Here is a 144,179-nt window from a genome sequence, read left to right on the forward strand (position 1 = left end):
TATTTCTCCTTTCCTGACATGTATCTTAGTCCTAGTTCAGGAAACTCTCAAATGGAGATATCCTGGTTCTTCCTAGTCTTGATTTAGCTCTGGAACGGAGTATGGAAAGTGGTTTTGGTTTGTTTTTTATGAAGTGTTGTTTCTCCTCCCCTTTAGCTTTTTGGTATATACTTCTTTGAAAAGCACATCAGCCAAGGCAAAGCATGAAGTGAGATCTTCACACATACTGGTTATGGTAAGTTATTCTATCAGATATTAAAACCCAACCTCTTTAGTTTGCTAAAACAAAGGTCCTTCCTACTGAGTTGCTGAAAGTCTTAGTTAAACATTCTTGGAGACACTAATGGCTGTGCATTAACTACATAAAATCAAAATCTTTCCAGACCTTTGTGTGCCATCCACAAAAGGGTAGCCTTGTGGACTGTTACAATGAAGGAAAAAAGAAGAGGCCAGGGTAGAACAGAGCAGAGAGGGAGGAGAGAAATTATGTCCCTAGTGTAATGACATTAGCACTAAGACCAGATATTCCCACTACTACCATTAGCTGTAAAGAAGATTTATTTGTTGTCCAGTTTCCTCCTTTCTGAACTGCCACATTGGAGACACTGCAGGAGTATTATAAATGTACAGAAATTTGGAATATACTGGTAATTCAAATTTTGGGACATAATCAAGGTATGGGGAGAGAATCTTCTTAATCATCAGGTATAGAAATTAAACTTCTCTGTAATACTTAAATGACTCACATCCCTATAATGTTTCACAATTTGAAACTTTACTTATGTGCTACACACTCTAAGAACTGGTGCATTTGCTGTTTCTTCTAAGTTTCTAAAATTATACAAGTCAGCACTGTGAATTTCTATGAATGTTGAAATCCTAAGAAAACTTGTTTGTATCTCATATCTTCCTGACTTAGCGTTAGAAGCCAGGGGTTTTCCTGTTTGTACAACCAGGAGAGAACGTCTGGAATATTTTCGTCAATGACAGGGATGCCTTGGTCTAAGAGACAGTGGAATTTCACCAGTGTGAAAACTGAGTGAGCAATTTCACAGTGATAGTGACCTCTTTCATGTGACTGAAATCCATCCATGTAAACATAATGCACTTCAGAGCAGTGTTGCTCACTCTGGAGTATCACAGCACAGTATCAGAAGGTATCTGCCTGGATGCACCCTAATGATCACACAAAATGATACCTGAGGTCTGCCAGCTTGGCTCAGTAGAAAGGGCTCCAGGTTCCAATTGCTGCAAAATATGTGGCAAAGAAGCTGGACGCTGTACAGAAGGTGGAAGAGAGTAGAAAGGAATGGAAGGATTTCAGAAGCACCATAGGAACCATGAGAACATCTTTATCTGATGCTACTACCACTGCAATTTGTCTTATAAGGTGTTTTGTAAGATAGTAAAGGTGTGCTGAAGTGGAGGCTCTTTCTGTAAGGACTAGGAATGTTGAGTGTTATGTATATTGAGTTTCTTTATTCCACACCCATCATGAAATTGAGGTGCTGTCACTTGAATCAGCGCTTGTGCAGTGACAGAGGAATTAGAAGTGTTGTACCACAGCACATCACTTCTCAGTTGGTATGGGGACAGCAAAGAAGCAAACCTCTCTGTTGCCTGGGAAAGAAGAGCCTGGCATGGATGAAGAATAAACTGCTGTCAGTTGTAGCCCATTCCAAACAGTGCACTTAGAAGACATGGAGAGCGCACGGCTGAGCTAACAGACTCTGCTGAGTTTACTCGAGATTCTTTGCAAGCAGTAGTCAGCAAACAATTGCTCCAGTTTTTGTTTTGTGGGTATCTGAGAGCACTGTCCACTTCACTTCAAAGCACTGACGAGAACAGTGTTAAAGGTACCACAGAGACTCGATTATAACCGATTAAGATCTTGTTTCTGAGGAACTAGCAATAAGATAGGTTTATGTTTCAATTCCTGAATCATCACTTTCAGTAGAAATACTACATTTTACATGGTTGGCCCCAATATGCTACTAGTTCTACTGTGAGAGGTTCAAGTGACCAGCCTGGGCACAGCATCTTGCTTTTGGACAGACAGCGCCAGGTGGAATGGGTCTGGGCCGGCATTATGGGGGAAAACCCAGGTGACCAAGGGGCAAACGTGAACCTCTGTGGAGGCAGAAGCATTTTGTGTTCTTAAAAGCTGATCTGTTTCCTCTAGCTGTGTTGATTGGCCTAGCAGATTTCCGTTGCACAAATATTGCCAACACACCCCCCCACTGCATGAGATGAATTAAAACGGTTTCCACAGGCTGAGGATGGCAGACAGGAATGCAGTGATCCCCTTCCACCTGAGTCTTCTCTGAGGAGCCCGCTCAAGCATCCATCATCCTAAGCATGGAGCAAGACTGACTTTTGAGCCATGATGGCTTAACCTTTGGATTGAGGGTTGGGTGGGACCATAGCAGATCCCCGCTCACAGCCCACATGATGCCTTCAGTGTGGGTAGAGAAGAAGGGATCAGAGCCCTGTGTGGCAGAAGGGGTTGGTTGAGCGTCTCACCATTGCAATGGCCACCAGGTTCCAGCTCTCCCTGCAATGCCAGCTGTCCCCAGGCCATGTGTGTTCACGGACAAGCTGGCTGGGAACCAGTCCAAGACCAGAACAGGCGCGTGTGCTGTTCCCTCTGCCCCACCGTAACGCTGGTACACACTCTTTCAACTCCTGGCCCCTGCCGAACTGCTTTTGCTTTACACGATGAGAGAGCTCTGCGGTTTTGACAAGGAAGATTGCTGCCCAGATGCCTGAACACCAGTGATCTGCCTCTTTAGACATTTGTTCAAACCAGCTTGACCTTCCAGTGCATTTTTGTATGAGGGGTTTTGGAGGTGGTGATCTTATAGCAGCCTTCCAGTACCTAAAGGGGGCCTACAGGAAAGCTGGAGAGGGGCTTTTTACAAGGGTATATAGTTATAAGACAAGGGGCAATGGCTTTAAACTGAAAGAGGGCAGATTTAGATTCGATCTAAGGAAGAAATTCTTCCCTCTGAGGGTGGTGAGGCACTGGAACAGGTTGCCCAGAGAAGCTGTGGCTGCCCCATCCCTGGAAGTGTTGAAGGCCAGGTTGGATGAAGCTTTGAGCAACCTGCTATAGTGGAAGGTGTCCCTGCCCATGGCAGGGGGCTTGGAACTAGATGATCTTTGAGGTCTCTTCCAATCCAAACCATTCTGTAATTCTATGATTAGGCAGAGCTCTACTAACTGAAGAGGCAACTGATCCACTTACAGGAACATTTTTTTATGGAAGATTAGCACGACTAACAGTATAAAAATCATTAGAAAAAGTTGGAGTAAAGGATAAAAATGTACAATGTGTCCCCTTACACCTCCATCCCTGGAGGTGTTCAAGGCCAGGTTGGATGAGGCTTTGGGCAACCTGCTGTAGTGGAGGATTTCCCTGCCCATGGCAGGGGGGTTGGAACTAGATGATCTTTGAGGTCCCTTCCAACCCTAACCATTCTATGATTCTATGATTCTATGATTCTACATGCAAGAACTGTCAAACATAACTGTGTTTATTGTAACTCATTTCTGGCTTGTTATAAGTAAGCTAATGGAAGATGATTTCAAATCAAAATGCTTTCGTTGTTTTCTGTTAAGCATTTTTTGTTGAGTAGAAAAAAATCTTTTCTGTTCTTTTAGTAATATTGCCTCCATCCCAGTAGGGGATGGAAGGTTAAGGCGCACTGGAAAACACCTCGGGATTTGTATTTGTATTTATTGGGACAATCTGCTCCCTTGCTGACATAAACTGGGAGTACGAGCACGCATGCATTCCTTCGATTTCAGTGGAAAACCCACGCACCCCCGAGGGCTGAGGCCGCCGGAGGCCGGCCAGAGGCGAGCCCGGACACCCCATGGTGAGGACGGGCAGAGCCAGGCGGGCTGCGGCTGAATGGCCCATGAGTTCGCTGAGGCGGGGAACCCTTCCTGAGAAACGTGTCCCAGCTACCCAAGCCATGGCTTTTCCCTTGCCGTCGCCTGCGCGCAGGCTACTTCATCATTGCGCTGAAGAAGAAGGGAAAGCGCAGATAATTTTTTTTTTTTAGGTCGGTGCCATTCCTCGGCAAACCATAATTTGGCCGACCAAGCAGAGACCGCCAAGACGCGCCGTGAAGAAGGACCGCGGGCGCCGAAGAGCCCCCGTGAAGCACAGGCGGCCGCCTCGCGCTTCAAACCGCTGCCCGAACAGCTCTGGGGCTGCCGCCCTTCCCGCCCCCGTGGCCGGGGAAGCCTGCGGCGACAGAGGGCGCTGGCGAGGGGCCGTGGCCTACGGCCGGCGGGGGCCGATACACCGGGAGAGACTGGGACAGCCTGCGACAACAGCGGCTTCCCGGCCCGGGCAGGGAGGACCGGGCGGCGGCGTGAGGCGGCGCGGCCCCCCTCGCCCCGCCAGGCTCTCGCGATGTTGCTACGGGCGCCGCGAGACTCGGCAGCGGGCGCCGCCGGTTGCTACGGGCCGCCGCCCAGGGACACGCGCGGCCGCCGGGCCGGGGCGGGCAGCCGCCGCCTCGAGGTGATTCCCGCCGGCCCGGGGGGCGTGGGGCGGGGAGCCGGGAGCGAGGGCCGCGCACGGCGACGCCGTTCTCCGCAACCCGCGGGCCCCCGGAGCCGGGGGCTGGGCGGGAGTGCGGGGCCGTGGGGCCGGGCCGGCGGGGGAGGGCGCACGGAGCCCCGCGGGGGGAGCGGCGCGGGTGGCGCGCCCACGGAGCCCCGGCAGAGCCCTCCGTGCTTTCAGCGGCAGCGTGAACGACCCGGTCGGGTTCAGCCTTTTCTCCTGACGCTTTTAAAAAAACAGGCTGCTTTTATACCGGGGTCGTCACTGGAAATGTGGTTACTGCAGAAAACTGGCACGCGGTTGGAATGACCGACGATAAAATCGAGAGGGGGGTGGGAATCCTGGCGCTGCCCGTGTTTCTGTAACTGCTGCCATTGGTTTGTTGCCGAAATTATCACTTTTTTCTGTTGTTCCAAGCCTTGCCCAAGCAGCGGTTTGTGTGAGGATAACTGCTGGCTCCGGCAGGCCGCTGCTGGAGCGTCCCGCGGGATTTGGGGCGGGCTTTGCGGGTCGGACAGCGCCGGGAAAACGGATTTATGAGCTTGACTGCACAAACTGGGTTTGAGGAACGTTTGTTTAGGGAGGAAACGACCGTTTAAATTTTGCCCAGAAACTGAATGGGGAATATACCTGCTGGGGGAAAAAAAAAACCCCACACCAAAACAAAACACAAAAAACCCCAAACACAACAAACCACAAACCTTTACAAATTAATTTTAAGGTAAATATCTCTGTTAGTGATTACATAAGGCAAGTAAGACTTTCTAAAGCAAACTGGAGGTGAAACTTTAATACATAATTAGTCTTTATGAATAGTTTGAGCGGGGCTTTGCGCTGATTGCCAACCAGCATCAGATACTTGCACTTTTAAAAATGCTTACTTATACCGAAATACTGAGTGAAGTATTTTTCAGGGGATTAGGATATTATCCAATGTTAAGGTGAAAATATAAGACTTATGAGAGTGGTTTATATAGACCTAAAAATGCATTGACTTTGATTAAATATCTTGAGACTCGACTCTGTCAGAGATAGCTGCAAATCAGGGAGTTAAGATTATTACAAGGGATCTGTGGGGTTTTGTTTGTGTTTTTTTTTTTTTTTAATTTATTTTAATGCTATTTCTGGTAAGGTGATTCATTTAATGTTGAATTATGTTTGATCAAACTAAAACATTCAGCAACTGTGCTACTTAAAACAGAGAACAGCTAACTCAAGGAACTGTTACCTGTTAGAAAGGGTAACTCCTCCTCCAGCTGGTGCTATGTGGCTTTGATTTTTTTGTTAATTATTAAAGTCTAAAGAAGTGATTTATTATATTGTCTCTTCCAAGTGTGCATATTGTTTATTCACAGGTGCCTAGAAAGTCATTGATTGGCCTTTTTTTTAATAAAAAAAAAAGTCAAAGGTTTCTAAATAATTCTTCTTAAAATAGACTAGAAATATGTAAACTAGAACTGCCACTGGGAGTTGGAAGTATTGCTTGGCATATGAAGAACTTTAAGCCATGAATTTAGGTTAATTAATTAATCAAGATAGAAATGGGTTGGTTGGTTTTGTTTGTTTGTTTTTGTTTTTTTTTTTACAACCCTTGAAAAAGAAACTGATAAGGCACTGTCTTCTGCGTTTGACATATGTTACCAGTTTCTCACTGCTGCTGCTCCCAGTTTTTCCCAGTAGCTGTAGTGTTAAATTGGCAGGACTCTGTCAGGTCATTGCAGTTGATTACCTCAGGGAAATGAAACAATTCTACAATTGCACCTGGCCCCTGTTGCTTGCAAAAACTGCCAGCACCTTCGATCGTGGGCACAGCAGCTGCTCTGAGTAGAGAGATCCAAAAATCAGAACTGGCTAGTAAGAGTGTATGAGAAGAAGCTGAGAGACTGGTAGAGGTTTCTCATCAAGATACAGTCATTGCATCTGTAAAAAACCCCCTTTTTTTAATTATGGTGTAGTGTTGTGCCTTTTTGATGGACAAGTCCTCAAGCAACAACTAACAGGAATATTCAGGATTTTCTTAATGCAATATGTCATTTAAGAATATTGTACTAAGATAACAGGAGGTTTATTAAAGTTGATTTTATTTTTTTTTTCCAGTTTGTCTGAAGATAAGCTCTATCAAATATTTCCTATCTGTGGTCATGTCGTTTGATAGCGTAATCTTGTGTTGTTGATAACAGGAAAAAAAGTGGCAATTTAAGGGGTTTAAAAAAGGAGGAAAAAATCCAAAACTACACAAGCTTGTTATTCTTGTATTTGCTTTATATAGATGTCTCACTTTACAAGTGAAGATGAAGCACTGATACAGTCTATGCTTAGGCAATTGCTGCAGAGTGTGAAGGAAAAAATCACTGGAGCCCCATCAGTCGAATGTGCAGAAGAGATTCTCTTGCATTTGGAAGAAATGGATGAGAATTTTCACAAGTAAAAATATTTTTGCTATTCTTAATATTTTGAAGGAGGTTTAATGTGTTGAACTATATTATTCCCGGGAAGTGTTTGCAATTTATATTGCTGTGTGAATGTGTATGTGTTTATAGATATATCTAGAAATTCCCGTCACTAATTAACTTTCAAAATCTGCTAATTTAGAGAATAAAATTAATTTTCCCATTTTTCTGTCCCCCTCCTCCCCTTGGTAATATATTATTTTTGCTGTAATAGTAATTGATGAGCTCTTTGTGAGAGAAACTTAAAAAACTACTTTACATAGCCAGCTCTGATGGATGTGTACATGTAGCATAATAACTGCACATATGAACAGAAACTAGAAGAAATCCTCATGGAAGGCTGCCAGGCAGTATTTTTAACACCTGCTAGACAACGTAGTTTTGTTTTTCATAATAAGATAAATTTTTAGAAGGCTACTTTGCTTCCATATTTGATTGTTCTGTTTGGCTTATATTACTCAACCCTTGCATGTCTTACCAGGTAGTCATTCTTCTCCTGCTTTATTTGAATCGTAAATTAATATATCCCCATCACACTTTTGTTAAATCAGACTTGGCAGTGTGACCTCACTTACATGTGATCTAGATTTCTGGTGCCCATACTTCTCTTTGCTTTCTATGGTATTCTTATCTTGTTTATTTTTTTACTACATGGGAGGTTTTTAGTATGCATTTCATAGAGCCGTAGAATGGTTAGGGTTGGAAGGGACCTCAAAGATCATCTAGTTCCAACCTCCCTGCCATGGGCAGGGAAACCCTCCACTACAGCAGGTTGCCCAAAGCCTCATCCAACCTGGCCTTGAACACCTCCAGGGATGGGGCATCCACAACTTCTCTGGGCAACCTGTTCCAGTGCCTCACCACCCTCAGTGTGAAGAATGTCTTCCTTGCATCTAATCTAAATCTGCCCTCTTTCAGTTTTAAAGTCATTTCCCCTTGTCCTGTCACTACAGACTTTTGCAGAAAGTCCCTCTGCAGCTTTCCTGTAGGCCCCCTTTAAGTACTGGAAGGCTGCTATAAGATCACCCCGGAGCCTTCTCTTCTCCAGGCTGAACAGCCCCAACTCTCTCAGCCTGTCTTCATAGCAGAAATGCTCCAGCCCTCGGATCATCTTCGTGGCCCTCCTCTGGACCCGCTCCAGCAGCTCCATGTCCTTCTTGTGTTGGGGACTCCAGAGCTGAACGCGGTATTCCAGGTGGGGTTTCACGAGAGCAGAGTAGAGGGGCAGAATCGCCTCCCTTGGCCTGCTGGCCACACATTCGTGACAAGTCAAGGGAATATCAAGCTGAAATGACCTTGAAGACATTTTAATAAGGACCTGTTCTGTGACCTGACTACTTCTGAGAAAGCTGGTTCCCTGCTAGTTTTTTCGGAAGTGGTGCTATCTACATTCTCTTAAATTTGTCTAATTTTCAACTTTGCTTTGTCAAAGTTAAAATAAGTGAAATAGAACTAGACTTTATCTAAAATTTCCCTGTAATTTTAAAACTTTCATGTTGTTATATTTTCTGAAGATGCTAAATGCTTTAAAATGTATTTAGCTCAATTTTAATCGGTATTACTAGTTGTATCAGTTAACACTTTTGTTGGAAGTCTTGCGAATTTTGAGCACCAGGTTACCAGGTGACAAGCACAAAAGTAAAAAATGTTGGTTATAAACATATCAAAGTTGAAAATTACATGTAATTTTGAAAGAAAAGCATTTTTATTTAAAGAAAGATATATACTGTAAAAAAACTCAAACAACAAAAAAAACCAAATGAAATTACTTCTGTCAGTGTTTATTCTGAGGACTTAGTAGGAGAATACCCAGGATGAGGAGGTTAAGTCTACAGCTGATGGAAACAGTCCATACATAGCTTTCCCCTTTAGAACAGTGAAACCAAAGCATCCGTTACTCTTTCTGATATGTTAAAAAACTGAGGATCTTAAAGATGCTTTCTTCTAATGAGGAAAGCTTTAACTTATGTTTAATGGGAAATCAAGCATTCTCTGATGCTGGAATATTTCTGCAGGTATTCTAGTCTTGTTCATGACACATGACAGTAAAGGTTGGTTTTCCTGGAAGGTCAGAGTGGTCATGTGGCGATTTATTAGCAAGACCATTAAGAAACTTTCTCCTTGACCCTTACCCCATCTATCCAGGCTTCAAGCTCCTTTATTAGCACTTTGCATTTTTGTTTTTCCAGATGCTAGTTCAGCTGGGTATTTTGATCAGCACTGTTTCTACCTCATGGTTATTTTGCGTCAGTAATTTTGTCAGATTTTGAGGCCTTACTTTATCCTTTGTTCCCACTTTGATGTAGAAAAGACAGAAGCAGGATCCTCAGAAAGCTAATAAAAAGGAAAATTGAATCAAGTTCAAAATTTATGTGCAGTAGTAGAACTCAAGATTTTTAACGACATAAGCAGCGTGTTTTCTGTTGTATTTTTCCCTTCAATTAAAGCCTTACATTTTTAAAAAAATTTTCTTTTTTTTTCCCCTGGTGCTTGATTCTGCATGTGCAGAAGTGGTTCTATCATTGCTGAAATACTTACTTGTTACAAAATGTTTTTAAGGTGGAAAAATGATGCAGAAGATCAAGGCTAGGACATCAAGCAGACATAAACTTAGTGGCATGAATAATGATGTGATTGCTGTGTATTTCAGAGTAAAGCAGTCACTGCAAAATGTGTATCTTGGAAATGTTACTGTCATAAAAGAAACGGGAGAAAGTTTTATGAAAGCTTTCGTTCAGTGGAGAGTCGTGTGCAATTTCATTATTGCAGAAGTAAAAAGCCAACCTTGAAGACAAATGAAAGTACAAATAAACATGTTTGCATCTTTCTTGAGATGTTGTTTCTGTTACTTTCATTGAGAACAAAAGTGATGTAGGAATGGAAATAAGTGGGAGATAAAAAAAAAAAGACTGTTATACCTGATGAAACTTGAGGTAGGCAATCCAGTGAGGAAGTATGTATCGTGATACAAGACAATTTTCTGTGCTTATTTTTTTTGATATGTCTTGAATGTAGTTTGATATTTTTTTTAATATCCAAGAAAGGCAAAAGCTGCTGCTATTGTTGCTTTTATATGCATTTGCATTTTATAGTTTTAGACTCTGTACCTACATGGTGAACTGATTTCTTTATTTGAATTTTTCTCATTATATATTTATGCAGATTAACACAAAGTAGTAGCACATGTGCATTTGACATAATGAAAGAATAATGATACATAGAATCATAGAATGGTTTGGGTTGGAAGGGACCTTAAAGATCATCTAGTTCCAAGCCCCCTGCCATGGGCAGGGACAGCTTCCACTAGACCAGGTTACTCAGAGCCCCATCCAGCCTGGCCTTGAACAGCTGTTTGTGTGTGATTGCATCTGCTGCAATCACACTGTTTACATGTGATTACTTCTTTGTGTGTTTCTATTTGCCTTGTCCTGGATACAAATTGGAAGACTAACAAACAAAATGTTTATATATTCTGAGCACTACTTTTTAGCAATAGCTAAATACAGAGTCACTCTGTAGCTAATACAGAGTCTGAGGACCCAGCAGGAGTCTTCTGTTTGAAGTCTCCCTCTGGTTATTCTTTTGTCTAGACGAGTTTGTGTATCTGATAATACGAACAAAAAGTGCCAGTTTCTTTACGTTTAACATGTAAATGTTAAACATGTACATTCTGTACGTGTAATCACAGACAGCTACTCTGTCAGTTTGACTGAGATCTTCTGCATACTGTCATGACACAGACTTTCATAAGCCTTAGACATGCGCAGATGCTGGAATTTATAAATTTTCTGTGTTTCCTCTCATTTTGTATTTACACTGTATAAACAATAATATCAGATAGATATACCGTAAGACAGTGCTGTGTTCAGGATGCTTCCAGTGACGTTTCTTTTGGAGTTTTGAATTTGAGATTTCTTGATACTCTATGATTTTTGTCTTCAAAACTTTAACCTTTTGTCTGAGTAGATTTTTACATTTAGAAGAAGCACAAAAGGAAATTAGAAACTCTTTGGTATTATTGTTTCTTCCTGGAATATGCTGATAATAACCATATTGAAGAAAATCAAACTTGATTGTGTTTTTTTACACTGTTGAAATTTGTTTCTCTGCAAGTCATTAACCCATACAGCGTAGCAGGTCTGCTGGGAGAGAAGATGGCGAATGTTAATGTAATGTTGAAAGTGTTTGATGGTGAGCTCAAGGAAATCTGTTATATTTAAATTTTGTATATTTGTTGCAGCTATGAGTTTGTGAAATACCTTAGACGATATATAAATAATAGTGTGGGATCTGTGATTGAAGAAGAAACAGAAAAATGTACTTCTGCTCAAAATCAGGGTGAAGTATCTGGCTATGACACGCTTGTGCAACATGTTACTAAAAAGACCCGTGAATCAAAAGAGTGAGTATATCCATATAATTCACATTTTTGTTTCTTCTTGATATTTGTTTCCATTTCTCCTTTCCAGATCTTGTTTTGAAAAAATATATTCTGAACCAATGGGTAAAAAAATTGATTCTTTGTTTTCAAAAATCAGTGCTAAGACAAACTATTGCCTAAAAAGACCAGTAGCAAGTCTATGAAGTTTTTGAGATATCTAGGACTAGAGTTGGGCAGGGGTAGGATTTGAAAGAAGAATCACTACTTCATACTGTTTCACTAGCTGCAAATTAAATTCGGTTGTGATATTGAAGTTGGCCTAAAGGCAAAAATGCTTTTATCAGGTATTAAAGTTTGATAATTTCCTTAGATATAAATGGAGAGTCTGCATGACAATATTGTTTTCTCAAAAAATTTAAAAAATATGAATTAGAATACATATGTTTTTTTTTTTTAAGATTGCTTCCTTGGGATCTAGCCAAGTGTCCTGTCAAAGTAGTATGTTTAGTCAGAGCTGCTTTCATTGACTAGTTTAAAAATTGAAATTTAAGCTACCTTGCCTTGTATTTTAGTGTGCAAAGATATTTCTGCAGTGCTGTCTGTATAATGTAGAATTGGTACGTGGACCGACTGTGTATAATTATCCAAGATTTTTGGACTCAGACTGTCAGGTGACCAAAAATAAGTACATCTGCAAAACCACATATCAGCATATTACAGGGTCTGTGGTCCAGATTAATTGGCTTTGAACGCCTTATTTAGTAAAGAAGCCTTAAGAGGCTGGTAGCTCTCTTACTGAATTTTCATGCTTTGGAATTTGAATTTGCATAGGCAGATAATTGCTGTGATTCTTTGAAGCAGTGGTCAGTACTACTAATAAAAAGGATTTTTGTATACACAGCTGTTATTTCCAGAAACTATGTAAAACTTCAGAAGTTTAGTCTGTGTGTCACATTGTTTTTGGAATTTCTGTACAAAATCTAACTATATTGCAATGCTTAAAGCAGTTCTAAAAGTATCATTTCTTTAATTAAAACAGACAGTATACTTTTGTCATCAAAGTGAATCAGGTCCTTGCCTCTCTATTTTTAATTGTCATAGAGTGCCACAGTGAGGCCTTTACTGAGGTTAAACTATTGCAATGTGAAAACAACAAATTTAAAGTGTCCACTTGAAATAGTGAATGTTGAAAAATGAAAAACAACCAACCAACCTCCCACTATTTTAGCATCAGTGGTTGTTTTTATGTGTTGCAGAGGAAGAAAAAAAATGACAAATTTGACTCTCATATTTCAGCCACTAAAATGATTTTATACACTGCTACAGCTGAACTTTCACTCTTTTTATTGCACAATCTTAACTTCATCTCTCTTTTTAGTGGAACCAGGATTTTACTGTGATACCTGTTATTTACCATGTGGCCTTAGTAAGAAAAGAATTAAAAAATGGTATATGTTTCTGTTCTAGAAGATTTTATATTCTGTTCGTTTTCAGAAGTTTTCTGATTTAGAAGTACACAAAAATACGTTTTATGAACCATGCTTTTCTAGGGTCCTTTTCTTGTCACTTGTCTGCAAGCATTCTGAACTCTGATCGAACATTATTTGGTCTCACTGTGATGGTCTTGATATCATTTGAAGATCTGTCAAGGTTCCAGTTTTGTTCATTGCAATTACTCGTTTTCTGTTGTAGGTAGTATGCTTAAAGGTGTTTATGGAGAAAAATGTACTAAGGAATTTAACTCCTTAGTGATACATTCTGTATTTTCAGAGTACAGTCATTTATGTTAGAAAGCAGTTCTTAATCAACTACACTTGGCTTTTATTTTCACCTAGAAAATAGATGTTACGATGACTGTTTTTCAGATTATGTTGTTTGTGTCTTTTTGTTTCAAGGATCAGTACCTTAGGGTTGCTGTGCTCGTTAAAACTGGTAGAAGAAGCTTCAGTTAACTAAATATGTCTGTATCTTTTAATTTGACAAGTAGGAGGATATTGAAGGACAATATGGTAATTTATATCTTTGGTGACTGTAAAATAAGTAATAGTAGCCTTAGAGTAAAAAATAAATTGAAATAAAATATAAATATTTTACAATAGGGTGTTTTTCTGAAGCAGCTTTTATTTTGAATTTCTTCCTTGTGAATATTATTATTCAATTTATGTAACTTAGAAAAACCCTGGTTTTGTTGAAAGAAAATTATTTTGTGTGCATGACCTGTATTCAGGATCTTGAATCAGGATGATGTGTTCTCTTCTGTTGGTTCTGCTCAAGGCTTATAGCAGAAGAAAAATTAGATGTTGAACTTGAGCAAACATAAATAGTAACAAGGATGAGAACTGGCCTGTTTTCTCAGGGACAGATTCTCCCGTTTGGTGGATTCACATTGTTCTTTCTTAAGAACCTTCTATAACAGGATTATGTTAGTGGTATTTCACTGACTGATTTTAGAAGGGCAAAAAGGAATTCTATTATGCTTTTAAAATACAGTTATCTGAAACACTTAAGGTACATACATGCTTTGTTGCTCGTTTTGGGTTTGCATTTATTTTTCATTCAGTGAGTCCAGGTCTAAGTAGCATTTTCCCATATTCAGTTATTCACGAGTTAGTGATTTTTTTTTTTTAATTAGTGATTTTTGTGTTTTTTAATATTAAAATCATCTTTACTTTGAAGGTACAGGGAAATGATGCATGCCTTGAAGAACGTCATGATGGTTGTGGTAGAGTCTTTGATTAACAAGTTTGAAGAAGATCGGATACGTAATAAGGAGCTGGATAGTAAAACAAAGAACGAACGTCAGAGTGGCCATTGTACAGACAACTGTTCTGACAGTGACTCCTCGTTCAACCAAGTACAGTGTGTTTTCTCTCTATGTTATGAAATAAGCATGGTGCTGCAAAAATATTGAGTTTCTGTCAGTCGAGATTGAGAAGCAGCCCTAGAAAAAGATTCATCCTTCCTATCTTTGATATATCCTAAAATGAATTAATTGCCTTTCTTTCACTCTGAAGTACTAAGCTTACACTAGCTGTCTAACCTTTAGACAGCATATGCTGGATGAGATGAATATGATTCCCTAAAGTACCTATGCACGTACTGCATAAAAAAAGATAAAATAATGGCAGAAGCACTACGTTATCTGACTTGTTGTGATTTTACTGTAGGAGACAAGTAATGTGCAGTTCATTTCCAGACTACTATGTTACTTGCAGAATGAATTCTTAGAAAGGATTTTATGAAGATACAGAAAACTTTGAAGTAGAGCAAAGCTAAATATGTAGCAAGAATTTTGTTGCTGTAAATTTAACTTTGGGCAAATGGCAGAAAGCATTTAGAATGTTGACTGTAATGTTAAATTGATATAAATGTTGAGTCCTAATTATTAGAAGTAAATTAGGTATCAGAAAGACTGATGATTTTAATCTTCTGCTGTTCAGTTTAATAAAATATTCTAATGATCATTTAATAATGTGTATTACAGAGTTACACGTTCATGAGTCAAGAACAGTTGCAGCTGCTTGTAGAAAAGCTTGACCCTATTCAGCCTAAGGAAGTAAGTTTCCAAGAAGAAATAAAATGTTACTACAACTGAATGCCAACCATATCCTGGGCTTCATCCAAAGAAGTGTGGCCAGCAGATCAAGGGAGGTGATTCTGCCCCTCTACTCTGCTCCCGTGAGACCCTACCTGGAATACAGCGTTCAGCTCTGGGGCTCCCAACATAAGAAGGACATGGAGCTGCTGGAGTTGCAGCAGGTCCAGAGGAGGGCCATGAAGATGATGCGAGGGCTTGAGCACCCCTCCTATGAAGACAGGCTGAAAGAGTTGGGGTTGTTGTTCAGCCTGGAGGAGAGGGAAACTTTCTGACAGCCTTCCAATACCTAAAGGGGGCCTACAAGAAAGCTGGTGAGGGGCTTTTTACAAGGGCATGTAGTGATAGGACAAGAGGTAATGGCTTTAAATTGAAAGAAGGTAGATTTCAATTAGATCTAAGGAAAAAATTATTCACTCTGAGGGTGGTGAGGGATGGGGCACAGGTTGCCCAGAAAAGCTGTAGATGCCCCGTCCCTGGAAGTGTTCAAGGCCAGGTTGGATGAAGCTTTGAGCAATCTGGTCTAGTGGCAGGTGTCCCTGCCCATGATGGGGTTTGGATGATCTTTAAGGTCCCTACTAACTCAAACCGTTCTATGATTTTATGAATATTTATGGCATATTGGAAAACAGACTGTATATACGTAAGAGTTCATATGTTCCTAAGTGGAATCTTGTCTTTGTTCATAGATCTTGGCTTCAGTGCAGCACTGCTCTGCAGTGCAGTATTTCATTGTTCATAACCATTTGGTTCAAAAGCTAATCTTGCAGCAAGTATCTTATTTTTTTCTTTAGGAGTTTATGTGCTAGAGATGAGCATTTTTAGTTTGGAAGAAGTTGTTCTGTGAGAAATAAAGTTATTGAAGCTTATCTTCCTGTATACATGCCCCTTGCCCTTCTTGGTAACTTCTGTGTTGTCCTTTGTATTACTCCTGTCAGGAGAGAGAGGTGCCTGCTGATTTGCCAACAAGCTGCTGCCAGATGGAATATGTAAATTCTAAGGTTTGCCTTCTTGTCACTGGCAGTACTAATTTGAGTTTCTAACCACCAATCAGCACCAGCTACTGATATTTTTGAAGCTTGGAGAAACATCATTTTGAGGGTGCTATCTCAGTAAGATTTGTTTGGGATTGTCTGGGTGTTGAAAAAGGCATGGCAGATTGGAACTGGAATAAAGATTGTGATCACGTTTTCTTAGAAAACCAGGTAAAAAGTCTAATGCTATTAAATATTGTCAACAGGTCCTACAGGTCGTTTCAGTAGTAGGAAATATTTTACTAGAGATTACAGTTGTCTGCAGTTAGAACAACAACAAAAGTTACTTGAAATTATTTAGATTATAATGCTGATGAAAATTCATCAGTAAAGCATAGTGTCTAGGAGCTACGTTTCTGCTTTGCCTTACTAACTTTTTAGAGGGCTGCTAGGCACATTCACAGTATTTCATAGAGTCATAGAATGGCATAGGCTGGAAGGGACCTCAGAGATCATCTAATCCAACCTCCCTGTCATGTCAGGGACGCCTCTCAACTAGATTGGACTACTCAAGGCTCCATCCAACCTGGCCTTGAACACCTCCAGGGAGGGGGCATCCACAACTTCTCTGGGCAATTTATTCCAAAGTCTTACCACCCTCGTACTGAAGAATTTCTTCCTAAGATCTAATCTAAATCTGTTCTTCTTCAACTTAAACTCATTTCCCCTTGTCCTATCAGTGGACACTCTTGTAAAAAGTCCCTCCCCAGCCTTCCTGTAGGTTCCCTTCAGATATTGGAAGGCAGTTATTAGGTCCCCTCCAAGTCTTCACTTTTCAAGGCTGAACAATCCCAGCTCCCGCAACCTGTCCTTGTAGCAGAGGAGCTCCAGCCCCTGGATCATCTTTGTGGCCCTCCTCTGAACACGCTCCAACAGATCTATATTTGGTCATGGTTTTCCTGATAAAAAAATGTTTGACTACAAGGAGAAAGTGGAACATAATCCTTGCATCCGGTATTGAAAACTATATAAAATGTTGCTTCTTCAAATATATATTTGTTTTTTTTTTTTTCTCAGTGGTGTAGAGTTTTTTGTAAATAACTATAAGATAAGTATTCTGTAATTCCTTGTCTGTTCTAGAGCTAGGTCCTGTTCCTTCCTTCCTCCAAATTCTATTGTAAATTGTGTATTTGGAAGGTCGCTGTGAATGAATTTGTGGTATTTACCTTTTTGACCACTTCAGGTTCGCCAAGAAGCATTGCAGACGCTGTGCCTTGCCCCTCCCTCCGACATACTGAACTCTGAGAGCTGGCCAAGCCTGCGTAAGCGCCTGACGATGTCTCTGTCAGATCCTGATGCAGCATTCAGCGTAAGCGGATGTTCTGTGTTTAGTTATGAGATGTGTAGCCATACTAAAGAGTTCTAAACAGGAATGAGGGGTTACGTGGGTATTATGAGTAGTCCAGCAGGGTCCCAAGGTATTTTCTGATTTGTATATGTATCACATAAACGCTTTTTGAGGAGAATTATATGATTCCAATAGGTTTTGATTTAAAGGATTTTTAGAGACTGGAGTGCTCATTTGCATGTATTTTAATGAGAATGAAGAGATTTAAATGTCTTTTAGCAAACATATAAGTAAAAAAAAATTGACAAAACTCTTCTTTAAAACTTGTCATGCTAATATTTCCTATTTAAGTCAAGTATGTGCTCCATGATGGTGAGAAAATGATACACAGCAATATTACATAAGCACTGATGAGGAAAAAATGGCAGTTGCTTAAACTGCTTTTACATTATTTATTATACCAATTAAGACTTTTTTTCTTTTTATTTCAAAGTGATTATCAAATAAATATGAAAGATGCTCCAGCTGCTGTCATATATTTCTCCTTCAGCTTAGAAGGTCTACAATTTCTTTTAAAACAGTGCTAGGTACAAGTCGTTGATGTGTTTAATAACAGAAAAACATTAATGTTAATGAAAAAGTAGAGTAATATTCCCTGATCTGCTTCTTTTTATCTCAGTGAGGCTTTGCATTAGTTCTGTCAGTTAAAGTATTTAAGTAAAATTTCCTTTGGACTGTAGGTTTCTGTGGTCTCAAACTGTGTATTTTTATAAAATATGCTTAACATCTGTGGAGATGGCTGAGCAATATATAATATTAAATATGCCACTACGAATTGATTATTGTGCAATAATAATACACATGACTCTCTAATACATTGCTTGCTTTTTCTCTTTTAGGAGAAAGTTCTTAGGTTCTATGCAAAAACCTTTTCTTCTTCTCCATTTAATATGACAAGAGAAATCTATACAAGTTTAGGTATGTGCACTTAATTGCATTTAATTCATTCATTAGTTATGTTCTTCCTGAAAATCAGTTAACTTTTATAATGAAGCTGTATAATACAGTCTGTTTTGTAACTATTGTCATGGAGGTGAGTTTTTTTTCTTTTTTATCTTCTTCTTTTTTAGCAAGACACTTGGAGTTGTTTTTTCATTCTGGAGAATACTCTCTTCGTATTTCAGCTGGTCTGGATGTAGCTAACGCAGATATAAATCGTTTACTTAAAAAGGTATAAATGAACTTTCCGTACCTTTTTTTGTCATTAGTGAAACATCACGCATTATTATATTTTTTTTAATTTTAATAATTATGTTTTCAGGTCCGCCTTCTAAATGAGTACCAAAAGGATGCTCCATCTTCCTGGATTCGTCATCCAGAAAAGTATGTCACCTTCAAAAACGTGTCACTGTATCTTAATTTAATGATTTTTTACTTATAATTAGATACATATAATTTTAACAAAAGGTTGATTACAGGATGCAAGAATGACTGGTCAGTGATAATGGGGGAAATAAAAATAGAGAGTGGAAAAAATGAAATAGAGAAGTTGCATAGGAGTAGTCATGGGTCATATTAAGCTGCTTATTTAGCTTTTGAAGTGTTCTAAGTCCTTTTTAACAAAAATAATTTGTATGTTTTACAAAGTAACAAGTGTGATATTTAGCACTTACAAAATACGTAATAATTTAGGAGAATACACATGTTATGTTGGTATTAGTTTTGTTCATGGTAATACAAAGAACTAATATCCTGACAAGATCAAGTTAATGTTGATATTTATGATTTATCTGAACAACAAGGTTTTACAAGAATTTTGTTCCTGAATATTACTGGTGGAAAGATTTAATTGACTTTTGTTTTCTGTTCATTTTTTCGTATTTGTGTCATAAGGTACATGGAAGAAGTAATAGAGAGTACCTTCTCACTTTTGTCAGTAAAACACAAGCCTAATCATCCTGCCCCTCCAGATTTTTTGAGTCCGGTCTACTTCTTGGCTCTGCTAGATATCAAAGCAGTATGGTTTAAAAAGTGGACGGTAAGCAAAAAAACCCCAAACAATCCAACAACTTGTAACTTTGAAAAGTGTAATTTATGACTATTATTATCACAGACCTCTTGAGACGTGATAACAATCTATAATAAGCACTGTAATTAAGGAAGTCTGGGGATTTTTTTAGGCATTTATATCCTTTGCCCTTTAACACTATTGTCTCCCTCCATTTCTATTCAGTTACTAGTTTTCATAAGATTTCTGAGAACTTACTGCGCTTTGGGACTTCAGTCCCTGTGTCATAATTGACTGACAGCCGTCAAAAGATGCAAATATTTTTCTGGAAGAAGTGATGAGCACAAAAATACAGTTATATGTGATATGCTGAACACAACTTGCTAAGCTCCAGTGGACATTAGAGCTTTTTGCAGCCTGCCATATATAAATTTATGGTTTAGGATTTACATGGCAATTTCGAAACCAGTAGCATAACATTTCAGTTATGGGTGTTCTGCATGTTTTTCTAATGACGTTATTTTTTTTGTCATATTAAACGTGCTGCAAACAAAAGGCTCAGTTGAGTATAATAATGGTTTACACAAGCTAGAGTTCAATACATTGAATATGTACTGTGCACAGGATCCCTAATAGAGTAGAATTGGAGATGATTTCTACTTCTAATTAAAAAACAAAACTTATATGTTTGAAGTTGACATTAGGTCTTTTTTTGTCATTTTAGCATGCATATTACAGCAGAACAGTGGTACTTAGGCTTTTGGAAAAGAAATATAAATCTTTGGTAAGTATTTCCCAAGGCAAATTTACTTGGAACTTGTTCTTGCATTGCACAGTGTGGTTTGAACATTCTTTTTCCTTTTTTTCCTTTTGTCAGAACTGTTCCATGTTGCTTACCTAGATGAGCCTTTTTGATTTTAATTTTTTAAAAAAATTTCTCTTTGCTTAAATGAGTCATTGTTACATGCAAAATGGGTATGTGACCAGCTCTGAGTAAGGGGAAATCTGGATGTTTTATAGCAAGTGTTTAATTAGGATTATTATTTATTCATTCTCTATGTTGCATTCATATTTAGAATTTTTTCTGACAATATATAAGAATAGCATAAAACCTCTATGCTGAATTTGGGTTTTTTGATGGAAAGAAACTAAAAACCCACGATTGTGTTCTTTGAGTTGTGATATGAAGTATTAAGGATTCAAAGCATCAGCAAAATAAATCAAACTGGGAAAGCATCTTTGGTAATGTAGGTGTTAATCCTATCACGTATTCTGTATGGGCAGATCTCTTCACTGGGATGGAAGTTTCACTGTTTTAAGTACGACCAATATGGATGTGAGATCCATTCATATAGACAGGACTTTGGCTATGTTTCGTGAAATCTTGTAATACAAATGAATTATAATGTAAAATGTATGCGACTGATAAAACATTAAGAGGGGAGACAAGGATACAGAAAACTATAAAAGATGTTTGTCTTGTTTCTGCATAGAAGAGAGCATAGAATAAAGCATGTTCCTTGCAACAAAAAGTTTATCATAGGAAGTCCATGAGCAGGATAGTCTAATCTAATTTACATAAGCATGAAGTAAATATTTGATTAAGTATTTTTTTTGATTATGCATGTCTGTGTATTTTACTTAGAATCATAGAATCATAGAATGGTTTGGGTTGGAAGAGACCTCAAAGATCATCTAGTTCCAACCCCCCTGCCATGGGCAGGAAAACCCTCTACTACACCAGGTTGCCCAAAGCCTCATCCAACCTGGCCTTGAACACCTCCAGGGATGGGGCATCTACAACTTCTCTAGGCAACCTGTTCCAGTGCCTCACCACCCCCTGACTGAAAAATTTCTTCCTTATATCTAATCTAAATCTGCCCTCTTTCAGTTTAAAGCCATTGCCCCTTGTCCTATCACTACTTGTAAAAAGTCCCTCTCCAGCTTTCCTGTAGGCCCCCTTTAAGTATTGGAAGACTGCTATAAGATCACCCTGGAGCCTTCTCTTCTCCAGGCTGAACAGCCCCAACTCTCTCAGCCTGTCTTCATAGCAGAGGTGCTCCAGCCCTCTGATCATCTTCATGGCCTCCTCTGGACCCACTTCAGCAGCTCCATGTCCTTCCTGTGTTGGGGACTCCAGAGCTGAACACAGTATTCCAGGTGGGATCTCACCAGAGCAGAGTAGAGGGGCAGAATCACCTCCCTCGACCTGCTGGCCACGCTCCTTTTGATGCAGCCCAGGATACAGTTGGCTTTCTGGGCTGCCAGCGCACATTGCTGGCTCATGTTGAGCTTCTCATCCACCACCACTCCACTTTGTTCATATGCTATACTTGTGATTCATTTCTAAATCCATGCTGATAATTTTTAAACTTTTATATACAGTCATTATATGATAATTCTATGATAATGATACAAGACTTCTGCAAAGAACAGGAATAGCATTGACAGCACCCAACAGCCAGACTTACGGTTTAGTAAGTGTATTCAAGACAAAGTTTTTCACATGTGGGAAATGAAAATCTTCCATAGTAATGACAATATGGTAATCACAGATTGCCATTAACGTATCAAAATCCTTGCATTTTCTCTGTACTCTTTTTCATGGATTGTCTTAATGCTTATAGAGGTGGTGCTGTAATGTGTAATAATGTAATAATAGTGGTACTGTGTTTTAATAGCTCTGTAAAATTTTGCCTCCTGTTTGTTAACCCATCCAAAGCACTGAAACATGAGGTAATTGCAGTGAAGTAGATATTTAGGTTCTCGTGTTAAAGGAGAGTAACAGAGGAAAGTAAAGGATACAGGAGACAATGACTTCATGGTAAAATACCGGGTATTTTATTATTTTATGCTTGTTTCCACAGATTAATGCAGCTGTCCAGCAATGTCGTGATTATTTTGAATTTTGCAAGGCAGCAGTTAATAAAAATTCCAGAGTCAGTGACTTCTCCCAGCAGCATTGTAGTGAGTATCTTCGCACATCTTGCATTATATGCACATACATCCACATTCTCTAGGTCTTTGAACATGCTACCTCACGAGGAAGACATTCTGTCTGTTCCTTTTCTTTCCAAGATATTGTTTGTCTGTCTTTTGAGAGAATACTGATAGCAGAGGTTAGTTACTTAAGCTGTCTTTCTTTATATACAGAACGATCCATGCGCGTTGCACGTAGTAGCTAAGTACTGCAAGCTGAACTGAAAGAGTCGAGTTCTGATTTTTTGGTTTTATCGTTACAGGAAATAAGCAGATCTTTTCTTACACGGGACCAGAACTGCAGTATGTCTGTTTTGTTCATTCGCTGTGCCTTTTGGGAAGATTGCTGATCTACAAGCAAGGCCGAAATCTCTTTCCAGTACAGCTGAAAAATAAAAAAGGTAAGGGGAGGGCTGAGAAAAGTGAAACCTGTTTAGCAACACTTTATCCATACTTGATACGTATTTCCACTGCAACGTTGTGGACGTTGCAGGACAATACTCTGTACAGCAATCCTGTTCCTGGAAACCTTTCTTAAAAGATTGTATAGGTAATTTTGAGCATCGACACAGTTTTTTAATCTTTGATGGATGTGGTTGAATAGATTTCTTTTGCAGTTATGTTTAATGTATTAATTTCCTGTTGAAGGAGAGTTGGGTCAGTGTGTAAGTAATTCAGTCTTTCTAGGTATGAGTAGTATCTTTTGTCAAATGAATTGGTATAATTAGTTGGAAGAAAGACATGTCCAGGGACCAAAACTGCTTTGCAGGTGTGAAGCAAAATCAGTATTTCAAGCTAATTGCAAATTGAAAACAATTGCTCTGAGCTTGACCTATTAATATAATTAAGGTAAAACGATGGTAGAGGAAGAGGTCGGTAGCTTTGAAACAGAAGTGTTAATAAAGACAGAAGATAAAAGATGGAAAAGCCCTTGGACATCCAGAGAAATCTGCATATGGTGATACATTGTGCAGGGCTGGCAAATGCAAGTGCGTGAGAACAAGTGTCATGTTCCATTACCTTAATATCTCTGTTAATTCAGTGTGGAATTCAAAACATTGCTGGATACTAATTCTGAGACTTGTCTTTTGAAGGTATTTTGTCCCTCTCATTGGATGATGAGGACTTAGTAGATCCAATGTAGGGCAGTTGTGAGGAAGAAACATCTACTAATTGAGTGCTTTTGTCATTTATGGATTATCTGTATAACACCATTCAAGCAGTGATCCATTGGTGATGGTTGCTTTTTTTCTCTCCCCTACAAAAGTGACAATCTCACCATCTATCTTCTTAATAGTGTCCTTCTCAGCTTCACAGATAGCAACCCTTTCCTCGCAAATTGTCTGATTTATTAACATAATTACATTAACCTTGGAGCAATAGTTCCCAACTTGCATTTAGCTACATGTTTGTTGTTTTTGTTTCAGACCTAAGGAAAAGTTCTCTGACAGCTTGTCTCTTTCCCAGTTATTTCTCTTAATCTAGTAGCAAGGTAGTGCTTTTTCCTACAGCTGTGTATATTCAGCACTCTCAAACTTTGGCTGCCATCTGTTTCAGTGGAAGACATGGGAAGATTGCAGTTGACTATCTTGGGAGCAAGATCAAGCCTTACAAGTTGATCATGAAATACCTTGGTAGAGTACCAGGGTCATACATGTCCTTTGCTTTATCAGTTGTACATATATTGATTTCCTCAATAATGCAAAGCATTGTTTACATATATTTACAAAATCCATTTTATTTGTAAAATTAAAGTTGCACTTTAATTTGCAGAATACTTACTCTTTTTTTTTTTTTTTTTTTTAATAGATAGTATATCTATAACCGATCTGTTGGTATTATTTACTCAGCTTATTTATTATTCTCCAAGTTACCCAAAGACAGCTTTGGCAGCACATACAGGTAAATACTTGCTTTTAATATATGCTAATATATATAATTATAATGAGGCATGTGGTAACTTCTGCAATTTTTAATTTGTGTTAAATTGTTACTTGTGCAGATTTTTCTCTTCTGTTCCTCGCTTAACTTTCCTTCTTGCCTCTAACTGTGCTAAATAGGTGCTTGACAAAATTATAATTCAGAAGCATCTATATAAGCCATATAGATATGTCTGTGTAAGTTAAAATATAAATAAATACTTCTTGTGTTCACCAGACAATTATTCGCCTGCAAGTCTTGTTATGGAGATTCTGCAAGTTTTTTGTGATCAAACAGGATGTGCTGCTGAATGCTTATATACGGATGCAGTGATAGGTACTCTACTTCATCCTGTTCAGAGTTTACTGAGTGGAACAGAGGTTTGTAGTAATCTTCCAAATAATTTTAAAATTTATAGAATATTATAATTTTTCTGTATTTTCTATGTAGAAGATTTATTTAGTCACATGGTAACTTCTGTAGTATTTTCTACATTAGCTATTACAGTATGCCTTAAATAGCACAGGCCGTCATTATGATTGATCTGACAAACTTGATTTTTTGAAATCTTGTGAATAGTAGCAAAAACTGTGCTGTAGTAAGACCGTTACCTTGGGAAAATCAGATTGCTTAATTTTTTCTTTTTTTTTTCCCTTCCAATGTTTTTGTGTGTCTTTTGGATATTTCTTGGATGCTTATTTACTTTACCTACTATTTAAAAGAGAATCTACTTTTATTCCTTTTCAAATTCAGCTGGCAACATGAAGTTAAGTGGTTTCAATAATTAATATCGGTAAAATATGTAATTCTTCATGGAAAATTATTTGCTGAATTGGTAAAAGGAAAAGTTTGGGGTTTTGTTTTTTTTTTTTTTAAACATTTCTGTAAGAATTGTACAAATCTTGGGAAACGTGTACCTCTAGATACTCGAAAGTCTAGTTATAGTTTCAGCCTGTCCTATTGTTTTTGTTTTGACTGAGATGATTTAATGGATCTAGGTGACCGTAAGTCTTAAAGACAGAGAGGCTGAGGGACTGAAATGCTCATGGAGGAGCCTGAACTGTCTTACGTGAAGAGACTTGAAAGAAATTAATGATTGAGAAGTTATGAATTTAATTCCTGAGTCTCATGCATGCAAAGGCAGTCTGGGTTCCTAACTCAAAAACCTCATCTAGATTCTTAAAGGTGAATTTTGTCAGTATCCTTTTGATTATTTTTTCAGTGCAGTTTATTTTTTGGAAGACTCTTAATTCCTGAGAATATTTTTACCTATACAAAAATATTCCAATGGATTTCAAAAGTGTAAACAATCAGTTTCCAAGTAAATATTTTAAAGTACATATTTTTCTAAAGCTTAAAACCATAATCCTGCAAAAACTTGATCATGTCAATAATTTATCTCTTCTATGAGTGTCTGTACTAAGTACAGTAGAATTACTTGCACTTTTCATTATAAGGCTATCTACAGATGCTTTTGCAAGGTTAACACTTTAAGTTGTCTTGTTTTTACTGTACATTGCAACAATTTAGTCCAAATTTTTTCAAGTACAAAAAATGACATAGCCTGCATATGCTTTGAACACTAATGGTTAAATTTAGAACCAGTACTAAGGCAATACGTCATTGATTTGCTGTGATGGAGGCCTCTGTCATCCCCCAGGCAATCTCCGTGGTCACATGGTTTTCTAAAGCATATACAACTGTCTCTCTTTTTTATTATACATTAGTAGTTAAAAAATTATCTCAGTGTTTAACAGTTCTTCCATTTCTTTTTTTTTTTTTTTGTTTCTGCCATGCTCAGCTGTCTCTTGTGGGTAGCTGAACTCCTAACAAATTGTAAGCCCTCCTGTGTCTTAGTAACTCATCTGTTTGAAATAACAGGTCATGTTCAGAAATATTTAATGCACAGTAGCTGTAGCAGGTTGTGTGTTGTGAATCTGGAATATGTCATATTTGCTCTAACGGAAGTGCAAATTGTTTTGTATTGCATCTGGCAAAGCAGTAGCTAGAAAAGGTAGACCACAGCAGTGGACCAAGTCAGAGTGACCCTCTTCTTCTTTTGAAAGAATTTGAACTGGTTTTGCTTTCCAACCAAACCATTGGCACTTCTTAGACACTGGGGAATCCCCATGCTGGACTCTAATGCTGGACCTTGCCTGTCTCAAAAGAAAGGCCATGGCCACACATGAATCTTTCTTCAGCTGAGATTGAGGGATGGGTAGCACTGGAGCTGCATATGGGGCTCCTTGGTTGTACAGTGGGCCTAATGAGAAAACACGATGCTGTTATTTAACATTTGAGCTCTGAAGTCACTCAGATAAGTGCAAGCCTTGCCTGCCTTTTAAGCAGAGTAGCATTGTGTATCTGTGATAGATAGGGAAGGAGAAACTCGATGGCTATGAGCAGGAGTTGTCAGAAGGTTCAGTTTGTGGGCAGCAATATTGACCTTTTGGGCTCTGTAGCCTCTGAGTTTCTGCTGAAGCACAGCTGGTGCAGAACATCACATTCATATTTTATATAAACAAAGTACCATGTTTTTGGGATTTTTTTGGTGTTGCAGAGGGAAGGCAAAATAATCATAGAATCATAGAATCGTTAGGGCTGGAAGGGACCTTCAAAGGTCATCTAGTCCAACCCCCCTGCAAGGAACAGGGATATCTCCAACTAGATCAGGTTGCTCAGGGCCTCATCCAACCTGACCTTGAACGTCTCCAGGGATGGAGCATCCACCACCTCTCTGGGCAACCTGTTCCAGTGTTCTACAACTCTCATGGTAAAAAATTTTTTCCTAATATCCAACCTGAATCTACCTCCCTCTATTTTAAAACCATTACCCCTTGTCCTATCACAACTGTCCCTCCTGAACAGCCTCTCCCCATCTTTCTTGTAGGCCCCCTTGAGGTACTGGAAGACCGCTATAAGGTCACCCCGGAGCCTCCTCTTCTCCAGGCTGAACAGCCCCAACTCTTTCAGCCTGTCCTCATAGGAAAGGTGCTCCAGCCCATTCTAATAATGCTCTTGAAGAAACAGTGACAGCACAGTATGTTCCTTTCTTAGAATCCTGAACAATGATACCCAGTAACCTAAAAATAAAAGATCAGGCAGATTTTTAACCCTCCGTGTCACTGAAAATTTTACCTAAAAACATTAAAGTCAAAATGATATTTTTTCTCTTTGGTTACTTTGACCGCTGGCAGTAGTAGTCTTCCTACTTTGAAATTTAAGGAATTTACTATTTATTTTTCCTCTGTGCACTGTATAAAATGTAGAGCTTCCTATAAGAGAAGAAGCAGGAGCTGGGTAGCATAGCATTTTTAAAATAATTTCTCTTGTGAGTTCAGCTGTCCTTGATGAATAACAGAAGAACAGAAGAGATTTAAGCAGTGAATTTCAACTTCAGGAGAGTGGTGCTTTATTTCCCACTCTGACATAGTAGACATTTAACAAGTGTTACTGGGAACAGTAATCCCCCCTGGTTTATTGTTGCCTAAAATTAATCTCACTGTTGACTCGATTCTGTTGTCCCAGGAGTGGATAGGGGGAAGCTACCAAAGAGAACTTCTCACTTTGAAAACTGTCCTTCTGTGTAAGTACATTTGTGTATAAGTCCTAGGAATTTGGAGTATTTCTCAGTCCCTGAGTGGGAATTGATGGGTCTGATTGTCTCATGAAGAAGTTATTGAAACGTGTGGACAGGAACAGAGTTTTGGTGAGCACCTTTAGGACATTGCTGAGTCCTGCAGAATTGCAGCTGGTGTCTACTGCCAGACCTCCGGCACATATACCCATAGTTCCCCTCCCCTGGGCTTCGCAGCCTGGGCTCAGGGTCAGCATAGGCAATAGTGTGAGTGTCCTGCCTTGAAGAGAGCTGTTTGAGAAAGCTCTGCTAGGAAGTCTCAGCAGAGATCCCCTCAGCGATGACTCTGCTAATAAGACTGAGTGTGGACCTGCTCCACCTTCTTCTCAGGAGTACTTTTTAAGCTGAGATTCTTGTCCTCACTCCCTGCCTGTACTATGTTGTCGCAACATGGAAGCCTTGAGTTCCATTGATCTGAACCCTGACCCACAGACATGGCTTCCTTGCTTGCTTCACCTCAGACCTGCTTTCTCACTATGGATCCAGTTGCATGGTGATCACTGGGCTGTGTCTGACCCTGGTTGCTGTGTCTGGAGCTGACTCTGACTTACTGACTTGGCTTCTTGGCTTAACCTTGGACCTCCCTAATCACTGTGGAGGGGATCTGGACTATTGGGTGAACCTAGTTACTGTCACTGGACCTTATCTGCCCACTGCCTGGCCACCTGATGGTGAGCTGCCGCCTCTGCCTACCTCATTATCATGCTCAGTTACTGGCTTCTTGTCCCTTGCAGACCATCCTGCCCTTGCTGCTTCCTGACCAGTTCTTCATGGAACACCCATGTTCTGCTTGTCTACCTCTGGAATATTGACTTAACTTATTAATGAGCAATGGCCAATTTAACATTAATTTGGGTAGTACGTTCATTAGTGATGGTACCAGACCAAACAGTCTGAATCCCAGGGTTAAATGTTCAAGTCTGCTTGATTACAGCCTAATTGTGCCTATACGGTGTTCTGAGATGAATGAGGAATTGGCAGATGACTTTTGTGTTGCTCCAGTGGGGAAAATTTTCCGCATGATTCCAGAGCTCTTTGGGCCTACTGCAGCCTAGAAGTGAGGTGGACACAGATCTTCTTAGGAACTAGAATTCCATTTTTAGTCGAAGAGTTGCCAGTGCATATGCAGCAATGAGGGAGTTAGTGTGATTCTCACCTTGATTCAGGTATTGCTCTTATACTTCTAGATGTCATGTCAAGAGCCTTTCCACATTCATGGTGGGAAAAGAGTAAAAGGAGTTTAGAAATGACTGTACTCTGTATGTGTGCAGTCGTTGAACTTCTGCCATAATCATTGAGTGACAATTGTTGCCATTTGTGATGTAGATTTCTATGTGATGCTGTTTGAACATAGGCTGTTTACTTATTTTTTGTAAGCCATTAAGCAATCATCAGAAAGGTGACCTTCAGGTTCTGCATACATAAACCAGACTTGAATAAACAGCTTTCATGAAAACATTGAATCAAACGCTTTTTTTTCTTTCTTCCAAATAGATGTATGTAAATTGTCTTGAAACCACTTTAATTGATGTAGCTGATATTTTGGCAAGGATTGCTGCTGTAGAAAATGGTCTTTCTCTTCTTCTTTATGGAGAAAATGAAAAAACTGCCAAAGAAGATAGGTAAGAGTGCATTAATGAATAGCATTAGTGAGTACTTTAATGAATTAAATTAGTCTTATGAGACTCACTTTCTCTTTTTTCATTTGTCTATAACATGATATATTTTGTTTATGTTTGAAGTAAAATATCTGATTATCACGTAAAGTAGTAAGTGTTCTAGACAATGTATTAGAGAGACATTTATGTCTACAACCAGGTGAAACGACAATTTAAAGAAATACTTGTATTAAGGGAGATTTCCATGGCTTACTTATTTTTCTTATTCATGTGAGAGCTTTCCTTTCTCTGTAGTTTTATTATATTCATAGTGCTGCCATTTGGGCCAAAGACCTCTCTTACCTGTTTTTTGTTTATTTGTTTTTAAAATAAATATTAAAAATCAACCTAATTTATTGAAAGAATAGATTGAATGTAACATTCACTTTTCAATACATGTAGTAGAGGCAGATCTTGCGTCAGAAGCTGGCATTCGTAACACTGTACCTCACTTAGGATCTGTGTGATCCTGTGGGTAGCATATTGTTAGCTCATGCTAAAACTTGAAACAGGGCAGTAAAAATGAGTCTAGCCTTTGAAAATATCTAAGCTGCAGGTCATGAAAATGTATGGAATGTGTGTCTTCTAAGTGGAGGAATCTCAGAAGTTGCATATGTTTTTAAGGGGTTGGAAGTAAAAGATACTATTTTGAAGAAAGAGTTGTCCTTTGTATTGCAAGCCTAGAAGACTTCAGAAGGAGATCTCAGATGGGAAAAAGGAAGAACAAGGACAAATTTTGCCTAGTAGTGATATCCTTAAAACTGATTAAGCAGAAGCTAAAATGAGTGTCTTGTTACTCTTCCCAACTGGACTCCAATAAAACACGCAGTTTGTGTAGTTCATGGCCAAGTGGGCTGGATGGAAGGCAATAGATGCATTTTTGCTTTATGTAGACCTATAGTGAAAGTAAAATCACTTGCTGTACATTTCTTTTCTTGTGACTGGTGTTACAAGTTATAATGTAGTTGGCCCTTCCATAGTGGGCAATAGTTTCTTTCCATAGTTTCTTTTCCTCTAGAAAAATGTAAATAAGTTTAGTCAGAGAATTTGTTTCAAGGCTTATTGATAATTACAAAATGACATTTTAAAAGTGTTATTTTATTTCTAGTCCTACAGCTGTTCATGTAATTGTTCAGTTTACAAAGAAACTTCTTCATGACGACATTTCTCTTTTATCTGGATCTGAGATTTTGCCGGTTGTTAAAGGAGCTTTCATTTTTGTATGTCGTCAGATATACAAAACTTGTGAAGGCCTGCAGATGCTAATTCCTTATGGCTTGCATGAATCTATTGGAGAGGCCTGGAAAAAGGTAAATGGTGTTTCAGATTGGGAAGATTGGAAAAAATCTTACTGTAAGATGTTCAGCTTATGTAACAGTTGTTCTTTGCTTCAGGTTGCTTATATTTAAAGTAGTGAGATAATGCTTGAAATTGTTCTAAAAATGAAGTTCTACTTTTCAAATTTTCTTTCTGTGTGTGAACATAGCAGAAGCTTAATTTGAGTCTTCTGTGCCTTAAGATTAAACCAGGAACTCTCAAGATGCATCAATAGACTTGTCATTCATAGATCAATTCCTTTCTAAACACTGTCCTTGATGCTGGAGGTCACCTGATGTCATGATAGCCAGTGTCCACCACAGATTGTCTTCAGTCTTGGTTTGGAATATTTTCAAAGGAAAACTCCTCAGATGTGTTCTTAAGGAGGTTAGACTAGTTAGTTTCGGTGGGATATATGAAGAAGAAAAGGAAATTCAAAATATTTGACTCAAATAGTTAGATGCCATTGAAATATTCTCAAGAGACCATAATGAGAAGTGCCAGGCAGTTCTTATCCTTCTTGTGTACTTGCATATCTTATGAAGGGTATAGTCTATACTTCAGCTTCAGTTTTAACGCTAGTCTAATGCTTTTTCTGCATGAAAGAGCTTGGGTCCAACAGTTCTGTGCATTTTGCTTTTCGTTACAAATTTACTGAAGAAGGTATGTGGACCTCTGCTTTATTCGCTAAACTTTTCTATTTTTATTGTTCGGATAGCCATATGCAGTGTGAAAATTCTTATCTATTCCCATAAAAATTTGGTTAAGATTGAAAAATGACAGCAGATGACACAACAACAGTTTTCCAAAAATTCACAGTGAAGTAAAATTCAAAGGCATGCTTGAATCGTTAAAATAACATCGGAAGCATTTAGGTAAGGGTAGCATACAAAGGTTCAACTTTGGCTTCCAGCTAAACTGAAAGCACGTTTAGGTATTAGAACCAATTTATACAGGTGATAATAAAAGGGGAACTTAACAGATCCAGGACAACTGACTCGTTTAATAGAGGAATCTTTTGTGGATTTATTAGATCAAGTTTAAAAGAGAGTAAATTAATGACTGCTGTCTTTCGTTTGAATGGCGCGATATGTTTTCTATCCCTAGAAACATAAAACAGCTTAAATAATTAATCTTAACTCTACAGTGTTTTTCACACCAATTATTTTCAAATACCATTTAAATTAGAAACTCAATCAAATATAAAAATATATATATAGATAAATTTATATAATTTATAAATATATAAAATAAAAATTAGCAGAATTTCTTAATAAATTTGGTATTGAGTTATTGATGTAAAGAAGTAAAGAAAGAAGTAAAAAGAGACTTTTTTATTGTAAGAATTCTAATAAAATTAAAAAAAAAATTAGTAGCTTTAAAATGTTTTATACCCAAGGAAAAAATAAAAAATAATCTTTCTGGAATAAAAAATATAGTGTAATAGTGTATTCTATGCCAAAGGCTAGAGTACAACCTGATTGCTGTTATTTTTTTTAATATTTAACAAGAGAACGAGCAAGAACTGGAGTTTAAAAATGGTGTAAATAAACAATAAGGAGGTGTGTGTTTATTTTTTTATTTCACAGACGAGTTTGCTTTCAGAAAGAGTACTGACTCCGGTAACTGGTGCAGACTCAGCTTCATCAATAAGTCTAGAGTCAAAAAACATGTAAGTTGATGCTTAAATTATGCACATGCACAAGTACGAACACACACTGGTACTTTAGCCAAAATTGAAGCATCTTATAACCCTGTGGGTTTTTGCCAAAATCATAGTGGTAGGTAGAGGGAGTGAAGTCATCCTAGCACAGATCTCAGTAAAATTACAAAATTGTTCTTGACCTTTCAGGACTTTCTTGTCTTACAGAGTTGTGTCTAATCTATGTAAAATTGACTTAAAGTTGATTTTCTCTGATTACGGAAATTGGTTTGAGAAAAACGTGAATTAGAAAGCATAAAACAAAATAGCTGTCAAGAGTTTATCTTGTGACTTTGATGTGGTGTTAATTTAAAATGTTGTTCTTCTGGATGGTATCTACACATTGAAAATATTATGTAGAAAGATTGGCAGCATTCTGGCTGAAAGCCTGGTGCATATTAAGTGAAAGGCATCCTTCCTTTTATACTAAAACTTAATGTCCCTTTATAGATGTTTGTCTGCATTGAGATGAGAAATATACAAATATTTGTGAGCCTGAAAATTCAGGGTGATGTTGGTGCTAGTGCAGAATCTAGTTAATTAAGTGGATTCTTGTTTATACTTTACCATAGATGTCATGTATAATTTGCAAAGATCCCTCAACAGTTATTACTCTAGTCTGTGGTGATGGTATGTAAACTGGTTACAGCAGTTCAAATCTAGTGGTAAAAAGAATCCTAGGGATGAAGAGGTCTGAGGAGGCTGTCACTAGTCACTACTATTGACATGAGCCACGATTTCCTCCTAGCATCTGGATTTTTCATTGAACTATGGAACAAGACATGCTGATTTATTTCTGGGTGATGATGATCCAAGGGCTGGAGCGCCTCTGCTATGAAGAGAGGCTGAGAGAGTTGGGGCTGTTCAGCCTGGAGAAGAAAAGGCTCCGGGGTGATCTTCTAGCAGCCTTCCAGTACTTAAAGGGGGCCTACAGGAAAGCTGGAGAGGGACTTTTTCCAAGGGCATGTAGTGACAGGACAAGGGGCAATGGCTTTAAACTGAAAGAGGGCAGATTTAGATTAGATATAAGGAAGAAATTTTTCACTCTGAGGGTGGTGAGGCACTAGAACAGTTTGCCCAGAGAAGTTGTAGATGCCCCATCCCTGGCAGTGTTCAAGGCCAGGTTGGATGAGGCTTTGGGCAACCTGGTGTAGTGGAGGGTGTCCCTGCCCATGGCAGGGGGGTTGGAACTAGGTGATCTTTGAGGTGCCTTCCAACCCAAACCATTCTATGATTCTATGGGTGAAATTTTTGCTTCTGAACATGCCATGGCAGGGATTCTGCAGGAGATGCGATTAAAGTTTGGGGTAATGGTTGACTGCTATGAGAGAAGCTGCGTGCTGCTTGTTAGTGATAGGAGTCAAAAATGGGAAATGAGAACTAGAGATGAGAATCCAGCAAGTGAATGCTTTTAGAGAAGCGGAATCACAAGAGTCTAGTGATACCTGCAGGGATTGTACCTAGTCAAAGGTGATGTAATTACTTCACTTTTCTTTTTAGGGCATTGAATATTTTGTAGGGCAGAGGGTATCATCATACTTAATTCTTGCAATTGCTGTTCTTCCTGCCATGTCTACAGAAAATATTTTCCATTTATGTGCTGTTAGTACGTGAAGCTGTTGTGTATATATAGCACTTTATTTTCATAATTCTGTACTAATTTTTAGCAGGAGCCTTTATCTCCTCAAACGTGAGTTTTTGTTAGTTCCTCATAGTGTTTTTAAATTGGTGAGAAATTCTGTTCCTGCTTTTCCAATTGGTAACTGCAACATGAATACCTTACTGTCTGACTCTAGACAAGTCTTTAAGTCCTAAGTACATTTAAGGATGGCATGGGTCTTTTGGGTTGCTCCTTTCATCTTTCTGTTCTAACTAACCTTAGTTTTTCCAGGATGAGTTTGAATGTTTGTCTAATACATACTACAACTTTCCCAAATGCTTTTTAAAACTAACTTGTAGTAGACACATAGAGTAAACCTAGAGTCCAGTGAGTGTTGTTTTTCAAAGTTAGAAATTGTAGTTTTTCTTTTTTCCCATGCTTTTTACATATCTTTTTTAATTATTATTTTGCTACTCTTGCAGTTTGTTATGGGAAGAGACTTTGCTAGATGCCTTGCTAAATTTTTCTGCCACACCCAAAGGACTATTTCTGCTTCACAGTACGGGTGTCTTGAATGATTGCGTGAACTTTATGTTCAACAGTTTATCAAAGAAACTCCAGGTAAGTGTTACGGAGTCTGTACAGTTTTTCTTTCCTTTAATGATTATAATGAAATACAGAAGAAAGAAAATAATAAGAAAATAAATCTAGAAACCATTTTGTCACTTAATTTTTGCAAAAATTAATTTAAAATGTAGCTTATCATCTTTGATATTGGTGCCACACTGATTTAAGTTTGTTGAACGTTACTCATCTTAAGAATGTCAGACATATAGTTAGTTTTTCTATGTACTGTAAAGTTTGAAAAGCTAAGCAAAATACTTTTTCTTTTTTTCTTCTAAGTGCAAATTTTTCTAGACCAAGTTGATAGGTGGTGTTGAAATCTAGATATGCTAGACAATACTTGAACTGTAACCAAAAATTGGGTAATATGCGTTTTAGGAGGAAAAAAAATGTTACAGACATCCTACTGAATGTGTGCAAAACCATTATAACGCTAATGTTTTTATTCTTTGCTGATGTTGCATGTCACAACCATAGTATTTTGCATTTAAATTTTGTTAAGATACTGATAAAGATGTTTGGTTTGGAATCTGACCCTGGTAAGTCCGTAGAGGATAATATCTGTGAACTGTTCAAGTGTAACCATACAGTGGATTAAATTCTGTGAACAAGTGTAGGAAAGATCAATGTTTAAGAGATCATGAGAGTTTCTTGCTGTTGTGGTTTAACCCCAGCTGGCAATTAACCACCACCCAGTCGCTTGCTTACTGCCTCCTGGTGGGATGGGGGAGAGAATCGGAATGGTAGAAGTGAGAAAAGTTGTGTGATGAGATAAAGACAGTTTAATAGGTAAAGCAAAAGCCACGCCTGCAAGCAAAGCAAAACAAGGAATTAATTCACTGCTTCCCATGGGCAGGCAGGTTTTCAGCCATCCCCAGGAATGCAGGGCTCTGTTGCACATAACAGTTACTTGGGAAGACAAACTCCATCACTCCGAATGTTCCCTGCTACCTTCTTCTTCCCCTGGCTTTATATGCTGACTGTGATGCCATATGGTGTGGAATATCCCTTTGGTCAATTGGGGCCAGCTGTCCCAGCTGTGCCTCCTCCCAACTCCTTGTGCACCCCGAGCCTACTCACTGGTGGGTTGGGAAGAGAAGCGGAAAAGGCCTTGACTCTGTGTGAGCACTGCTCAGCAATAACTACAATAGCCTTGTATGATCAACACTGTTTTCAACACAAATCAAAAACTTCGCCCCATATTAGCTACTGTGAAGAAAATTTATCTCTGTCGCAACCAAAACCAGCACGCATGCTCTTTAAGTAAATAACATTATGCTTTTATATTTGTTATTCGCAGACAAGTGAATATGAAGAGTTCAGTAACAGAGTGATTGTTACACAAATGGCAACAACACCACCAGGCGCAGTAGCTCTACAGACTTCAGGTAGATTGAAGAACGATGTTGTTATAAATAGTTACATGCTGTAGTCTTGTGTATGAGAAAAAGACGAGAAAGACATTAAAAAAATCACCAACAGTGGAATAATACAGTATTAGCAAAGACTGCTTAAATCTCTGTTGATTTCTTCTTGATGGAAGCTTACTCTTTCCAACTTTTAAGTCATTTACTTATCTTGATGCAGGGTTGTTGTTGGGTTTTTTTGTTTGTTTTTTTCTTACATAATGCAAAATCTTTACTTCATTGGTTTGAGTTTCCAGAAATTTCCTGTATGTGCATGAAGACATTTATATCTGTTAAAAAATAAGTTGCTAACCATTTGCAAGCACTTTTTATTGATCTACAGAGCAGAATTAATAACTGTTGATTTCTGTAATTTGTGTGTAATTTTTCAGATTTGTTCTCAGATAACTCAACTGTTACCTTACCACCCAGCAGTCTAGGTAGTCATTATGTTAAAACTAGAAACTTATCAGTAAAGTAAAGCTACTGACTTAAGTTGCTAAGGAAATCTATGAGGTAGAAAAGTTGTAAATATTCTTTCTAAGAATCTAGAAGTGAGTGGTGTGTAATTAAAATGACTTGACTGAAAGACTGTCAGAAAGGCAGGCAAATTCTGGCAGTCAAGGAAACTGATTGTCAGTTGCTTATTATTTATGCCTCTGGGATCTTTCGGAAAGCAGGGAGCAGATCTACTTTAGGAGTAGCTGATCTGTCCTGTTCAAGGTTCTCAGCCAAGTTGCTTCCTGTGGTCCTTGTTGTCAAAGACAAGTGATAGATGAAAAATAATCAGAAAATTGATTTTCAACCCTGAGAGGAGGTTGTGTAATGTATGTATAGCTTGCATTAAACCTACATCCTGCATTTGGGAATTTCAGAGTTAAATAGCTGTCCTTCCTCTTCTATTTTAATACTTAACATTTTAAATTCAGCTAGTAGTGCTTCTCTTAAAAAGATTTTTTTCAGTCCTTAACATCTTGTTGTGGTATGTTTTCATTTATTAATAAGTTACAGTAAATATGTATTTTTAAAACCACAGAGCAAATACTAGCTAAACCTTGATCTGTAGCACTTAACTTGTTAAAGGTCAGCAGCTCATTTACCTCTCCTGTAAAGACAGGCTGAGACAGTTGAGGTTGTTCAGCCTGGAGAAGGCTCCAGGGAGACCTTCTAGCAGCCTTCCAGTACCTAAAGGAAGCCTACAAGAAAGCTAGAGAGGGACTTTTTGCAAAAGCCTGTAGTGATAGGACAAGGGACAATGGCTTTAAACTGAAAAAAGGATAGATTTCAATTAGATCTAAGGAAGAAATTCTTTATTCTGATGGTGCTGAAGCACTGGAACAGGTTGCCCAGAGAAGCTGTGGATGTCCCATCCCTGGCAGTGTTCAAGGCCAGGTTGAATGAGGCTTTGGGCAACCTGATCTAGTGGAAAGTGTCCCTGCCTGTGGCAGAGGGCTTGAAACTAGATTATATTTAAGGTCCCTTCCAACTCAAACTGTTCAATGATTCTATGCTATGTCATACTACTCTAGTATAATAGTCTTTGCAAATTGTTGCTGTAGATTTTAGGTTAAATATAAACAGACTGTTGTAGAGAGGTAGTTTGACTGAAGGACAGAGAAGAGCAGGGAGGGTAACTCTAAGGCAGTGAAATTTTAGTCCACAATGTAGAGAATTTTGAGGATCTTAGTTAGAATTATGGTGTAAAATGTTTTTAATATGAAAACTGTTTTTCTGGTGTTCTTGCCATTCTCATGATTAGAACAAAATTTGTTTTAGGCTTTATAAAGGCACTCATAACTGAATTATGGGCTCTTTTGGAGTGTGGAAAAGATGATGTGAGGATAACCCAACCCAAATCTACTCCAGTTGACCCTATTGACCGAAGCTGTCAGAAGGTGAGAAATTAATCATCTGTATTGGCATGGAAAAAACAGTGCTGTATTTCAGATAGGATGATACACACCTTTCTGTCACTTTTATTGCGTCTACACATTTCTTGGCACGTGGGGCAAAATTAGTGTAATACACTGGTCAACTGATGGCTGATTGAAAGGATTCTTGTGTTGCGTGGCAGGTCGCAATGCCAAGGATACACTGATGCAACATAAAATAAGAAAGAACAATTGTGACAAAAGTGATAGTCTTAAAATACTGGCCATCAGTTCATGTCCCTGATTACTGGAGTAAGACCAGGGAGAGTCGGATGTTTTAGAATATGCTGTGTCTCTAGATTTTAGAATTATGTGGTGATGTAAATACAATAATTTTCAGACTTGCTTGTACAATTTGATAGATAATACATATTTCACAGACACTACTGCCCTTTTAGATTACATAGACACCTGCCAGGGTTTGCAGTCTTATTTTAGGCAGCTCTATTTATGTCAAGTTCAGCCGACAAAGAAGGATGAGAACAAACTTAAAGTAAATAGGAAATAATTGTTAGCATTTATTTGGTTATGCTTAACTGATTAACGTTCCCTTTTGTCTCCTCTTTTTTTTTCTTTCTCTAGTCTTTTCTGTCTCTGATAAACTTGCTCACTTATCCTGCAGTTTTTGAGCTCCTGAGTAAACAAGATATACCAAATAAACCAGTGTATTCGCTCCGCGAAGTACCTACGGATATTATTGTACGTATAGTTTTTATTTTGGAAGAAAAAGAAATACTTCTGTGAAGATGTTTTTCCTGAGAAAATATTACTGTAATAATAGAATAAGTTTTTTCTTCTTACTGAAATAAAAGATTTTGCATTTTTCTGTATTTTGTAATGTATACAGCATGAGGGCAGTATATGCACATATCACTTCATGTTAACCTAAATTTTCATTTTGAAATCCTAAAGCTAATATAAAACTTGATGCCTGATTTAATGATCATCTTTCCTGGCTTGTGTTAGAATTGTGTTCTTCCATGGAAAAAAAAGTGACATTCATAAACATCCCTGTATGTGCATGCAGTTATATGCTGGAAAATCTCTATACTTATATTTTATATAATATTGCTCTATCACAGTATCTGTGATTTTAAACAAAAATAAATAAAAAAACCACATCAAAACCTCAGGCTTTCTTAGTAGCACAGATGATTCACACACAGAAAAAAATCACTAATTGGAAAGTTACTGATTAAGGCATATTTAAATCCTAAGAAAAATAGTATCTCCTTTTCTGTATTTAGTGTTATTTTGTATTAGTTCATCCAACTACAGTCTTTTAGTTTTTTTTCTCATCTACAAAACACAGGCAAATATAATCTGTGACCTTGAGTAGCAGTTAAAATCAGATTTTTTTTCTAATGAGCTAGCACTTTGTACTGCTGTTGTGTTAAAGTGTTTGTTTAGCACAAGCTCTGGATTGGTGGTAGTTCAAGTTGTTTAGACAGAGTATATCGTAATAATGCATCTCATGTTTGGAAGGGATTTTTGTATTTCTTTTTTGTAACACTCTTTTGATGATTTCAAGAGGAAATGGAATGATAAATTTCATTTTTCCAATCCAGTCAATGCTGGTAATTCTATTTGGTCATCAAGTTTTCTGAGGTGCTGGACGTAGGGGAGATAGATGTATGTTGAAGGTGATACATATTTCCGATTGGGGTAGATCTTAAGTAATGATTTTTGTGACTTTAGAAAGTCTATGTTGTTTTGGCTTTTGAGGCATTTCAGTGTGTTGCTGGAATTCTCTAGGTTTTCAGAAATAGCAGTACTTATACAATTGTTCAAAGTTCTTTGAACGATTACAGACGTTTTGGATGAGGTTTGTCTCACTCATCTACTGTGCAACAGTGAGTTTTGTAAGCCTAAGACAGACATCTGAGACTATGTAGTTAACAGAAGGGAAGTAATTAATTCTAAGTCTAAGTACTCAGAAAACTTCTGGTGTTAAGCAGACATATAGATTTGTTATAACCACTTTTTTGGGCAGTGATTGCAGAAAGCTGAAAATAAAAAATCCTACCAGATATAACTATAGCTAGAAAGCAAAGTAAAGGCAATGTTGGTGCTACTAGAAGGTTTCGTTAGAAGACCCAATTGCTTTGTGTGCTTTTTTTTTTTCTGTATTTCTTAATCATGTCACATTGCTGCAGAATCTGACATGTAATGTTTATGCTGAACTATATTTGATAATGCACAGAACTTAATCGTCTTTATATGCCCTTTATTTCTTAAACACACAGGATTTAAACATTTTTTCCTCCTTTGCATTTTTGGCTAACTAGTTGCATCATTGACAGAACAGATTATCTGTTGGGATTTTACTGCTTCTAACTGTTGACTAACCAGGTTTTTCTTTTGTGCCCTTAGAAGAAAAATGCATAAATCCTGCCAGTTTTTTTTTTACTCTACCATATAAAAATGTTTTAGAAAATGGCATAGATGAATCAGGGTCCTTCTGCCTGCCTCCGCTATTCCTTTGAGAGGTTCTACAGTACACGTGTGCAAGGGAATCTAGCTTGGAAGGTACCCTCCAGATCTGTAGCTTTGAAAGACGTATTTAAGCAGGTGAAATTATTTTTTCTTTTTTTTTCTTTTTTTTTTTCCCAATGATTATGGAGAATCTTATATTTAGGTGGTGTATCTTAGATATTCAAAGTAGATGACATCCTACCTGTAATATTTAAGCTATGCTCTGTAGTTGAGCAGTGCACATTTATCTGCACATTTGTCTGATCGGACCGTGTATTGGACCTTGTTCACTATCTTCCTTCCTGATATCCCATATGAGAGCTTGGTCTGCTTTCTCAATAGTCCTCTCTCCATGCCTGCTCTTTCTGCTCTTTTGAAGCTCCAAGCTTTGACGAACAGATGATAGAAGAAGGTTGTTGCCAGCGAAATATCCCTTGGCATTTAACTCTTTATACATGCAAATATCTAAAAAGCCTTCAGCCCAAACAAGTCAATTGCTTGCATTACCGATTTTATGAACAGCCTTGAGGTCCGAGTTGAATTGTTTTACTGTGAATTTTATCGTGAACATAAAATGTGGAAAAAGTGCATTCTTCACAGCCCTCTCTCCTACCGCCCCGAAAAATCTAATAGGGAAAATATGCTTTCATTGTATTTTAGATACGAGCGCATTTTGTGAAGACAATTTATTTTGACAAGTTCTAGAATTCTACAACTGGGAGTTTTACTTGTGGTGTTTACTTTTCTCTCTATTGAAAAACAGAGCTTTGGTTGATTTCGTGAAAGTGTGGATCTTAACTTTTCTCTCGTATCATATTGAAATGACTTGTTGATCTAACCAGTTGAATAATAACTCCCTCTGCTGTCACTGAGACTATACTTCTTAAACATGGAGAAAATAAAAGTTTGGATTTAATACAGATTAAATAAAGCCTGTAAGGACTTTGTAGTTTGTTTCTTCTGACCATGGCACCACAATCTATCTCTGAGACGATAACATCAGTGAATGTTTTTATGCATTTCTTAGTCTTTTAATGAAATTATTTCTTCAGAAGCAGTTTCGATATGCAGTGAATCAGAAGGGAAGATAATTAAGTTAGATTTGTGGAAGAAGTGGGAAGCAGCCACAGGTTGTTGTCTGTTATATGAGATGCTGTAGGATGGAAGATGTAAGCCTCAACATCCAAGCCTAGCCTTGCTACACTGAGAATAAATGGCCATATTTGGAAGCATGTGCTACTGACTAGTGTTAGAAAGGGTATTATACTAAAGGATTTGCTGTTCTTTTCATTAAGATAGATATATGTGCATTTCAAACATGGAAAAAACAGTTTAACGTTTTCGTTGTGGTTTAATGCTGAATAAGAAGTAGGACTCTTGATATGCTAAAATCTTTTTGTATGTTTAGTGATTTTTTTTTTTTTAACTGAGTTGTTTTTTTTTCCCCTAACCTTCTGTATGGTTTCTTTCTGCCATTGAGTTTTATGGTGGAAAGCACCTCTTCTTACAGAAATAATTTCATTTATAGTAAACATCACTATGAAACTATTATGTGCATAAAATATAAAACCATACATGAGTTTTTTATATTTGTCTTCCTTTGGCAGGATATCATTGACAGGCTTATAATATTGAATTCAGAAGCTAAAATTCATTCCTTATTCAGTTATGAACAATCACATATCTTTGGTCTGAGGTAAGATGCTCATTTATTATTTTCTAGTCACATTAACTAAATAGGATATAACATGCTTGGATGTGTTGCTTCTGATAAGATAACATTGTTTTTTATTATGCATGAAGGTGAAATTCCTCCTTTTTTTTAACATAAGAAGATTAAATGAAAAATGCCCTACAAAATGAGAATAGCAATGAATCTAATCTTATTACCTGTAAATGGATATATTATAATATGATAAGCAGTAATAGAAATTGCATGTTGTTATTTTGCCTACTTGATTGAAAAGAACATGTCGTACATCCATTATAGTGCATAAAACAAAAATCATAGTGAAATACTAAAATAAACAACATATTTTTTTACCACGTTTATATCAGAGTTTGGCTTATCTAGTCTCCTGTACTTAAAATTGTTTTTTTTTTAATATATTGGTTTAATTATCACAAATTTCACCAAAATCTATTTTGAGACAGAGTACCATTTGATCCCAAATATTTCTAGAAACTGAAGAAACACTTTAAAATATACTCACATTGTCTTCCTCGTATTTCATAATATTCAATGCTTTGTAATTTTTTAACATAGAAATTAGTTTCTGCATTTCTTTTCTGTTTTCCAAAGTTTAATATATAAATCCTTAAATTCACATTTTTGTTTTTAACATATTTTGTGCAATTGAAATAAAATATTTGCTGGATTGTACTTCGTAGTATGGAAAACTTTGATAACCTTGCTTGGGCAAGATCTGGCCCAATTGGTTAAGTACCGCAACGTCAGCATTCCAAAGCTGTATTTCTACTTTGTTATCACAGCAAAATTATTTCATACTATGAATGAATAACCATAAGATACAGTATAATTTACTGATAAGGATGAGCATGGAGGAGATGAACAGTGGCAGGTTTTCGAGTTGGCAGATATATGATTTTGTTGTATAAATCGGAAGCTATAAATGCTGCTTTGGAGGGAATCACTAGTTGGATAGGAATGAGAAATCCTAAGATGAAATTTGAAAAATAAGATATTTATCATTTAGGATTATACTGTCTCCATGAAAAGCTTGACAGAACTCCTGTTAATTGAATTAGGCATAAAGGAAAGTGAGATGTTTTACTTTTAAAATAAGAGTTTGCTTTTAGATTGTGTTGTACCTTTATAAGGTGAAAGAACAGATTCCTCCTACAATGATATGAGGAACCCTTGTAAGATACAGGCAGAAGTTAATTATTAGTATTAGTGTGAGCGATTGACTCTCATGCTGTAAGACAGAGACTGGTATACAAGTACCTGGATCATGTGTTGAGGTTGTGTTGAATACTTAAAAATATTTTAAACAAGCCTATTGCCTGTGAGGCAGCAGAACTACCCGTAACTACACGTATGAGCAATGTAACAAGCTCATCTGTAATTGTGTTAAAGAAGCTATATTATTACACAGATAAGATGAGCTTAGAGTTCACTGTGGTAATGACATTTTCTGCTGGACCCTGACAGCTGCTTGATTTCCAGAAAAGATTAATATTTTCAGTGTGGAAACTTGCTCATAAAAATGGTAGATATCGTAATAATTAAGTAGTAATCAGATAAAGGAAAGATTTTAGAAACGTTTAAATATAATTTTCAGTAGAGGCTTTGTGTTCTGCAGGGACTTTTGGAATCTCAGTGGTTTTAGAACCTCATATTTAACTTCATTTTTAACAGATTCATTTTTTTTTTCTCAGTCATTCAAAAGCCCTGTTCCTTTCCCCCCTGCCTTTCATTGCCTTTCCTATAAAACAAAGGAAGATACAATTCTTTGTTTTCTTATTGATTAAATGGCTTTTCATGAGCATGTGAGGGGGCTTACTGTACAAATATTTTTGCAAATAATAGAGAATCGGCACATACAAGCCTTTTATTATGACTAGTTCAACTGTCTGCACAAAGAGAATTTTTATTCTTACATAGTTATTCATAAAATTTCCCTATTAAAATGATACCAGAATTCAGGATGATTCTGGAATTTGTCATGTTTACTGTATCGTTTACAGTGTTAAGACTTGCAGGAAACCTTAGGCTATATTATCTGAATATGAGAGGTATACAGTTCATTTTAAATGCCTTTTGAAACCAAGTTCCATGAGCTTTTCTGTGAGTCCTGCTGACTGCAGACATCTGTGTTCTGTAAAGTGAACCTTGCTTTGTGTAGCTGGTTTATTCCTTGACCAAATTCCATCAAGAACGACAAATTCAGTGGCAGTTAAATCCAATAAGATCTGATGCTTAACAGATCTGAAAATGTAGAAGGTTAATTAGAAAGAGAAAAATATCTACATTTCTCCTTGCTGCTATGTAGAAATAAAATATTTAAATGTTTATGATAACTGCAGCATTGAAAAAATGAAGAGTTTTGTGACTGAATGATTTTGTTGAGAAGCGTTTGTCTAGAAACATTTCTTTCTGCTAGACTTCATACCAATAGTACAGCCAAACCTACTTTCTTTAATCGTTCACAGATCTACGTAGCTGTGTACTTCGTTATTTGGTCAGGTGTCATCGTACGTGTGGCTCACATGTGCAATGGCCTAGGATTCCTCTTCAGTAGTTTCACAGACACATATCTGGTATTCCTTTAATTGCAGCTATTGCCTGCTGCTTCTAGGATGAGATTTATTCACTTGAAGGCTCTTCTATGATGATGATGAAACTTTAGGCAGTAAGTTGGAGATAAGACTGGAAAAGTGAAAGTTCCTAATTTGTGTATACAAAGATTTTCAAACCATCATTTCCACATTCAACTTCAAAGCAGATTTGTACTTATTTAGGTAGCAGGAAGTCTCTCAATCAGCCAGTACTGGTTGAGGAAAGAACACTGGAGGCTGTCTCAGCCGCTCTTTGTACAGCCTGAAAATCTGGGTGCACAGGAACTGATGCAAAAATTCTCGATAGTCTATTTTAGAAGACTCTGAACTTAAATTGCTCTGAGAGTACAAATCCTAGAGAAAGAGAATTCAGAGCAGTAATCAAAGAAATAAATTTTTAACATACTAAACACAGAGAATTTTCTTAATTTAGTGATCAGCTTTATTTCTCTTATATTGATCTTCTGAATTATCGAATGTGAGAGAGAACAATTTTATGGAGGGTTGACCTTGGCTGGACTTCAGATGCCCACCAAAGCTGCTCTATCACTCCCCTCCTCAGCTGAACAGAGGAGAGAAAATAAAATGAAAGGCTGTATATAAAGAAAATGTAATGAAATGGGTCAAGATAAAGACAGGGAGAGATCATTCACCAGTTACTGTCACAGGCAAAACAGACTTGACCTGGGGAAATTGGCTTAATTTACTACCACTCGAATCAGAGTAGGGTAATGAGTAATAAAACCAATTCTTTAAACACCTTCCCCCTAGCTCTCCCTTCTTCCCAGGCTTAACTTTACTCCTGATTTTCTCTACCACCTCCTCCTCACACTCCCCTGAGTGACGCAGGGGAATGGGGAGTGGGAGTTGTGGTCAGTTGATCATACATTGTTTCTGCTGCTCCTTCCTCCTCAGGAGGAAGACTCCTCACATTCTTCCCGTGCTCTATTGGGGGGTCCCACCCACGGGAGACAGCTCTTCACAAACTGCTCCAACGTGAGTTCCTTTCACAAGGTGCAGTCCTTCAGGAACAGACTGCTCCAGCGTGAGTCCACCATGGGGTCAAGAGAACTGCCAGCAAACCTGCTTTAGAGTGGGCTTCTCTCTCCATGGGTCCACAGGTCCTGCCAGGACCCTGCTCCAGTGTGGACTTCCCACGGGGTCACAGCCTCCTTTGAGCGCATCTGCCTGCTCGAATGTGGGGTCCATGGGCTGCAGGTGGATCTCTGCTCCAGCACGCTTCCTCCTCCTTTTTCACTGACCTTGGTGTCTGCAGAGTGGTTTCTCTCACATATTCTCACTCCTCTCTCTGGCTGCAATTGCTGTTGTGCAGTTTTTTACTCCCACTTCTGAAATATGTTATCCCAGAGGTACTACCACCATCGCTGATGAGCTCAGCCTTGGCCAGCGGTGGGTCCATCTTGGAGCCGACTGGCACTGGCTCTATTGGACATAGGGAAGCTTCTAGCAGCTTTTCACAGAAGCCACCCCTATAGCCCCCCCCCACTACCAAAACCTGGCCACACAAACCCAGTATAAATTTTCATAAAGGTGTGGCATTAGAGAGATTAACCACCTCCCTTTCAAGGCCAAGGTCTTTGAGTCTCTGTGACTTATATTAACAAAGGAATTAAGTAAACAGCAGTAACATACTTTTTCTTTCAGACTCATGAATTGTATGGCATCAAGACAGCTTATTTAGTACTTCAGTACAGTGAATACATCCATGAGTTGTAAGTTTTTACAGGCTGCCAAGAAAAGATATGCATATTTTCCAAGTATCTGCCTAAAGCATTATTTAGGCATTTACGTATTGCTGTTTTCTCTATTCAGAAACTGGGTTTTCTTGAATGTTACTGATGCTGTGTTGTTAGCTGGATTAAAGTGTGGCAAAGTACCAAATTTTTACCTTCAATAACTAACCCTCTGTCCTTAAAAAGCGTGAATATTCCAAAATACTCAGTTAGTTTGCATAAAAGCCAGGAGAAACAGTGTTACTGGCAATAGGCATAGACTGTGGGTAGTGGGAGGGGATAAGAGTTGGTCTACAGACAGCTTTGCAAAAAGTCCCCTCATTTAACAAAGTACACTTATAACATACACTGTTCCTGGAAAAATAATGTGTTTTTTTTTTTCTTTTTTAAATGTGATAATAGGGTAGTGACAGGTGACTGAATACTTTAAAGAGGAAAAAAAAAATGTCTTTCTTTAGCTATCTTATATACATATGCTACTATTGATTCCTCCCCTCACCCCCAGTGGCTTGTTTTGACCATAAGTCAATAAAACTACTAAATATTTTGAGGTCAAAAGATCTTTTGTATGTACATTCCGAATCAGAAGAATCTTTGTTAGCCCCTCACTAGTTCACTGACATGCCTTACACTCACGAACATCAGGCAACAAGGACAGCACTCTGTTCATGAGTTTGGCTTTCTTCAGGAAAATAGCTGGAAAACTGAGAGTAAAATCTTTTCCTTCAGATATGCAAATTGGGACTGTTTGATTTTAAGGAACGAATATGCTTGCTTAGCATGGGTACCTGAAATAGCCTATTTTGTAGAATCATAATTTGAACTGCAATGAAAAACAGATTTATTTTAGGCCTGTGTAAGGTAAGCCTGAAAAAAAGAGTATTTATTACAATGCTTTATGTGAATTATCTAAATGCATTTGTGTTTCTGTGGAATTATAGAAAACTGTAAATATTAGTCTAAGTCACATGTTCATCAGTATCAGCCTCTGCATTGTAGAGCTACAGATAGGAAAAGAATATTGACTTGTTGTTTTCAGATTTGTGGAGCAAATATTTTGACATTGTTGAGTCACATTTTTTTGTCGTAAGATATCATGCTGAGTATGTTTTTTCTTATAATACTTATTTCCTTGCTTGCTGAATGGGTGCAGAAGATGATAAAATGCATTGTGTCTATTCCTGTTGGCCTGCAAAGCTAGTAAGGGAAAGATTTAAGAAAGAGGATTTAAATGCCTTATACTGTATTGACATCAAAATCAATCAGCATCTTGAAATTTGCCTCAAAGCGATATGTATTAGTCAAAATGCCATCTAGTACACTCCAGTGAAATCCAGGTGAATGAATTAAATCCTGCAGGAGTTAGGAGATGAAAAAGCACATGATAGGCAAGAGAAAATTTATAGGTTTAGGAAATACAGATAATAAACATCCATGCATTCTTTTCCATTATGTTTTCATCTGCGTTGTAAACACACCCTCTTATATAATTGCATTTTAATAATGAGGTAGCTTCAGCATATGAAATAATTTGTTCCCTTAATTGTACTTATGTTATGTCTCTTGGTAATTAATAGAATGTGTGATTTTAATGGCTGCAACACAATGGAAGGAGCATTAATTAACTTGTTCGCTAAAGGTAGAAGATATGAATCCTGATATTCTTTTTGTTCAGGTCAACATGCAATTTAGATTTATCCCGTCTTTTTCTTTCTCATTATTAAAAAGCATTATGAGGAGCAGAAGCTTTTCAAAAGTGTTCTTATATAATTCTTTAAAATCTCATTCATTATAAATTGTAGCAAGACTTTTAATTTAAAATTTTACTAGTTTCATGTTCGTCTACCTGGACTTATCCAAAGCATTTGATACTGTCCCACATGACATCCTTGTCTCTAAACTGGAAAGACATGGTTTTGATGGATGGACCACTCGGTGGATAAGGAATTGGCTGGATGATCGCTCTCAAAAAGTTGTGGTCAGTGGTTCAATGTAAAAGTGGAGGCCAGTGATGAGTGGTGTTCCTCAGGTGTCAGTACTGGGGCCAGTGCTATTTAGCATCTTTGTTGGTGACATGGAGAGTGGGACTGAGTGCACCCTCAGCAAGTTTGCAGATGACACCAAGTTGTGGGGTGTTGTGGACATACTGGAGGGAAGGGATGCCATCCAGAGGGACCTTGAGAGGCTGGAGAGGTGGGCCTGTGAGAACCTCATGAAGTTCAACAAGGCCAAGTGCAAGGTCCTACACGTGGGTCGGGGCAATCCCAAGCACAAGTACAGGCTGGGCAGAGAATGGATTGAGAGCAGCTGTGAGGAGAAGACTTGGGAGTGCTGGTGGATGAGAAGCTCAACATGAGCCGGCAATGTGCGCTGGCAGCCCAGAAAGCCAGCCGTATCCTGGGCTGCATCAAAAGGAGCATGGCCAGCAGGTCGAGTTAAGTGATTCTGCCCCTCTACTCAGCTCTCGTGAGACCCCACCTGGAATACTGCGTTCAGCTCTGGAGTCCCCAACACAAGAAGGACATGGAGCTGCTGGAGTGGGTCCAGAGGAGAGCCATGAAGATGATCCGAGGGCTGGAACACCTCTGCTATGAAGACAGGCTGAGAGAGTTGTGGCTGTTCAGCCTGGAGAAGAGAAGGCTCCGGGGTGATCTTATAGCAGCCTTCCAGTACTTAAATGGGGCCTACAGGAAAGCTGGAGAGGGACTTTTTCCAAGGGCATGTAGTGACAGGACAAGGGGCAATGGATTTAAACTGAAAGAGGGCAGATTTAGATTAGATATAAAGAAGAAATTTTTCACTCAGAGGGTGGTGAGGCACTGGAACAGGTTGCCCAGAGAGGTGGTGGATGCCCCATCCCTGGAAGTGTTCAAAGCCAGGTTGGATGAGGCTTTGGGCAACCTGGTGTAGTGGATGGTTTCCCTCGCCCATGGCAGAGGGTTTGGAACTCGATGATCTTTGAGGTGCCTTCCAACCCTAACCATTCTATGATTCTATGATTTTCTTTTCCATCTTTTTTGCAGAGCCAGCAACAAGGCTCTACCTCTTGCTTTCCACATATCTTTGTTTTAATTATACTGTCATAACCCTTGAACACTGTTGTCTTATGTCACTGGTGAATCTTTTTGATCACTAACATTTGAGTGAGTGGCTGGTACATCTAGTCTTGCAACAAGATTTATGGTGCTATTGGCTGATTGTACTGAAGAAAACTTTCTCATGCCACATCCCATGGCATTGAACTTGCTTACGTCTTTGTGAATGGAAGAAAGCCATATTCATGGAGTTCCTCCTCTCGAGAGGAGGGAGGAGTATGGTGCAAGCAGGGAGGAACTGAGCCTGATGGTATTTATTTCTTCCTCTGGATCTACCAGATTTGAATTCTTATGATGGAGGCAGGAAAGACTATGTAGTCCTCCAGTTATTTTCTACCAAACATTTTTCCATTAAATAAGGAGAATTGATTGAGTTTATAATTAATTAATGACCCATTTTCTAGTATTTTAAGTGTATTTTCTTTTTAGTAAGTGACGTACAGTTCTTTGGAAATAAACCTCTTCAAGTGTGCATGCTGGATGTGTGTGAGGGAAAAGACTTCTGCAGTAGTGATGACTGGAGAGTGCACGTGTTTTGTAAATCTTTGACCTCTGTTTAATAACACAAAGGTAAAAGAGGACAACGTCTACATTAATAATGACGGGATTTGCAGTAGGATTATGTTGGCATGCTTCCATATCGTGTAGTTACATAGTTAATTCATTTTTTTTCTAGTTTATGTGTTAGTAGAAGTTTGTTAGGTTTATTAATTTAAAACAATTTATGATTTATAAAATAAGATCAGCAGATTCTGTGATAGGATTATGTCACTTATTTGTTGATTTATTTTTTTTTCCTTACTTCTCTAAGGGAAATTAAAATGCTTCACGTCTTGCAATTTAAAATCTGCTTCACTTCTCAATCCTCTGGGCTGGCAAGTGATGCTCATGAATAGCATTTTTGTTTAGCTGTGGAAACTCTTTACTATTAGCAATCACATTACATGTGATTCATAAGTAAGTTGGGTAGCTAAAGGGCTGTAGGTGATCTTTTGAAAATCTTTTCATGTGGAAAACTTCGTAAGGAATACATCAGTCGCTGAGTTTTCTTACTGGGAGAAACATGACCGCCCTGAGGTAGTAGTAGCTTCCAGTGCCCTGGGCATTGAAGGTGTAACTCAGGTTACTGATAAATACTCTATATCCAGAAGATCTCATATTTTTCAAAACCACTATGAGCATTGCCTTCAATGGGCCAAGGAAAACCCTTGATTCTTCAGCAAGACAGCAAGACCACATTCAAAGGCATGTTCTGTCTGCTCATTACTAATGCCCTTTGTTCAGTTTGCACAGGCAGCATGCAAAGCTTTGCATGGCTGAAGCTTCCAAGTGCCCTCTGTGTTCTAACGCTGACTAGATAGCTTTTGGGTTTGTTTTTGCTAGCCATTTGCCTTTGTCTACTGGTCTGGCACACTTGATAGTAATTGCCACTCACTGTTTGGATCAGTCTTCTGACTGATTCTCTTTACAGCTCAGGCCATTACTCAAAGCATAAATGTTTTGAGGCTGTCCTCCATGATGATGACACTGGAATTATTTAATTTCTCTGTTGATATACGTATTCATTTAGCAAAAAGGAGGTCCTACTACTGCAGAGTTTCTAGTCCTCATTTTTTTCCATTTCTGTTTTTAATATTGATTCCTGGGTGAGAAAGAAAGACCTTGTCCCATAGCTGAGCTCTCTACAAATGTCATGCTATATATTCTGCACTGGCTTGAATCAACAAAATGTTTTACTAAAGACCAGTTTAGACCTCCATTTCGAGGTCACATCACTGGAACACCTTCCAGACAGCATAGATGCAAGCATTTCAGGTTTGGTAAGCCATTGCACACTGCCTGAACACATATATTATTGAGATTGCCGTACAGTTTACTTTGGATGTACCAGTTTCTTTTTTCCCTATGGTGGATGGACTTCTGCTAATAGCATGAAACTTTATCTTCTTTTACTGGGACTATGTGCTGGCTGGGACAGAGATAATTATCTTAGTAATAGCCCACATGGTGCTGATTTTTGAATTTGTGATTGAAACAGTATTGATAGCACACCTGTGTTTTGGCTGACAATGTGCAAACACTGCTCAGCAGTAGGGCTTTCTTTTTTTCTCCGCTCCCCAGCCAGTAAGCTAGGGGTGTGCAAGAGGTTGGGAATCAGCGCACATGGGACAGCTGACCTGAGTTGACCAGAGGAATGTTTCATACCATATAACATCCCACTCAGCAATAAAAACTGTGGGGACGGAGGTTGGTCTTACACATAGCCATTGCTCGGAGGCTGGCTAGGCATTGGTCTGCTTATGGGAAGTGGGAATGAGTGAACAGCTGGATGGGTGCTTAGTTGTTGACTGGTGTCAACCCACCACAGACTATTAAAACTACTACTAAAAGAACAGTATCTTGCATCTTTCATTGCCAGCTGAGCATTTGCTCCTGAAGTGAGGACAGAGCATCAGACTGGCTTTGGAAAGAACATAAGTTTTGAAAGTAAGGAAGAATAATATATGGGAGTGTAGTCGAAACTGCAGAAAACTAGAATTGGTTTTACTGTAATAAAGGTGGTGTTTGAGAGAGGTGTGATTTGAATTTTTGGGAAAAAAAACAAACAACTGAGAAAATGGGAATACAGGGAACATCATATTATTTTGCATTCTTAGAAGGAACTCATAGAATCGTAGAATGGTTAGGGTTGGAAGGGACCTCAAAGATCATCTAGTTCCAACCCCCCTGCCATGGGCAGGGAAACCTCCACTACACCAGGTTGCCCAAAGCCTCATCCAACCTGGCCTTGAATACTTCCAGGTATGGGGCATCTACAACTTCTCTGGGCAACCTGTTCCACTGCCTCACCACCCTCAGAGTGAAAAATTTATTCCTTATATCTAATCTAAATCTGCCCTCTTTCAGTTTAAATCCATTGCCCCTTGTCCTATCACTACATGCCCTTGTAAAAAGTCCCTCTCCAGCTTTCCTGTAGAAAAAAACATTTGAGAAATATGATAATAAGCTATCCTCATAATGGTTGTTTTTAGCAACTCAAATAAGTTCATAGGTAATTCAATTATATTATTTCAGGTAAAAAAAAATTAGGCAACATAAAAATGAACAAGTGTTTTTTTTTTTGGCAGCTAGAATTATTTATTAGCTGGTTTATTTCCCATGAAGGACCTTCTGTTCTGTATAATTAAAGAAGTCATTATGATTCCAACTACCAGAACCAAGGAGATAGTCAGTTTACATAGGTACACAAGTACTAGATAGCATGCCTTCTTTCAGACTGGAGATTTCTACAGTGAAATATTAGTTGTGAAATTATAGTTGAAGGGGACAATCCAGGGAGCACTGTCCAAGGAAGACAGGGATGACATAGGATAGGAAATGCAGAATTCGGAAACGAAGTTACTAATTACTACCATATTTTCACGACTATGAGATGTATTTTGATTTTTCTGAATTTCTTTAAAATTACTGTTCTATAACAGACTGCTTTAGATAACCTTTTATTTTATCTATATTGCAGTTTGTTCCTGGGTACATGGTATACCTTAGTAGTACTTTTCACAGAATTATGGAATTGAGATTGAAAGGGAGTTTGAAGATTGTGTAGTCCAACTGCTCTGATGAAAGTGGGTTTGACTAGAGAACATTACTCAGAGCTGTGTCCAGTCTGCTTTAGAATATCTTCAAGGCTGGTGATCTTGTAGCATCTCTGGGCAACTTGTTCCACTGTTTCACCACCGTTACAGTATGTTAAAATGGAATTTTCTGTGTTTCAATTCATTCCCACTGCCTCTTGTCCTTTCACTGAGTACCACTGAGAAGAGTCTGGCTTCCTCTTCTTCAAACCCTCCTGTCAGATATTTATAGGCACTGGAACAGGTTGCCCAGAGAAATTGTGGATGCCTCATCCCTGGAAGTGTTCAAGGCCAGGTTAGATGAGGCTTTGGGCAACCTGATGTAGTGGAGGATTTCTCTGCCCATGGCAGGGGGCTTGGAACTAGATGATCTTTGAGGTCCCTTCCAACCCTAACCATTCTATGATTCTATGATTCTATGACAAGATCTCCTCTGAGCCTTCTCTTCTCTCAGCCTCTTTCCCTACATCAGATGTCTGTGGATGATGCCTGCTTTGAATTTAGTAAGGCCTTTGACGTTATTTCACACAGCATTCTCTTGGAGGAACTGGCTACTTATGGCTTGGACTGGTGTACTCTTCACTGGATAAAAAAACCTGACTGGATGGCTGAACCCAAAGAGTGGTGATGAATGGAGTTAAATCTCCAGGCTGGTCACAAGTGTTGTTCCCCAGGGCTCAGTATTGGGGCCTGTTCTGTTTAATATCTTCATCAATGATCTAGATGAAGGCATCGAGTGCACCCTCAGTAAGTTTGCAGACAACAGCAAGTTGGTCAGGAGCATTGATCTGCTTGAGGGCAGGAAGGTTCTACAGAGGGATTTGGATGGGCTGGATCAATGGGCTAAAGCCAATTGTATGAAGTTCAACAAGTCTCAGTGCTGGGTCCTGCACTTGGGTCACAACAACTCCATGCAACGCTGCAGGCTTGGGGAAGAGTGGCTGGAAAGCTGTCCAGTGGAAAGGGACCTGGGAGTGTTTTTCGACAGCTGGCTGAATATGAGCCAGCAGTGTGCCCAGGTGGCCAAGGCCAATGGCATTCTGGCTTGTATCAAAAATAGCATGGCCAGCAGCACTAGGGAAGTGATTGTCTCCCTGCACTCAGCACTGGAGAGGCCGCACCACAAATACTGTGTTCAGTTTTGGGCCCCTCGCTACAAGAAAGACATTGAGGTGCTGGAGCATGTCCAAAGAAGGACAGCAAAGCTGGTGAAGGGAACTGGGGTTGTTTAGCCTGGAGGAAAGGAGACTCAGGGGAGACCCTATCGCTCACTACAACTACCTGGAAGGAGGTTGTAGTGAGGTGGGTGTCGGTCTCCTCCCAAGTAACAAGTGATAGGACAGGGGGAAATGCCCTCGAATTGCACCAGGGGAAGTTTCAATTGGATGTTAGGAAAAATTTCTTCCCCGAAAGGATTCTCAGGCATTGGAACAGGCTGCCCAGGGAAGTGGTTGAGTCACCATCCCTGGAGGTATTTAAAAGATGTGTAGATGTGGTGCTTAGGGACATGGTTTAGTGGTGGACTTGACAGTGCTATGTTAATTGTTGAACATGATGTCCTTTAAGGTCCTGTACAATCTAAATGATTCTATGATTCTACCTAATTTTATTTGCTTATAGTTTGTTCTATTTCTTGCTCTGCCTTGTGTACCAGAGGAGATGATATAAACATTCTCAGCCATCAGTCTTCTCAAGTGGTTTTTAACTGCTGGTAGCAGTTTCTTTCCATTTAAAGTCATCATACTAACTGGAGAAATGATCCATCTTCATAATGGTTTCAGTGTTTTTTTTGTGTGGATTTGTCTCTATATGGTAATAAAAAAATATATAGTTGAACTGTCATTTCTTCTTCTGTGATTTAGAAAAGTACTGAGAACAAATCAATGTCAGGAAGTAGTTAATGTAAAATAAATAAAACTTGACTAAAACTTAACATATCAAGTTATATTAAAAATGCAACATAAAAAAATAAGAAAAAGACATGTTATCATCTTGACTATTTAATTCTTGGCCACAATTGTGTGAATTTGCAGGTGTTAAATATCTAGAGAATGGCTTGTAAACTTTTGCTATTGTCAGTGGAAATATATTGGGAATTACATGGAAGAAAGTAAGCATTGACTAACAAACTGCCAATTTCAAACTATTTGTATTGTCTAGTTCATATCAAGTCTTATGTGAATGTAAAATATAATGCTGATCAGGCTTGATTTATGTTGTGCTTTATGACACTGATAAAACAGAAAATAAAAATAGCAGCAAGAATATTTAGTCATACTATTTTCCATGAATGGGGAGCCGTCAATGTAATTATTCTATTGCTGTGTTAAAGTGAATAGATTAGTTTAAAAAAGACAAAAAGTACTATGATTTGGATTGCCCAAATGTTAGATTTACATGAAATGTATTGGAGTACTTTCCCTGTTAATTTGCCCTGAGGTTATAAAAGAAAATTGTATGTAATGTGCTGTTATGTGCTCTTGTGATTTTTAACTTCATTTACCATTGTTTTGTGTCTTGTGAAATTAAAAAACCACAGCAGATTTGTTGATTTTGTTACATATTAAATCTTTTATTGCTTTTGAACTGTGTTAAATTTGATTATACAGAAGTGCTTAAAAGCCTGTTTCCTAAAGGAAAGATATATTTTTATCTCCCTCCCTCCTCCCACTTCAGACAACCTGTTTCTGAGTTTGCCCTACCAGCCTGTTATAATTTCTTCACATTTCACGTGGAATGTCTTATTAAGTCTGTGTCACTTTTGTTGCTCTCTAATAGAAACTCAAAAGCAGCCTGAGCTGACCAGTGTTTCCTCTGGTTCTTCAGTGCAATGAAAAATCTGCTGGGAACCATTCCCTGTTTGCTCCAGGCTGTGCCACCTGAGTGGGTAAAAAGGATATAAAAAAGTGTTCCTGACCCAGTTCTGTCTGGATATTTTTCAGATACTTCAAGGGTTTTTTTTTCTTTTTTTTTCTTTCCATTTTGAGATCTCATAAACATGTTCGCCTTTGTCTTACTCTGCGCTGTTGGGTTCCTGACTGATGTGCTATCATTTCAATGTGTCCTTCTGCAGGTTGTTAAACGTGCTGTGCTGTGAGCTCAATACCCTTTTACTCTTGGAGACTCAGTATAAAGTGTCACAAGTTTTACTAACTGCTCAGGAGGAAAATGTCACAGAAACTTCAGAAGGACCAGGGTAAGAAGTGGCTGATGTAAATGTTATTTTAACTATCAAACTTTTGTCCTGAGAATAAATGCATGAATACTTTAGTGGCTTTAAACGTGGAAATGCTCTCACTCAAGTTGGCTTGTAATGTGCATAAATTTACTTTCATGCAGGTTTCTCATCAATCTTAAGTTATGAAAAGATACAACGTCTTTTTCTTTCTCCCATGTCCACCTCAAACATGTAAAAAATAAAAAAGCAAATATCTTTCTCACTTTCATTTGTATTAATCTTAAATTGTTTCTTAAAAAAAAGTGTAGAATTTGTGGGTGTAAGTATGCCTTTTATTTGTTTTTTATATTATAATTCTATATTATGTGTGTAATATAAAATCAGGGTATTGTTTTCATGTTTATGAATTAGAGGTATCATCAGTACTTTTTTATTGGATTTTTTTTTTTTTATTATAACTTAGTCGACTCTCCAACTTCTGTGATTTTGCATTCCTGACTTTTAAATAAAATTGCACAATGCACCCTTTCAAAAGGAAAAAGTGTATTTTTGGACAGAATTGGACAGTCATTTAGTCCTAGATGTTTTGCCCTTTCTCTCAGCATGCTGAATTTTAAGAACTTTTCTCTAACTGTTTGCTTTTTGGGACCAGTACACAGTATGGATAAAATCTCAGCAAATATAGATAATTGTTATATACCATTTGAGGATGAAACCTAATATTTCCTTACCAAGGAAAAAGTTGTAAGAAACTTGGTGTATAAAAGCCGATTTTTATTCCTTTTTAAAAAAAAATTGTACCTTGGACTACATAGTGACTTCAGATAGCAAGTTAGCTGTGTGTTAAGTTAGGAATAACTCTGCTTATTTGTGACAGCAGAAATTTGCTGGTAGACCAAATAAGGAGCAAAATTTGATGGTCCATGAACTGTCTCTGCCCTAGTTACTGAGCATGTGGGTATAACAAAGCTTGCAAAGTTTCTGCACTTTCCAGTCCCCTAATTATTCAGATGTTTCCAGTCAACAGTAGGTAGGAAAGTAGGATGTTAGGATAATGCTTGCAGACATCTCAAAATACTTCATGTTTCTGTTGATATGTTTATACTGTTGTGTTTTCCAGGTTGTATTTTAACTCTGATATGTCTCTAAAGTTATTCTTGCTCATTAAGTTTTCTGAAATAAACAGACAGTAAATCGAAGTGATTCTGGTTCTTGGAATTTTTTGTTTTGTGTTTGATTTTTTTTTCCCAGGGATTTTATAATTGATGGTCTATCAGTGGAGAGAAACCATGTTCTTGTTAGGATAAATCTTATTGGAGGACCACAAGAAAGGATTTTGCCTTCGAGAGTACTGGATAAGGTTAGAAGCTAAAGTTTAACAGTTTCTCTTTCCAAAACTCCTGCCTTCATTAACTGAACATTTTTGCTCATAATTCAGCATGGGGAAAATTATTTAACATTAAGAAATACTAGTCCACCTTTAGCTTTATACAGGACTAACATTTTTAAGAAGTGATACACTGAAAAATCACATTGTTCCCACTATCTGGGGTTGACATGTGCCTAGGACATAATGCGTTCAGATGAAATGTTTATATTGCTCCATTTTAATGTTACTTTTCCTACTATAAAAGTGAATATAATTTGTCTATTTTTTACTTTTATGTTTCTGTGTTTTCTTTATTTGCCTTCCATTTGTTATATCTTCCTTTCATTTGATTTTTTTTTTCTGTGCTTGGATTTTCATCTGCAGTATCTAATACCCGGAGCTTTCATCAATATTCTAACAATACAGTGTTTGTTAAGCAGCTCCTTTAAATGTTCTGCCTCTCACTGGCTGTCAGATGAAATGCAAATTACTGTTAGTACAGCAAAGACAGCTAGATCACTGTATAAAATTGGAAATACAGTTTTGGTTTTTTTTTATTTTTATAAAATTTGCAATTTCTCTTTTGGTTGAAAAAAAGAACTGTAAAATCAAGAATGACAGTTGTATATAGCGGAAAAAATTCTAGCTCAAATGCTTTTTGGATTTTGTATGCTTCAGTTCCCCGCCCCCCCCCCACCCCCCCCAGTTATGGAATATCTCACTGTGGATTGTAGTATCAAGCATAATTTTGGTCCAAAGTCAACAATTCCGGGAACTTTACCTGTGTGTTAATTGACCAAATGCTATTAATTCTTCTCCTCAATTAATTTCTTTCTGGTCCTGTTTCTAGGGCAATGATCCGTATCCTTGGCCAATGTTTTCATCGTTCCCTTTGCCAAAGTGCTATCTTACAGAAATTCCTAGGAAAGCTGAATTCAGACAAGGTACATACAAAGCATGCAAGCAGCATAGATGTCAAACAAGCACCTCTCTCAATTTCATTTTTTTTTTCTCTTTCCTCCTCACACCCCATCCCCTAGATTATAATCTCATAAGTATTTAAGGATTTTTTTATTGTCAGCTACATTTGTAGCTAAATAAGTCAGTTTGGTTTTGCTTGTCTGGTTTTGTGCAACTGTCAATCCACAAAGCTCTGTTTAGTAATCTAATTCTTATGCAAACTTCAGGATTAACCTTTTGGCTCGGCTCAGGTGAGTGGCTCATGACACATATTTATATCATTTCTCTAGTAACTGAAGCAAGACCGTATGGTTAAGCTACAAATTTTTTGTACACTGTTTTTGTGATTCATATCCCTGTGTTTACAAAGCTTGGTGGAGTGTGAAATAGACAGTATTTAGGATAGTTCGTTTCCGCACTGAACATCAATTTGGAATGTGGGCAGACTGAAGAATCCTTTGAAGAACTATCTAGGCAGAGCAGTTTAATTCGTACAGAGAAACAGTTTTAAAGTTTTTAATTTGCATGGACAATGCAAAAGAATCTGATGAATGGTTTATGGTAAATAAATAATTCTTTGTATTTGCTCATGTTTGCTGTATCCTTGAGATGTACTTATTAGAAATCATTTGTGAATTTCCTTAGCAGATACAGATTTTTTAAAGTGACAGAAATTCTACATTAAGTGTAGAATACAAAATAGACTGTTTATAAATATCTAGAAGAAATTTTAAAAAAGGTGATTCCCTTCTTTGACAAGAGGAAAGGGCATGTAGCCTAAAAGCAGGCAGTTTTCTGTATCTTGACTTTAGTAATACTGTTCCAGGCTTCCCAAGGCAATTTACATGAGACAACAATCAAATCACCATAAAGTGGGTGCCCAGTTGTTTTAAATATGTCTGCAAGGAGGCAGGTGGTATTGCTCTTGGATTGGAAAAGCATATTTTGTTGTATCCCACAGAACCTCTCTGTTGTCTTGTTCAGAGCAATTCTGTTGCTTATCATTAACAACTGAGATAATGGAATGGAAATTGTAGTTGTCACTTTTGTGGATGAGAACCACCCAGGAAAGATAGGGTAAAATTTTTTTTTGAATAACAGTAAATTTGCTGAAATGAGATTTCAAAGATTTCCAAATGTGTTTGATGAAGTATTGAAATATTTTTATTTGAAATGGCATTTTTGATACTAGAGGTATCTTCTTTACTAGAAGTAAAAGACTATATAGCTGAAAAATGAACAGATCATTTAGTTTCATAGTAAAACAAAATATTTTGTGTTTGCTGTTTGAAAAAAAAAAAAGGAAAACAAAACATTGATAGTGTTCTATTTTTGTTCTCATTTAAAAAAAAAAAAAAATTGATTCTTCCACCAAGCTGAATATCTAATTTGCCAGACTGAAGCTTTTAGGATATGTAAGTTATTTTGAAATAAAGTATCAGAATAAATAGATCAAAAAATGAAAGGAATGAAATTCATAAATTGCTATTTCAAGTGCTTGGAAAAAAAGGAATCGAGCATGAGTAGAAGATGGAGGATATCTGAACTGTATTCTTCAGCACTACAGTATGGCAATAAGTGCTCTGTAACTAGAGAGGTTAAAAACGTGATTATGAGAAAGGTCCGTGAATTACATTTTTACAAGACAGAAGATGACCTTTGTCAGCTGAAGGTGGTGAGTCCTTGGGTGGAGTACCTCTAACACAGGCACTGAATTCTAAGGAAAATAGGTATGTTTGAGGGATTCTAGAGCACAGCTACAGATCGTGAGTTTGAAATGTGATGCACAAGTATGGTTGAAATAATTGGAACGGGCTGATGCTGAAAAAACAGAGGTCATGCAAGTCTCTTAGTACATTAAAAGCAGTTATAAGGAGGGCAGATTGATTGTTTTCTATGTCCCTGTGCAGAAAATGGAATGCTTGACTGACTTGGCAATAAAGATTTGTTACAAATTAGTAAAAAAAATCTAGCAGGATACATCTGGAAGTCGTGAAATCGTCACTGGAAGTTTTAAGAGCAACTTCTTTGTTGTTGTGAGTATTCAGAAATCATACTGTGTGTTACACAACTTGCTCAGAGGTTTTAAAAACAGTTTAGACAAACACTTGCTGAATTTCAATTCTGCTTCAGTGCAAGGAGATGGACAGGGTTCACACAGACGACTTCTGAATGGCAAGCGTTCTGCAGCTGTGCAAATGCTTGTGCATCATATGAGTGGGAATGCATGACTTCTTGCTTCGTTGTATTATGTCACCAAGGATCGAAGGCCAGCACAATGTTTCTGTGGTTACCTGCAGCTGTCTGCATTCAGATTTCATGCTGTGGTGTTTCATTATGCAACCTGTGTGGTTTCATTCCTGTCCTCTTTTGGGGTGTTTCTCTTATGTGAATAATTAGGACTACTAGATTCCTAGCACTGTTGAAGAATGTGCAGTTTATTTGGCTGAAAAGGCTGTAACTGTAGGTTTCATTCTGTCTGTCCTGACTTCTTATTTACCTCATCTCTTATTACCCAGATGACTTGGACACCTGAAGAGAAGCTTACCTTTTCTTTCTCCTTTGAAATTGGTCCTGTGTCCATCACATAATTGTGATGTCAGCTGTAAAAACATCACCTGAGTTGATTTTTTTTTTTAAAATATATCTATACAACAAATATTGGAGATAACTGAGGGGAGAAGGTAAAAAAAAGAAAGGAAAAAAATGTGCATGCAGATGTGATATTGCTGTCTCTGAACATGTTTCTCTTCTGACCCTCCCTTCAGATGGAGTTGAAGGACAGATGCAGTAATAGAACCTTTGTTTCCCAGGGGTGTCTCCCAACTAATGGAAGTTGCCTTTGTGAGTGAAAGCTGAAATTAATCACTGAATATTTTGGAACTAGTGTGGCTGTTGCTCACTGAAAAGATTATGTACTACTGAGGTCAGGGAACAGGAGCCTTCATTTCCACAGCCCTAGACCTCGTGGCCTGTGACTGTATCTAGTATAAAGGAAAACCATAGATAAAGTAGCATATGAGGGGTGGTCACTGAAAAGGAATCATTCACACTGAGTTTTCTATGAAGAAAACACAAGAAACAGTTTTTTTTTTTCTTCCCTCTCTAAATTATTTTGAAGGACAGTGATAAACATACACCACTGGCACCATTCTGGTTGTTCACTTTGGAGGGAAAAGTGGGGAGGACTAACTAGCTGTAAGAAAAAGCAGAGCAGTGCTAACTCTGCAGTGTCTGGAACAGTGTTTCCCAGCAGCAAGGCCTGAAGGCTGCACCTTAGAGGACTGGTTTTTAACACTCTTGTATTATCCTGTGCTGATGTAGTGCTCACAAACACTGTCAACTGGATGTTTTACTTCACTGGATCAAAGGCATCCGCGGGTCCTGAGGGAACTGGCAGATGAAGTTGCTAAGCCACTATCCATCATATTTCAGAAGTCGCGACAGTCTGGTGAAGTTCCCAATGACTGGAAAAGGGGAAACATAGCCCCCATCGTTAAAAAGGGAAAAAAAGAAGACCCAGGGAACTACAGGCCAGTCAGTCTCACCTCTGTTCATGGCAAGATCATGGAGCAGATCCTCCTGGCGACTATGCTAAGGCACATAGAAAATAAGGAGGTGATTGGTGACAGCCAGCATGGCTTCACTAAGGGCAAATCCTGCCTGGCTAATTTGGTGGCCTTCTATGATGAGGTTACAGCATTGATGGGTAGGGGAAGAGCAACTGACATCATCTACCTGGACTTATCCAAAGCATTTGATACTGTCCCACACAACATCCTTGTCTCTAAACTGGAAAGCCATGCTTTTGATGGATGGACCACTCAGTGGATAAGGAATTGGCTGGATGGTCGCACTCAAAGAGTTATGGTCAACGGTTCAATGTCCAAATGGATGCCAGTGACAAGTGGTGTTCGTCAGGGTTCAGTACTGGGGCCAGTGCTATTTAACATCTTTGTTGGTGACATGGAGAGTGGGATTGAGTGCACCCTCAGCAAGTTTGCAGATGACACCAAGTTGTGTGGTGTTGTGGACACGCTGGAGGGAAGGGATGCCATCCAGAGGGACCTTGAGAGGCTGGAGAGGTGGGCCTGTGAGAACCTCATGAAGTTCAACAAGGCCAAGTGCAAGGTCCTGCACATAGGTCGGGGCAATCCCAAGCACAAGTACAGGCTGGGCGGAGAATGGATTGAGAGCAGCCCTGAGGAAAAGGACTTGGGAGTGCTGGTGGATGAGAAGCTCAACATGAGCCAACAATGTGCGCTGGCAGCCCAGAAAGCCAACCTTATCCGGGTCTACATCCAAAGGAGCATGGCCAGCAGGTTGAGGGAGGTGATTCTGCTCCTCTACTCGGCTCTCGTGAAACTCTACCTGGAATACTGCTTTCATCTCTGGAGTCCCCAGCACAAGAAGGACATGGAGCTGCTGGAGCGGGTCCAGAGGAGGGCCACGAAGATGATCCGAGGGCTGAAGCACCTCTGCTATGAAGACAGGCTGAGAGAGTTGTGGCTGTTCAGCCTGGAGAAGAGAAGGCTCCGGGGTGATCTTATAGCAGCCTTCCAATACTTAAATGGGGCCTACAGGAAAGCTGGAGAGGGACTTTTTACAAGGGCGTGTAGTGATAGGACAAGGGGCAATGGATTTAAACTGAAAGAGGGGAGATTTAGATTAGATATAAGGAAGAAGTTTTTCACTCTGAGGGTGATGAGGCACTGGAAGAGGTTTCCCAGAGAAGTTGTAGATGCCCCATCCCTGGAGGTGTTCAAGGCCAGGTTGGATGAGGCTTTGGGCAACCTGGTGTAGTGGAGGGTTTCCCTGCCCATGGCAGGGAGGTTGGAACTAGATGATCTTTGAGGTCCTTTCCAACCCAAACCATTCTATGATTCTAAAAATGAAGGTATCGTAATTTACACTGATATAATTAGTAACTACGTTGGAGTAGTGAAGTAGTTCCTCTGTGTCATGATGACATATTGAATGGGTAGACTGACCCAAGAAGTGTATTTGTGTTTGAGGAAAATCTCTAGTGCATCAGTCTTTAGAAATATCTGCCCTGATGGAGATGTTAAGCATTTGCCTATATGGTATATGTGTCTGTAGGAAAGAATATATGGAAAAATAAACTTAAAAGATAAACTGGTTTTTAGTATACGTTAATTATTTCAGCCAGTATTTAGAGTTAGAAAACTATTGGATAGCAGTATATTAATGGTTTACTTCTGTCAAAGATAATTTATAGTGAAACTCCAAATGATGTATGTGGATCATTACTTCCATGTGTAAATTAATTATGCCATTTCCAGTTGTTTACACTGCAGCAAGATACCCTGTTGCTTTTCTTTTATCTTAATTGTTCAGTTTTTATTTCAGTAAGATAATTTGAGGAAGAGCTATTAAGTGGTTTTCAGAGAGTGATATAGTCCTTTGTTATTGAGGATATAACTATTAACAATACTGGTTTTTTACATGTAATATTAACTACACTGTAGGTTATTAAAAGTTAAACTTTTTAGAACTGTATTAAACTGTAATATTTGCTCTCCTGTTTGCACATAAGATCTATTTTCCTTTTCTTCTCCTAGCTCTGCAGTTGTGACAGTTGGTGATGAGTGTTACTGAGGAATAGTGTCCGTAATTGCCCTACAATGATGCATTCACTGCTTAGCATTTCCATATACATGGGCACCCCATCATTCATTAATCTTACTCTTCCTGACTTGTACAGTCCAGAATTACTACCAAAAATCTTTTGTGATAATGTTCTTAAAGTCTTTTAATGTTTTATCTCAGCCACTGTTCTGAGTTCTGCCTTTACTTTATCCTCTAACTTGAATGGGAACACGCTGCCATGTTTCTGTTTTGTTTTGTTTTCTTTTGTTTTTCTTTTTTAATTTAGATTTCTTTTCAGCCATGGTTTTTTTGGTATCTACCTGAAACTAGCAGTCTCTCTGTTCTAATTTTTTTTTTTTTAAACTTTCTCTGTTAAAGAACTAGCTATGTCAGCTTTCCTGTTATCCCTTATAATTTCATATAAATGTCTTCATCACCTGCACTTCTTTGACTTATCTTCCTTTATATTTTTGGCTTGATATTTTATATGAGCCTATTGTCTTCCACTCTAAGAAATCCACTCAATTAATGAAAGATGAAAGAGAAATAAGTGGACAAGTCTATCAGAAATGTACATGGGCTTTCCTAAAATACATATACGTATATGGATTTTTTTTGATGTGGTAGTCAAATAAAATATAATCAGATTATTCATTATCTCTAAATACAGATTTTGAGTAAGATATTGTCACAGATGGAGTGATGGACTTCATTCTTAAGAGAGAAGCAGCAACATATTTTATTGATATAAGATAGTGAGTTAAAGTTCAAAGGTAAATATGACAGTGGTTTAACAAGATTGGGTGTCAAGGTGCACTGGATTATTTACTGCACAGAGGACAGGGTCAGAAAAAACTGTCAGGGAGACCCTCCTTGGTTCCAAAAGGACCCCCTTGCTTTCTAAACTCCTTCTCAGACAGGAGTCTAGGTACACTTGGATCCAATCCTAGTCCCAGACTTGGTCAGTGGTTTATATCTAAACGATTATATGTGCATAATCAGTCTAAGGTATAAAGCAAATCTTAAAAGACCTTAATCAGGTCCTAAAGCAAATCAGTCAGCGTCTTTTAGGGAATAAGATCAATTTAAACTTGCAGAAAGTTCTAGTGTGGTGGTTCAGATTTCATACATGCAGGTAACTGTAGGTTATTTATAGGTTATTTATATGCAGGTTCCATAGCTTTATAAACTAGTAAATGTGTTGATTTTTTTTTTTCGCAAGGCTATACAAAGCAACCAGTACTAACATAAAGGAAGGACTGGGATGGCAAAATACAACCACATGTGAAGAAGAAGGCAGGACTGCAGCAGATTAATTAAATTGACATGAACTCCTCTTCAATCACATAGTTAGGATATGATTTCTTGTTATGGTTGAGCATATTTAAAAGCTCACTATAATCAGAAGAGGAAAGTCTTATTTTTTTCCTTCCTCACTTTTCTTTCTATTGCTGTTTGGTTTGGTTTTTTTTTCTCCTTCTGTTCCCTCACCTTCTGTCCTTCACCTCCTTCAGCAGTTCTAGCATCTTCCAGGAAAAAAATGATTCAAGTCATTAATCTAGGATAACTAGTGAACCCATTTAGTGATGTACCAGAAAAGAGAAGAAAGAAGCGTGGGACTTTCCTCTTTTGACATTGGCACGTGTTTAGAACGCCTCTAGCAAATAGCCCACCCTCTAGCAAAGCCCACCCTAAGTAACAAGCAATATGCATAGCCCAGGACTGTGTGGTAGTTGGAGCCCCAGTTAGGGGGGTAGTACTGTTGGGCAAGTTATAGTTGCCTACCAACTTGTGAAAGTGAGCTGATATTTATTTGGTATCATGATTTTTTTGGAAGCAATTTTCATTCAAAAATCCCCCAAGGTTCTCTTTTTTTGTGCTGTGATGACATACTGGAGGAAGTGATAGTCCACATTTAATGACAAGCTGTTAAGAGAAGCAAGTGGTTTAGCTGGAAGAAGATAAGATGCTGTGAGTTGTCAAAATATAATACTGGTTACAGTATGTAATGGGTGTATTAAATACATAGTTATGCTATTATATCTTGGTTGCATGGATCTTATGCTTGTTTCCCTGTCATTTGAGTTTGAACATTCCTGTGTTCTCTCTGAGGATCGGAAGTCTTGTATCCTCCTTGACTCGAGGGGGAAAATATCCACTAGTTATATAAAAATTAGTTCTTGTTTTCAGTAGGTTGCTTGCCTGTCACTATTCTGATAACAGAACACATATCTGCATTAGTTGTATTTGGTAAATATTTGAAGTTGCTTAAGTTCCTTTTTTATTAAGAACTACCTTCCTACAGGAAATTTAAGGCAAATACAGTGGTCCATGATCTTTAGCAAAATTTCAGAAAAGACTGTAATACTGTAACCTTTACTTACTTATCGCAGTGTTGGAGCATAAATTAACATTGTAGAAGGTTACATGTTTAAACAGCACAATTTTGGATGCATTGACTCTGCCAGATACTAGCATGTGTGCGTTTCAGCAATCACAAAATAATCTAATTTTGTAAAACCTGCAGGAGAGGAAGAATATTAGAGAGAAAAACTGCAAAGACAAATAGGGGTCAAATCAAGAATCCAGAAGGAGGCAGCAGAGATGGAAGGGCCATGGTCTTGAAGTCCTGTTTTATTGAAATTATTGGGGGATTTATTTTTTAGTAGTTGTATTTCCTTCAGAGGAATCAAAGTTTCACCCTGGTCTCTGTTTGGTAAGCTGACTGATTAAATCTCAGCTTGTAGTCTCTGATCTTTCTCTGCCAAACTGAATTATTACAATCCTTTAGGAAGTTAGATAACTATTTAACTTGTAGAGGAGTGTTGCTTTGCAGTTGTAAGATCTTCTTCAACCTTCACTGGTTATCGAAATAGCAGAAAAGGGCAGAGAAAGAACTGGAAATCCTGCTGATAATACTGTAAAAGTAAATCCTTCTTCACATTAAATTTTCATACTCACGTAAGCTGTTCTAAGGATCAGTGCATGTTGTTTGGAAAGATACTAACTGAGGATTTAGTTATTTGAGGATAACAAAGGAATTTCAGATTAATTAATTTGGAATAATTATTAATTATAATAATTAATTATAATAAGTTACTGTAATCAGCTTATTTTGAAATACTATGTATTGTATAATAAATTCCAATGACAGGGAAACAATTTACTGATTACAAATCAGTAAGTTCTTTAGATCAGCTTAAAATAAATTATAGGCAATATCATAATTCTGTTGAAAATATTCTAATAATCTTAAAAGAATAAGATAATTTGAAAATAGTATTTTGTTTGTGGAAACAATTAAGTTTTATTGGAAAACTGAAATCCTATAAAGAAGTAAAAGTAACAGCAAGTATTCTGAATAGTCATCAACTGGCTCAAACAATTGTTGAATCTTTAATCAGAAGTCACACTTCATGACAGAATTAGTTTCTATAGTGTCCAAAATATAGAAACAGAACAAAGGAGAGCTTGCAAGGTATGAAGAACTTTCATTACCTGAGTGAATAGTTAGTAGAAGTACAGGCTACAATCCTTCTGTAATGATGGCAACTGCATGATCCCATGGCAAAGGGGTTGTGCACAGCCGGAGTGAGTGCATGTGCATTTACCTTATTACAGATACCACCTTTATTTTCCCCTCATGTTGACCAGAAGATATTTCATAGCAGCATCAAGTACTCTGGGAACCAAGTTGCCTGAGGAAAGGCAGTGTAATTGATTGTTTCCATTTTGCAGGGGTCAGTATTTTCTGTTAGAAAACTGAGTTTGATCGGTTTTATTTTACATAAAATTACTTTATAAATTAACTTGGCATTTGAACTTGAAATTTGTTCTACCTTCAAAAAGTAGAATTTGAATAGTTAGCCCTTCCCAATACGTTAACATTTTTAAACAAATGTTGCATATGGGAGGAAATTATTTCCACTTTGTTTGGCCAGAGCATATGTATGCATTATTTTACTTGCTACCTTGCATATATTTTCCAGTGTGCCTTGTCATCATAGAATCATAGAATCATAGAATGGTTAGGGCTGGAAGGGACCTTCAAAGGTCATCTAGTCCAACCCCCCTGCAAGGAACAGGGATATCTCCAACTAGATCAGGTTGCTCAGGGCCTCGTCCAACCTGGCCTTGAACATCTCCAGGGATGGAGCATCCACCACCTCTCTGGGCAACCTGTTCCAGTGTTCCACAACTCTCATGGTAAAAAATTTTTTCCTAATATCCAATCTGAATCTACCTCCCTCTATTTTAAAACCATTACCCCTTGTCCTATCACAACTGTCCCTCCTGAATAGCCTCTCCCCATCTTTCCTGTAGGCCCCCTTGAGGTACTGGAAGACCGCTATAAGGTCACCCCGGAGCCTCCTCTTCTCCAGGCTGAACAGCCCCAACTCTTTCAGCCTGTCCTCATAGGAAAGGTGCTCCAGCCCTCTTAGCATCTTCGTGGCCCTCCTCTGGACCCTCTCCAACTGGTCCATGTCCTTCTTATGTTGGGGGCTCCAGAACTGGACGCAGTACTCCAGGTGAGGTCTCACGAGGGCAGAGTAGAGGGGGAGAATCACCTCTCTCGACCTGCTGGCCACGCTCCTCTTGATGCAGCCCAGGACGCGGTTGGCCTTCTGGGCCGCAAGAGCACATTGCCGGCTCATATTGAGCTTCTCGTCCACCAGTACTCCCAAGTCCTTCTCCTCAGGGCTGCTCTCGATCCATTCTCCGCCCAGTCTGTATTTGTGCCTGGGATTGCCACGACCCAGATGTAGGACCTTGCATTTGGCCTGGTTGAACTTCATGAGGTTGGTACGGGCCCACCTCTCCAGCCTGTCGAGGTCCCTCTGGATGGCATCCCTCCCTTCCAGCGTGTCAACAGCACCACACAGCTTGGTGTCATCGGCGAACTTGCTGAGGGTGCACTCCATGCCACTGTCCACGTCACCGACAAAGATGTTGAAGAGGGCCGGGCCCAACACGGACCCCTGAGGGACGCCACTCGTGACCGGTCTCCACTTGGACATCGAGCCGTTGACCACTACTCTCTGAGTGCGGCCATTGAGCCAATTCCTTGTCCACCGAGTGGTCCATCCATCAAACCCATGCCTCTCTAGTTTAGAGAGAAGAATGTCATGTGGGACAGTGTCAAAAGCTTTGCACAAGTCCAGGTAGATGATCATGCATCATGGTAGCTTGCTAGTATTCATTGTTCAGTGCGAATTCCAAGTCAGACGTTTTGGTTGCAGAAGATGTGTGATTTAAAGAAAAAATTCTTAAAGCCTTAAGTACAGACATCATGTTGTTGAAAGCCAACTTAACATTTTCATATATGATTACACATGCTGGTTCTACATTTGTTGTGCTATGTTTCTTCTGTTTTCAAACCTCTGTGAGACTCAGCTGGTTGTGAAATTTACTGCCTCAGCCTGTGATATTTTATTCTAGAAAAATGGTACAGCATGTGTAATTTCCTCTAACTTAGTAGAAGATAGAGGAAAAAAAAAATCTCTTATAGCCAAGAGAGAAGAGAACATGGTTATTGCCCTTTTGTCATTGCATCAATGGCAATTTTAATTTTGAAGGCATGTCTCCGTATTGTAAAGAGATAATGTATCTTTAATAACAGGATAAGAGTAACAGTAAGGAGCAATCTTTGAAATTCTTTCTGTGCATTTAAAAGGAATCTTTCATGAAGATCTTTTTGTAAACTGTTGCGCAAATTTGTTTTATAAGCAAGCTGAACATAGAATTGTCATGGTTTGATGTGGAGGGGGTGGGGGTTCTGGTGGCAGGAGAGGGGCTTTGCTCCCTGTGACCTCCCTGGTTTTGGAACTGGGTCAGACCTGGTTCTGGCCGCCAGATCAGACTCCCATCCCCCTCAGGCTTGATCCAATCAGCGCCTCTGCGAATTGCCCTATTTAAGTCGGGACAAAGGAACCTGAAAATGTGCTTTGCCCAGGAGTGAGGAGAGAAGGGAGGAGGGCACTGCCCCCGCTCCCTGGCTCCCGGCCGGGCGGCTGCCTGCCTCGGGCCGGCACCGCCCACGGAGAATGGTGGCGGCGGAGCCAGCTGGGGAGCTCGGGGCCACCCCACTCCTGGGGTGCCCACTGGGCTGAGTTCACCTGGAGAGGACTGAGACCTGAGAGAAACAGCTGCATCGACAGCAGGTCAGTGAGGATGGAGCGGGAGGAGGTGTGCCGGAGCCGAGTTTCCCCTGCGGCTGATGGTGAGATAGCAGGCAGCCCCCCTACAACCAGGACGGCCTCGGTGGAGTAGAGACCCACTCGCAGCCCATGGGGAGAAGATGCTGGAGCCTGAGGATGGTCGTGTTGGGATGCACGACAAGGCAGAGAGGCATCTGGAGTCTGCGTGACAACCCACGCCAGAGCGAGTGGCTACAACTCCCTAAGTATCCGAGACTGTGGTAAAGCCCACACCGGAGCAATCTGTGGGGAAGGATTGTTTCCAGTGGGCTGGACTCACGCTGGAGAAGTTTGTGGATTTTTCCTCGTGGGTAGGGGATCCACTGGAGCAGGGGAAAAGGGTGTATGGACTCCTCCTCCTTTAAGAAAGAAGCAGCAGTAACAGCACGGAATGAACTGACCTGCACTCCCCCAGTCCCTGCCCGCTGCACTGCTGGGGGGAGGAGGTAGAGCCGGGAGGAAAAGAAAAGGGGAGGGGAAGGTGTCAGTTTTAAGATCTGGTTTTGTTTCTTTCTGTCCTCTCAAGTAACCGGTTTTGTTTCCCTTTGTCCTTCTAAGTAATCATTAATAAACTGTTTTGCTTTAAGAAATCCCAGTCTCTTTTGCCCGGGACCATGGTTGGTGGGTGCTCCCTCTGTTCTTGTCTCAACCCTCAGTCCCTTTTTTTTTTCTCCTCTCTACTTTGCTGGAGAAGGAGAGACTGTGTGAGTTTTAGTTGCTGGATCAGCCTAAAACCATGACAGAATGAAAAACGTTATCTGATTTGTGCCTCATACATAACAATTGTACCAAAAGACTGTGTTCTAACAGTGCCCAGGTAAACAATCAAGCATTCGTAAGTTAGAAAATGCCCGAATTATATTGTTTCGACCTCTGACAGCACCAACAAAGAGCCTGTGGTCCTGGGCTGAAGCATGTTGGGCGCACCTAGATTCTTTAGAAAACTCGGTGTAAAATTATAAGGTTCTCTAAATATTAACGCTAAACTTGCAATGTGACGTTTCAGTGACAGCAAAAGTATACTTTTAGTGTAACCTTTTGTCCCATTTCTAAGTCCTTGTGCCGAAGTTGGGTAAAGGTGGAGATTATCAGCAAAGCTATTATAAGAATTCTCATAGCATGAGTAGCCCAATATATTTTTGCAAAATTTAATCGATAGATATGCCTAGCAACCTGAAGGCATACACGTGTCATAATATCTGTCCATAGTAGAAGGGTCTGAAGGAAACCTGCTTACAGAAAGAAGCAGAAATTTTCTATGGAACACTTATTTTGCTGACTTACCATGCTTCATTTCATGTTCTACAAAGTAGTGCTGCCACCTCATGGTTTTATTATTAAACCAATGATATTTGTTGGAGGATCTTCGCCTATCTTTTCTATTTTAGATTCTCAGAGTGTGAAATTACATGGAAATACCAAACCTTTTTCCAATTCTTATCCAATTCTTATCATTTCAGGACAGGAGAGTAATAACTTTAGGGGAGTTATAAAATGTTCCTTGGTAATGTCTTGAATGTTCAAAACCCAGCAGTATGTAGAATGAATATTTCCGTTCTGTAAAAATCAGAATGTTATCAGCTTTAGAACTGCTTCTCCAGTTTAGTTGTCACAGGATAGGGGATATTTATTTAGACTTTTCTTCCTAAGGTATTTAGACTTTTCTTCCTAAGGTATGAGGTTTGCCAAAATACTAGGCAATGACAGGGCTCTCAGCTGTGTCTGACTTTCTTGTTCTTCATTGAAATGATTTCTAGTTTCTGAATGCATCTGCTTGTCTCTGTGGTACTCTGTAACTAATAACTTCTGATTACTTACCATAATACGTTTAAAAGGAAGAAAAAATAAAAGAAGGAAAAAAAAAAAGAAAAGTTCCAAGATAATCATTACAGAATAACACTAATTTTTATTTCTTTTAGACAAAGATCTTGACAAGCTGTTATCACTCTTAAGAAGTCCAGAGAAGCAAACTGGGTGGACAGAAATTTGTAGAAAACAGTTCTGCAAAGTCATGAAAGCCAGACCGGATATCATCAGTGGAAAAAGTGAGTATAGAATCATAGAATGGTTTGAGTTGGGAGGGACCTTTAAGATCATCTAGTTCCAACACCCCTGACATGGGCAGCAACACCTTCCACTAGATCAGGTTGCTCAAAGCCCCATCCAACCTGGCCTTGAACACCTTCAGGGATGGGGCATCCACAACTTCCCTGAGTATCTGTTGCAATGCCTCACCACCCTCAGAGTGAAAAATTTCTTCCTTAGATCTAATCTAAATCTATCCTCTTGCAGTTTAAAGCCATTGCCTTTTGTCCTATCACTACATGTCCTTGTCAAAAGTCCCTCTCCAGCTTTCCTGTAGGCCCCCTTCAGGTACTGGAAGGCTGCTTTAAGATCTCCCTGGAGCCTTCTCCAGGCTGAACAGCCCCAACTTTCTCAGCCTGTCTTCATAAGAGAGATGCTCCAGCCCTCAAATCATCTTCGTGGCCCTCCTCTGGACTCATTCCAGTAGCTCCATGTCCTTCTTCACAGTATTCCAGGTGGGGTCTCCCGAGAGCAGAGTAGAGGGGCAGAATCGCTTCCCTCGACCTGCTGGCCACACTCTTTTTGATGCAGCCCAGGACACGGTTGGCTTTCTGGGCTGTCAGCGCACGTTGCCGGCTCATGTTGAGCTTCTCATCCACCAGCACTCCCAAGTCATTTTCCTCAGGGCTGCTCTCAATCCATTCTCCGCCCAGCCTGTACTTGTGCTTGGGATTGCCCCGACCCACGTGCAGGACCTTGCACTTGGCCTTGTTGAACTTCATGAGGTTCTCACAGGCCCATCTCTCCAGCCTGTCAAGGTCCCTTTTTTTTTTCTAGATTTTTTTTCTTTCTAGATTTTCTAGACTGATCTCTTCTTGGATTATATGAATTTTTTGTTGAAAATTGTTTGTCTTCCTGCATCTAAAAGGAATTATTTGTTGAAAAAAACTATTTTTACAAAAAACAGAATATACATTTGAAGTGGATGACTTACAAAGAAAAAGAAAAGTCTTTCCTTTTGTGTTTTGTAGTTATCCATACACAGCCTCAAAACCTGTGTAGGTTGTTTTCTGTAATTTTATTGGAGGTACCAGAACCTAGAATGAAGAATTAGTGTTAACCCAAAGCAAAAAAATTCTGCTTGCTTCTGAATAACTGTTTCCAACTGTGATGGAACTGGGAGTAAAAGTCAGCAAGAAAGTATCCATGGAATTGTTGTTAAGCCTCACAAAGACTTCTGCAAATGCTTTCACAAACCACACCAAAAAGTGAAATATGAAAATAGAAATAGAATAGCATAACAAAACAATAAATAAATAAATAAAAACACCCTACAAAAGGACAGTAATATTATAAACTAAGTGTAAGTACTAGTAATTTAAGTGGATGCAAAGCTGTTCACATGTTGCATATCTGCTTGGAGATATTTCAGAAGCAGCAAAAAAAGCTAGCTGTGTGGTTTGAGATAACATCACGTTCATTGAAACTGTTATGAGAGACAGCTCTGTATCTTTTTTAGTGTGTGAAGCTCTCCCAAATTTCAGAGGACTGAGAAGCTTTAGTCCAGATCCCAAGAAATCAAAAGTTTCTTTTTAGTTACAGATGGAGCAAACTCCAAGGATTACAGAACAAAGATGCATACTTATGTTTCCTGTACTGGGCCCTTTCTAACATTAACAGCAGTTGAACCAGAACATAAACAGCAAAGATTACACTGGATTCAATAACTGTACAGTGTAGTGTGTATTGATTTTTAAAATATTTTGCCATCTGGCATCAGGATTACCAGATGCTGGATCTGTAGAACCTGCTTGAACTCCATCAGAAAATTCTTGAACAAACCATACAGTATCAATATCTCTAATTCTTTCTTTTGGTGTTGATTACCATCACATTGACTTGGTCAATGTTTTTGTGCTAAATGCTATGGTATCGCATTAATTTTGGGAATTTCCATCTTCATCCCTAGATTGGCCTTTTCTCTGCTAAGCGTCACCTCTGGCCGTATCTTTTAAGTAATTTCTGTAGTCAAACATCAAGATACAGTTTGGAATGCCTTTATATACTAAAAGGAGATACAAACCTTCCTCAGGCTTGTATGTCTTTAAAGGTGGCAGGACTGAAAGTATGGAATTGTTCTTGGTCATCTAAAAGCAAATCATATTGTAGACAACCAGCTTCTACATTCTATTGTTCTAAGCACAATAGGCTAAGACAAAAGCATTCTTCTAGTCATTTGTTCTATAAAGGTTCCATAGAATTGTGGATGCTAGGGATACTGCTTGTTGTTGAGTGTCTTTGCATATGTCTTTGGGACACACAGATCAGCTAGAGAACCACGAGTAGAGCCCTTGGTCAGGTTAAGTCTTGGCCTCTTTTGGACTACTCTTTGCAATGCTCGTGGCCTCCCTGAAGCATCTTTAGTACATCTAGATAAGACCTTTTGGTGTATTGACGTCTAGGCTTTGGCAGGAAGAGAAACAGGCAAATCAGCTCTGAGAAATAGCTTAGATTTATGTAGAAGATTATTGGGCTTTGTGAATCTAGGCTGCCTATATTGCATGTTCAAATCGTTCACATGATTGAGAGGTATTTTTTTTTTGAACTGGTAATCTTGACTTGACTGTTTCATCCATGCCTTTTTCAGTTGTCTCTCCCTTCTCATCCTTCAGGTTTTGCAGAAAGCATTTTTGTTGTCTTCAGCCCCAGCAACTCCTTTTTCATCTGTTCCTAGTTAGTGTTGTGTCAGCACCTGACCTCTTTCCTGTGTGGGCAGATTGAACGCCTTTAATCCTCTCCTCTCCTGAGAGACTTTAAACTCTAAGTAACAGAAATTGAAAGTGTTGCAATACATCATATAATTACATGCTAACATTCTTCCCTTCATAACTGAGAGGTAATTAGTCCTCAGATTCTAATCGTTCTCCTCAACCTTTATATCCATATGTGGATATGGATATGGATAGGGATGGTAAACTCAGCTAAAGTGACTTGCTCCGTGGAGTCATTCAGAGTTTTCATGGCATATCTCCCTCAGGAATCTGGACTTAAATTATGAATATTCTACGGGGCCTATTAATTTACCTCCAAAGTGTTCTCTCTTAACAACAAACACACACACGTGGGAGGCATATTTCTTTTTTAAGGTAATTTTCCTCCTCAAGCAGTTATTCTTTTAGTCTCAGCAACTGTTGATGACTTCAAAGATACGAAAAACATAGCAGCTCTTCAAATTGCACAGGAGATCTTACTGGAAAACACAGGATTTTTCTTCATTTTTTACAAGTGGAATGGTTGATGAAAGAAGAGTGGTTATGATCAACACAATGTTCTGCAATCCATTAATGCTTTGTGAGCTCTGCATCATCTGAGGTAGCTCTGTCAAAACATGCTGGCAAAAGTACTGTGATCAGTTGGGTCAATGTCATTGTTTGTGATGTTTGGGTGCTAAAGCCTTTAGCAATTGCTGCAAGAGGTTAAAAGTAAATGGAGAAATTTTCCCATGAGATGAAGAATCAAAAAGATGGATATTTTCCATAGGTATGGCTGTTGTGTGTAGTTGTGGGGTTTTTTTTTTGTTCAGGATAACAAAATTTCAAACTTTGGCAGTTTATCAAAATAGCCTAATCAGACATTGCAAATGTAGCCTATATCAAGGTATACTTTACAGTTACCCTCTTCGTTGATATTCAGGTATCTCAGTTGTCACCACGCTGTCTATGTATAAAAGTAAAGATAATAGAGACTTTAGGTTTTGTTGGAAAGGGTCTTCTGGATTCAAAGACAATGAAATAGTACATTTTTTAGAGCCGCCATTGCTAGCATGTTGTTCCATCTTTTAAGAAAAACATTATTTAAATTTCAGTCTTTATTAGATCCAGCTAAGGAAGATTTGACTAACTTCAGTCTTGTTTAGTAGTCTTCCATAAGCTGTCTTGTTAAGTGTGTGAGAGAGAGTTCTCTAGGTGTGATTTCAAAAAGACAAATCAAAGTAACTGCATTAGCTTTCCATTCTGAATTGATCCTCAGAGGAGCCTGTCCTTCTCTGCAAGAAGAACATAGATACTCTAAGCAAAATTTGATCTTTTAAAATATAGACCAAATCTTCTGCCTTGAAGATCGCTCAATTAGATCTAGATTCTGCCTGTGGTCTGCTCTCATTTTTCAGTATGACCAATTAAAAACCACTACATTCACAAAAGAGATTTTTAGAATAATACAAAAAAGATGTTTACTTTTTTTATGTCCTTACTTGATTTTTCAAGGAGGCTTGTTTCAGAATTAGAGCGGAACAGTGGATCTTTCATGTTACACAGGAAGAACAATTGCAGATCAAAACTTCTTTTTTCTGTGCCCCAAACCAGTTTTGAGCAGTTTCCAAAGGAATATCGTGTAAACAGCGTAAGTGCATGTGAATGTGCATGCAAGCGTGTGAAGATTGCAACATTTGGTTAGGATTTGAAAGGCTGTTTTTTTCCATTTGTGATGAAAAACAGACTCAACTACAAGGTTCAAGCAAACGGTTTATTTGCACGACACTTACAGGTTTAACTGTAAGGTTCAAGATAACAATTTACTCGAACGGCACTTGCAGATTCAATACGCCACTATTGCAGGTTTTTATGGATACAATGGAGGAAGGCACTATCGCAATTTAAAAAAATAAAATATACACTGTTAAAATACACTATCGCCACACACAAGAGAGTCATGGAATGCACTATTGCAGCACACAAGAGTCAACACACAAGCGCACAGACATAAAGCTGCTCAATAATCACTTACCCCTCCAGGTAAGGGCCCTCAATCCCAGGGAAGTTACCTTGGCCGGCATCCCGATCAAGGGGGGAAGAATTTCGTCACAGACGAGCTGTGTAGTTGGAGAAGCAGCTCCTGATTCCCAACCCAAATCATAGGGCTTTTATCCCCTGATTTACGTGACTGTGTAGGTGCCATGCCTGAGGGGGTCTTTGAGGTGTGACGGGAATTTCCCCTTATCGATCGCCTGAATGCACAAAGTTGTCTGAGTACACAGAGTTGTCGCTGAAGCAGAAAACTTCCAGCTTCCCTTTACCTTATCTCAGGCAACTGGACAATGGTTGGATTGAGACTCAGGGCATATTCTTTGTTGAGGGATTTCAAGGCTCAAATCAAATTCTGTTTTTTTGTATAATGCAGCACTGACTTATCAGACAGCTCAGGGCTGAGCTATCTACACAGCTCCCCGTGGGTCATCTCTGCCTCAAGGCAATACAAAGCTGGATTGCTTCTACAACCCGCCCTGTGTCACCTGTGTCCTGGGCACTGCCAAGAAATTTGGTTTGGATCTGTGAGCTGGATGATCCATGCACCGTTCATAAATAATAGACTTGTATGTTGATGTAAGACATGCAACCTTCATCTCTAACGGAAGCACTGACTCTTACAAAGAAGTCATCTGTCCAAGGCTTTCACTCTTGAATTTTTAACCTCTAACACAAGTCAAGAAGGGCTACTGGTAACTGTCTTAAGAAAGTTCTTTTCCTTTTAAACTCCTCTGAAGCATCTGTGAGTTGGTATGCAATATGATCCAGTAACACTAGATACATTAAAGAATCTGAAAAAATCTGATGCTTTTTGCAGTTTTTTGACCTTTTTGGCTTAAACCTTTCAGAGTAGGAATTAGATAACCTCTCATGATGGTTACCTGTTAAAACAGTTTTAATCACATGATTTTTTTAAAATAAATATTCTTTATGCAGCTTAGAAGCCATTTCAATTACTTTCCTTTTGTACATTAGTTCTTCAAGGAAGAAACCCATCCTGCAGGAATTCAGCTGTTTTATGAGCATGCTGCAATTGTTTAGGGAATTTTTAAACCCTTTCATTTATTTTGTATATGATTACACACTCCTAAATTAAAATTATCTTTATTTTGGATGCACGGATTAAATTTGCATGAGATAATTACCAGTCTCTTAAAAATATCAATGTTAATACAGCCAAGCTACCATAATTTGAGAAAAATCAACATTTTCACCGAGTTGGTAGGCCACAACACTAATCTCTATCTCTGAACATAACCTCTGCATAAGAATGTTGTCTTTTGCAACAATACTGACTGTACTATAGAATGGAATTTCCTGAATTTCTTTTGTCTGCTCTTCCAGTTAAATAAAAAATCACTGAGTCCATTTCCAACTTTATAAAGATTTTTCAGAGAGTGTCCAAATGTCATCTAAATGATGTAGTGTTAAAAGACAGAAATTAAAACAACTACATGTCATTTCACATGGATTTCTTTTGGAGGAGACAGTGAAAACCCTTTATTTGTGTATTAACCCAATTTGTTTTGATAAAGTTTTACGTGTGTCTTTGTCTCTCAAACTTGATTAAAAGCTTTTCAGACATCCTGATAGGCACTTAGAGAAATACTTTCAAATGGTGGAAATCAATTTGGTGCTTGAGTTTCAAAAAATTGCTTAGCAGTTGAGCTGTCACTTCTCCCATTAACTCAAGCACTGAACTGAAATATTCGACTGCTAGGTCAAGCGTGTGGATGCCTTCCAACAAAAAGAGAAGAAATGTACAATGTTCTGACTTGGTTTTAAGCTCTCTGAATTAAGTGATATTTTAGTTTTCTAACATAGTTCCTGTTTGTTATTATAGTATTGCAAATTTCAGTAATCACAGTACTAACAGTCATACAGTAAACATCTAGCTAGTTTCAAATTTTAAGTTTAATTTCTGCTTTTTGCTATCTACAGCTCCAGGTCTAGACACCTTTTCTCATTTTACACACATACTTGTTACATCGTTTGTGGACCAAATGCCACTAAGTGTATTAGTGAAGATTAGCGAGATTGTTTATTCTCACAGAATGAATGAACTATTACTCTTCTATAAAATATATTGCTTTTTGCTAGCCCTATGTGGTTTATTAACCATGATTAAAAATATCTTTATTATGTTTAATTAGCAGTTTCTTCTTTCCATAAAAATGCATAAGAATATAAATTACACATACAATTTTTTTGTTTTGATTTAATAGTCTTTTGCAATGCAAAATTGATTTTGTTACTGTTAGAGTTGGCTACTCATAACTGTAAATCTGCGTTTAGCTGTTGTAGTGAAACTTCTTTTCCCCTTATTCCCTACCCATCAACACAGTATTACCAAAACTCAACCTGTTCATAAATTCTTGTGGACTTATTCAGTGTAAATGACTTTCTGTAAATGTTTTAGACAACTAATCAAAAAAAAAAATCATGATTTAATGTCAATATGTTAGCTTAAAATGGTTGGAAGAAGAGTTAATTGTCTTTATGATATCTTTTTCTTCATTATTTCTCTGGCATAGCAAGCATCAGACTGTGGATGGAGATTCCATCTTCCTCCTCCTCACATGCAAAATAGCTCCACTGCAGTCTCCTTCTGTGTTAGTTTTTCTGTCAGCAAGACTAGTTCAAGAATTTTCTAAAGCTTTCTTCATTGCCACCTTCACCATAGATTGTTTTCCCGTACTTGTGCCACTACAACTGTTCATACAGCTAGCTGCTAAAAGAATTTACTGGAACTATTTGGTCTAAAACCAGCAAAACAACCTGTGGGTGCATGGAGTTATGTGCAAGAATGGGTGACTAGGGGCTGAAGCTTCAGTGCTATTAAATTGAGGTGCTGCCAAGGAAATGGTGACATGCAGACTTAAAACAGGAAATCCCACGGGTATCAGCACTCCTTACTCTCTCAATACACTTCCTTGCTTTGCATTATTGTGAAAAGAAGGTTACATCACTATTCTTTCAATCCTGTTTATCATGACAGCAGCAGCTACTTTGGGATAATATTTACTTATAAAAAATGTTCATTGGTGCTATCAAATTCTTGACATGGCTTATCTCAAGATGGGCTTCCTCCATACAGTATGTGTAAAGACTTTCTTGTGTCCTTTGTTTGAATCTGTGAAGTGGTAGCGTGCTCAGTTGCAGTAGCCTCAAACTTGCTGAATTGAGGAACCAGGAATAGCTCTTGCTAATGATTTGTCATTCAGAGTTCTCCCTAACTTCCTGGCTAAGGTCCCATTAAGATGGGAGATACAATTTCCTACATAGTGACCAGATGTCAACATCTGACTTATCTATGCAGTATCTGCAGACTCAAAGTTTCATGGCAAGAACTGAAGAACATTATGGTCGTCATCAAAATACAGAATTTCTCAAGGGAAATGCTCCTATTGCTTAGTTTTAAGCGAATAATTTTTATCTTGTGATGGCATAGGTGATTTTTATCGGGTTTTTTTTTGGAACAACCCTTAAAACTTTCATTAGTATCATTTTGGGGTGGAGTGTTTTTTTTGTTGTGTGTGAGTTGTTGAGTTATTTCCTTTTTTTTTTCCTCTTTCCTGTCTACAGACACAGACAAATATTGTAATATATTGTCTTTTAATTATAGATAATTTTCATTTCATATTGAAACCATGTAACAAATTCCGAAGTAATCCTTGGAGGATATAAAGACAATATGGGATTCTCTTTCCGTTTACACTGAATATATTCTCAGTAAAGCTATTAAAATTTAATTTAAGTTGGGAATGGTGTTAGGAATGCATAAGAGCAATGCATGCTTTGAATTGTTCCCCCGTAAAACCATGAATAAATATGCAGGAATTGAGATAGCTTTAGTTTTTCACATATTGTCATTTTGTTGCGTAATTAGTTCCACATTTTGTTCATTGCCTCTAATGTTTTAATGGGTTTTTACTTTTTGCAGTTTTGGCAGAATTAATTGAAACGTTCGTGTCGCATCTTTCTGAAAGCCGATCGGATTGTTATTTCAGCACAGGAAGCTATAAAGGTCAGTTTCCAAATAATTTATTGCCACACACACTCTTTGTATTTAAATTACTTCCTTTTTAAATGTATCCATAGCATTTCAGGGGTTGTTTAAAATGTTCTTTAACAACTCAGAAATCTGTGACTTAACTGGTGGGAAATACCTCACTTTGGAGCAAAAGATGATGTGTAGACAGTATTATTATGATTATTAGTGATGGGCTTTCATATTTCTGTAGGTATAGTGGTAAGATGGAGATGCAGAACAGGTGAGGTTATGACCCAGAGTATTTGTTGACACCTATTATACAACAATTTGCAAAGCTGGTGGCATAAACATTTAAGATGATATAAGCAATCTGGCTGACCTTTTGAAAGCCTCATAACATATAATTAACCCAAAAGCATGCAATTTATATTGCATTAAAGGATATGCAATAAAGAATTGCTATTGTTGGCAGAGTAACGTGAGTGTTAGTTTTGTACAGATGTGCTTACAGCCAAGAATAAAGTTAATTTATTCTGAGAGTAAAGTAATACATTTTATTACTTAGAAGCACTTGCAAAATTAGAAGATTTAGAAACATTGTTAATATCTGCTGGACAAGTGCACTTTCATTTTTTACTGTCTGTCCAGGACTTTTCTCTTCAGTGGTAGTTCAGCTGTTTAGAGTTCTTATTTTGCCACTAACTCCGAGAACCAAGCCTGTTTTGGGGAGAGTCTGCTATTTATGCTGTTATTTTATTCTTACATCCATATATAGTGTCCTTGGAGACCTCAGACTTGCCTTTGAAGTTTCAAAGCATAAAACCCCCTTAGTAATTTAGAGGATCTCTTTCTTTTATGTAGTGGCCTTTACTTTCTGAAAGCTTGCTAACAGAACACTCTTTATTTGAGAATCTCTCTCTTTGCTTAATGGAGAGAGCTGCTGAAGTGACAGTTCTTTCTGTCACTATTTTATTTTTCCTTAAAAGATCCTTCAAGAGTTTTTTGTTGTCCTGCAATAGTTTATCATTTACTTTTCAACTTCTCAAGAGGCATAATGAGCAACAAAATTATCTTCCTGGGCTCATAAGACTTGCTATTTATATATTTCTGACACTTCCCAATTCCAATGATGATTTTGATAGTTCCTTTAAAAGCCCACGTATGTCTTCATGACATAAATGATTTATTTGACACCTAAGCTGCCCCTCTTGCTCCTCTCTGTACATCCCTTTTGTTACGTCACAGTTCAAAGTATCACACATTCTCCAATGATATGGAAGGCCCAGGTGTAGCTTTCTTTTCTGTCTTGGGGATGCCTATCTCACATTTCTTTGGAAAACCCTATTTCTGCAGACCTAACTTTTCAAGGTTGTCTTAGTGTTTCTTGTTAGAAAAACAGGAAAACCTGCTTGGTTTGAAAAAGGCAAAAACTAACTAGAGGAGGAACAGACATCTAACTGTGTGGCCTTCAAGTGGATGCCTTGCCCAGCAAAGGCAGCATCCTGCTGTTTCTCAGTCATGATAGCTAAGTGCTTCCATCCAGTATGGAAGAACTCTAATGAAGGGAAGTAGCAGTCCATGCTCTGTTCACTTAGACGTTGAGTACCTTAGTTTCAGTCCACTCTTCTCAACCTTTTGTTCAAAGCTAGGATTTAAAACACATTTAGGAAGGTTGAACCTGGATCTTGTGCTTCATCGATGTGTGATTTCACCATGAACCATTGATTAGGTGGACATGGCAACAACACTACATTATTTATCTAAAATTTAATGCCAACTTTGAAGAAACACCAGGTTTGAAAATCCTGTGACAACTGAATACATTAAATTAATTTTTTAGAATGGAAAATTCCAAAGAATAGGAACAGAAACAAAACAAAGATAGTAAAAGTCTCAATTATTGATTTTCTCAAGCGTGACAGATTTTCTTTCCATGAAAAATGAACCCAGTCTGTATTCTTGACATTCCTTTTTGTATTTTCTGAATATTTTTTTCATTCAGTCTTATACAGGCACTATTGGACATTAATTCTGCATAAGTTTGCCTGTTCAGTTCTCAAATAAAAGTTTCAAAATTTAAAACGTTGGCTGATGAACGGTTTTCATTTGCAAATGCTTTTGATATGCCATGTGTTTTAAAGAAGACAAGCTTGGAAATGGGAGAGTGAGTAGCCTTCTTAAGGACAGTCAGTAGTCGGGTGGTAAGAAAATGATGTGAAATGTAGGCAAAGGGCTGGTTTTGTCTTAATGCTTTCTTTCTCTGTCAGCAACACCATTATCACAGGTGCTTTTTCTGAAGAGTTCTCCAGTCCAGGAAAGAGTGTTGCTCAGGCAAACAGCATATGTTTCATCAGGGATTCTTTTAAGTTTTATAGGAAAATAGTTAATAAAGTTTCATAGCACCTTTTCCAGACAGGTATAGCAAGGAGTGTTGTCCAGGGAAACTAGTTTAGACCAATAAATTGACATGCTGATTGACATGAAGGTAAAACAAAAATCTAGCTCTAAAATTGAATCTATGATCATTCTCCACTCTGGAACAATAAAAGGGCTTGATTGTAAGAATCAGTTGTACGGTTAAATTTACACTTCTTTCGTTTACACTCATTTCATTTTTGCCTCATAAAACCTACAGTGTGGCATTCCTATGAAGACAGGGAATGTGCTTTGAGAACCCAAGTCTGTATTATGCTTCCTATAGTTGTACAGAGGAGCAAACAAAACACACTCAAATCTTTATCAGATGTTGTTTACTTAAAATTAGGTTTCTTACTGATTGAATAAGGATTGATCAGATTTATGTACATTTCCCAGGATGTTCTGCTAATGTGTATGAAGGGTTGGAATGTGTCCAAGGAGAACAATTAATTAGTGAATGCCATGTTATTTCACAGTAACTTTCCCATATATGTACGTGTATGCTACCTAAGCTAAATCCTAAAACTGCTGTTACAGTAGAGACATTTTTCTGAATTAGGTAAAGATACTGAGTTGTTAGAAGGTAAACTATATTCCAGATGCATCTTTCTAGCTGCACATCTAAGTAAGCCAAACACGTACTTGGCAATTGCACGTGTCCACCATTCTCTTCGATAAATTTGGGTCTGAGGAACTGAAAAAGAGTTTCTAGCAGTTGTTTAATTTTAATGAAGACAAGCCATAATTTTCATGAAAGTGGATTCAGTACAATGCATAGATATTCAGTGTTTATCATGTTTCTTGAAATGAGAAATTGATTATCTTAAAAAATGACAGCTTTCTAAACCTGTAGGTAGTTGTAATTAGAATAACACAGTCATCCATCTGCTGTGGAATCCCTCAGGATTTCAGTCTGTTATAAAATGTGCAAATATGGAAAAATCAAATTAGTTTAGGTTGTTACCATTTTCAAGATAAGAGAGAAGGAAAAATACCTGATAAACCACTATGCAGTTGCAGCGTTTAATTAGAAACAGTAACACAAATCTTACTTGAAGTTTACTTTCTGCTGGCAGTGGTGATACTGCTGTGATGTGGATTCAGATCGGTAAAATAACATACAATATGTATGTTAAATGTTAATGAACTCTGTATGTCCCCTTTCCCAGAATTAATACTTTCTAGTTTGCTTTTATTGTTCTTTCTTCTTAGAAAATCATAACCATTGAAAACCAAATAATTGATGTCAACTGTAATAGGCAATAGGATGGCAAGAAACTGAAATTTGCTATAGCAGTAAAATAGGCATTATGCATTAGGGATTTGAAGTTCCTAAAATAGCCACTTGCTCTTCCTGTTGTTAGTGAATTCCTCTTCATTGCAATATAAATGCTTTGTGGAAATATATTAGTTTTCTCAAGGTTCCAACAAACTCATTTCTCAAAGAATTCCACTTTCATAGTCATCTAATATGCTAGTGTCTGGACTTCTTAATTGATCTCCCCCATGTGTTGCAGACTGCCCAAATGTGGGAATACTATGTCCTTTCAGAATTAGCTGTATTTTTTGGTAGCTCTGGCTGTGAAAATGACCTTGCAGTTGAGTTCTCTATTTCCACCGGACCTTGCCTCTGAAACAACTCTGCCATGTACCGTGAAAGGGACAGAACCTCAGGGATTTCAGATCTTGGCCATAAAACTCAAATGTCATGGTGTACTCCTTCTTTAGATGAGGCTTATTTCTCCAGCTGAACAAAATCTCATGGGAACTTTCTACCATTTAATGAGCTCTTAATCTTCTAAGGGTCAGGTGGATTGAGTAATAAACAGAGAAATTTTAAAAACACCAATGGGAAGCTATCAGTATAGAGCTGATCAGAGGGAGTAGCGAATGAGAAATACAGGACTACACCCCAAATTTGGCTGAAAGGGAAGGAGGAGGAAGGGCATTCTTTCCTCTTTCCTACATCGTTTGATGAATGCACTTATTTAAGGGTAGAAAGATGGTGTTAGCAAAAAGCATTTGCCCTTTGCCAGCTTACTGGTAACTGGACTGAAAATGTGTTTTTTTTCTTAGTGAAGTTGCTGCCAAAAGTAGCTTGAGTATTTGTGATGACCAATACATAAAGAAGGAAGTTCTAGATATGAATATATTGATCTTGTAATGTTGTGACAAGCATACCATACTGATGATGTTAACAGATACTTTCACTTGTCAAGGTAGAATTGCAATGACATTACCTAGCTCTCATGAGAAGCCAATAACATTCTCCAGCAATTATTCTTCTATCTTGTTTACATTGTCTCCATAATTCACATCCAACAATAATAATACTTTTCTTCAAAGTGGGATTTTTTTATAAACAACTCTAACAATGAATATGAGATTCAGACTGTTAGAAGTGCTCTAGATGAGTAGGCTGATGGAGAAGGGGACACTATCAAAAAATGGTAGCAAAATGATAGAAGAGAATATAGTGAGAAACATATGACTTCTGCTCTGCCCCAGCTCCAAATAATGTTTTAAAATAGAAAACTTTTGTAAGGACATTAAAAGGAGAGAGGATAGGTACTGACAAAACAAATATCTATACTGACTGCTTGGGACCTGCACACTGGCAGTGTCAATCTTTGAGAAGTAAGTAAAAAAACTGGGTTTTTGTTAAAAAAAAGAACAAAATTGTGAGTTCATTCAGTTTATACAGACAAAGTCAACAACTAGAGATCAGAAAGCAAACATGACTACATACTTTAAAGATTTTTTTAAGCATCTACAGGAATTATGCAGGTGGCTCTGGCCATCATGGGATTTTCAACAACTGTTCGCAGTATTGTTATTTACATGTATCGTGGTTTAGGGCCAGCTAGCAACTACACACCACGCAGCTGCTCACTCACTCCTCCCCCTCTGGTGGATGGGGAGGAGAAAATACAATGGATTGAGACAGGCACAGGGAGGGATCACTCACCGGTTGTGGTCATGGACAAAACAGACTTAACTATGGGGAAAAAAATAAATTTAATTTGTTACCAATCAAATCAGAGTAGAATAATGAGAAATAAAACCAAATCTTAAAAACGCCTTCCCCCTACGTCTCCCTTCTTCCCAGGCTCAACTTCACTCCTGATTTCTCTGCCTCCTTCCCGCCAGCGACGCAGGGGGATGGGGAATGTGGGTTGTGGTCAGTTCATCACAAGTTTCTGCCACTCCTTCCTCCTCAGGGAGAGGACTCCTCCTCTCTTCCCCTGCTCTGGCGTGGAGTCACTCCCACAGGAGACAGTCTTTCATGAACTTTTTTAATGTGAGTCCTTCCCATGGGCTGCAGCTCCTCATGAGCTGCTCCAGCGTGGGTCCCTCCTGCAGGGTGCACTCCTTTAGAAACAGACTGCTCCAGTGTGGGCTTCCCACAGAGTCACAGCCTTCTCTGGGTGCAGCCACCTCCCCTGGCGTGGGGCCCTCCACGGGCTGCAGGTGGGTCTCTGCTCCACCATTAATCTCCATGAGCAGCAGGGGGCCTCCTGCCATCTCACCACGGGTTGCTATTTCCTTTGAATCAAAAGTATTTTCCATCGATGCAAAGAAAACGAATCTTTCTTACCATAACTGAAGCTAAAATTTCACATTCATTAACATTTTGTGATGGTTATTTATATAGACGTAAAAACATTTGGTCTGGGCACCAGGGAGTGAAAAAAATAAAACAATAATGTAAGCAACAGCTTTAGTTGTTTCCTCCACTTAACACAAAAAAGAAGCCAGTAATTTCTTTACGATAACAGCAGTTAAACAGGGGAATAAATTAATTGTTACCTAAAGATGTACAAGTTGTGTGAAATATGCTTTAAAGCTATTTCAGTTTGATATCCTGTCATTTCTGTATGAAAGCAGTGTAGCCCGTTTTCTGACTTAAGCACATGAAAGCTCCTTCATGGTAAGTGGGAAAATGAATGAGAAAGCAATCTTTCAGATGAGTTGTAAAATTGATTGAAGTCTAGTCTAATCAGGAACACTACTGCTGGACTGTGTATGCCAGTTAACTTACTCGGAAGTGTTTGCAGCTATAGATCGAGTCTAATAATACTGTGAAGTTGCTTTTGCAAGTCATGCCTTATGGGATGTCTGTTTTTGTGCTCTTGAATGTTACAAAACGTTTTGAGAAGTACTGCCTACTGAGATGTTTGAAATGGGCACGATCAGTTATGACCTCGAAGTGAGGAAACACTGAAATTGCTTAAAGAATTGCACCCCGTCTTCCCTTCATCCTGCTCTTCCCATTGCCCCCAGTCCCTTCTGACATTTACGATTGCTCAGAATCTTGCAGGAAGACCTGGAAGATAAAAAACGCAGAAGACAACCAGCCCCTCTTTTCCTATTGACATAAGATGAAAACCTTCCAGTTCCTTTCCATCACTAGGTTTATTCTGCAATGAATAAATAAATAAATAAGGAAGGGGCTTGTAAGCAGAAGTTAATCCTCACTTCTCCCCAGGATTTGCATCTGGAGCTATCCAGGATGCACAGGACTGCTGCTCTTTAAAGGTGAAGAGTAGATAAGCAATAGCAGTGAAGCACACTTTACCTAGGAATCCCAGATTTAGGCTAACTGAGCCAGGTGGGACAAGTTGCTGAATGAATGAGCCCTCTTCACCTTTTTTTGCCCTGTTTCCTACCCTCACTGGCTTCCTGTGGAACACTGAGTTTGATTTAGAGGTGGAAAGGTTGGAAACAAGAGGAAGATTACCAAATGATAAAAAGAAGTACTTCTTTATTGTAGAAAAAGATATTATTCTACAATTTTTCATATGTTATGTTCTTATATATTTTTTTTTCTTCGTTTAAAGTTATCACTGGCAATTAGTAGTTTGCAATGCTTGGTGTTTCAAAGGACGCATTTTCTCTTTTAAATGAACAAGATGGTATCAAATAGTGGATTTTAAAAAAGACTTGAGAGCAGGCATACCAATATTTCTTATGATTAGCTTATCTGAAGTATGTATGGTAAGTTGCTAATATAAATAGCAGTTGCATGGCTAAAAAAAAAAATATATAATTTACACTTAAAAATGATCCATATTTACTTTTGTAGAGTTTTTTATGCATTTCAGAATGAGAGATAAAGTCAACTGCTATAATTTTTTTTTTAATCGTAAATCAGCTCCTAGAGAATTCTGATATCCTTCAAGGCACTAATTTCATTTTGGCTTAATTTCTATCTTTCAGTGGTTTACATTTTAAAAAAACAAGTGTAATATACCAGTTCAACATAAAATTTTCGTTTTATTAGATAAATAAAAAGGAAGCTTCATTCTATTTAATAATAGCCACAGTGGAGTGTCGTGTTATTATCTAATTCACAGTTCAGAGAGGTGTTCTGTCCTTTCTTTGAGGATAAACGACATTCTTATTTAGAAAATGAATTTGTCAATACCTTTTGTTATGAAACCCACTGTGTTTCAAGACAGTTAGTTATATCAGGTGTATTGATAAATATCTGTCAAAGAGTTTTGTGGAAAATTAGATTCAGTGCATCAAATCAGAGGTATGAGCATCATTACAATATTATAGTCACAACATACTCCTGCAAGCTTCTAGTCAACCTTTTATTCATGAATTGCAAAATGCCATATTTCAATACTCCACTTATTGTTAATAACAATATTCTACGCTTAATGGTTTTTAGGTCTAGTTTTTAATCAGTGGAAAGTGGTCCTTTGTGTCTTCCAAATGACTTTTCTAAAGCCTAGTCTTCCCAATCTATTAATTGGTAAACAAAATGGAAAATCAAAACTTTTGACCCAGGACAAAGAACCACAGTTTGTGTGTTCCATTTGTGAGTTGTGGATTGGCAACAACTTGACTGCCTAGTGTATGGAGCTACGATTATATCAAATACACTGGTGTACAGAAACAAGAGTTTTTGCCTTGATGAGGTTCTGTGTAATAGGAGATTATTATTCAATCCAAACTCTATGTTAATTTTATCTTCTTTCTCAGTACAGGGGAAAATATCAAAAGGAAAATTGATAAGGAGAAAACACTTTTCAGCACCTAGGAAATTATTACAAGAAAGAAGAAAAGGGAATGAGAATCGATTAAATCAGTTGCTTTCTTTCAATGTTAATGGAAAATAAGCATTCAGTACTTGCTGCAAACTGTTACGGAATGGAAACTGGGCTCAGATTAGGGGTTGTGATACAGCTGTCCCTCATTACACCCTTGCTGGACTGGGATACGAGCTGCATTGCTACCCACAGAAGGATCCACCTCAGAATGGAGGCAGGGCTTCTTTGTGGCTTAGAGGTTGTTATACTGATTGCCCCTCCTTTGCCATTAAATGTAGTCATGCCAGGACTGAATTAGCCATAGCCAGCTCATTAAAATTCCACCTGGTTTGTCTTCCATCGTGGTTTCTACGATATAAGTATGCCTCTTGCCTTCACAATTGCAAAGAGGAACCTGAAAATGAATGGACTGTTGGTATGGTAGTTGCAGCTTGAGTAAACAGGCAACTTGGAACAGGAGCTCTAAAAAGATATGAACTGTTTCACTCATCTCTGTGGACTTTTAACTGAAATGCCCCGTGATTTTGTATGTATTCTTGCAAATTCTGTGTTTCTGGTATACTGTGTGAAAGACATTTGAACTTCTGTTCTTTGGATGAAAAAGCCTCTCTCTGATGTGGGATTGCTATTTCAATCCAATCAGATTATTGAATAAATTTGTTTTACTCGAAGACTAGTTGATTTTTCATGTGTGTAAATATATTTATCAAAAGTACAAGGTTAATTTTTCATGACCCTAACACCTAGATCATTGTCCTCTATTGAAGTTCAGAGCAGGTGGGATTTTTTTCTTACTATACTACTTCTGCTGAATTTTATTGCTTCATTGTCAAGTGTAATTTTGCTATATTGTTTTCTTCAAGAAAATTTCAACCTACTTCAGCTCATCTGAGCAGAGTCCTTCTTGATTTTTTTTTTCCCTTTAATTTTTCTTCGTAGCTAGAGGCAGTTCCTTCTTTAACCTGTAAATTTTTCATCTTTAATATCCGAGTCCCCATTTGCTTACTGGGAGCATCGAGTGTTTACCTGAATAGGTGGCTAGGGAATCCTTCAGTTTGATTTATCTGTCTGTCTCAGAAGGGTGTAGAAAAAAAACATACCAAGTTACCGTGTGATCTACTTTTAATCAAATTTTTACATTTATCACTTACATGAATATATTTCAACTTCTGCTGTATCTATTATTTATGTTTTTAACAAAGTATGTTATTTGTTAGGGTTTTTTTTTAACTGTTTGGTTTGTTGTTTTTTTTTTTAATTAGCACTTTATCTGAAAGAAGTGTATTAAAGATTTAAGCCCTCAGCTTTGTAACTCATAATATTATTGGACTGTAGTTTTTCTGAGGCAATTATCTTAGATTACGTATGTACACAAGAGAACCAGTGCCCCATTTTTAATTGCATTTAGCATTTAAAATTTTGATAAAATATTACAACAGATGTTACTTTAATTCATGATCTATTAATTTGTCTAACTTGGATTTTTAATTTAAACAAATGCAGAAAATGGGGTATATATTACTGTGTGAGAGAAAAATGCATAGAAATACAGGGTATGTTTAAAATTCTCTATGAAAAACTTTTCTGACATTCTTATCAAAATAGATTTTTTGTTAATAAGGTTGATTTTACAGCTAGGAGTCCTTAAGGCCACTGGAATGGAAGGAAGTAGATCAGAAAATGCAGCTTTCCCTTGTTTCTTGGCCAGAAGGGATAAAGCTCTACTAAGAAATGGGTCTGAAAAAGATGATGTTTGTTTACATCGTACTGTAAAGCTAATGATAACCATACTAAAAGTGAAGATTTCCTTATAAAGAAAGTGATTTTAATTAAGAAAAAAAAGTGTATCAGGGATGCAGGTTCTTCATGCTTCTTTTGCAAACACTACTAAACTCGTTTCAAATAAGAAACAGTTATCCAAAATGGGTATTCACACATAAAAGAAGCTTTACATTAGTATCCACTTAAAAGCATATTTATCATAATACTTTTATTATATTTTTTCTTTTGTTTTAGCCACAGATGCAGATGTGAAGAATGAAAGCCTTTCGTCTGTGCAGCAGCTTGGTGTTGAAATGACAGTCAGGTACATGGTATTAAAATATTTCCCTAGTGATATTCCTAGAATTTGTTTGATTTTCGTGGAATGACTTTAATGATATTTAATCCATTAACTCAGTGCTTTATACCATTTAAATCCTAAGATCATCTTTTAAAAAATGAATTCTAGCTTTGAAAATGAAAAAGGTATTAGTACATAATTAAATTATCTTTACAGATTATATAGGTTATTATCCTTTATTGTTGTAAAGGCTAATTGTAACTTGTTAGTAAGATTTACCGTAAAATTACATTATCCTGAGTTATGTGTCTTTTTTTCCCCATATTACTTCGCTAAATGGTTCTCTTTAGCTAAGCTTAGTTATATGCTATTTAAGCATTTTATTTGACTGGTAATTTGCAGAGCTGTGATGAAGGAAAAGCTAATGTGTCTGTACTTCCATAGATTGTTATCTTTAGCATTAATGTTTGAATTCTGATGCTAATAATTACATATACAATATGCTTAGAGAGAATTCTAAATAATGTATGTGAAGAAAATGAGTCATATGTGTTAGAGTACTTGTGTTTCCCCACCACAGTCTCTAAAACTGAATTAAAAGAAATGTACGTGAGGAATTGTAACACTGAGTAGCAAATGTTTGCTGTGTATCCTTCCTAGATAAAGCATAAAGGTTTTATTAAACCACGTATGTGTGTATCTACAACACAGTGTTTGTGATGAACAACGCTATGACAGCTTAATTTTCAGAGGCCTATTAAATCTGTGGTTTTTAGGAATTAAAAAAAATATTTAACCTTTAAACAGTTTTCATTTTTAACTTTTCGTGCTAGATATGGAAAATACCTAAACTTGCTAAAAGAACGTGCTGAAAATGAACTGTACTTCGTGTTAATGAATTGTGAGAAATTTCTGAAACAACAGCAAAGAGCTGTGGTATCACCACTTCGTATCCTTTCTTGATGGCATAAATTATATTACCTAAAAATGCCAGTGGAATTTGAACTCTCAGTTTGGGCTTTTGGTGGTGGTGTAGATATGTAGTATATACTGAAAGAAATAGAAAGCAGCACTTTTACTTTGAAATTTTCTGAAGTTAAAATGCACACCGAATGCACTTAAGAAAATCTTCACTCTTTTGTTCCCATACTTGGTTAAAATTGTGAGTCTCATTCATTTTGGTCATAAACTGTTTTGGACTAGGATCACATCTTTCTGTATGTCATGAAAAGTCTGGAGCCTTGCACCTTTGAGCATTAATGAGTATTTGTGATACTCCCACAATACCAACATCGCTAATACCAATATTGTTAGTAAGACCAGTTGTTCTCCGGGTACCCAGCCCCCCTGAGCAAGAAGACAAGGAGCAGAATGAAGCCCACATAATCCAAAGGGAAATGGTTAGCGACCTGCTATGCCACTAGACACACACGTCTATAGGTCCGGATGGGATGCACCCCAGAAAACTGAGGGAGCTGGCAGAAGTGCTCACCAAGCCACTTTCCATCACTCGTCAGCATCCTGGCTAACTGAGGAGGTCTCAGTTGACTGGAGGTTAGGAAATGTGACGCCCATCTACAAGAAGGGCCGGAAGGTGGATCTGGGGAACTACAGGTCTATCAGTCTGACCTTGATGCTGGGGAAGGTTATGGAGCAGATCAGCTTGAGTGCCATCATGCTGCATGTACAGGACAACCAGGTGATCAGGCTCAGTCAGCATGGGTTTATGGAAGACAGGTCCTGTTTGACTAACTTGACTTCCTTTTTTCTTCTAACATGACAAGGTGATCTACTTAGTGGATGAGGGAAGGGCTGTGGATGTTGTCTACCTGGACTTTAGTAAAGCCTTTGACAGCATTACCCACAGCGTTCTCCTGGAGAAACTGGCTGCTTATGGCCTGGATGAGCATACTCTTTGCTGGGTAAAAAACTGTCTGGATGGACAGGCCCAAAGAGCTATGGTGAATGGAGTTAAATCCAGTTGGCAGCTGGTCACAAGTGTTGTTCCCCAGGGCTCAGTATTGGTGTCAGTTCTGTTTAATATCTTAATCGATGATCTGGATGACGGGATCAAGTGCACCCTCAGTAAGTTTGCAGACAACAACAAGTTGGGCAGGAGCATTGATCTGCTTGAGGACAGGAAGGTTCTACAGAGGGATCTGGACAAACTTGGATAGAGGTTCAACAAGGCTCAGTGCCAGGTCCTGCACTTGGGTCACAACAAGCCCATGCAACGCTGCAGGCTTGGGGAAGAGTGACTGGAAAGCTGCCTGAAGGAAAAGGACTCGGGGCATTGGTCGACAGCTGGCTGAATATGAGCCAGCAGTGTGCCCAGGTGGCCAAGAAGGCCAATGACATCCTGGCTTGTATCAAATATTGAGGCCAGCAGCACTAGGGAAGTGATTGTCTCCCTGCACTCAGCACTGGTGAGGCCGCACCTCAAATACTGTGTTCAGTTTTGGGCCCTCACTACAAGAAAGACATCGAGGTGCTGGAGTGTGTCCAAAGAAGGGCAGCAAAGCTGGTGAAGGATCTAGAGCACAAGTCTTATGAGGAGCAGCTGAGGGAACTGGGGTTGTTTAGCCTGGAGAAAAGGAGGCTGAGGGGAGACCTTATCGCCCTCTACAACTACTGGTTGTAGCGAGGTGGGTGTTGGTCTCTTCTCCTAAGTAACGAACGATAGGACAAGAGGAAATGTCTTCAAGGTGTGCTAGGGGAGGTTTAGATTGAATATTAGGAAAAATATCTTCCCTGAAAGGGTTGTCAGGTGTTGGAATAGGCTGCCCAGGGAAGTGGTTGAGTCACCATCCCTGGAGGTATTTAAAAGATGTGTAGATGTGGTGCTTAGGGACGTGGTTTAGTGGTGGACTTGGCAGTGTTAGGTTAACAGTTGTACCCATTATTGTGGCTTTATAATAAAAGGACTGAGGGTCGAGACAAAAACAGAGAGGGAGTACCCACCAACCATGGTCCCGGGCAAAACAGACTCAGTTTTCTTAAAACAAAACAATTTATTAACAGTTGCTTAAAAGGACAAAGGGAAACAAAACTGGTTACTTGAGTGGATAAAGAGAAAACAAGGCCAGATCTTAAAAAACACCTCCCCACCCCCCTTTCCTTTTGTTCTTGGCTCTACCTTCCCCCTAGCGGCGCAGGGGGACAGGGAATGGGGGAGTGCAGGTCGGTTCATCCATGTTGTTACCGCCGCTCCTTTCTTAAAGGAGGAGGAGTCCTTACACCATTTTCCCTTGCTCCAATGGATCCCCTACTCACGAGGAAAACTCCACAAACTTCTCCAGCGTGAGTCCTGCCTGCAGGACGCAATCCTTCCCCATCGGATCGCTCCAGTGCGGGCTTTACCACAGTCTTGGATTTTTAGGGAGTTGTGGCCACTCGCTTTGGGTGTGGATCGTCCCACAGACTCTAGATGCCTCACGACCTCGTTGTGCATACCAAGCTCCATTATTAACAGTTACTCGTTGTGCATCCCGTGCTCCACGACCTCTCTAAGGCTCAGGCATCTCTTCCCCGACGTGGGTTTCTCCACGGGCCACAAGTGGGTCTCTGCTCCGCCGAGCCCATCTTGGCTGCAGGAGGCCACCTGCCATCTCGCCACCAGTTGCAAGGGAAAACTCAGCTCCAGCACACCTCCTCCTGCTCCATCTGCACTGACCGGGTGTCTGTGTGGCAGTTTCTCTCAGATCTCAGTCCTCTCTGGGTGAACTCGGCCCAGAGGGCACCCTGGGAACGGGGTGCTTCCCGAGTTCCCCAAGTGGCTCCGTTGCCGCCATCTTGAGCACGTGGCACCGGCCCGGTGCGGGCAGCGGCACGGCCAGGGCCAGGGAGCGAGGGCAGCACCCTCCTCCATTCTCCTCACTCCTGGGCAAAAGCACCTTTTCCTGTTCCTTTGTCCAAATTTAAATAGGGCAATTTGCAGAGGCGCCGATGATTGGCTCAACCCCGAGGGGGATGGGAATCCGATCTGGTGGCACAGGGAGCAAATCCCCCCTCCTACCACCAGAACTCCCTCCCCCACATCGAACTATCACACCCATCAAGATCTCTTCCAACCTAAACGATTCTTTCGTTCTATGATAAAGGTATTGCCCATGTAATGGTATGTGTCTGTAATCTGATCAACAGGAGTGTTTTGACTTCTGACTTTTAGATCTACTTCGGAACTATTTTATAATAAAACAGATCCAGCTTTCCAACAAACTTTGCTGTATTCCTCAGATATTAGGCTTACATACCACTGTTAAAATGCGCTTCAGGTATATTAGTCAGAATATGGTTAATCTCTTTTTTAAGGCTTTTCTTTAACTTTTTTTTTTTTTCATAATCTTCACAACTCCTGTTTTCCTCCTCCACCATTCTCCTTTCTTGTACTATAGGTACACTTGTTTTGGTGTAGGTTTTTTTGTATTTACTTAGTTTTTATTTTCTTTAGTTGATTTATCTTGGTTACTTATAGACTGGAAAAAAAAAAGTAGTGTATAGGGAAAATAGCTTAAATCATTTCTCTTAATTCAGTTTGAGAAGCAGCTGTGCCTGAAGAAGCTGCCTTCTGTGCAGCTTCCCCTTGTCTCACCTCTGACAAGCCGGCTCTTGCCTCTGTGTTTGTGGGCCGGGGGCAGAGGAGGGCTGCAGTTCCTGCAGGGCAGTGAGAAGGAGACCTCTGCTTGGGTTCCTTAACCTTCTTGCACAGGCTGCTTGCAGGAGCGCTGTGCGGGCTACGACTGGTTTGCGTCTTCCGTCTTCCTCATAATGTCAGGGAACGGGGAGAAGACACTGACGTTTCTTCAGCAATTTTCACGTCTTCTTGTTTCAGCATTTCTCTGGCTACCAAGACTGCATATATCTGTAAGAATTTAAAAGCTGTTTCTTTCTGAAAGGCAACTTTGGAAGTTTCTAAAGGAGACTTCGTCAATTTCCTTAGTTTTGGTGGTTTTTTTAATGCATTAATTTTCATTAAAGCCCTCTAGCTGAGTATGTGACCCTGAAAAATTCTCTAAGAAAAATATAGATTTGACATTTGTTCAAATGGTTGTTTAAAAGTAGTAAAATAACAGGTGGACTGATAATAATGGCAATGTTATTGAATTTTAAAGCTGGCAGTAAAATAAACTTTGTTAGTGGCATTAAATTCTGTATGAAGGCTGCGAAACTATTGAATGACCTTTTTTCATTTTTACAGTTTGCAAGTCCATCCTTTTGATTTTTTTTTAGTAAAACTATCTGTTTTAAAATTTACTAAATATGTAAATTTAGTAAATTTTAAAAATTTTTACTGCCCAAATACTGAATGCTTGACAGCTTTTAAATGATTAGTATTTTGGATCAAGTTTGTAGTATAAGAAACATAATTTCCACCTTTATTAGTTGTAATTCCATCTATTGAGAATAAACCCCTTTCAGTTCGACTTTGTACATTGTCAAGTTGTCTTGAGTGTTTTGAACATAAACCACTGTAGTCTTTACTAGAGAACTCTGGGGTGTAAGCAGCACGGATTAGATTCCATACCTCTTTGGCATGCAGGGCTCTGTATTAACACGAATTGCTCTGTCTTGCCACCAGAAGTGACCGTATTGGTCTGCTCAGCACTGAGTCCAGCCCTGAGGTTGTTCCAGCATAATGAAGTGTTACTCCATTTCGTGAGTATAGTTGTGCTGAGTGCTGCCAGTGCTGAGAACCTCGGTGTCTATTTCCATGCAAGAGCTAGTCAGTGTTGCAGGCGGGCTGCTGCAGTGCTAGTGTTCATTCTCAATACCTAAATGATTTCTCTTTCATAATATTTCTTGAAAATACAAAGAGAAAATTCAATAATTAACTTATTTGCATAACTTCCACAATGTAAGCTAAATTAAAATGTCCAAACATGAATTGAGGAATTATCCAGCTGTTGGATTGTGATGCTGCCTACCTCAGGAAGGAGGAAAATTCCAAGGATGTACCTTGACCTTCTAGCATGAAGCCAAGTATTCATTACCTAGAACCCAGACAGAGCTTTCCATATTCATAAGACATCTGTTCCTTTTGTTGCACAAAATAGAATTTCACTTATACCAGCCATGCATACTGCAAAGAAATGTGTATACAGAAAACAGCTTCAAATACCATAGAAGTTCCACTCTATCCACTAGTAAATATGAAAAAAAAATTCAACAGAAATTAGCCTTTTTTTTCTTTTGTTCTTTTATTTAAAACATGACAATGATTTCTCCATCCCTGCTTTGACAGTTAAAGCTTACATGCAATAAAGAACTAGATTGCTAATGCAAAGGAATAGTCAGGATGTATTTAATAACAGTTTCTAACTTTTAATTTTCTTTATATAACTACATGTTTTTCCTGATGGTAGTACCACCTTTTTTGCTTTTTCTACTTCCTGTCTTTAAAATAACTGGAGTTACTTATCTTGCAAGTAAACGTGTATGTTTTTATATATTGTTCTCAGCAAGGTACTTTAAAATAACACATTTTTTGTAATCTGTAATCTATTTCCTCAGTTTTCTTGTTGTTGATGATGTTGTTGTTGTTAATCAGATGCACCTGCCTATTACCACAGTGGAATCTGGCATCCATCCAGTCTATTTTTGCAGTGCTCACCACATTGAAATGTTGCTGAAAGCTGAGTTGCCGCTTGTCTTTTCAGCCTTCCACATGTCTGGATTCACTCCATCCCAGGTATCTGATGAAAGCCTAACAAAGTATCATCAACTTTTGACCTAAAGGACGTTCAGTAACTACAGTGGTTTTTCTATACAGCACTTGTGTGGTGGTTAAGAAACTGAGAGTAAGAGGTAGCATTGAATTCACAGTGACTTAGATCATCTGAAAATAGAAAAGCAGATGACTTTGGTATTAACAGGGTACTGCTGCTGCTGCCCTTCCATTACATGTTCATGCAGAAAACTTAATGAAATCAATATATACTAAACACTCAGATTTATCATTAAAAATAAATAGAATATCTTATTCCTTGGAATAACTTTCTAAATTTTCCATAGGAGGGAAATGAGTAATTTGGGATAGGTGTGTAATAGGAAGCAGTTCAGGTGATATTAGAGCAAAATTAATTTTATATGAGCTATCATAACTATTGCAATCGGGTAACACGCTATTCTGTATTAAAGAGATGTTACTAAAGAAGAATATGTATCCATAAGGTTAGCTTTCATTTTACTTACTCACTACAATTCTTTGGTAACATGGAATTCTATGTGTGGATCATTGCTTGAAAAGGCTACAGTCATGATGAAGCGTAAGCAGCTTCATGCAGTGATGAGTTAGGTTGCCAATGCAAAGGACCTCTCACCACAGTAAGAAAGCTTATTGCTGTTCCAAGGCAAGAAAAATGTTTTTCATCTTATGCCTTCAAAATTCCTTTTTGCCACAAGATTTGCAGTTTAAGAGACTTCTTAATGGAGGCAGATGCCAGTGTGGTACAGATATTGCTTAAAATAGTCAGCTTGTGATTTGGTCTTTGAGAAGAGAAGACTGGCAGATGAGAGACTTTATCTCAGCATAGGAATGACGTGCTTATAATAAGGTTCCTGTTTTGGGATGGGAAAACACAGTCACTCCTTCCTCAACCATTCTTTTGTAGGTTATACTGTATGCTTTTTTTATAGTTTGCACTCAATTATTAATAGACTAGTTATTGTTCTAAACTGCTGACACGGTTTTTTGTTTGGGTATTTTTTTTTGTGTGTGTGTTTTATGTGTTACTGAAATGCCACTGATAGGTGCCACTGTATCTTCTGTATGATTTTGCAGTTTTACTGTGAGATTAAAAGCAAACAAACCCTGAACTGTATTTAAGTGCTTGTGTACATCAATAAATACTTGCAAATAGATTTAATGCCAGAGTATGGCTGCTGTCATCTAATTAGAATCTTGGTACTTCTGCTGCTGCATATTTTTAAACACTTTAAGGACTGATTAGCAGAAGATTTATGGTCTAGAACTAAATGAAATGTACTGTACACATCTTAATACATTGTGATTTAGAAGTTGGAAAGGAGTCGTGTGTTCCGTACCCACTTCATTAAATGAAAACATGTCTTAGGGAGGGGCCTACAATTAATTTGTAAGGTGAATTAAATGCACCTTCATCACCCTCATTACCCTTTAGGTCACATTTTAGAACAATCTTGAAAAAATCACCTTCGCTTTCACTGGACTTCGAGTTTTATGTCTCAACGTCGGGAGATGCCAGAATATACTCAGATAAGTAAGATGCACGGATGCAAGGTGTTATGTTTGGCAGAACTCACTGGAAGCCTATTCAGAAGCTGTGATTTTAAAAATGATGAATCTTAGATTCTTTTGTACTTTATCCTTTTTGTTTTCAGAAGTAGGGTAATGTTATAGGGAAAAGGGTCTGTAGTATAGAAAAGTTAAGAGATAAAGCTGATCAATTGTGACTGAATGTCTACAGCAATTTAATTATATATCATTTTATTCTCCTCTAGATTTTTCTGCAATGGATAACTCAGTGTTTCTGGAATTACATGGACTGGAGTGAGATCTGTCACTACATTGCTATATGTATTTTCCTTGGTCCGGATTATCAAATATATGTGTGTATTTCTGTGTTCAGACACCTACAGCAAGAAATCCTGAAGCACACTGAAGCTCAAGATCTCCAGGTTTTTCTTAAAGTAAGGGTTTCTTTTTCAGTTTTTCAATTGCTGAAGGGAAGCAAAGCTCTCAATACTGAAAATATCTATGTTACTTAATCTGAAGCTCTTACTGAATTTCACTTATTGATTTTAAGTGAGTGAAATAATACTTTAATTTTATTTACTTCCTGGCAGGAAATTGTGGTATAATATTTTCCAGAGAATAGCTTTCCTCCATTTTATCCTGATCAGTTCCCTTTCTAAGGAAAGTAAATAGCCACATTAAGTCATGAATGCATTTGATTCACTTCTCTCTGTGGCCCCATCATATTAAACTAAATGTTCTCCAAAAAGGTGGGTTTGCACAGTGATCTCCTACTGAAGCTTGAAGAGATGTGGCACAGAGCTCAGTGAGCTGTTATTTTGAACAGATTCCAATTAGCATACAGCCAGCCTCACAATTTCATATTCTTTGCCATATTATAAATTACATTTGGTTATTGGATTCACAGCTTTGGATTACTTTTAAGAAAAAAACCTCAACACACACAACCTTTGAATATTTGTTTTATATGTTTTTAATGTAATGTCACATCTTGAACTTCATCCTAGCAATGGTTGTTCGCTATATGAAGAAATCCTGCTGCTTATTTTCCTTCCACGAGCCAATAGTGCTTTCTGTTTTTAAGCTTCTAACATGCTTTGTATGTGTCATGAAAAGATGGTGATTTGACAGCAGTACACCTTTGTTGCTGTTATCTAATAAGTAGTTCCAGCTCGCTATTAAAATTAAAACCAAGTATTTTCTTCTTAAAATATAAATATACTTTCATTTGCACACAAAAAAAGAAATTGGAGACAACTTTTCTGTCAATTCAGATGACGTTATGCCTAGCACATAAAATAAGTTTAACATTTACCCTTTCAGTGTGTCCTTCTAGTGATAAAAGACAGATGAGCACCTGTGAAAGAGATCATCTTTTATTACTCTATAATTTGCTTTTCCTCTGTGCCAAGAGGAAAGTAGAAGTAAAGAATTGTCCATGAACATTTTTTTCCTTTTATCTGATTCTTTCTTTTGGCTGAGGTGGGTTACTAACAGTTATGATCCCTTTGAGATATCTTGAAGTTTCAGCATTAACTGAATTTTAAATTTGTTGCTTGGTCTGTTATTAATCCTTTCATGGAAGGCTGAAGAGGCATAGCTTTGTAATTTCCACATGTGAACCAAGACTGTAACCTGCCACCTCAGTAAACCTGTCTTGACTGTATTGGTTTAATTTGCATAAAATAGAGAAACTGAGGCTACAAGGTTTGTGACTTCTTGTAATAGCACATGTAGGCCAGTACATCAGTATCTTCTAGGAGGAGTTTAGCTACTCTCAATTTTATTTTCTGTGAGTATAGGTCATATTATTGACAACTAAGTTGCTGACCAGTGCTTTAATATATGCACATATTTAATCAATATAGGGTTTGACTGCTTAAAAAAAAAAAAAGTGAAATACCTACTACAGCTCTCTATTCGAGTCAGTTTTCTTTTTGACTGTAGTCAACCTTCTCCCAGTGCATGAAAAGCAACTAGGAAGGTAAAATCGTGCCTTTGCTTTCACTTGTGAGTATGGGAGGAGAAATATAAAGACTATCTTGAATTCCTGTTCAGATGCCAAAGTGCAGTCTTCCACGCCGGAGTAAATATCCTCAGGAGAATTCTACTTAGCAGATGCACAGTCAATACACCAGCAGATACAACATGTGTCCGCAAGGACTGTCTGGCTCCAGAGAGCTTTTTGCAGCACATCTGCCATCAGTGGTAATACTGCTTAGTAGATGGTGAGCACACAAGTTGTTCCAGTTCAAAGCAGCAGAAAAATTCACCCATTTTACCTAGACTGTTGTTCAGCATCCCACTTTCTGCAGTGCATCCTCCCTCTCCCTCTGACATAGTAGCCATGAGAAGGAACATGGCCTGTTGTTTTTTTTCCCCCTGAGGGCACCTTCTTTTACTCTATGTTTTCGAATTAGTAAGAATTAATCACTTGTCGTGGTGCAAAAGTGTTTATTCTGTTTTTATTTAACCATTTCATGAAGATCTTTTTTATCATTTATTTTAAAAATAAGTACCTACTGTTACTCTCCTGATTTTACTAAGAATCCAGTTGGATATAAAAGCCACAATAATAAAGTTTTAACATGCCATATGCTAGTGTAGAAATCTTTCAAAAGAAAATTTTAGTGCCTGGTTTTGCCTTCTTAAAGCTTACTTTGTTTTCAAAAATTTTCATATGGCGTGTTCTCCAAAAATGAGATGAACAACGCCCACCTGAAAAAACTATTTGTTACCAAGACTGTAATTAGAAAAAACTGTCTGGAAGCGAATGCTACCACTTCTTTATTTCTAAATGAAATGTAAGAAAATGTGTGTGTATTAAACACCTAGGCTGTGACAAGCAGAACAAAATGAGCTATCTTTAGAAGCTTGGAATTCATTAAATTTGAGTTGTGCATCTTTTTTTACTGCCTAATTAATGTTTTCTGTGTGTATTTGTGCAGGAAGAAGCACTCCATGGATTTCGAGTCAGTGATTATTTAGAATACATGGAAAGCTTGGAAGCGATCTACAGACCTACGCTGCTGAAAGACATGAGGAACATAAGAGTGCAGAGTACATAGATGAAGCAAACAAGCGCTTTATTTTCCAGTTTTGGTTACATCCTTTAAAAGGATGCTGATTGATATATCAATCTCACTTAAAGTGTCAGGCTGTGTAAATGTTTATACTGTAAAATAAATAGAGGGTTTTTAGAATACAGTTTTTTCAAAAGGACTTAATCTAAGTTTGATGACCTAAAATACCATATTTTTCTCAGACAGGCTATATGTGCAGGCCTCATTTTCAGTTAGCAAAAGGCTGTAGGATGCTGAAGTGTCTTCCTTAGAACATGTGTCTTCCTTATAAAGCCTTGAACCTGTTCGAAAATCCTTGCATTATTGCCATCTCCTTGTAACACAGTCCTAAAACCTTCAGATTTTGCTAGGGTCTGACAAAGTGATTTTTCTTAGAAATAACTGCTAGTGTGTATTCATATGCATGAAAAGTCAACAATTGGGAAACAAATTCCCTGTACACAGCTGTTCTGACTTTGTGGATGAGATTGAGAAAATGGGGCATTCAAATACATGCAATGAAAAATGACTGATATTCCTGTTATTTTGCAAAAATAAAATAAATCATTTGATGTCGTAAAACACCTGTTTGTAACATACACTCTGCATAAGTGAATGAGAAGTCCTTGAGCTGCCTGCTTTTGGTATCTCTGGGAAGTGATCATTTTTAAAGATTCTGGTTTCACTCAAACAGGAAAACTATTAAAAAGCTTCATCTGTGCTTGCCTTTCATCATCAATGAAAGGAAGAATTAGGCTGGTAGATATTTTCTCACACCAGTACAGTGCAGGTAAAATTTCAACATTGTCAAAGTTGACTGAAATTCTCAATTTCAAAAGAAATATGATTTCTTGAGAAGCACTGCATCTCATTTGCTGTAAGGATAGGTTTTAGGTAATGGTTAGTGAACAGCTGAGGAGACATTCTAGTGGCTTTCTTTTCCATATTATATTATACCATTGTTAAATATTGTTTAAGAAATCAGAATATATTTGTGCACCAATTAATAGTTGCTTTTTGAATCCAAATTTCAAAGCACCGAGCATGATACTGAGTCAATAAATAATACTCAATTAGGTGACAACATATTCCTAAAATGAATATTACAGTTGACTTGTCAAGAATTAATAAATGCCTTTGTATTTAATTGAAATTATGGCCAATGAAATTATAGTTAATGGCAAGCAGGAAAGCTTCCTTCAGGATTTGCAAGTAATCAAAGGATGTAGATGGAAAATGACAAGGTATCATCCTGTGGCCATTTAATATTTTTCATATAGTCAATCAGATCTTCATCAACATTTCCAAAAAAGAAAATATCAGGTAGAAATAACCTTTACAAGGCCCACATAAGGTTAGGTGAAAAGTAGACATTTAAGATGATAGCTTACTGACTGCAGAAATTCGTAGTCACACGGAAAGAAAATCTGAAATTAAAACAGTTACTAAAATTTATTCTCAAATTTGTTATACTAATGTCTTGAAATGGAAGAGGAGAAAAAATGTGGTCTGTTTTGTTATGTCCTACTCATCACCAGCCAAGCTTCCTCTCCTGTCTCCCTCTTGCACGCCCCATAGTATTTCTAGACTGCTCGTTCTTTTCATTTTGTGAGACTTTTTTTTTTCCCCTCACTTCTATATTTTGTCGGCCTCTTCTGTTGACGTCTTTTCATCTGTGCTTAAAGGTATTATCTCAGTAGATGCACTAATTCTCATTTCTTACAACCTCTACTCTACCCTATGTTTTTCATTCTCCACTGCAAGAGACATTATAACGATGTGGACTTTCATCTGTTTCTTATATACTGCTTCACCATTAGAACTTTTTGGTTTGAAACTCTGTCTCATGAGTTGCCCAAGTTCAGTGATGGCATCTAAATAGATTTTGCAATTGGATGAAGTAAAGTTCTGCTCCATAGAAAACAGAAAATACTAAGTTATTGCTTTGGAAGTATAAAAGATTTTCTAGTGTCATCAGCATCAAGTTCATAAACAGCTTTTTGAAAACAAAATTATTTTTTGCTTAGTCTTGGACAATAAACCTGTTCTCACTCCAAGATACTAATTTTGCCTGAGTAAATTTACATCAATAATTCTGAAGGTTCTTGAAATTTGTGCTTCCTCCTTCAAGCACTCAGAGTTTTTAAAAGGAAAATACTGAATGTGTCCTTTTATTAGGAGATCTATCCTTAGGATTTCAGTTTTGTTTCAGCCAAAGTACTAGTTGCACTACTTCAATTTAGAGTGAAATGCCTTGTTTGGTCAGTTACTTATAAAGAGATTTTTGGTCTTGGTAATTATTTTGCATAGAAAGTTGGTAAATAGCCCTGTACCTTGTTTAGTACCTCAGTGTTTCCAATGACATTGCTTCTCTAGCAAATGAAACAAGATTCAGCTTCTCTAACAAAAAATAACTTACAATCTCTATTCTGATAGGAATCACAGAATCACAGAATGTTAGGGATTGAAAGGGACCTCAAAGGATCATCTAGTTCAATCTGCCTGCCAGAGCAGGACCACCTAGATCAGATCACACAAGAACGCATCCAGGCGGGTTTTGAACATCTCCAGAGAAGGAGACTCCACAACCTCTCTGGGCAGCCTGTTCCAGTGTTCTGTTAATGGTAAGTAGCCATCAGCCATCGAGTCCCTGCTGTAGCTAGTTTAATAACTAAGCAGTATAAATTCCCCAAGTGCATCCTAGTTGTGTATGCAACATTACCAGATGATGTTACATTGTGAAAGTTAAGCATTAGGTAGTTCTTTATTTGGTTAAAAAAGTAGAGAAAATACTGTGTTTCGTCAGCACCTGCAATAACATTTTCTTTACAGAATTTCTGGAATCTCAGAATATTTTGATTAGAATTATTGTGGTATAATAAATGTTTTAGAAGTCCAACAGAAACCACAAATGTTGAATTTAGATTTATCCAGTATCATTGCCACACTTTCCTGTGAGACAAACTAAACATTACTGCAAAGTTCTCGAAAAACAGCTTCACTAGATAAAATGAATGTGTGAGCACATACGCAAATTCAAATTATAAAATACATTAGAACCTGCCGTGAAATTTCTGTAATTATATGCAACCTAAGAGTGAGCAGCACTGACAAAGGTTTTGCCACTAATTTCTCTTTTCCTGACTGTGCATTTCATAAGTTCATGGGTTTAGCTTTTTTCCCTGCCTAGAAAAAAAAATGTTTAAAATATTTTTGGACTTTTGTGAACTCTGTTCGCTCACCTACATTAATAAAAGAGGCTGGCAAGTATGAGGAAAGAATTATGACAGCAACTGATGGAACCAAGTATTTGCCTGACACCAGGGTCACAGAATGCTGAGACTCCCATAAAAATCTGTTCTTCTGACCTTAATAGCAGTCTCATTAAAATAACTTTTCGGCATATATCTCAAAATAACCAAATGACAAACATCCAGATAGTGAATAACAGTAGAAAACTAATATATATGTGTTTCTAGAAATTCTGTACATTTTTAAAGAGACCATGGTTGATGGTTATTAAGTGACCAATTAGGAAGTCATCAGTTCCTTTGTCAGCAGCAGATATTTGTGAGGAAAATTAGCCCTTATGCTAGGCTTTTGAGTAACCCAGGGAGTCTTGCCACCTAAATAGCTGGCACTTTGTATTCCTCATCCTCCAGCAAAGAAGGGAGAGGCCCTGCAGAGCTGACTCTTAGTATCAATGGCTTTCATCGATATTGCATCGAATCGGTGCAAAGTGGTACAGTACACAATAATCAGGAAGATGAATCGAATACAAATATAAAGCAAACAGCCCGAGTACCAAGTGCTGTGACTGACAAAAGCACTTCTTGCATAGCCTCCAGCAATTTAGTCAGCCGCAGTTTCCCCACCTGCAAAACAGCTACAATTTCATACAGCACATGTGGGCGCCGAGACAATTAATTAGAGAATATTTGTAAAACATTTAGTGCATGAAAAGTCTATGTAAATGCTTAATACCTGATAAGATAAAATTCCATTGTGCCCTATGACAGAAACAGGACATTGACACATATTGCAAGTAGACAAAGAGCGTGAAGCGATGGTAGTCAGGGAAACCAGTGGCATCTCCTCTGGTTCAACGACAATCTAAAAACAGATGATCATTTAGCAGCAGATATCTGAAGACATACTCACATGGCATATTACCTCTGGTTTGAAGACTCCCTTATGCAGCCTTGCTGGCTTATATATAAATTTCTCCCTTCATTCAGCTCTCCATTTTCTTTCAGGGAAATAAAGTCTACTGAGATGTAGACATTTTTTATCTCTAAATCTATTTGTATTTTTCTGGTTGCATCTTCCAGCTTCTTTTTCCCTGCTTTCTATCTTGATTACCTCTCATGTTTTTTCTCTCTTATTTTTCAGCTCACTGTTCCCAATCCCCCATGAAAGTCGCAACACTAGAGGTTAAGAAGTGTTTCCTTGCTTGTAGCTAAAATGTGTGACTAAACATGATATAAAATGAACATAATGGGGCAAAAAAAAAGGAAACACTAAATAAATGCCCAACTTGGAAACATTGACAAGGCAGTTGTAGGAAGACACGACCCCCCTAAATAAGCTGTCAGTAATCCAGACCCAGTCTCCTACTGCAGGGAGCTAAGCTCTGCTGCTTCTGTGTGTCTGTCACATCCCCCTAACCTTCAGCTGGGATGCCGTGCTGAATAGAAACATCTGTGTTGTCCCTGAAAGACATGCGGATTCTAGGCCACCTCCTTCAGCAGCCTCTGCAGCATGACTCAGCCTTTTGGGATAAAATCAGTAATCTACAAAAAATATTTTTCACCTCTTCATGTCTGCCATGTTGCCTTTTGCCAAGTTATTTTACTTCTGAAAACTTTGAGTATCTATGTAAAAAATACAAGTAATGCTTACTTGCTCTTGTAAAAATGACGGTTCTGCAGGTGGAAACAGTTTCCTCTTTATTGGCTATAGTGTTCATGGAACAAGAGAAACACTGGCAGTGGAAGCAACTAGAAGTTAAAAAAAAGTAATCCTTTAGATCAAGTAGGAAAAAAATAGATCAAAGTAAAATAGTTACACTCTAAACTCTGTTTTCCACTGTTTTAAAATGTCCAACTCAAACAGTCACTAGGTCAACAGATAAAGTCTCAGCTTCTCTAAACCATTTTGTATTGTTTTAAATTACTATTTTAATTTAAATTTAAATTACTAATTACTAATTAGTAATTACTAATCCACACCAATATTCCATTGATTTCAAAAGGAGCTGAGTTGGAGTCACATTACAAGATTCCAGTAAACAGGCTGAATTTCAGTATGTTATCATTAGGGACAAGAGATCACGATACAGAATAAAAGCAGAAGCACTGCTGGGTTGATAGAAAACGCCAGACCACAGGCAAAGCTGAGGTGCCCTATAGCGCACAGCAGTGACACAATGCTTTGTTGCCAATCTCTGCATTTCATCACCTCTGGCATGAGAATCATCCTTTATTGCTCGTCCAGGTAGTAGCAGTGAACATCTACTCTGCTCAATCGTTTGCATTTTTGATACAGGTATGATGTTTCAAGGATGGCAAGAAATTTGGCAAGAAGAACGGCATTAGCACTGGTAGAGTTTCAGGACACAGGTGCTCTCTGTCCTTACTAAGAGCAATGCTCAGATTATAGCAGGTCCCTCACTCACTAGCGAGTTAGAGCAGCAGTTTCCCAGGGAAGGAAACTGGGAGTCTGTCACCATTTGAGAAAAAAGGTACATGATTTGACATCATTACCAAAAACCAACAACTGAAAGCAATTACTTTAGGTTGTGTTTCTTGAGGAAACAGGCAGGTTCATCAGGCTTATCCACACACCAGAGCAAGGTCATGTAGCAGGACTTGCATCAGCAGGAACTGCAACAAAGCCAGTGATGTTGGAGAAATTACAACACTCTCTCTCAGAACGTTTCCAGATTACCACAAAACTGATGGAGAGGTAAAGACTGAGATAAGTAGGTGACAGAGATTGATCTGCGTCAGCTGATGAAGCAGGCTAATTAGAATACATGCATTTTAATACACCCACCTGCCAGGTCATATGTCTCAACAGAGATCAAACATCATGCTTACAACATGAAAGACTTTGCTATGAAAGGACAGTGACATGGACAAATAAATTTGCCATCCAAAAGAATCCCAGGCTGTCACAATAGAGAAATGTGTAAGTTGTGGCTAATAAATCAATCTTAATTTGTAAATAAAGAGACTGTTCCCCCCATTTATAGCATCAGGGACTATTAAAGAAATAATGTCCTATTCCATTCCCCAAACTTCCAGCAGGCATGTGTAGCTACAATAAGTGTCATACTAAATAACTGTCATATGGTTAAGGACGTATGAGGCACAGTCTACTTAGTCCATTCAAGAGAAGATTATTAGGTTAGGTTGTTAGAAGAGAATTTGCTCTGTGCTTACCCATGTGGAGAAGAATTTTCTCATAACATCTTATTCATCTAGCCAAATGTCTTCCCTCCCACCCCACCTCCCAGACAAGAAAAGCACATCACCAACGAGAATGTCGGAGATCTTGGAATGAGGAGCTATCAAAACAGACGGGAAAAGGTTGTAATTTTACAATGAAGATAATTATCCAGTAGAACAAAGCTACTTTTAAGATAATATATCATCAGATCAATGTTTTCAGTCGAGGTCTGATTTTTGGAGATAAAAGCTATTCTAGAACACATTCCATTCTAATGTACAGAATTTATTCTAAGTTCCACAGCCCAAGTTATACAGTGAGTTAACTGTGATATCTGACTTTTCTGTCCTCAAAGTATATTTAAAAAATAATAATTCATTTTTTAGTATCAATGAGATATGATCTCTTCAAGTTCTCTTTGATGCATTTTAGGTTAATCATAACACAAAAAAAACCCCAACCCAAACCAAAAACAACATAAGGTGTTAAAGATGGACAAATCTGAGGTAGAACAGCAAAGAATTTATATAAAGAAATTAAGAATAGATGGTAATGACACCGCACATTTTCCCTTTTAAATTATAATATATACCTATATACCACATTGGATCAGAACTATAAATACAATTTTAACTAGTTTGAGCAGATAGAAAATCAAAATTCGTTTGAAATGTAACATTATATTTGTGTCAGAAGAAGTAACTAGCATTTATTCCATTTGAAAAGCTGCAATGTTTGTATTGTTTCTGTAAATCAGTGGAGTATATTCAGGACACCTCTTCTGGCATTTTATTTATTAACTGACCACACACAAATAGACGGAAATATGACTCACTTCAAAGCTAGATTATTCAAACTAGTGTCCTATCATTTAAAGTGCTATTTCCTGATACACAGACCATGTCCTTTCAGGTTTCCCTTTTGTTCAAAATCTAAGCTAAAGCAGAACAAATCTTTTAATTTCAGATCATGAATGAGGTACCACTTTTATTACTCCACCTAACAAGAACTGGTTCAAAAAGTTTTATATACTCAGCAGAGCATTAGGAAGGAAACACCTTCCCTGTTCCTCCGATACCAAACCACTAGTATATTAAAAAAGCCCCACAGCTCCGGAGCATAATGCTGTTTGATTCTGTTTCATCACAAAAAAAAAAAAAAAGTCTTAAAGCTTAACATACAAAAGCAGTGGTGCATAGGGAGGTATCAACATGGTTTGAAAAATTGGTTTAGATGAGGTTAAATTGAGAACTGACACTTGACTAATATTTCATCAGGTCAGTTTCCTGCTCAGAAATAGAATGAGACGAGAATACATGGAATTCACTTACAATGATGAATGGGGAAACCAGGCATTTTTGTGGTAGGTTTTTAAAGAAACAAACACAATGAAGCAAAAAACTCCAAGGGAAATTAACCATCTGAAAGAAATCAATGTTTACTCTCTCAAAAGATTTCATCTGCTCTTGGTATTTCCTGTGCTCTAACTCAAAGCCTATCACGGTAGCAGATTCATCCATGATGTGGGAATTAGCTGCTTTTAGAATGGACTCAACTTTTAAAATATTGCTTTAAATTAATACAGACATTCATAAGCCAACACAGCACTGCAGCATTCCTTTGCACCATGGCTGCAGGTAAGGTCACTGCTGAAAGAAAGCAATATTCCTGAGAAAACCGGCAGGCTGAGGGTCTCACCATGTTGACAAAATGAACACAAAGTGAAAGGAGAAGGAGCCTAATAACAAAATCCACTTGCCAGCTGTTCTCTAGAGTAGAAGATGAACTTTCAAGCAAAGTGGTAAAAGTGATGAAAAAATTTGCTGAGAATGCAATCATTTAACTAATTGTGCCCATATCGTCATATTTGCATTCACCTATTTGAGCTTCCGTCTCTTCCAAATTCTTATTCGTTTAGATAAGGTATATTTTCTGGAGTTATCAAGACTGCCTCCTTCAGCACAATTTTTTTTTTTCAGTATTTTTCTTTTGAGATCAATTTTTTTTCTTGGTTTGTTTAACCCACTGTTGTGAAAAATGCCATATACTGTCGTAACTTGTGTCATGGACCTTCGAGGTACAACCTTCATGTCCAAAAGAACTTATTCTCCATTTTGATTCACATCAGTGTTTACTTATAATGTTATTTTTTCTTCAGCTTTAAATCAACAAATAAAAGCCTCCTGCTAGAAAACAGGAAAACCAAGGTTTGGAACAAATACAATTTTGGCACGGAATTCCGTCTGAGGGAAATTACAGACCCATGAAGCCAGTTAGACCATCTGTCTAAATCACTTTGGAATCATTCAAATACTCGTAGGAAATTCATTTTGTACAGATCCTGGAGGTGAGGGAAGCCATGGCCTCTAGATACCCCAACCCTTTCAGATTTCTATAAAAATTAAATTTAGTGACTTTTCAGCCAAATCACTTGGAGCCAAACAGCTTTCTCACTTAGAGAAACTAATTTTATATCCTGAACAATTGCCTTCAACCTTCCAAATGCAGTATGTTTGGAGCTTCCAAAACATCCTGAACTGCAGGAGTGGGAGAATCTCAGTGTAGCGCTTAACCACCACTGTTTCGGATTTATTCTGCAATGCTGCTGCAGACGACCACTATGGCTATTAGTGCCAGCTGCTTTTCATTTGTGAGGCTAGAGCTTCAAACAGCTATTGACAACATCAGGCAATACTAACATGCTATGCTCTTCTTCCATCTGCAAGCTGCTAGCTCATTCTCTATTGTGAACAGCAATGGAATTGTTTGCTGCAACAAAATTTTGACATCAGATTTCATCAAATATTTTCCAAAAGCACAGCAATTCTTTTCAGAGAGGGAAACCCTCTTAATGTCTCCCAACAAAATAGCCCCCCTCTCCACCAGCAGTGCCCCCTAAAATAACAAGGAGTTATTTAAAATATAATACTCCTTAGAGAAAGAGTAATAAAGAACTCCCAGGACATGCTCTTACACAGAGCTAAAACAACCTAATGACCTGCTACCTTCTATAATTCCTTCTCCTGTGTTAAATACTCCCACCACTTGCACTATTCTGATTCTTACCAGATCCTTCCACTAGCTGTTCTATATCATTAAAACAGCAGAAGGACATCTTCTATTTTGTGGAGGTTGTTTTCTAGACTCTTGGATGGGGAGTGGGAGCTCTGTCAGGGTTGGAAGTTGAACCTGTAAGATGAGTAATAGTGCACACGTGGAAAAACCTTTCCTCCACTTGTGTCATGCACAGTTAAACTGTCATTTGTTACAGTAGAGAAGATGAAACTTTCAAAACTCCAATGTAAGAATAGTTTGTTTTCCCTCCACATGAATGCATGCCTACTATAAATTTTAGCTATTGAAGAAGAAGTTTGAAAGATTTAAAGAAATACATTAACATACTTTATGATGTAGCATGATCTGGATTGTAAGCAGCCAGTTTGACTTGACTTTAGAGAGCAGAGGAGGTAAATGTCAAAACCTGGTCTTCCAAATGAGCCTTTCAGAAGATATGAATGGGCAATAAACTAGAAAAAGCCAAATGTTCTCTCCTATTCTAACCAAGAAAACAAGCTCAGCACCTACAACATGGCAAATGTTTTCTTTAGGGAAAATCCCAGCTGAGACCCACAGTAAATTTTCTTTGGCACAGAGCTTTTACTTCATCTTGCTGACTGAACTGTCCTTTTCCTCCGCTATCTACAACATGTGCTAGTGTCTATCGCTGGGGTCATTGTATACCCATCACTCACTCACACTTTTTTAAAAAACAATAGCAAAGTTATTACTGCAATGATATAAGATCAGGAGTTCATTTTAAAGATTTTGTGATCTTCGAGCAGAAGGGTGCACTTGAACCAGTAACTGTAAAGAGGTACTTGAACCATTACTTGCAAATTCCAGGTTGACGACAATACAATCAACTTGTAATGATTTTGAGGTCTCACAATGAGTGGTGTGGATCAACTAGGTTTAGCCTTTCTCCAGCCTCCCTGGCTGCAGCCACAGGCTCCTTGCATGAGGCTTTGCTCAGCCTGCTGCTGCTTAAAAGTTGTCACTGCTCCCAACAGAAATCCGTCTGGAAGCTTGTACTGAAGTGAGTGCCCTAAATGTAGTCTCTAACAGAGTGTTAGTTGCTTAAAAGTATGACCTATATGGGAAACTCTGTATATACACCTTCAAAAGTCTTTTGTCAGCAGACACTCAAGACAAAGAGTTGTGTTTAGTTCCTGAGTCCGCATCCATCCTCATGGGCAACAGTGCGCAAATCACAATAATACTGGAGAATAATACTTAGTCCGTCTCCATGTTAGCTCCTGCGATATCTTCAGGAAAGTTGCTCCTCCTTAGTGTTTATACCAGCAGTTTCTATTGCAATTTCAAATCATTTCAAGACACAGAACAGGAAGGTATGAAGAATTCCTTGAATCAGAGTAACAGTCTTATGACTTATGTTTATGAAAAAGTCAAAGTCGCAAAAAGAATGCACTGCTCACAAAGACCAAGGCATCTAGCTCTACTTTATCACTTTAGAAAAACATGCCCCTCTGCCATGTAGTAGAGGCCGATGTTGACATACCTTTGTTTTATTTAGTCCCAGTGATAATTTCACTAGGTTAGATTAGGCTGTTTGTAAATTCAAATTCAAAAGTTTCATCTGTGAATACAGAAAGCCATGCTAAGACTTGTTAAATCTTTTCTGCAAAAAGGTAGATTGAGGAATTTAGGCTAGATGTGATGGTTAAGTTAATATGCAACTTTAGAGTTATTTAATCTGGCCAAATAAATTAAAGCTTTAGATGTCCTGCTTGCAAAGAAAATCTTAGAGTTATAACCTCAGTGAACAACATGGCAAGTCAGTCAATTTAAAACAGTAGCATGGAAAAGTACATATTTTTCTCTGTTGCCCTCAAACTAACATTATGTTAAGATACACCATTACCTTTAATGAAGAACAGGTTTTGGTTTTTTTTCTGAGAAATCTCTTGCTTTTATTAATTCCAGAGCAACTGACCTGATCGCATCCCAGACTTTCTTCTGATAGTGCTGAATATTAGGTAAAGTTTCTAGTCAGGTGTCAATACAGAGAGTGAGAGCTCATAAAATTCAGCAGAAGTTTTAGGAAACATACTGTGATCAATTGTGAGGTGACTGTGCAGTTTGATAGATTGCAATTATTATCAGTTAAATGTTCAATTCTTTCCACAAAGTAATCAGCCAACAAAGATTAGCTCATTATGCAAATGCAGACAGTGAACACTGTGTGCACAGTGGTGTAGCAACGATACTGCACTGGCAGCAAGCTACTTAAGGTACAGAGAGAAACCAGAATTTAAAACAGTAAATGTAATAATAAAAACAATTAGAGGGAGTGTAAACATTAGGTCTGAGACTAAGAAATTAGAAAAGAAATAACTATCAAATTAGTATGCCAGCATGGAGTTTGAAAGCAAGGCCCTTCATAAAATAATCAGAGCACAACAGAGACCATCTGAATCTAAAATTGCAGTTCCAATGGATATAAAAGCATCATCCGCTTGCAACAAAATCAGCCTCAAGGGGTGTATGAAATCAACAGAGCTCTCACCCTACTGTAGAACAGTGTCTTCTGTGCAGTGCTGTCCTGTGTTTACGTAGCTGACAATTTCTTGACAGAACCATTTTGTTAAAACTGCCGGTGTGTTGGCCTCAGGCAGCTCTTTTGAAACATCTTACAGTGAAGAGTTTTCCATAAACCCACGGCAGGTATTTTACTAACCCTGCTCGGCTTACCAAGCTTTTCCCACCCCCCAGACGTAGCTGATCTGGAAGTGCTGGCAACCTCATCAGAAGCAACCAAGCAAGTACTTGTGACACCATACAAGTTGCCCAGGCTATAAGCTACAAAGTGCAGCCCAGGCCAGGCTGGGAAGCCTTTAAGAGACATAACTGCACTTGTGTCCATACAACTTTCAGGCAAGAGTGGTCAGAATTGAGTTAGCACATAATTGCACATGTCCATGTCAGCCTAGCCACTTCCAGTTCCATGGAGAAACAGCAAACTCTAAACACCTTCTTAGTATATGGAAGTGCCAAAATAGTTCCAGGTTTTCGAATCATAAAACAATTAAATAATATCAACCGGAAGTCTCAGCTCTACATGTTTGTTTAAGTAATGATATTCCAACAGCACCACAACAGATAACAAATCCTGGCAACTAGCTTAAAGAAACATGCTCGTTTCAATGTTTGGGGCACTTAATACTTGGCATCCAGTTCTTTGTATAGGCATTCAAATTGCCATATGTATTTACATATCTAAGGCTTTAAAACCGGTGTTTGGATGTTCCACTGCCAACTATGAGTATGTGTCCTAAGAATTTGCTCAGTTTCTTTCAAATATTTTGATCACTCACAGTCAGTCTCAGCTATCAATGTCTAGCTGAAAATAGTTCACTGCTTTTCAGTGTGATCATATTCAGGCTTTATCCAGAAGCCACAAATAATTTATCTCAACTGCTTTTTGCAAAGCAGAAAGCAGTAATGGATTTTAATTAGCCACATACAGTAGGAAAGCGTTCATTCAGGAGACTTCTTTCTTTCTGACTATTTTCAAATTGTGTCTAAACTCATCTCCCCACTCTGCTGTGGCTCTGCAAGAGCCATTTATTTCTCTGTGAAAAGGGAACACTGCTAGGGAAAATCTGTTCTGAAATGCAGCAATGCAGCACTCCACCTGGTCTAGAGATGAAAGGTACTATAGCTCTTAAGAAGCCCTTCATCAAAGAGAAAGACTTCAGACTGGGAAAAAAATTAACCCCCTCTCACCCACAAAAAAAGTAGGGATTAGCTCCATGCGCAATTTGATAGGGAACATTTTCCTTGCTGTATGTTAGACTGAAAGCAAAACACCAGTCTTAGAACCTGATATAGAGATGTTTGCAAAACAGGAATTACAGAGGAATTAACTACAAATTATCTTAGTTTCTCAAATTTCCCAGTAAATACCAAAAAGTTAATTAGAGAGGGAAGGAGTGACAGAAAACAAACAAAAAAGCTCTCGAACCACCAAGAATAAATAAAAATGGGGAGAGTGTTTTTTTTTTCTCATTCTCTTCTGATACGACTTTAAGTTTCTGTTCCGCCCGTCAGTATAATGCCAATAGGAGAAAAGTATTTATACTTCATGACTATGATGATAGTATAATACAGGCCACTTCCCACAAAATCAAAGGAATTAGGACCCAACTGCTTATGAATCTTTTGGCTAATCTGCCTTTGATATTGTAAAAATCACTGCTGATCTCTGATTTAATCCTTTAGAAACTTCAGCCTCTAAAATTTCAGACAGTGAGATCTCCAGAATGAATTCAATCCTTTTAGATGTACTAAAACTCTGAAACTTACACCTGACTCTTCCATAATTCCTAAATCTGTACCATGTAACACCTAACTCTTGGGTGTAATCTCAGCCTGCCTGCCTGTGCACAAAAAAAGGTCAGCAAAAGAAATTTATACCAGCTACTACCACTATATCTATAACATTTCTAAAGAAACTCTAAGGGCCTGTTTTTTTCACAGCCTGAGGCCACTGATAAGACTCTTCCTGTGTTTACTATGATTGCTTTTTCAACTTTACCTCTTTTTCCATACTGCCTGTGCACATGACACCGATCCGTATTTGTATTGCTTCAGTTTGCCTCAAGCTCAGTTTGCCCGTAACACCAGAACTGCAGTAAGCTCCTGAACACCTGCAGTTTAAAGCAGTAGAGATTAATTCATTACAGACCAGAGTTCTCTGACACAAGTTTTATAACTAATGACCCCCACAAAACTATACTAGCACTTAGATAAGCACTTATTTGAGCAGCATTTCTACTCATTCTTTTTCTGCTTAATCTCCCGAAGCCAGGTGGGAGCACGCAGAGCCGCAGGCTGTGTGCAGCCCCGTAGTGTTTTAGCCCGGCCGGCAACCGAACACCGGAGGCTCCAGGTAGGGCCATTCTCTCTGACTGCAGTGTAGAAAACATTTTTAACATTTTATACTGCCCAGACGCCCAAGGGCTACTGCATAAAATATTTCCTGTTTATTTTTTTCAAAGACTTGTCATTGCTCAGGGCCCCACATAAAATCGTTCTTTCCTGTCACTTGATAGAGAGAGCTTACAGTCAGACTGGAATCTGGAATGTGCGTTCTCCAGAAACCCAAAACGCCTAAGAAAGCTTGTGTTTCCTTTTTGTTAGTTGGTGGAGAAATAGCTGTTATTTTATTAATCACATCCATTGGAATCTGACGACATCCATCTTACCATTTTATACCTAAAAACTGAATCTCCCGTCCATGTCCCTTGACCTTACTTTGTTTTATGTCAAAACCGGCTCTTAGCAGGATTTGGATTATTTTCTCCCCTTTCTCAAAAACTTCTTCTGCTGTGTTGCCTGGTATGATGATGTCACCGATGTATTGCAGGTGTTCTGGAGCTTCATCCTATTCCAGTACAGTGGCAATGGTAGGGCCATGTTTCTGCTCCTGGGGCAGTCGATTCCAGGTGTACTGGATGCCCCTCCAAGTGAAACAAACTGTCTTTGCTTTTAATTTTGCTTTTCTTCCACTCATGAAAATGACCAACTATTTCTGGTATTTTCTGCATTTTTATAGCACTGGAGTAAATAATACAACTGTTTTTTAAAATCAGATGACATTTACCTCATTTCCATCCTTTCAGATGGTTACTTTCCTGAGATATTGATGAATGGTGTGATGCAAATTTCACTATTTTTGCAGCATCATCAATAGACAAACTATAGCCACGTTCAGCTTGTAACAATTTAAGAATTCAACTGGAAAATATATTTTATTCTATCCCACCTGAAAGGATAAACCAAATTGTAATACATGATCAGCTGAACAGATAGCTATCAGAATTTGCCACTTTGGCTATATTAAAAGGACATTATTTCCAAACCTATAGAGAAAAAAATGTCTACAACAGTCTATACAGACTGAAATTTTGAACCCTGAAGCTGTTCCTAAAATCCTGTTGCATTCAGATTTAATAACCAATCCTCAAAGGTATATAACCAGACTAATTGATCAAAATGTAATCAACCAAACCTTGACTGAATATCCAGATAAAATTTTCTTTAGTGGTAAGAGGATACTTGCACATATATTAGCACAGTAAAGGACATCAGACTGATAAATTCTGCATGTCCATTTCTGAAGTATGGTAACAATGAACCCAGCGAATTGTCTTGCAGACTTGCAAAAACAATCTAAAGACATCTCCACCTATATAATAAGATAATTATAGATAATTTTCACAGGTTAATACACAATTCTATTCATGATGAAGCTACCTGAACCCTGCATACAGTGCTTGGCAAAAAATTTAACAGAAATTTGCTGGTCTGCCTTACCATTTTTCACAATATAGTCTCTTCTAGCAGCAGATTCCTTTTTTTCAGCGCTCTTCAGGATACATACCTTGGCGCTACTAGTGCCTTCAATCAGCACAGGTAAGCCAAACAATATGGTTTTTGTCATGCTCTAAAACCAGTTTCTCTCCAGTTTGCATCCAGACTAACCAATAAGTAGTTATCTGTTTTCATAGTCTGAGGGCCTCTCTGTGGTCCTGTGCCTATACTTTGAAGGCTTTTGTTATCGTCCCAGGATTGTCATTTGACATCCTTAACAATTCTAATTTATGTTTCCTCTGAGGTGGTTTCTGACAATTTCAGCACACCTTATTGATGACTGGTACATATGTTCATTACTAGGCAGCTGAAAATCCATTCTGTATAGCAGTGATTCATTAAAAGAATCAATATACACAATACTTACTCAATTACTTAATATAAATATCTATGTTAACTTTGTTAGTATGTGTTTGAATTTGGTTCTTTTTGGATTATAACATACCTCTCCTCTTGAAATGCCTCTCCATACATGTGCACGATACTATTTGGACAAGTAAAATTAAATTTGGGACTTTTTGGTTAGCAATGTTTGTTGCTATATCAGCAGAATACACTGAAGTGTACTTCTGCCTCCAGCCCAAACCCTCTCCTTCTCACTGTGCATGGCTGTAAACAGGAACTTAGAGGGTTTCTTCACACATTCTGGAGGTGGCATTTCTTCATGCATTTTTAAAAACAGACTAATAGTTCACTATAACATCTATCAGTACTAAGCATATATTTATTATAATTTTTATTTTTATGGAAGAATGTGGATTTCTAAAACTAAAAACTTTCCTAGCCCAGGAGCAGTTAATGACATTCAGCAACATTTGATTTCCCTCACCAAAAAGTACCTGGAAAGCAGACGTGCCATTGGTATTTCTGTTTCACAAAACACCCAACAAGCAACAAAATTTAATCTTAACCAAATAGATATTTCAGAGGTGGGTGAACCCTGTCACTGAGGTTGGTTGGCACTAATATCTGGTCTGGAAAAACCAGAAGTCTCTTACAAATCTTATCTTATTGGATACCAATTCTTCTATTTTAAAGGTATCTTAACTGGTAAAAACTCTTCTGTCTTAAGCAAAGCAATAATGGGTACACCACAGCAGACCTTAATGCTGTCTACAAACACAGCCCTAGGGGAGTCGTTATCACCACCTCTTGCCATAGCCCAGTGATTATGGTTCAAGAGGATTCTTTCCCTGTTGGTGCATCAGGTCAGGTATTGAAATAACACTGAGTAGCAGCAAATTGCTCTACATGCCAGCATGGGGAGGACTTTAATGAGAACAGAAGCTCCTTTGCCTTAGCAATGTTCCTAGCAATTTTTTTCTCTTTTCCCACAGATATCAAAGCAGTGGAAAAACTTCCCCAGTTATATTTTTGAATAGAAACAGATAGGCCCTTCTGTTAGACCTCATAAGGAGTCTACCATTGCCCTTTAAGTACTATATACCTTCTTCTGCCTTGGAAAAAAAAAAAAAATTATCAGAAGGAGGTTTCAATTCCTTCCTTTTTTCTTCTGCTTTCCCTTCCCCACTGCCCCCACACAAATGCCAAATAAGGGGGATATACCTCCTCTAGAGCAGATTCATCCAAGCTCATTACCCTAAAACTATTGTTATCTAAGCTGTGACTGCAAGTTACAGGCAAGTGAATAGGCACTAGTGAGGTGCTGAGGTGTATCAGCCAGCCAGCTGAGCTTTCTGCATCTACTGCCAGAACTGAACTTTCAGCCATTTAGAGTTCATTCTGAGTTCACAATGGCCTCTGATAAAGTCAGGGTAATTTTCCCATCAACTTCAACAGCATTGATAATTTGCTTCGTTTCCCACCTTTATTTGTATGTAAAAAGTAAGATCTAGTGGCGTACCATTCATTCATGTTTGTTGTTTTTTTTTTTTTTTTTTTTGAATACTACTGGCAGTATTTGCTGTAGGGAAAGCACTGAGAAAATTAGCAAAAAGGAATAATCATCTTACTGTTATCACTATCCTATTTTAGCAGCCTGCTAAGAGTTGCAAGAGTTGCACATGTGAAAAGATTACAGAAAGCATTTCAAAGCTCTAACATTACATTTTGCTTCAAAACATCCAAGCAACCTTCACTAATTGCATTGATTGTTACAAAAATGCAATCTCTAAATTAGCAATGGATCATTATCAACATTTTCTCACCTTTCCAAGAAAAGCAAAGCACTTGTTCCAATAACTTTAATTAAAGGTGCATTAAGCCTGAACCATCAGAAAGAAATACTTAGGTTATTAACATTCCAGTTCCACTTTAATGCTACTGGCTTTAGCAATAGGTCAGCAACAAAACCAAATTTGTCATTATAAAATAATAAAAAAAAAGAGCCACTCATTCAATCCTTCCTTATTTAGCAAGAATTTCTTTTGCTTTATTCGAATGTTGCTGTTTGTTCTCTCTGCCTTGCAATGCTGCCTGCAATGATTAGCTCTAATTCGGTCCTAAGCTCTGAATCAGACATTAGCATGCCATGTCTACATCCAGACCAAGGTCAGCTCTGCCGAGGGCTGGATTTTTCAAGGTCCCAGGCAGTTAGCTCATCCCAGGCTTTTTAATGTCATCCTACCTGAGTTTACTACCCACCATGATGTGGAATAAAATGGTCTGTTCTTCTGTAAGGATGCCTGGTAATCTAATATCATCAGTGAGAAAGAAGAGCACCTTCATGAGCAATAAATCAATGTTGGATGTGCAGTGTGTCAGGGAAAATGGACATTTGGTTCCTGTTGATTACAAGAATTGATCGTTCTTCAACTGATAGAGAGTGACTTGGTGCCTTAGCCTCTTTGAGGTACTTAGGATGATTCTCTGTGCTCTCAGAAATATCTGAAACATAATCCCTTTTAAGAAAGTAATAGTCATCATCAGAAGCTCAGCCTCTGAGATTCGAGTAAAATAGAATACGTCCATTGCCTGACACTGTTGTCTTGAACAGTAGTTTGTTTACAGCATCACTGATAGGCAATGAGACTTTTCTTACAGAATGTAACTGCTGATGAATTGATTTGGTATTGCAAAACTAACACAGACAGCTAAAAAGGCAGGTAAGTAAAATAAGGAACTGTTCATATTGCCTTGCTGATCCAGGTAAGAACTAATGCCACTCTCCAGGGAGTGGCAAATTGTGTATTATTTGTGGTGAACATAACTGACTTTCATTATATCAGCCCTCATTCTCACTCAGATTCAAACTGGTCTTTGCTGAATATATGGAAAGATTGGATTGAGAGCAGCCCTGAGGAAAAGGACTTGGGAGTGCTGGTGGATGAGAAGCTCAACATGAGCCAACAATGTGCGCTGGCAGCCCAGAAAGCCAACCGTATCCTGGGCTGCATCAAAAGGAGCGTGGCCAGCAGGTCAAGGGAAGTGATTCTGCCCCTCTACTCTGCTCTTGTGAGACCCCACCTGGAATACTGCGTTCAGCTCTGGAGTCTCCAACACAAGAAGGACATGGAGCTGCTGGAGCGGGTCCAGAGGAGGGCCACGAAGATGATTCGAGGGCTGGAGCACCTCTGCTATGAAGACAGGCTGAGAGAGTTGGGACTGTTCAGCCTGGAGAAGAGAAGGCTCCAGGGCAATCTTATTGCAGCCTTCCAGTACCTAAAGGGGGCCTACAGGAAAGCTGAAGAGGGACTTTTTCCAAGGACATGTAGTGATAGGACAAGGGATAATGACTTTAAACTGAAAGAGGGCAGATTTAGATTAGAGATAAGGAAGAAATTTTTCACTCAGAGGGTGGTGAGGCAGAGGAACAGTTTGCCCAGAGAAGTTGTGGATGCCCCATCCCTGGAAGTGTTCAAGGCCAGGTTGGATGAGGCTTTGGGCAACCTGGTGTAGTGGAGGGTTTCCCTGGCCATGGCAGGGGGGTTGGAACTAGATGATCTTTGAGGTCCCTTCCAACCCTAACCATTCTATGATTCTATGTTTCTATGATTTCTGAAAATAAGTTATGATCCTGAATATTATCATTGCATGCAGAAACCTTTAGAATACATGAATAAAAGTCTCAAAAATTGAAAAAATTTCCCTGTTCTTCAATTCTAACAGAAGTTAAAAGTGAAAATTTCTAGACCTTTTTCACACCTTAAGAAGAGTGAGAAATCATGACTTTTTCCATTATTGTTAAGTAAGGTCTGATTTATTTTTGTAATAATGATGAAACTAAACTATGGCTCCACATTTATCTCATTATAAGAGCTGATTCTATGCAAAACTAAAAAGACTCCCAGACATGTAAAAAACCTTATGAGCCCCCATTTCAGGATCCAAATTTCATAGCTGACACCTTTCACAACTTTTGGTGTGAGCAATGCTCACCTCAGTCTACACCACCTATGCAAAAGTGATACTCCACAGTAGCACAGCATTATGAGGTGAGTGGGTTTCAAATGCTAGACTGTTGTATTCTGAAAAACCAGTCAGAGGTAAAAATAGACCAATTGAAATAGGCTCCCAGCCTATGCTTCTCCTTCCAAGAAACTGTATATTTCTGCATGCCTCATAATTCTGAAACTTTCATGATTCTCAACAGAACTACAGAAAACTGTTTCACATTTTATTTATTTCTGCATGCATCACAACTGACAGTGTTGATCCCCTCGCTATTCATTCAGCCAAGACTGGAGAGTAAGACATTTATAAGGTCAACTCCGAAAGACCTTCTCTGGGAAAATATTTCCTTTCATTCTTTTCTTTCTTTAACTTCAGTAAAATCAAGAGCAACCCTCAAAACAGAGCCTATTGGGTATCCTGGAGCCCATTTAAAAGCCTTCCCTGAGGCTATTTAAGTTGTTGCTTCCTGCTCTAGGCATTACAGTATGGTGACACCTTCAACAACTCCTGTTAGCAAATATCACTATACTAAAACTTCTCCCACTTCCTCAGATAGGTATGAAAAAAAAAACAGAAACAAAAAGAAACTTTTGGTTCAGCAATCTCCAAGTATCAGAACTTTTTATAAAGCACAAGGCACAGATACAAAGTTCTATTCGAATACAGTCTTTTGGGACAACGTAATTTCTATTCTACAGCAGCAGACAAGGAATGATTCGCCCATGCTATCTCCTGGCAGTGGTGGTTATACTATGTCTTTTAAACCTGTTAGCAGTTCATTCCGAATACTGATGCCTTTCTATTCAGGCTAGCACACTTTGATGATGAAATCACCCTTCCCTGGCTTTAATTCAGCTCATTGGCATTTTCTAGTGCATTGAGCTCCCACTGCCCTCACAGGGCCAAATCTGTGGGCAGAATGCACGCAACAGGCAGGGCTAAGCACAATTCCTCCACACAGTTTCCGAACCCACTGTGGTACATGCAGGCTGGATACATTACAAACTCATATAGATGCTACCTTTGAGTGAGAAAGATCTTTGCTGAAGGAAGGAATATACGGTACTGCACTGCAATGAATTCCTATTTCATCTGCCTCTTATGGCCAGATATCTCAACTCTTATAAACGGTTATACCTTTGTCTCCCCATCTCCTCCTCCCTCCAAAATCAATCCTACAATGATTTACAGTTAGAGAGAATATTGTCTCTTTCCTATAACTCCATTTTTCCTTCAAGAAGAGATGAGAAAACTCCTGGCAAGATGGATGGAACGTTAAATCTGAGCAGAGACAATGCTCTGTTGACATAAAGTGGTCAGTGCTTCATCAAAATTTCTGGCAACTACAAAAATTAACCCATACAAGGATCTGCTGCTAGGACTGCAGTGGGGATTAAACTTGAACACTGGTTTTAGCAAAAAGCAATGCAAACATACATAAGCAAGTAAATGCCTTGGTATTCTAATAAAAGATGTGAAGCCTTAGGTAAAAAACAAAGCAAAACAAAAATTCCATCTTCCTTCCCCTGAAACACAGATGTATAACGCAGACAGTCTCTGGCTATCACAATTAGAGTTAGTGGGGAGTAAAGGTAAAAGTGCTAGATAGAAGCTGAAATAGGCTGAAAAACACTCAGAACAGCATTTTTAAAAGCCCATTAAGAAGAATAGGCTATTCAAGAAATCTTAAAGTGCTGTTCTGCACCTTTTCAAAAGTTCAGACTTCACATTTCAGTCCCAGAAATGAGTATCAAAAAGAGCAAAGAACTTATCTTGTCTGTTCTTAGCCTCACTACAAGCTTTATTAGTAAAAGCCTAGTCTCTGTTCTAGAATTACAAATTGAATTTAGCTGAAAAGATGTAGTGCGTTTGGCCTGTAGTTCCCTTACACTCAATAAATACAGGAGATTTTAATCACTATGAAGACTGTTTCAGGCCACATCTAGAAAGCACAGCTCATGTGGAAAATGATATTTCATTAAAAAAGCGATTTCCTCCAGTTTTTAGGGGAAGAGATGTCATAACTCTGGACTTATATGGCATTTCTGATTTAGCTAATGAGGGCACTATAAACTCAAATGATGCTACAGTTGTAAAGAAGTGAAGCTGACTTCGTCCTTGCTCCTGGTTTCCTTAGGACCTGATACTCAGTCTCTAGATATGTAATGCATAGATCTGCAAGAAATTAATCTTACTAGGGTGAGTAAAGATGGCACAGACTGTTTTGTTCTTACCACTTGAAAAATTATTCTTCCCTGCTGGGTTTTCTGTCAGAAACAAAGTGAGTAGCTTTCTTCTATTTGAAGTGCGGTTAGAAGATTTTCATCTTGGAATGAAAGGAAAACTGGCCAAATCTTATCAATCGAGAGCTAAATTAAATGATGATAGTGATCATGTCTTTTAACTGTCACTTAATCTGTGAACTTTCAGGCTCCCACTGACTCCATTGATGGACAGGCAGGTATTGGCTGCATATAGAAATACAGAAATGTCCTTGCTAAGATGAAACACTAGATACTGGGTATGACATAAAACCAGTTCAACAGAAAACTTTGTGTCTGCAGTCACTTGATCTCCATTCTTGCTGTTGTGGCTCAATAATAAATAAATCATTCAAAGGATGTGGTCTTGTCCTGTTTAGTCACTGACAGACAGACACGTACTTGTACCTGTACGGACAAAATGCAGAATAAGAGAACAACAGCTCCTGTGCTAACATTGCTTATCAGTCCATACGCTCTGCATAGTGATTACACAGTCCCACTATTCATGATGTTCCCATTCTATTCCATGGTGATAGCAAAGAGCTGGACTATGATACATTTACTTTTACATCTGGCCAACAAAAGTTAATATGCACGGTAAGAAAAGATCTACTTACTGCTACTAAAAAAAGATCTACTACTGCTTACTGCTAACTGTAAGTGTTCAACTGGGAGTATTCCAAAAAGGACAACATAAATGCTCTGAACAAACCTAGCTGTAGATGAATTGAGGATTAAAGGGAAAAGATGTTTTCCTTGGAAATATGGATTAAAACACTAATAAAACTGCTTTTACAGAAAAGTCACAAATCTTCAGGCCAAACAATTTATGATCAAGTACTGTCTTCCTCCATAACATAGGCTACATACCTCACCTAACCAATAACTCATATTTGATCTATATCTAAATCTTGGCATGCTGTTTGTTGGCCTTATTTAATTGCCCTCCTTAAGAAAAGTGAAAAGTAGCAGTATATTCCTTGTTATGGTCTGCATTTTTCTGCTATTTAATAAGCTCCTCACTTTCAGAAATCCCAACAGCTGGATACCTTTGTACTGTTTACTTCTCCTATCCATGAGAGAAGGCTAATACTTTTCTGTCTTGTAAAAGAGTTATGAGACTAAATTAATGTAAAGGCCTTTCAGATAAGTGCAAAGGTAATTTTTCTAGAAAAAAATGAGGTGTTAGAAATCTTTGAGTAAAAAAAATGAACCATTCTTGTTATCTAACATGGCATACAACAGCATACTTTTTTCTAAAAATAAATATTTCCCAGCAGCTTACCAGAAAGAGGCATTTTATGTAGCACAGTTAAGGACTTTTCTTCTGACAAAGCTTTCTGCAAGAAACATTCCTTCTTAACATTTTGGTCTATTAAAATACATATAGGAATTCTCCCTAGAACATTTCTTGCACCAAAGAAAGAAGAGTAATAATTAATATTTTACTTCTCTCTTAGAGATCAGCTGAGACCCTCCCCTCTATTTGCAGAGGTGGAGAACAGACAGACAGCTAGTTGGAATGAAGAAATAAGAGGCAAGCAGAAGAGCATTTTATAATCTTATTACAGGCTTGGGTTTTCTGCACAGTACTCCCAAAGTTATCTTCCACTGTAAGAAATAAGTCCAAGGCCCTAGCACCTGCATTCAAATGAAATATAAATTACTATGTTCTGATTCAGTCTGCATCCTTGCACAGTTATTGGGCAAGGCCTGAAGAACCAGAAAGAGAAGATAAAAAGAAAGTCCCGATCTAGATACAACCTTTCTTTTGTACTCAAATGGTTTCCCTCATAGATTACAAGTACCCTGCTTAAGGAGCGTCATTTTCTAGCTGAATTAGATGAGAGATTCTTTGAAAGGTCATGAAGCACTGGTGAGGCCGCACCTGGAATATTGTGTCCAGTTTTGGGCCCCTCGCTTTAAGAGAGATATTGAGCTCCTGGAGCGAGTCCAAAGAAGGGCAACTAAACTGGTCAAGGGGCTGGAAAATAAAACTTATGAGGAGCAGCTGAGGGAGTTGGAGCTGTTTAGCCTGGAGAAGAGGAGGCTGAGGGGAGACCTGATTACGGCCTATAAATACTTGAGAAAAGATGGTGGGGAGGTGGGGGAAGGGCTCTTTGCATTAGTGATGGGTGATAGAACAAGAGGAAATGGGCATAAGCTTAGTCAGGGGAGATTCAGGTTGGATGTTAGGAAGTATTTCTTCTCTGAAAGGGTTGTCAGCCACTGGAATAGGCTGCCCAGGGAGGTGGTTGAGTCCCCATCCCTGGATGTGTTTAAGAATAGGGTGGATGATCTACTTGAGAATATGGTTTAATGGGTATTAGGGATGGTTGGACTCGATGATCTCTAAGGTCTTTTCCAACCTAGAAATCTATGAATCTATGAATCTATGAAGGTTTCTGTAGGGCTATTTCACATCATTGTTATATGAATTCACTCTGTCATGTTTTCTGAGTACCACTTTTCACTAATTCCCATTTTTTTTCAAGGCCAAGATCCCTTACAAAAACTTCTTTCTAAAACTCAGTACTCCAGAACTTCAGTACGTATGAATCGTTTATATAGCTCTTGTCTTATGTTATAGGCTGAATCATGTCATTTAGATGAGCATTTGGGTACTAAAAGAATAATCTCTTTTTTGCATTTCCAGCCCAAGAGAGCCCTCAGCATTCCTATTCAGCCAATCTCTGTGGACACAAGAATAGTTTTAAAGTTATTCTACAGCACTTTCACTTGTTTAATTAAAATATGTAGAGGTGGAAACAGGAACAAAAAACCTCTTCAGAGAAAACGCACAAAACAGGTAGGAAATATTTCACCTAGAATGTTAGTGACTTCTGAAAAGCAGGTTTGTCATCCATACCTATCCTTAAAAAACTGAGAGATTTAAGACGGTAGATTCCCGCCCCCCTCTCCCCCCTCCTGAAGAATCTGTAACCTATTAAAATGCATCGTTTCTCAGCAGTTAATTAATTTTCTTTTGTATCATTCTACACCCTCAGACTTGGCTGGTTAGGGTGTAAATCTTTGAGGGTGAAAATGGAGTAGTTCTATATACCAGTTTGAATCTGCATAGATTCTTAAGCCTATACTGAAACTACGTCTCCTCCATTGGCCTATACAAATACAGTTCGCTGTAGCATTCAAGTGTTTTTCACAGTTTCTGAATTTATAGAGCATCAGCTGCATAAACAGTGTCCTCTCTTTCATCCACTTTCCAGAGGAATGCCTGCACGATATTTTATTTTAGTGGGGTCTGGATTTGGGCTTTCCTTAGTGAATGGTGCAGAACATTAAGCCCTGCACATGACCACTTCAGAATGCTCCTGCCTTGCATTGGCACAGCAGCCAACGAGCTCTGTCTTCCTCATGGCCAAGCTCTACTCTCCTCTGTTTCGCTTGGGCCAAATTTTAGGACAAGGTTTCCACCTTGAAACTCCAAATGTCAAGGAAATGGCTTTGAAAACACAGTCTGGATGATGCTGAATACCTGACTTTGTCTTGACAATCTGTGGGAAGCCAATATGCACATAAAAAAGCTGGTCTGATGTATACTTTAAGGGCTAACGCCTTAACAGATACAAAAGCTCTTAACTCAGTCTGTATTCTTCTCTGTGGGAAGAGAGGGGGGACGTTCCAGGAGAGTAAAGACAGAAAACAATGAATGCTGTTTTACAACATTGTTATAGTTCTGCAAAGGCACAAACGTGTCTATACCAGCTTCAGTTACTATAATCGTTCTGAAACATCCCATACTGGAAAAACTCAACAGACTGTCTCTCATGTTCATATGAAGTAGAGAACAGAGATAAAGCCACTGTCATTGTGCCTATTGTCTACCCAGCCTTTTCATAAATAATTTTTCAAGAGGGCTTTATGTGTCCCAAGATAAGGGCCAAGCACTATGAATGTCACGATCTACTGACAAGGTAGATAATACAATACTTTTTACTGGGCCAACAAATAAAATAATATGCGTCAGCTTTCAGGCCAAAAAGGCTCTGTCTTTTGGACATTGTCAGAATTTCCAGAGTATGGCATTTAAATGAGGCAGTTGATTCAAAACATTTCAGCTGTCCACCTTAAATCACATCTTAGGGCTAAATAAAAAAGGAAAGCCTTCTGGGAGGAAAAGACAGGCAAGATGTCCATAAGCTCTATTTCTTCTGTTTTAGAGAACCTATCCTGATATGTCTAGCTATAAAATTATTCCATGCTGTTCCTCAAAGGTATTTTAAGAACAATATAGGTTCTGTAAAAAATTGTGTAAGAATCAGGACTTGGGATACACAAGCAGAAATTACAATGCCTTTTTAATTTGCAACATCAAGAGATGATGAACATTGAGAGAAACAAAGTAGAAACAAAAAGGAGCATTAGAGCTCTGTTGAATTTAATAGAAAATAAGCTATTCCAGAGGAAATCCAGAAAATTCCAGTAGGGAAAAAAAAAAAGAGTCAAAATTCCCAGCAGTTTGACTGCCCTGATCTATGGAATCAGTTATCTGAGTTACATGACAACTTCCTATATGCTTGACTACCTTTTTTGGTGAAAGACAATCACAGTGTCAATAAATGTTCAAGGATGGGAAATGCAAGAGTATCATTTTAAAATTTCTGAAGGCCTCTCACTTGCTGCCTTTGATTTAAACTTTGAAAACCATAATCATCACAAGTGCAGATGAAGTTTTTACTTTTCTTATTTAGAAGAGTAATATTAACATTAAACTACCTGCTGAAATGGTACATGAGAACTGCAGAACCTGAGAATAGAGACCTTCTCAGCTCTAAGTCTCTGGCAAGGAGCAGAGTGGGGGAAAGAAGTCTAGCTACAACTAGCGATAGGCAGTGACTTTAAAACCATAGTGTAAGGACACTGACTCATCGTCACCTTGGCTTATAAGACTTATGGAACCCTCAAAACCCTGAAACTGCTTAACCTATGCTATACAAAGGGCAATTTTATAGCTTGAATGTGTGAGAAGAACGTTTCATTTCTTGACAGTGAAAGCAGGAGGTGTAGTTGTCTAACATTTCAGACTCAAAAATCTGTCACTGATTTAGGAGAAATTAAAACATTAATCAGGTGCATTAATAGTGCACCTGATCAATAGTCAGTACCTTATTTTTTGTAATTTGTAGATTGACCTTTTTTATTATTTGCAATAAGTTATCAAGTCCTTTCCGACTAGTGATCTAGCAGTTATTTTTGCCTGTTTCCTTATCATGGTCCATTTAGTATTACCTAAACATTTTCTAATATACTACTTGTGGTGCCAAAGCGGTGACAATAATTAACAAAGTGGCGTACTAAGAAACACAGCTGTCTCTCTAGATTAGGAATCAAATGCCATCTGTGGATTCATACAGAATTTTACATTCTCAGAACTCTGTTTACACTCTGGATAATTATTTCTCCAAGCAACAATATTAAGAAAGCAAGTATGTCATATATTACTCTTATTCTGAACATGGATGCAGTGACAGAGAGGTAAAATGATTAGCCTAGGGTCACACAAAACGAGGTGGGCAGAAGCACTGTTACTAAGGAATATCCACTGCCCTGCTCAATACTTAGTTTGTTTGCAGCTGCACCCATTAGGAATTACATGCTTTTACTTGTCAGTCATGGTTTAGCTGCTCATTTGCAGAACATTGTAGTCTATAATACAAGCCTAGGAACTGCAGTTAGGCAGGAAATAGCTTACTTTTCGAGGTCCAGGTGTAAATGCCTTCCCCCATTCACATGCACCTCATAGGTGGCAAATATCTGTTGTTCATTTTTAAGAGAGACTATTACAAACACAAACAGAAATTTTGAAGTAGAATCTTGGTCTTTACCACAACTGCATCTGAGCTCAACCTTACAGAACAGCTGCCCTATCTCCTTTACCCAGCTGGAGCTTAACAACACTTTTTATTTTTGGCGAAAAAGGAAGTCTTGGTAGCAGTGTGTTTCATGTATTGATCTGGACACACAATCAAAAGACTCACTGCAGTCTTGTTTCAAAGACCACTGCACTCATCTTTGTGGAAACAAGCGCTTGGATTTTCAGGTTGGTGAGGCTCATTTCCCTTTCAAAGCTGACTTCACAAATGTCTTACCAGTGCTAACATAATGGATTAAGCCTGCTGAGTCCCTTAGGATCACGCAAAAAATGTCCTAGAAGCACATATATTCAACTTTGTATTAGTGAAGAAAAACAAATAATGGTACTAATGAAGAATTGATACCGTAGTAATCCTCTGGCTTGTTATTTCACAACAAAATTGCAGTGTACTGTTTGCTAGCCTAAACAATAAGGCAATATAACAAGAGACCTTTCCAGTGCTGTTGTAAATAAATAATATTTTGCATTATTTTGCATATTTACCTAGTTACATTCTTAACTATCTAATTAAATTTCTTTGAAGTATTAGCTCATTGTCAACGGTGATACACACTTTTTTATAAATCCAACACAACACTAGAGCAAAAACGTCAATCAATAAAATCACATAACTGCAAATGAAGCTTGTTCCAGGCTATACATTTAACATACACAAATATGTCCATGTTTGTATGCAGGTTGCAGAAAATCTAGAACAGGAAGAATACACCATGGAAAATAAGCAACAGTATGTTTTTCTCGATCATGATTCCTGTATCAGCAAAACAACACACGTACAGAATATATATATTAGTTCTATAAATAAAAGACCTTGTAACACTTCATATTTGACTGTTCATCCAGTAAAACAATGGGTTTTACACTTCTTGTGAAGGGTGATCTCACATCTCTGATGGATTACAAATAGATCATTTACCAAATCTCTAAAATATTAAGCACTAATAAGCATATTCTGACAATAGCAAAGCACATGCTAAGTACATGCTGGAAAAAATGGCAGCACCAGTTGCACACTTTCAAATATTGATTCACACTAGTAAAGCTCATTTCCTATGCTGATTCATGTTATAGTTCAGTCCTCTCCTGTCTAACTTCTGCAGCATCAATAAATGCAAAAAATCTTTTCTGCTCAGAACTTTTAATGATGCCTGGCTCAAACACACATTAACTACATTCCTTTTTTTCTGTTTGAGCACTTGTTCCTCCTTTTCAAATAGTACTATTTCATAGAGATATGTTCAACCAAATCAAATCAGCTGTCCCCTCTCCCACATAAGGGTTATCATGAGAAGTAAAGGATAGCAGGTCACTCTGGAAAATCAATCTGAACAAAAAAAGTATTTTCATATCAACAGTGTCGTGCTTTTTTGTTGTTGTTGTTTTTTTGTTTTGTTTTTTTTAAGGTTCTGCATCAGTTAGAAGACAATATAGACAGAAACCATAATCTGATAAAAATGGAAGTCTCAAGAAAAAGAAGCAACCCACCAGGTTAAACTCTCAGCCAGATTTTCAAACTGAACCCTTAGCTCTTTGGGAGAACAGACCATTCCAATGATTTTGGTAAGGTTGCCTTTGATCTAACTGAGAATATGTCCCACTTTTTTTAACACTGGTTAAAACAGTATGATGTGTGATATCCTGTTAGAATCAGAGGCAAAATATTTCTTAGTCCACACATAAAAAGGTCTATGTACATTAAAATAAAAAAGATTTCCAATCTGGTATCTTCCAAACTGCATAAGAACATTTCTGAACTCCTTCAGAAAACAACATGATTATATGCTTGCACATGGTTCCAGTGCCAGAATTTAGGGTCAAGTTTTGGTACCCTGTTCTGCTGTAAAGATATACTACACCCATGCAGACCCAGCTCTCAAAATTTCCCGTCTCCATCCAAATAATCCTATTCCCTCTTTTCTAGTGATGGCTTAGAGAAAGATAATCTTTTAGTTTGTGCTCTGAGCATTCACTGTTGCTATAGTCTGGAAGAACATATTGAAGTATTCCAAATAAAAAGTAAGCATGTTTTAAATCAGAAGATGGATAGTGCTTGAAACAAGATGACCAAAGGAGTAGTAAATGTTGATTTCTTAACATCTTCACATCAATAACTCACGCCTTCTTGATCAGACATGCCTATCAAATACTGTTTACTGAGCTTAGTGAATTTCTGTCTGTCAGTGACCTGTCATACATGAATGAACAGATAGCATCCTATCACCTGATGTTGCACACTATGAATCTCATTATCACTTATGTTTGAAGTTCTAACTTTAAGTGTCTGAAAAAAAAAAAAGGGTTTAAGGCTTACCTTCAGGGTCCTTGTTTGAATCTTTTTCTGTATATCTAAAAATATCAATTGTACTCAGTTACCCTTTCTGAACTTACCTTTCATTGTTAACAGTGAAGCACTGAAGTTTAGAAAAAAGCTTTCCTACTTAAAGCCAGTAGGAAAGTCTTCCAGGAAAAAAACAGTTTTGCACTAGATGCTGTACTTGGTAAGTTCAAGCACATTATACTTCAGAAAGTAAGGTTTTAATATTCAGTGGTTTATATTCAGATTATACCAGTCTGTAAAATTCAATAGATGTTACTATTTCCTGGTAAGTTATTTTAAAAACACTGTTTGATTCAATATCTACTCCAAATATTAAGATAAAGTGATAAAAGTTTGCATTTCTTAAAAAATAAATTTTACAAAAACTCAGATTCACTGAAAGCTTTATCTGTCATAATGGCAACAGAGAGTTTTCTAAAAGATATTTGGTAGTTTATTAAAATTAATGAAAATCCCCTAGGGCACATAGACATTTTTATTTTTATATGGCGGTTCAGTCCTTGACTAGTAAAACACTTTAGAAAAGAAAATAAAACAATAGATGTTCCAATCTGCTGAAGGGCTTCAGGTTTGGCCTAGGACCCCATCTCATACTTACTGTCACTGTCTTGTTCTGTACCAAACCTTCTCTAGTTATTAAAGAGGTTGTATGCTTCCACCTACAAATTCAAAAGGTCATGCAAAATTGCTTTTGCTTGTGCAGTTCTCCAAATCCTCTTTGTTTTGCGTCTGTCTCAAGTATCTGTCACTCATACTTCTGAACTTTGCTTAACTTTAGCACCTGTTGAACATTGCAATCTATTTGATGAAGGTAGAGACACAGCTCTTGACCTTCATGAATGTGTGACAGCAGCTTTCAGACAATGGAACATGGCTTATTTGGCAGACATTAGAGTTGTAGTGCTCACTTCCAAAAGTAATTTAGTTTCCACATCTTCAAAGAGCAAACATACGCTTCCAGTCTGAACAAAAGTAAGTTTACATTAAGAGAAATGTTTAATGAGAGTGAAGATTCCAGCAGCTTTACCCAAACCCTCTTGTGACAGTAGGGGGGGGGGGGGTGGGAAGCAGGGAAGAGGGATGCTGGAAAGAGGGAGAGGAGACAGAGAATCGCTCTACCCTGTTATATCAGCTGTGCCACTTCATTCTTCTTGAGACAAGAAAGTCTCTTCAATGTCTTACAGATACAGTTGTACATAAAGCTGTCTTTCTCATGAAACTGTGTATCCTAGGTAAGAGGAATCTGGAGATCACTCATTCAAGTAACATTCATAAAAACAACTGGAGGTGCCATATGCTTCAAGATACTTACAACAGTTTGTCAGTACTGAGAACTGAATACGAAAAAATCAAAATAGCTATGGAAAATACTTATCTGCTTAGTTAACAGGCTGTATCTCTACAGAGATTTTTCTGGTTGTCTAAACCAATAGACTAATGAAGCCACAGCTTTCTTCTGTAGAGACTCCCAGCAAAGGAAGATGTGTACTAATTCCACTTCATCATTTTATATTATGACTATTTTGAAAGACAGACTATGTGTGTGTTCCAGAAACATTCCTGAAAACAGCACTGTAGTCACAAGTCTCATAGCACACTAACTCTGCTTAGAGTAGTTACTCATAGGTTCGAAATATACTCTTCTACAACACGTTAAAAATAATATTTAATATTAACAAATAGAATAAGTGCCATACTTACTAATATTTGCTTTATAAAAGTCCAAATACACCATGTTATTTGTTTTTTCTGTTAAGTACATTTCCATATTGTCTTTCTCATACATTTTGTTGAGTTCACATTCTCAAAGTTAATTTAAGTAGCGCTCAGAACTGACAATACAAAAGCAGTAAGATTAATGAATGTGCAATACAAACAGAATGAGCATGCCACGAAGTTTATTGTATGATTCAGACACAGTTGTTTATTGTTAAATGTACTCAGAAGCAATTTTTTTTTCAGCTGTGACATATAAAAGAAGAGTCTTGATTACTCTGTTCTACTGGTTATGGATGAAAGATGCAATAATGGCTAAATTTAACTGATATTTTCTACTACTTTGCTGCCCAGTGAGGAGGTCAGTAAGTTAAACATGTTTGGAAAAATGTTGCAATACTATAAATACCCAGAATTACATATTGTAGCTGTTACGTGCTTACATAAAAGGATGTACTGCTGTATAACTTTTCTAACTGTTTCTGTAATTTGAATGCATTTGCTTTTTTTACCTTTGAACGAAGTGAAGCATTTTTAAAATTTGTTGTTTCCTAACAGGTTGGAACCTTAGACAAAGGCTAAAACAAAGATGTCTACTCTGCATACTGAAGATGTCAGGAAGGCAAAAAGTCAGAAGAGTTAAAGAGAATCTCTCAGTGACAAGTTATCGATTTAAGAAATATTCCAGCCGCTTATACATGTATTTGGAAATTGCATCTAAACTAAATTTACACATAAAAGGGACCCTTTCCCTTACAAAAGTAATGAAAGTATTCAACTGCTCTTGTTTTTTGTAGGTTAATTTGAAAGAACATAAAACAAAATCCTGTAGTTTCAAAGTTAAAAAAAAAAAAGGCAAATATCATCAAAACACTTCAAGTCTACAATAAAACCACTAACATATTAAGATATGTAAATTGTACCTATTGGTGTATAATTCAGAAAGAAGAAAAACTGCAGTAGGAAAAAAAAATTAGAATTATTGAACTGTCTTATTATCTCTGGTAAGGATTGTAATCCATGGTTTTCCCTAGAATATCATAGAATGGTGTGGGTTGAAGGGAGCTTAAATATCATCTAGTTCCAAACCCCCTGCCATAGGCAGGAACACTTTCCACCAGATCAGGTTGCTCAAAGCCTTATCCAGTCTGGCCTTGAACACTTCCAGGGGTGGAGCATTCACAACTTCTCTGGGCACCCTGTTCCAGTGTCTCACCACTCTTAGAGTGAAGAATTTCTTCCTTAGATCTAATCTAAATCTGCCCTCTTTCAGTTTAAATCCATTGCCGCTTGTCATATCACTCCATGCCCTTGTCAAAAATCCCTCTCCAGCTTTCTTGTAGGTCCCCTATAAATACTGGAAGGTTGCAATAAGATCACCCTGGAGCCTTCTCTTCTCCAGGCTGAACAGCCCCAACTCTCTCAGCCTGTCTTCATAGCAGAGGTGTTCCAGCCCTTGGATCATCTTCATGACCCTCCTCTGGACCCGCTCCAGCAGCTCCATGTCCTTCTTTTGCTGACGACTCCAGAGCTGAATGCAGTATTCCAGATGGGGTCTCATGAGAGCTGAGTAGAGGGGCAGAATCACTTCCCTTGACCTGGTGGTCACGCTCCTTTTGATGCAGCCCAGGATGCGGTTGGCTTTCTGGGCTGCCAGTGCACGTTACCAGCTCATGTTGAGCTTCTCATCCACCAGCACTCCCAAGTCCTTTTCCTCAGGGCTGCTCTCAATCCATTCTCCACCCGGCCTGTACTTATGCTTGGGATTGCTCCGACCCACGTGCAGGATCTTGCACTTGGCCTTGTTGAACTTCATGAGGTTCTCACAGGCCCACCTCTCCAGCCTGTCAAGGTCCCTCTGGATGGCATCCCATTCCTCCAGCGTGTCCACAACACCACACAACTTGGTGTCATCTGCAAACTTGCTGAGGGTGCACTTGATCCCACTGTCCACGCCATCAACAAAGATGTTAAACAGCACTGGCCCCAGTACTGACCCCTGAGGAACACCACTCGTCACTGGCCTCCACTTGGACATTGAACCGTTGACCATACCCCTTTGAGTGCGACCATTTGTCGCACTCAAAATGATTCTTTCATTTGTCATATATCAGCCTCCCAGTACTTAAAGGGGGCCTACAGGAAAGCTGGAGAGGGACTTTTTACAAGGGCGTGTAGTGATAGGACAAGGGGCAATGGATTTAAACTGAAAGAGGGTAGATTTAGATTAGATATAAAGAAGAAATTTTTCACTCAGAGGGTGGTGAGGCAGTGGAACAGGTTGCCCAGAGAAGTTGTGGATGCCCCATCCCTGGCAGTGTTCAAGGCCAGGTTGGATGAGGCTTTGGGCAACCTGGTGTAGTGGAGGGTTTCCCTGCCCATGGCAGGGGGGTTGGAACTAGATGATCTTTGAGGTCCCTTCCAACCCTAACCATTCTTTGATTCTATGATTATGAGGACAGCGACTGCAATAAGGCCACAAGGAAAGTCTCTCTTCCACCAGGGCATAGGCTGCATCTCTGAAATCCTTGCCAGGGATGAATACTGCAGTGCAGTGTGGCAAGTTAACTGAAACTTCAGGTGTGACAGTGAAGAGAGGTCATAAACAAACCCCGTATTTGGTAGTAAGAACTTGCCAGGGGCGTAAGTTGTGAATGTCAATTTCTGAATACAAACTCTTGATATATTAGGCTTGGTTCGATCATATCAACCCAGCCTCTAGAGATGCTGGTGATCAACTTTTTTATCATATATTACAACAGCTTTTCAATCAATATAGTGTTATGCGGTTGCCTTGATTCCATGTAGAACTGCATGCTCACAGTGACTAGGTAGAAGACATTAAATATTTTAGTCAACTACAACGTATTCTGTAAGATCATACTAAATAAGACTGGAAGAGAATTTCAAAAGTTCATTCTTCAAACACAGACTGAAATCCTTCTGTTAATATTTTTAGAGATAAAAAGCTTTATACATATTTGTTATTCTGTTAAGAGTTTCTGGATGGAGAAAAGTTACCAAAATTCTTCAAGGATGCAACTTTTAATAAATTTAAAGACAGGCTGAGAATATAGAGAGACTTGCAATTTATTATACAGAGGCTCAAAAGAATGATACATTTGGAGATGATACTCTGCAGTTTTGTACAGAAATAAAACTACAGAAAGACTGCATATCTGTTTCAATGGCAAGATTAAACTTTTTTTAATATTGGATAAAAACCTGAAATTTCTTTCTATCTAGTATGTTAGATACCGCAAGAGAAAGTTTGGCTATTAATTAAGGGAAATGTATTCCCTTAATTACAACAATCAGAAGTTTAAAATGGTTAAGATTATTTGTCTTGATTTCACACTACAAATAAAGAGTATCACGTTCATGTACAGCACAAGCACTTTTGAAATATCTTGAAAGCAGACAAATAATATTAATTTACACCTTCCAAGCCAACAGTACGTCTTCCGCTTAGAGCATCATGAACCAAGAAACTCAAAAGCACAGATCCATTCTAGCCAAAGAAGAGGCCACCTCAGAGAATTCCCCCTTCTGCGCTTTTCAAAAGGACAAACACTATTTAAACTTATTGTGGCTGAGAACTAAACTTTTCAATCAGAAACAAAATTTGGTGACTTGATTCTGCAGCATGATGAAATATTGCAGTGCTGAAGATGGAAACATGCTTTACACTAAAAATATTTTACACATATAAACTGACTCCAAAATATGTGATAAAATAATCATTTACTTATTTGCAATTACGACAATCACAGTAGAATTTGTACTCACAGCCTTATAAACATATAGTAGTGTTACATTAGCCAGTAGAGCACATTTAAATCAGTTAATAGTTATGGGAGCTCACAGATCTTCGACTACCTCTAGGGAGATATATTCTTTTTCCATGACTTAAGTAGAAATGGATTAAGACTTACAAAGGAATACTAATAAAGACGCTGAATATCAATGCTTACACATTTTACAGCCAGTACATTCACTAGTTCAGTTCATTAACTAAATTTATAGATGTCACAGAGCTTTGTTATGAGATACCTTGTACCTCTCAAAAATAGGAGGAAGAATGTTAGCTTTTCAAGGCCATGTTGGATGAGGCTTTGGGCAACCTGATGTAGTGGAGGGTGTCCCTGCCCATGGCAGGGGGCTTGGAACTAGATGATCTTTGAGGTCCCTCCCTACCCTAACCATTCTGTGATTCTGTAGGTTTTTCTGCATAAGTTAGATTTAGTGTGTAAAATGAAATGTTACAAAGATTCGGCCACCTGTTAATATTGTTTGGATAGTACTGCAGCTGTCCTCATGCATGAACTGATAAGAGTTACCTCAAAGGTAAATACCAAAATTCACATTGACTTCAAGGAAAAGCTGAAAAATAATAACTCATTTTGCAATTGTCTTAGAGTTATAATTGAAACCTTGAATATATATATGGAAACTTAAGAAGACTAGAAAGATCTCTGATTTACTGGCCAATGTAAGGTGGTAGCAGCTAGTTCAAACCTAAAAATGCAGGAATTAAGAAACAATCAAGAGGGTTGAAACTCTGTTTATTTTTTATAAGAATGTGGTATTTTCCCAGTCATTGCAGTATTTTTAACCTCTCATTTCAAGAGAGGTTTTCAGTGTGGAAAAGACTACTTAAACCATGATGTCTTAAAACTCTACAAATAAAGGAGAAAACTACATGAAAGTGGTCCGAGATCCTTCTGGAAATTAAAAGAAAATAGTCACCTTTTCCAATGTGTGCCCAGGAATTCACAGTGAGTTCTTAAGTGGCAGTCTAATAAATTGCAAACATTGCTGGCAATTTGAACGACGCTAAACCGATAGAACGCTTAAAATTAGTTTCTAACATTGAAAGAAGTTCTTTAAAGCATCCAAGTAGAATATTAATGAACATAGGAGACTTTTATTGAAAAATAAACGCTTGAAATTGGTGTGTCAACAACTGGAGTGGTATCAGAATCACCAGCTGTGTCACAGCTCTTTCCTTGCCTCTTAAGCCTTCTGACAAGGAAAAAAAAAAAAATCAAGCTATTAAAATTCACTACCACATCAGAACACCATTGTCGCAGCTGGAAGGCTTCAGGCGACTCCAAGCAGACCAATGTTCTAATGCAAAGGCTTTAGGCTCTACTCTAAGGAAGGCCCACACTCCTCCAAGGCTCAGGAGGAAATGCCTCACCCTTAGGAGTAAACGCCTCACCCTTAGGAGTAAACGCCCTGCCTTAAATAGTCAGGAGTCACATGGTTTGCTAGATGGGTCAAGGCTATTGGTCACTTGACCATCCATCTCCCAGAGTGATCGGCTGAATGCTACAGCACTTGTTTCAGGGCAACTTTCCCAGTGTAACAAGCTACAGGTGTTTCTTAGTTAGCCTGCATAGGGAAAGAACTTTCACAGGATGCTGCAGCAGCCAAAAGGTTTCTCCACAATTCCCCCTTTTTGTTTTAAGATTAGTTTAAAATCAAGCAGGGAGATTTTTCGGCAATACCATGGGAGATACATCTATCAAACCAGTCATACATTTAGTTATTAATTCTAACATTCTGACTCCGATGGAGACTTGAAATTTAGTCTCTACTCGTGGAAGGAACAGGTTGATCGCCGATGTCATTATTTCCATTAGAAGGGTCATTTGATGGATGATCTCCGTTCTGGCCATCGTTCGGACGTTGCCTGTTCTGTTTCTGATGTTGCAGGTCAGGGCGGACGCATCTTGCAGGTAGCCATCGTATCCCAGTATCTGTGGAAACGCAAGCATACCCACGACCCCAAGCAATAAGCTCATATGGGCCTTCCCACGTCTTAGTGAGTAGGTCCCGTATCCAGACTTTTGCTCGGGGCAGGTGCATCTCGCCTGAAGACTGCAATGAAAGAAAGTGATTCAAAATAATGGGATTATTTGAATTTGATGGCACCGTAAGATGGTTAATTGTGTATAACGCTTTTTCTAGGCGACTCTGTGGGGTTTCTCCATGCATTCCCCCTTTTTGTTTTTCTAAAACACGCTTCAAGGTGCCATGAGCGCGTTCAACAATGGCTTGGCCAGTAGGAGAATGCGGAATACCCAAAGTATGATTTACACCCCCTAGTTGTAAAAACTGCCGCGTCTTCTGTGAGACGTAGGCCGGGCCATTATCGGTTTTTATAGAAAAAGGCACGCCCAAGACCGCAAAAGCGAGTTTCCAATGGGCAATGGCATCGCGACTTTTCTCCCCAGTATGAGCAGTTGCCCACATAGCTGAGGAGAAAGTGTCAATAGACACGTGCACATACTTAAACCTGCCAAATTCAGGAACATGCGTTACATCCGTCTGCCAAAGCTGCAGGGCCTTTAGGCCTCTGGGGTTTACCCCCGATGGCAGAGGTGCCGCAAGTCCGTGGCAGTCAGCGCAAGCGCTGACAATGTCCCGAGCCTCAGTGGGCGTTAAGTGGAACTGTTTCTGCAGGGTATGTGCACTTTGATGGAAGAAATTATGCGATGCCTTGGCTTGTGCGATCTTATCAGGCTGAGGTGCTACCCATGCGGGGTTAGCTAGCATGTCAGCCCTGGCGTTGCCTTCCGTTATAAAGCCTGGCAAATTAGCATGACTATGGATATGCAGGATGTAATATGGGTGAACTCGATCTTGAATTGCACACCATAAGGTTTTTAACAGAGAAAACAGAGCCGCATTATTCACTTCTTTCAGAAGTGAACAATCTAAGCGTTGCGTTATATCAGCCACATAAGCAGCGTAGAATTGTGGCCAGAGCAGACTTATAGCTTTCAGATTCTAGCTTAGAGCATGCTTCGATCATTTTTGTTAGTGTAGGCTCCCCTGGCATGGAATTTATGATTTTTCTACATTCTTCATTGGCATTGTCTTTTGCCAGCTGCTTACATAGTAGTTGTCTCAGGTTTTCATCTTCGACCTGTTTTTCAAGGGCTGCAGCAACTTTCTCTACGAAAGATAAAAAGTGTTCTTTCTGCCCCTGATAAATCTTCACGTACCGTGTTTTTGGAGCAGCCATATCTATGCCCTTTAATAGAGCTCCCACGCCGATCTTTTGGGCTTGCTCAAGAACTTGGGGGTGCCATGTAGCTTGAAAATCGGGGTCAGCGAAAGCATTGGCTCCCAGTAGAGCATCTGCTGGAGCTCCGTATCTGGGGTCAGTTGGGGGTAATTGCATGTTTCCGGCTGCAGCTCTCTCAGCCATTCTTCTCCAATTGGCCTCGAAGACTGTATATTGTACTGGTTGAAATAATACCTGACCTAGATGTTTAATGTCGAATGGGGAGAGTAGGTCAGTATTTAATATCCTGATGATCTGCATGACCTGAGGAGAGTCTAAGCCGTATTGTGCTACCTTGGTTTGCAGGTCTTGGACTACCTTCCAGGCGATGGTTTCGTGTTTGTCAATTTGACCTGAGTTAGGAAGCGCCTTTTGTACTGGGAAGGCTTGGATAAGATCCTCTGTTGGTTCATTACTTCCCTGAACAATCTGCTCAGACCCCTTTTCAGGCAACCCAACTTTTTCTATTAGATCCCAGTCACCAGCCTCCAGAGCCCGCCTCTTGACTTCTTCCCAGAACCGTTTTGAATTTTTTGGACGCACAGTCACCTTGCATTCGGGAAGTGTCCAGGGACGGTTGTGGGCTGGCCATGTTTGTTGTTGTCTGACCGTCGCCACGGCTTCCTGCAGTGATGAAACATTATCAGGCAGGGGTGTGTCCAATGGCTTCTGACAGGATGCAGACGCTGGGCCAATGGGTCGTGTAAAGGCGGAGGCTGTGGCCGATTGTGGAACAGTCCACGGAGATGCAGTCTGGGTTGCGGAAACTTGTGTCGGCACCACTGTCTGTGAAGGTGCCACTGCTGTTGTCAGTGGCATGCTTGGCGCCACTTCCGGGGTCATTGCTGGGCCGGTTGGCACAGCCAGCCCAGGTTGTCCCGGTACAGATTCGGCAGCAGTAACCTGCCGCAACATTTCCATCAATGCCGTTAGTTGTTGCGACATTCCTTGCAAACCTGCCATAACCTGCTGTATTATGAAATGCATTGTTCGGGGTTGCTCCATTTGTGCCTGTGGCAGATAGCCGGGCGCTATGGGTGATGCCGCAGGACATGAGGTTGCGGTAAACCAGGGTGCCATGCCCGGGAACTGTCCTTGTGGTGCCTGGTCTGGTTGAGGGGCCAATGGCAGAGCAGTAGGAAGAACATGTTCTGCTGTAATGGCTGAAGTAGCCGGTTGAGATGCAGAAGAAGGGGAGGCTGTTGGGGCAAAGGGTGGGGGACGCTCCGATGCTTTGTCTTGTCCGGAGGAGCATTCCCACAAAAAATCACGAGGAGGAC

General features: G+C 38.5%; 1 protein-coding gene across 2 annotated transcripts; it reads left to right on the forward strand.

The window, feature by feature from the left end:
* Window positions 1-6,848: 6,848 nt before the first annotated feature.
* On the forward strand, window positions 6,849-103,351 carry TBC1D32 (TBC1 domain family member 32). Of its 2 annotated transcripts, none has more exons than XM_086632107.1 (33): window positions 6,849-7,003; window positions 11,270-11,431; window positions 14,087-14,264; window positions 14,895-14,966; window positions 17,223-17,348; window positions 18,227-18,305; window positions 18,458-18,558; window positions 18,649-18,710; window positions 19,221-19,365; window positions 20,060-20,119; window positions 22,203-22,302; window positions 22,578-22,715; window positions 24,124-24,216; window positions 24,472-24,614; window positions 29,366-29,493; window positions 30,638-30,839; window positions 32,436-32,518; window positions 34,631-34,775; window positions 36,073-36,160; window positions 37,955-38,073; window positions 38,692-38,808; window positions 42,192-42,280; window positions 56,444-56,566; window positions 57,800-57,908; window positions 58,768-58,861; window positions 72,604-72,729; window positions 81,458-81,541; window positions 92,005-92,074; window positions 92,884-92,999; window positions 96,759-96,913; window positions 98,598-98,738; window positions 100,529-100,717; window positions 103,232-103,351. In XM_086632107.1, exons 1-33 carry the CDS (start codon window positions 6,849-6,851, stop codon window positions 103,349-103,351), a joined length of 3,912 nt encoding a protein of 1,303 aa, XP_086488233.1. The 2 variants fall into 2 exon arrangements, with proteins under 2 accessions (XP_086488233.1, XP_086488234.1); XM_086632108.1 differs by having other exon boundaries at window positions 34,631-34,769.
* Window positions 103,352-144,179: the final 40,828 nt, after the last annotated feature.

This window comes from Tauraco erythrolophus, chromosome 2 (genome assembly GCF_009769465.1).
Source record: "Tauraco erythrolophus isolate bTauEry1 chromosome 2, bTauEry1.pri, whole genome shotgun sequence".
NCBI lineage: Eukaryota > Metazoa > Chordata > Aves > Musophagiformes > Musophagidae > Tauraco > Tauraco erythrolophus.

Bases quoted from the DNA above. Each gene is read 5' to 3' on its own strand.
- TBC1D32 (XM_086632107.1), top strand. From the start codon at position 6,849: ATGTCTCACTTTACAAGTGAAGATGAAGCACTGATACAGTCTATGCTT. The intron at 7,004-11,269 runs GTAAAAATATTT...TATTTGTTGCAG, and splicing joins ATGGATGAGAATTTTCACAA to CTATGAGTTTGTGAAATACC. The intron at 72,730-81,457 runs GTGAGTATAGAA...TACTTTTTGCAG, and splicing joins GGATATCATCAGTGGAAAAA to TTTTGGCAGAATTAATTGAA.